This window comes from Anopheles coustani, chromosome X, assembly GCF_943734705.1.
Source record: "Anopheles coustani chromosome X, idAnoCousDA_361_x.2, whole genome shotgun sequence".
NCBI lineage: Eukaryota > Metazoa > Arthropoda > Insecta > Diptera > Culicidae > Anopheles > Anopheles coustani.
Window position 1 is genome coordinate 12,703,545 of NC_071290.1, and position 144,179 is coordinate 12,847,723.

Here is a 144,179-nt window from a genome sequence, read left to right on the forward strand (position 1 = left end):
GCTGTTGGCGTCCAGCAGCATAGTGCGAGGACAGGAACGAGACTTAAAGACTAGATACATAAAAATCTATGTCAGAGAAATTCGGTGGAAATAACATCCAACATCTTGACATCGAGAAATAGCTTGCAGTGCGAAAAAAAAACCATCAAACGTAGGTTGGTTGGTTGTTTTGGTCTCGACGGATTCTATTTAAATGATAACACTGTCAAATTGGTTCTTCACACATAAGATATGCTGCTTTTGATGGTTTTTAAAAAAGAAAGCTTTTAGCGTTCTTGGTTGTTTTATAAAAAATCGTGGAAATTCCATCAGTTCGAGTTTTTTAAACCATACTTTAAACCATAAATTAAAAAATTGCCACCCCTAGACGATCGTCCGGGAAATGGGTTCGATCGGCTATCCGGTCCTATTCCTTCTCCTCCGTAGACTCTTACCCTTCCCTTCACCTATTCACCCCTTTTTTTTTGGGGTATTAAAAAATAATGGAAACGCACCCAAAACCGGTCACCGAATACGATCGCAGGAAACACGCGGATCACGAGAGATTTTCTCGCTTATATATGTACACACACACAGACACACACACACAACTAATAACTACGACTTTTCGGTACGACCTCCTCACTCGGCGGACGATGAAATAGTACTGAATATCAGAGCACGCTGTGCGGAAAACCCGAAAGTTGCTGCCGCTGGAGTTTTTCCGGTCTTGACGCGGGCGGAAAAGCGAGCAGACTGACTGCCAGGACACGGACGACGGACCAAGCAATGCATACCTACTGCTGCCATCCCGGTTGCGATGGCGTTCGGCGTTCGGCATTTCGGCGTTCGGCACGCTCGTGCAACGCTCGGGTTCGGTGCGTGTTGCTTCAGCTGCTGTTGCTGCTGGTGCTGCTGCTGCTGCTTTTTTTTTTTTTGGTGCGTTCGGATACTCCTCCAACCCTAAACGCTAGATCAACTGGAGTTGGTAGCATTTTTTAAATCTATTGTCCCGTGCAAAACTGTTTAAAAACCGAACCACGAAATCCGACCAAGGCGGTAACGAATGAGTGCACACCCCTTAGGGCGCACCGGAAAAAAGGATGCCAAAAGGTGCTTGGGTTCCTCTCGTCCGCTTGAGGTCATCCCACGCACGCCAGATGATCCTTCAACACCCGAAACCGGGCGAAACCAGGAGCCCCTAATTTGGGTACACCGAGACTATTCGCTGACTAATCGCTGCATAATTGACCGTTCCGGTACCGAATCAATCAAGCGAACGCGCGAACCTGGGAGTTGCTCCGGGGGGGGGAGGATGTGGAGAGGGTGAACAATCGTTTGACATTTTATTTTTCTTTCACCCAGCGTGGGAAAAACAAACGCTGGCGATAAGCTGGGCTCATGTTTGTCCGGTTTCTCCAATAAGCTGTTTTAATTCCACAAAAAGTGAACATGCATCCGTTTTAGCCAGGGGCCGGCACACCTTTCTCCGGAGGGGCCAGGTTGCGAAATAAAAATTCAAACCACGTTCCAGAAAATGGGGGTAGTAAAAACTAGTTATCCTGGAGGAGTTAACTAAAATATTGTCATCTTATGAGTTTGATAGCTCTACATCATCAGAAACGCGAAATAAAAGCAAAGCAAAACCATCATCGGCTCGGACGGATCCTGATGTCATTTTGCTGACCACTCGGTTGAGGAATAAACAGTGCAAACATCGTTGTTTTCTCACATAGCATACATAGTTCTATTTATTAAACTTAAATTGCATATTAAAATCTCAGAAAATACGTTAATCGTTATTCATGTGAACTACTACTATGAACGGGGGCGTAATGCAGGCCGTAATCAAATTAAAACGAATTAGTAAACACATTTAAAGATTCAACAATGAAAAAGTAAAAGTGCTGATTAAAAAAAGCATTGATTTCTTGAATTTCTTGAATTCCTTAAGGGTCAAATCACAGGAAATCAAATTTCGTGGTGGCGTATGAAGAATGGTGCAACCTCTTTCCCTCTTTTTATGGTGCAAATTGCCCATTTGTAATGGTGCATTTTGCTTCAACAAGATATACATCTTTATAAAATCTATCTTTTGTAAAATGAACTCAATGAACCTAAGGAATCGATAACATCAACAATCAGTAGCAAAGTTTACTAAAACTCAACAGTTTGCTTTAAGGGGTTCGTATTACCCCAGGAGCCCCTACCATTAGAAATGTTTTGTTTTATGCCGCAGTGTTTTAGATTTTAGAATAGAATATTTATCACGACTTTCACATTCAATCTTGACTTGACTTTTACTATTAATTTTTGATAATTTTTGTACAACACTATTTCCATATTCATTGAGTTTATAACACCTACAACAAATATGCATTAAAATTTTACTTCTAAATAATTTTCATATGTGTACATCACATTTTGGTACGTTTACAGTTCTAGATTGCTGAACTTTGTCTTTTTTAAAAATTGTTCGCTGCAATTCGTATGTTGAACTTTGTACATTTTCAGACATTTTTGACAGTTGAATATCCCGGATAACTCGGATAATATCACATTTTTAACATGTAAACTTCAAAATAATCTTTCAAATAGATCAGAGAGATTGAGAGAGCGGACCAGATATAATTTGCTGGCGGGCCCGATTTTGCCGACCACTGGTTTTAGCTATTTATTAATAAAAATAAAACCATCATTCCATCACTATCCTCCACCCTTTACCTATTAGTGTTCGTGTTGTGGCATTCCAAGCATGCTTCACACCGTTCCCCGTTCCATAAAAACGCAACCGCGCGATTGACCGATTAATAAAGAAGGAGAATTCAGAACAAACGTACCAATCCCGTAAGGCAGAGATTCTCAGTTGGTTTCTTGAAGGTACATTAGTTTAGTTGAAGAAATGTTTCTCAACAACGTGGATTTGATTCTAGCTGGTTGTGAAAAAAACTATATCAGTATTGAAAAAGCATTTAAGAGACATTTATTAACTCAGACCAGAATACGTGTACGAACATTTGACAGATATTTATTTGAAACCCAATTTCTCAAGAGTGCATGATTACTGAAAAGCCATTTTCAAAAATCCCGATAAAAAACCTACGGTGTTGGATAAAAAACAGTTTGAGAACCCCTGCCAGCACGCTTAACTTATCCTTAGATCTTCTAGATGTGATTATGTTGCCATTTATCGTAACCTTTATTGCTCGTTTCGCTAAATGTTTGCTATTTACGATAAAGGTATGTTGAAGTTACTGTACGTGTGTTTAAGTTTGGGTTTGTGTGTGTGTGTGTGTGTCCATGAGAGATTATTGTTTTCTGAATTCGCTCTAGTTTTGTTTGTTGCGGGCGTTTTCCCTATTTGTTCGGAAGGAAAATAGGTTTGCTACGGCCGTTCCTCCGATTTCCCCCCCCCCCCCTCCCCCCGTCATCGTCATTGGGTATTTACCTTTCTCTCATAAAAAATAATCACAGGACTTGGCAGTTTTGATGCTGCGCCCGTGTTTAGTTTTATGTGTTCCCCCAGCCCAAAACTCGTGCAACAATTTACAGTAATCCAACGTAGATCAATGTTGGATTTCCGTAATGCCGATGCCGATTGTATCGATGGCTGATGGCCGCGATAAGACGCTGGCGTTCTAAACAAAAAAAAAAAACACAACGACAAACAGCTACGCAGCAGAATCGTTTGCATCGCGGCATGAAATTGGGCGCTGTGTGCGTGGCGGTATCGGTTTTATTTCGATTGGCCTCTTGCGCAGCGCCGGGCAGCATTAATGTTTGTCCATAAAATGGATGCCGACGGTATTTTCATTGCGGGCGAAATTAAAGGATGCTGTAGAATCTAGTGAAAAAAAGGGGGGCCACAAAACAAACAAACCAGAACTCTCCAAAAAAAAACCCACCCCCGCCGCCGCCGCCGCACCGAAATTGAAGGTCAATAAAGATTCCCGTCCGTCCGCCGTCCGTCGGAGTGGGAGTTGGGCAGACCAGCAGTCGCACGGAATCATTGTCAGCCAAACGCAGCCATTCGCCACGGAAACATCGGCCGGCACGGTTTGGGCACGGATGCGGGCCATTTAAAGGCGCACACGGTTGATTTTCGTTTCGTTTCGATTCGCCGCACGCGGAGCGGGGGAATGGGAGGGAAAAAGTCCCGTGAAGGGTCGGGGAAGGAATAAAAAAACGCCCAGACGACAATGTCAGGCCAGCCTACTCGCTTACGTTCTACGGACGTTCTTCTCTTCAGCCTTCACCAAGGTACGCAGCGACTTTAATGTGACACGTTCCTTTTCTGCCAAGCAAAACACTCCCACGTGGCATGCACCCGTTTTCTAAACGTGTGTTTGTGTACGTGCCCCCGGCGGCGTTGATGGAAATGGATCCCTTTTTATTGGGGGTCAATTAATTTGATTAAGCTGTACAAACACTTACGGTTGCATAGATTTTTATTGTTCGTCAACTCACTGGAGCGGACATGATTTGACACATTTAACGATAGCACTTTGGAATTAACAAAACGTTGTTGTTTAAAAAAAAAAAAAATGCCATATAATTTACATTAAAATAGTGGGAAGGAGCTCGGAAAGGCATCCCACTCATCAAGCATCGAGCAAAGGAACGATATGGCGCTACCAAGAAGCCTTTTCATTTAAAGGAAAAAGAAACTTCATTTCAACTAAAATATTTACATGTGAAGAGATTTTAATAAACATGATGACAGCTACGAAGAAAACAACTTGCATCTCTTAAAGAGATGAACAAAGATCGGGTAATGGTTCGGTTGTTGTTTGGATGCTTTTTTCCACACTTTACTTACAAATTTATTGTTTCTTATATCTAGTTCTATTAAACTTAAAACTAATTTATGTAATTATATAACTAAGAAACGAATCAGTTTATGTATTGATGAAAGACATTTAGCTCAACTGGTTGTTTGTTCGATCCACAATCCATTTACATCATTTTTAGTATCGTTTTGATTTACTACTTCTTTTTGAGATGCCTAAAGTATCATTGGAAGTGTTATTGTTTTCTATATCAGTTTTTTGTTAATCCGTTGTTTTGTTATATTAGTTTTTTCTTGTTTTTGTATTGATTTGTTTGCTCTGATTTTCTGTTGATAATTGGATAAAGTAATCTAATGAGTTTACCCGATTTATTGTTTGTTGTGTCTAATTGACGGCAATACATATTCATTCATTGACTAATTTTAGGCCAATGTATAAACCAGCTGCATTCTAGCATACGGTTCTCCCAGAATATGGTTTGGGTTTAACGAGGCGCTAATTATAATTTTCCGAGAAATCGTAAAACTTGTCTAATTAGACTTGAAAATCACGGAACACGGCTTTCGATACTTTGTTGGTTGAAATTTAGACGGTGATACCAAGAAGGTTTGTAGTCAGCGGTCTTTCCAAGTTTTGGTAGGACTTTCCTAGTACTTCCAACCTTAGAATCGCGAGGAATGTTCACAGGTTGTCAAACCAAGGCAGCACGCGGCTAAAGCGAACTCCCGTGCTCGTTCGGCGGTGAAAAATGCTCCTGATGCCGTGCTTCAGCAACCCCTTATACACTCCTGCTCATTGGGCACACCTCCAAAAACTAATCGGCAGTAGCTGAAGTCCAAGTCAACAGCATTCGCACCGGTTCGTCCACGTCCAAGCATCAAGCCACCAGGACAGGTGCGCCGGTACGCAATGAAGCAGATGCGGAAAGATCCAGAACAAAACAAATACACAATAAAAACCAGTTTGCTGCCGCATTCCGAAGCCGGAGCAGAATTTGGGCTGGCGCTCGGTCAGACGAGCAAACAGGTTTCCGGTTTAATGAAACCCGGTCTCGGGATGAACGGGCCTACTCTCGGGGGGATGGGCAGCGTGCGGTCACTGTCACGGTCGTGGAAGGGGAATGGGTTGGTGGCCCGTCGGTAACGGGTGTCAGCAGCTTCCAGCTGAATACACCGCTGCACTGTGGTTATCTACCGTAATGAGTTTGCGGTTAGACGGTGCTTTCTCTTTCGACGTTTTTTCTCCTAACTCCTTCCTCTAGAGACATGGAACGTCGTGGAATATCCTTGGATCTAAATCCACGTTTAAAGCCTCCGGTAAAGTTTTGACCGCTCGAACGTGTGAATAACTAAAACGATATTATATTTCACGAAATTGCGTCGCTTTACGACGACGAACAGAACGTTGGAGGTTCCTCAAAACTGTCCGATTTCTGTGTACCACTATTGATACTTATTTTTTATTTGATTTGTTCATCACTCATTAGCATAATTTGATCTCTGAATTGACATGCGTGAAAATTATGGTTCTCTAGAAAAATATTACTTTTATAAAGAACAGTGAGAAACTGTAATTTACCGTCGCCTACGTGCCTGTGTTGGTTGGTACTAAAGGACTCGCCGGATTTCCTGTTACTGCCACCCTGTGACGCATGATCACATTCCGCCGAACGATTGTTGTTTGTTTGGAATTCCGTTCATTAGACAAAGTATGCCGTGGTTGAGGTTTGTGGAAGGAGTTGTAAGCACTAGTCGCCTGCTCAGTAGGACGCGTCGTTCGATTTGCCCAAAAGTCACGAAAGTTCGGCGAAGCTCCGAACGGGTCCTCCGCCCGGGGATTACACCAGACCGGGCGGATGTAAATTCTTCTCTCATTACCCATTCCAACATGGTCGTCCCTGGTACCCATTACCATCATTCGCGTCACTTCTCGGTAGTAGACGAGCGATGTTCTTAGTGATGACTTCGGGTGGGTGCACAGATCGGAATTTTGGGCTTGCTCGATATTGTATCACGGCGAGTGGAACAACCTGGGGGAATTCGGATGTCGTCGATCGAAATAAGGTCTCTCGTTCTCTTTCTCTCTGAAGCTCCCTTAGCTGATGACTGCCTCGTACGTTGCTTCCACTCTGCACGGCATGCTTGTTCGGAAGTTGATAAATACGCTCCAAATAATTTAGCCCCGATTTGCCAACATCCTTGTACTATCCGCTCCCCCAAACCCCTAGGTCATGTTAGGAATCTAATCCGACGCCAGCATATGCATTCCATATTGATTAGTTATGTTACGAATTTATCACCGTCGTCCATTTTCCAATCACTACCACGTTACGGCGGTAGAGCTTTCGCCCCGCCGCTGTTCAATCTGCAAAACTTTCGCCCCTTTTTTGGCACCCTTCCTCGAAATCTCCTCCGGCAACGTCGTCGATGGATTGGAGCTGCTTGGATGGGTCGGTGGGTAGCTGCGTGGGTAGAAGAAAATCAAACGCGAGTGGTTTGAGGGAAAAAAAAACCTCCACTTTTTGGGGCTTGTGGCAACACGCCAACACTTTTCCATTTTTTTCAGCCTCGCTCTCCCATCGCCTCCGTCGATCGATTCACTTCCCACAGGCTCACATCGACACTGGCTCGTTATCAATTCACACCACGCTCGCCGACTACGAGCTACTCGGGAATAGATTGTCCCGTATCCATCAGGCGTGCTTTTCTTATCGCCCTCCACCTCTCCACCCGATCCAGCCCGTCGTAATTCTTTTTTGCACCCTTCCTCCACATAGATCTTGCTCCAGCTCGCCAGAACTCAAAACGCGGCAGCTGGCAGCTTTACGCACGAATAATTACATTTCCGATTAACGGATTGTGAAGGGTGCCGGGAAGTTTTGGTCTTCCACCACGCCCGAGGGGCCCGAGGGCCCAGGTTGACATTCGCGAGCCAACAGGGCGGCAGTGCGGGACGTAATCTAATGCGCTCAATCTCCTACCGGCAAGATGGCGTGTCCCGCCGCGAAGCTCCGAGGAAGTAGAACCACTCTAGGCCACCGCTTTTTGGGGTGTTCGATTTTCGATCATCATATTTTTTTGATAGCAGAGTGTAGCAGGTCTGGCCGTGAACTTCTTGACCTACGCGAGATTACGGTGACCGGTGACGTGCTCGGTGGCTAAGCCGAGCACGGTTGGATGGTTCGATGGTACACTCAGGTGCACTCAGGTGGTAGCTAAATGGTTACCTGCAAGCTGTTTGCTTCCAAGAGTTCACACATAAATCCCATGGTTTTGAGATTTATTTGAGTTTTTGATGTCATTTGGTTCTTTCAGCAGTAACTAACCAATGTGGAATGTATGGAGTAGATCACAAAACGGAATGTGTTTTGATGTCTACCAAGTATTTTGGTGTCAAGAGACTTAGGACCTTACATAATCTTCTTAAATACAATGTTTTTTGATTGTAAAACGGATGTCGACTAATTCTACTACTTTAATGCTTAATATTCGTACAACGACATCACTTGTTTGTAGTTTACTATATTCTGTTTGATCATCTTGTAAGATCTACTATGTCATCCTTCCTTTGGTGCGCAGTATATGCAAAGCAACATATCGATTTGCGTATTGGCATTGAACTTATGACGATTTTTTTTCGAGGAGCTACGCAGAACTAAGCGTGCCCCAATCTCGTACAGCTGGACCTTATCAAAAGCCTCGCGAATACCGACTCAGTTCACTAAAGCTGACCCACGCGATACGCGTGGTGTGGCATGAGCACCATAAACCCGTCGCTGCCCGTCGCGACGTCGGCAGAAGATTCTTGGGTGGTGTTGCTAGGCTACTGCTTCGCTCAGGCAGTGGGGACCCGTATCGTTAGATGCCTCCACACCTCTCGCGCCAACAGCGCGTTTGTCGGTCGACGGTCGCGTCCACGCGCGGCCCAATCAGGTTCTAGCGCACACCTCCCGCCATGGGGGGTGTGCGGTGCGCCCCGCCATCGACATTCCGTATTGTTAGGTCGGCAACGTAGTCTAGATAATGGACCAGCGCACCAATACGGACGGCACGATCAGGGGCGCGATGACGTACGGGTCGGTCGGTGCTAGACGCTAGAGCGTGCTTGGTGGCATCGTCCCCAAACCCGACACCGTCAGTCTTCACTCAGTGGTCGTACTGAGTAGCCGTGTGTAGATCCATTGATCGTGTGTAACGCCGTTTGTTGCCTACAGGTTAACCGCATAGGTGAGTGTGCTCTGGCGAGTGTGACAAGAAACGGTCGACCACCGCAAGTCGATTTGCAAATGCGCGTGTCAACAGCTGCCCACGGAAGCTAACCATCAACTGTTCTCCTACCGGCAGCTTCAACCGAGCCGCTTCAGAAAGCATCAGCCAATCAGCCAGAATCAGCTGCGCCGAGGTCGTTCAGCGAGAGACGTAGGCAAGCGGAAAACATCTCAGCATGAGTTGTGCTAGTGTTTTGACCAGCAAGGATCTGCCCGATATTGAGGTAAGCGGGTCAGTTTCCATCTCGGCAGGCAACCGCCGCTCGTGTCATACCTTCATTCGAGCATAATCAGCTCGCCTCAGCCCCTCATCAATCACTATCATCAGCACAGGCGAAAACCACCGTCAATTGGTCCAGCACTCCGCCCCACTGCGCAATTACGTCAACTGTCAACACACCGTCGGACACCGAGATTGTATAACTGGCTGTACGCGGCATCATGCCGCTAGAGCCCGGCAGCTTATCAGTCGGGTTGGGCCGCAGACCGTCCGCCGACGTCGCAGAACGTTCGCAGAGTGGCGTAATCGCTTATTCGGCAGCGCGGGCTCGGACTGTGGTACGGATTTCGCATCATCAGCTGCAAACCAGCCGCGCTTGTGGCCTCAATTATCTCCCCGCTGGAACAACCCACTAATGCGCTCTTAATGGCTCACGAGTGACATTGCCGCAACACACCGTGTGCAAACCCTCGCTGATGAGCATTTACGCTTATCAAAAGCCAACTCTGTTTACCCTTGGGTTCGAAGCGAACGGAACAAAAACAACAAACAGGAACTCCTGTAAATCGGATGATTTCCGTCTTGGAACTCGTCGCTAGAATTGATTGGGAGGATTGTTTTGACTCAAAGATTCAAGGTCATACGGTACGGAGTTGAGTTCTACGTTCCTTTGTTTGGAGTTGAACGTCGGGGTCAAAGGCCATTACTCCTTTGTTGACACTCTATCGCACGCCATATTTCGAGGACTATGATGTTCTAAGTGCTGGCGAATAGTCGCTTGTGGCTTTTGCTACAAACACGGCGTTACTATTATTTTTAACCCTCGAATGCCTACCTGTTGCCACAGAAACTGTGCTGTCGAAATGGATGCATGGTGTTAATTTTGCGGAAAATTATAGTTTCATTCTATTGTTGGCGCCATTTTGGTTGACCAATTGTTTTTTTTTTAATTAACCGCCCTAACAGTGTCTATATACATTAATATTAGACCTTTTGCACTCGAGCAGCCCCTGAGAGGAGCCCAACTGAACTCATTTATCAACCTGTTCAGAGTTTTGTCATTTTGAGTTAATGGTTCACAAAATTATATTACTTTTGTATAGTTTGTGGTTTAATGCATAGGAAATATTTTTATTTTTCCTAAAATTGAAACTTTTTTCAAATAGCCCAATTGACCATTGCTTACTCTCGTGAATCTCGCCCAGAACCAAGCGGCAAGATAACATGTTAACTTACCATCCTCAATAACTAAACTAAAGTTCAGTTATATATTCATTACAGAGAACACGGTAGCAAAATGTTGGTAGGAAAACAGATTTTGAATGCTGGTTAAGTGCAACGAAAGTAGATTTATGTTGTAAAAGTACAAAATCCAACGAAAAAAAAAATCAAAGTTAATGGTTGAATGTCAAACTTTGAAATGTTTACGATGTTTTTTATGTTACTTTTCGGTTTAGATAAAAATAATTTTGATACTCTAATTAAAAATGGTTTAGTATCACTTTCAAAACGTTAATACATCGTTTGAGGTATCTGATCCGCGGTTTTTGGTTCACGTTCATCATTTGGCCCTTTGCAAGAAACGTGTGCCGATCCCTGGTCTAGTGTGGAATGGGTTAATTAAACGATTTAACGGGTGACCTCTCGGAAGCATTCGGATTTTAGGCAAACATATTTCTAGATGTAGTTTAGGGTTCTTTAAAAATTACTTGTTTTTGATTGAAAATGTATTTTGCCAAGTTAACAGACATTTCGATTCGAGTGTCGAAAGTATTTGAAAATTGATTTTCTTCTCTATGTTTTTTTTTTTTTTTTGGTTGGTCCTCCTTCGCAGAGCTTGCTTGCTCTCAATCCGCGCGTGAAGCAGAACTGCTCGCTGGTTCCGACGACTGTGACGAAGAAGGTGAAGAAGCACTGGAAGCGAAACACGGACCGGTCGTGTACTAGCTGCACGCCGCTCACCAATGACTTCTCGGACATCAAGCACACGACGCTGTCGGAGCGGGGCGCCCTGCGCGAGGCGGCCCGTTGCCTCAAGTGTGCCGACGCGCCGTGCCAGAAGAGCTGCCCCACGCAGCTGGACATCAAGAGCTTCATCACGAGCATCGCCAACCGGAACTACTACGGTGCGGCGAAGGCCATCTTCTCGGACAACCCGCTCGGGCTGACCTGCGGCATGGTGTGCCCGACGAGTGACCTGTGCGTGGGCGGCTGCAACCTGGCCGCGGTGGAGGAGGGACCGATCAACATCGGCGGGCTGCAGCAGTTCGCGACGGAGGTGTTCAAGCGAATGGGACTGCGGCAGATCGTGCCACCGAACGTGGCGCCACTCAGGCATCCGGACAAGCGTATCGCGCTGCTGGGAGGTGGGCCGGCGTCGCTGTCCTGCGCCACCTTCCTCGGGCGGCTGGGATACCGGGACGTGACGGTGTACGAGCGGCGCAGCTACCTGGGCGGGCTCAGCTCGGCCGAGATCCCGCAGTACCGCCTGCCGGTGGACGTGGTCAACTTCGAGGTGCAGCTGGTGAAGGACTTGGGCGTCAAGTTCGAGCTAGGCCGCTCCCTGTCCGCCAAGGATCTCACCGTGCGCGGGCTGCTGGAGGGCGGCGGTGCCGACGCCGTGTTCCTCGGCATCGGACTGCCGGAGCCGAAGATCGACCCAGTGTTTGCCGGCCTGACCGAGGAGCAGGGCTTCTACACCTCGAAGAGCTTCCTGCCGCAGGTGGCGGACGGCAGCAAACCGGGACTGTGCGCCTGCAAGCAGACCGCCGCCACCCGGCTCCCGGTGCTCACCGGCAACGTGATCGTGCTGGGCGCTGGAGATACCGCCTTCGACTGCGCAACGTCGGCGCTGCGGTGTGGCGCCCGCAAGGTGTTTGTGGTGTTCCGGAAGGGCAACAACAACATCCGAGCCGTGCCGGAGGAGGTGGAGCTGGCGCGGGAGGAGCGGTGCGAGTTCATCCCGTTCATGGCGCCGAAGGAGGTGATCGTGCGCGCGGGTCGAATCGCGGCGATGGAGTTCTATCGCACCGAGCAGGACGAGGCGGGCAACTGGGTCGACGATCCGGATCAGGTCACGCGCCTCAAGGCGAACTACGTCATTTCGGCGTTTGGCTCCGGGCTCTACGATCCTGACAGTGAGTTACCTCTAGAATAATGAGAATAACAACTCTTTTTAAAGATTTGAATCAGAGTGAACAATCGTCACGAGGATTCGAATCCTTAAGTAACTCTTTTGTGATTTGAATCGTGTAAAATAAGTTATTAATCGTCACAGATATTTAAATCCTTGACCGGGATTCGAACCCCAAAAGAATGAATGAGCGAGTAAAAGAGTTGCAAGTTGCCAAAGAGAGTCGAAGAAATGAGAGATCCTTACTTGGGATTCGAATCTCTTCTTGGGTTTTGGATCTCTACGGCGACTAGTAACTCTTTTACTCACTCATTCAATAGTATGATTCAAATCAATCACTCATTCGTACTCAGTACGCACATCACTAATAACCTCTTGCGTTTACCATTGTAACTAGAGTAGTGTAATTCAGATTCAGATTCAGGAATCTGAATGATTCTTTATGTTTTGGAGATTCATGAATCTTTGGATGAGAGATTCATGAATCCGAACGATACATCAACCGATTAAAAATGATGGCCCAAAAATGGGTAGAGGGACCGTTACAGTTTTTTTTAGTCGCATGATCCACTCCAATGGATGAATTGTGCAGATTCGTGACAGATCCATGAAAGATTTTTTTTTTTTACCCGAACAATGGTTTTTTTTACCCGATCCTTACACCAAGTGATGAAAGGTCGTAGCTACAAAAACGAAAATCAAACTATATTCATTAGATAAAAAGTTATCAAAGGGGCTTTAATATTTGAGTCAAATTGACTCAGCTGGTATTATTAAATGTAGCATGTCTCTTTCTCAAAAAATGGAAGAGTATGTGATTGAAAAACAAATTTGTAAAAGGAACAGATTCCGCCACGGAAATATTGCCAATTAAAGGCCGAATTTATGTCAAGTTGACGCGCTGGTACAGTTAGTGTTAATCCTGTAAAAACTAAACAGTTCTTTTTAACTGACTCCGGATTGGCTTAATAATGGCCATGTTTTTGTGCTTTGTTTGTGCTCTCCACAGCCGTGGCCGCGCTGGACGGACTCAAGATGAATCGGTGGGGCTTGCCGGAAGTGGACCCCCGCACCCAGCAGACCACTCTGCCGGCCGTCTTCTGCGGCGGCGATCTGGCGGGAGCGGCCGAAACGACGGTCGAGTCGGTGAACGACGGCAAGACGGCGGCCTGGTACATGCACTGCTACCTGCAGGGCCTGCCGTTCGACACCCGCCCGGAGCTGCCGCTCTTCTACACCGCCATCGACCAGGTCGACCTGTCCGTCGAGGTGTGCGGCGTTCGGTTCGAGAACCCGTTCGGGCTGGCGTCGGCGCCGCCCACCACCAGCACCGCCATGATACGGCGCGCGTTCGAGCAGGGCTGGGGCTTCGCGGTGACGAAGACGTTCGCCCTCGACAAGGACACGGTGACCAACGTGAGCCCGCGCATCGTGCGCGGCGTGACGGCCGGCCAGAACTACGGGCCGCAGCAGGGCGCCTTCCTCAACATCGAGCTCATCTCGGAGAAGTGCGCCGACTACTGGCTGGCGGGCGTCACCGAGCTGAAGCGCGACTTCCCGACCAAGGTGCTCATCGCCAGCATCATGTGCACGTACAACCGGGCCGACTGGGAGGAGCTGGCGACGCGCGCCGAAGCCGCCGGGGCCGACATGCTCGAGCTGAACCTGTCCTGCCCGCACGGGATGGGCGAGTCGGGCATGGGGTTGGCGTGCGGCCAGGACCCGGAGCTCGTCTACCACATCTCGCAGTGGGTCCGGGCCGCCGTGCGCATTCCCTTCTTCGTCAAGCTGACGCCCAACATCACCGACATCGTGTCGATCGCGCAGGCAGCCCAGCGGGGCAAGGCGGACGGCGTGTCGGCCATCAACACCGTGCAGGGGTTGATGTCGCTCCGGGCGGACGGCTCACCGTGGCCGGCGGTCGGCGCCGCCAAGCACACCACGTACGGAGGCGTGTCCGGCAATGCGACGCGCCCGCAAGCCCTGCGTGCCGTCTCGCTCATCGCCAACAAGCTGCCCGGCTTCCCGATCTGCGGCATCGGAGGCATCGACTCGGCCGACGTGGCCTTACAGTTCCTGCAGTGCGGCGCCCCCATCCTGCAGATCTGCTCGTCCGTGCAGAATCAGGACTTCACCGTCATCGAGGACTATGTGCTCGGGCTCAAGGCACTCCTCTACCTGCGGGCTAACCCACCCCCGGAGGCGCTACCCTGGGACGGTCAGTCTCCCCCGACGGCCAAGCTGCAGAAGGGTAAACCGGTGGCCCCGCTCCGAGGCGCCGACGGCAAGCCCCTGCTCCACTTTGGCCAGTACAAAAAAGAACGTGAGGAAAAGCTGGCCCAGCTCCGGCAGCAACACGGTGCACTGTGGGATCCGTGCTCGGAGGTAGAGAATACCAATGGCACCAATGGACACAGTGCCTCAACCACCACCGCACCCGTGCCCAAGGTAAAGGACGTGCTCGGCCTAGCGTTACCTCGGATCGGTGACTACAAGAAGCTAGACAACTCCAAGCAGGTGGTGGCACTCATCGACGATGTAAGTACCTCCAGCAAACGGGCGATAAAACGCAAGACTTATTCACCCCGCCCTCCACCCAACAGGACCTGTGCATCAACTGCGGCAAGTGCTACATGACCTGTGCCGACTCCGGCTATCAGGCGATCGAGTTCGACCCGGTGACGCACTTACCGCACGTCAACGACGATTGTACCGGCTGCAATCTGTGCCTCTCCGTTTGTCCCATCATCGATTGTATCAGGTCCGTACAGGCGACACCAACACACGGAACCCAATTCACGATTTTCCCTTTTCCCTTTTTCGTCTTGCAGCATGGTGCCGAAACAAATTCCCCACGTCATCAAGCGTGGCCATCCTGGCAAGGTACCGGTAGCCGTGCATGCCCTGAGCCCATCGCAGTAGTAGCAGCAGCCAATCAAGTGTTGGTCAACCCGCCCACCGGCCAAGCCTGCCACAATTCGAGTTTCGATGCAAGTTACTAGCGATTTTTTCTAAGCAAATTCATTTGAAGTTAAATAAAACAAACATATATCCTTTGCAATCCTTTTTATACGTTAGCATAAGCATCGAATGAAATAAATTCAATAGAAACAGTTTTTTTTTAAAAGCAATGAAATATTCACCCGGTACACCATTTCATGTACACACCTTGGTACACATTTTGATATTGACAAGCCATTTAGTACCAGTTGTTCTAAAAACAAGCGATTCTTGTTTCCCGCGCTAGTGTCGTATGTCAGTTTACAGCACATTGTGACATGCAAGCGTACCAATATGGTGTCAAAAAGAGACAGACAAGTTATACGACCCTCAACGAGAGAACCTCGCAACCGGCATTATAAACATCTATCTCCTGTTACAATCGCTCGCACACCCTATCGAGTAGCACAGGCTGGGAACAGCAGTCGAATTCTGTAGAATTTTGGTTGCATTTCATTCCCAGTCGGACGAAACTTCGTATTACATTCGTTATTGAGCAGTGCTCTCGGCTAGTTCGCTAATTACGCAACAAAAATGTGTTTCATATAAATTTGACGTGTGATTTTGTGCTCGTTCTCATCAGAAACTCTTCGGTTTCTTATCAATCAAGTAAGTTAATTGTGAAGATCCTAATTAAATGAAATTACGACCGCTTCGGCCATGTTAAACGAGATTGAGATTGTAAAGAACATATTACATTTATGTTGATAGCATGTTGAGGAATACAAATATTATTCAAAATGTTTGTGCAAACAACTACCGCAGTCGCATATTGGCTGCGGTGTAAACGTATGTACCGAGCTGCCATGTCAATCGCACCGGCTTATTCTACCGAATACGAATACGGTGTACATTTCCCGCTCTCATGTCGTATGTTGGTTCGCTGCGCATGTTGAATACAGCCAATGTCCGGCCGACGGCATCAGGGTGTCAGAAAAGTTCTACGAACCGCGGCGACTGACACGAGCAACCGGTGCTCTAAACGACGTGCGTTTTTCACTTTCGATTGCAGGTAAACAGCTTGTCGTTCCGATGGTGGAAAAGATGCGCAGTCTAGCTCGAACATCCAATGAAAGCGAATGAAGGTGGTGCGCTAGGGCAAGGCGACGAGCAAGGGTTTTTAGTTTCCTAGAAAATTAAGGCAGTGTGCCACCACAAAAGAAAGAAAAAAGCGCAGCTAGACTCCATCAAACAAACTGCTATCAAAATAGGGCATTTTCTGTTCGGTAACGTTATTCAATCAAAATCCATCCGAATATAACTCGTGCGAACGAGACCGACATGTTGTCCGTGAATGGATGCAGCGTTTGTTAACACTAGTTAGGCACGTGAATAAGGGAAGCTGCTGACGGAGAAGGTAGCATGCTAGTGCAGACAACAGGCGAGCGCCTTTGGTTTGTGAAGCAGCAGCAGCAGCAGCAGCTGTTATTTGGCCCGCTTGTTCCCGAATCCCTTTGGTCGGTCGTGGCGGACATCGCCGGATGGCAAAGCTGACCGGTACGCCTTCCGTCGAATCTCACGCTCACGTCCTGCATGTCCCCAGTGCCTCAACACGGGCATTAAACCTTCTTCTTGCCATATTTCAGAGTTACTTCCTGCGCGCCATAGTTTTTCACACCCGAAATGTCGCAAACAAAGTCACCGATCGAAATCCGGCACCATAGCGCGGTGGTATCCATACAAACCAGCTCGTCCAGCGTGCCGCCTTCAACAGAAAACATTTCGGTCGCCAGTGGCATCAGCACCACGAACCAACCGTCGAACCGGAAGTTTATCATACAGGAGGTGGTAGAACCGCCGGGAGTCTCACAGCAGCAACCGAAACCAGCCGCAAGCGCAACGCAGTCAGGATCACCGGAATGCGGAGGTTTATCTATTATCTTAACTTTGCTTGTTGGTAGCGATACGTACAAAATTATGTTTTGTGGTTTTGTTCGGAGAGCTTTGCTTTTGCCTCCAAGTTGGATGCGGATAATATACAAGAACCGCTTCACGTATCGTAGACCGCAAACCTATGTTTGTTGCTATTTCTAACCAACAAATCTTTCCATCGTTCACAGCTTACTGTGGTTCGCCAAAACAGGAACAACATCACCATCATCACCATCACCACCACTTGCCGCATCCGGGGACTGGTGGTTCGATTACAATTATGACCCCTCCCACAACGGACAACACGTCACGGATAAATATATGCATTAACAATCACTTCCCGCTGATGGAGGCGATGCCGGATCTGCGCCGCCATCATGGACAATTCGGCCTGTCGGACGAGGTGCTGGTTCACGTCGTCGAGCTCGACCGGTTCTTCCTGGGCACGATCATTGCCATCGGTGAGCGCAAGTGCCTGGTACAGTTCGATGACGGCACCGAACGGTGGTCCGCCTTCGAGCATCTAACCAGGTTGGACGACGAAGGAAAGGGTACATCCGACGATGTGGAAAAGATCGAAACGGAGAACGGCTCCGGGAGGAGCGATGAAGCTGGGGCGTCCGGGAGTGGCTACAATGTCGTTGCACATAAAGGCAGTGCAACGTGCGTGGTGTGCAAAGAGCACAAGATGTATCAGGTCGTGAAAGTGTGCGAAGGCTGCTACCGTGGGTACCACCCACTGTGCCACGAAACTCTCAACCACGAGACGATTGTGCTGGATGACTACGACGACGACGATGACGACGACGGCAACAACGGCGGCGACGGTACGAATGGACCGTGGTTTTGCTGCCGCTGCACGACGCCCCCGAGCGGCGAGCAATCGGCATCGGCATTGGAGCAGCGCAGCAAATTCATGGTGTTCGACGAGCAGCTAACTCCGCTAACCCCGCTGACGAGCATGGCCCAGCTGCCGTACGATATGCACAAGCTGGATTGGGACCTGTATCACCAGGTAAACTCGGCCGGCCACTATTGCTATTGCGGTGCGGACGGCGACTGGATGAAGGAGATGATACAGTGCAACTGGTGCGAACAGTGGTTCCACGGACGCTGCATCCGCAGCCTGCAGTATCCCATCTTTCCCGGCGACCGGCACTATCTATTTCTATGCTCGATCTGCAATCACGGTCATGAGTTCGTGCGGCGCCTAGTACTGAGCGTGTCCGACCTGTTGCACCTGGTGCTATTCAACCTAATCATGCGCAACGGCCACCGTCTCTTCGATCTGAACCGCGCCATCGTTCCGTTCATCGAGGACAACTTGCGAACGCTGCAAATGCCGGAGCATGTAAGTAATGTATAACCTATCGTAATTTGATATCGGTTTGTTTTTTTTTTTACAGTGCGTTATTTTACCATCACATATAAGAGCACGGTATGGCGTAGCTTTCGATAGGAATTGAAGATAAATGTGTGGAAAACGTATACTTTTTTTAGGAAACCTGTCCATAGAACTACTGTTTACGTTGTCCATACCATAGATTTTTTCCGGGCATGGTTTTAATGACAGCTATGATACTGTATTGACTGTAAAAATACTGTTTGCTTGCTTGTCGATGGAGTTACGATAGGCCAAAAATGTGTTTAATGTGCTTTATATTCGTACTAGCTGTGGTTGTTTCTTGTGTTATTATTTGCTTTTCCAACATATTTTTTAAATGTCACATTTCTCTCTATAGATGGTTAATAAGTTATCGTTAGTTCGTAGTGGCAGGATTGCCATAATTTTACATTTAAAAACGAACGACACACAAATTATCAGAGTCAAGGATCATTTCTTAGGTATTGGATGTCTGATTTGATTTTGTGTCTTAGCGTGTTTTGCATATCTTGAAGAAAACAATGTCTCCTATTTGTTTGCCAGCGTACTTCTTCCTGTCTAAGTTTAATTTTGTTAGTAATATTCGTTAGTAGGATAGGTTTGTAACCGTATGTAAAGGCATGAGGTATGTCTGATTCATATCCTAGATTTGTCGGGAGTTGGGATTACACGGGAAATGTTCTCATTCTCCCTGGCTAACAAGCAAAGGTAAAACAGTGGCTGGCAAATGTCTTGGTTAAGTAAGAAGCCTTTAATTATGTGCCAGTAGTTGATATCGCGTTGACAATAATTAGAACAACCCATAGAAAGAAAAATGTTTGCCCCCTCTTCTATCTATACAGCTTGGCTTGAAACATATTTTATTTTCTCTTTCCAGTTCACCTGTCTAGCACCTAACTTACGACGGGAAGTAATCGCTACCTGGCTGAAAGCGAATAGCAAGTTATTCGTGAACGGCCCGGAGGTGGGCTTGGCTTTAGGCCAGGAGATGTGGACGCTCCGAACGATCGAAGCCCCACCGAAGACCTCCTTTTACTTTCCTCGTGGGATGACAATCACCGAGAATGTACTGCGCAAGGAGAGACCGACGCTTCACTTCCTGCCACGGGTGTACGTTGCCACCGTTTGTTTTTTTACGCGCGAGTTGACTCGTTGTATGCTCATAATGTGATTCTCCTTTATTTTCCATTTAGGAACCTCGAGCGGAGCTTCACAACGGATGCCATGACGCGTGAGCGCATGACAGGCATCGCGTACAGCCAGCCGCCGTTCTCGACGCCGGATCCTCGGGCGGACCCGTGGTCGGAGGAGATGCGACAGTGGAGCGCCACACCGACCGCAGAACAGCTTGATGCTATGGTAAATGGAAGCGGTTCTGCTGCGGGAATGGACGGTGAGAAAGTGGTGGCCTCATCGAACCGCCGGAAGTATCCGCCGCGGTACAAGCTGCCGATACATCCTTCCATGCACACCTGCGCCATGGATGAGATCTTTCCCCCACCGCCGGACTATCGCGGAAGCAACAATCCGTTTTACACGGATCCGGATGCGCCAACGATGGTTCCCCGGGTAGCGCGAATTGTGAAACGACGCATGAGCGCCCATGATATCAGCAATGGACGAGGAAAGAAGAAAAAGCTGAACAACGGTGTCGGTGTGGTATGTATGACTCCAACTATTTTTCTTTCCGCTAGTTAGTTTGGAAATTTAATGCCATCAATTTTTTTTTCATTCAATCAACAAGAACGAAAGTTATAGACGGCAAAATAGTCCTTTTGTTTTCCCTCTCTCGCCTAGTTTGGTAAATATATATATTTGTTTTCAATTGATCAGTGAGAATGTTACCAATGCTTCAACTTAAAAGTACAATAATGTCTATCCATAATCAAAGAGAGATTAAGTGTTCTAGGGGCCCCTAAGCGACTGTAAGTTGATAGCCGTAAAAACATGCGCTACATTTATCATACATACTTTAACTTATTTAAAGTTCAAACAACATTACCTCATTGCTATTTCTTTCGAGTATTTTTGAATGTAACGAAGATTGACGATTATTTTGTTTTTACTTTTCAAATTAATGTCTTATCAGTCGTTTTAAAACTGACACGTTCTTTTTGTAAAATGTTTGAACGAAACAGAAGTTCATACAATTTTAGGCGTTATTTCTATATTGGGAAATGTGCCCTTTGTTTTGCTAATCCTTTCATCAGCTTTTATTATCAGTAAATTTTGATTGAAGAAGAACATTCTCAGACTAGTTTGAGACTAATGAACATTTATTACAAAAGTGCTCAAACTAGTTTGAGGCTACTGGACATATATCAGTCTCAAATTAGCATGCGAATATTCGTCTTTATTAAAAGCTTTAAGCTGATCATTTTAACATACGTCATTACGTCAATGTTTTTTTTTATATATTTATTTGTTCAAGAAGGACGGCATGAATAAAAAAAAACAAATATTTTTATTTAAACAAAAGTAAATACTAATAAGGCTACGTTTGGTGACCTGTTGTTTATTAAAACATAATAGTTCAGTTGCAGCTTTCTTACACTTTCATATTTTTCATTTACTTGCATTCGGAAGTACGCATTTGATAAGACAATCAACTTTTTGCCAAAGTAATTCCAGCATTAAAAGTTGAACAAAATATTGGCAAATGCCTCTTGAAAGCTTAGGACCCCGCCCAGCAGCTGCTTACTTACCCTATGATAGCAATGGTCAAGTATGTTTCTTGATATGTAACCACATTTTCTCATACACAAGTTGTTGATAGAGTTTCGAAATTGATTGTGTTGCACCATTCTCGGTTGCCTATGCAACTGTCGGGTTCGTACGATCATTCTCGGCTGCCCTGCCTCTTCTTGAATACAATATTAATTTCCCTTTCTGATGGTCTTTTATTTGTAGATGATGCTTGGACCGCAGACGGGAACTTCAAGCCGCACCGTACAAGCGCCCCGACCAGTCGCAAACAGTCAACCGGTGGTGAGTACTAGTTCCGTCGACGTTCAGGAGCGCTCCTACAGGGCGACCAGGTCCAGCGGAAACCATTCGCGGAACCTGCGACCGCGGGGCGCGACGAACTACTCCGACCAGCGGCGCTATCGGCGCAGGCGTGCCGCGACGGCAGCGGAGCAGAACATTACTGACGACGATACCGCGGATGGCGAGAGTGGCTACCTGCCCAGGAGCCGGTCCTCGTCCATTTCATCAGCATCCAGCTCCTCGTCGTCAGCCTCCAGTTCCATAACTATCGGCGACTGTTTAGTGACTCTGCCGACTGGCGATGTAATAGTTCTCCACAAGGGTCAGCAAATTCCTTAAGCTCTACAACAGGCATGTAAGCTCAGTAACAATGCAAAGTTTTTTTTTCTCATATTCCTGAATCAAATAGCCATAAATTATGTATTTCGGCGATAACAAATCTAAATTCCATAGAACATTCACTGGCAACGAAGCTTATATCTATTACCAATTCAGTTTACCTCAAACGTTTTATTTTTAAAAGGTAATTAAATTAGACTAGACCACATTAAAATTGCTTCGGCAATAGCGAATCTAAATTTCAAGAAAAATTCACTTGCGATGAAGTGAAGTTGAGTTTGCAAACCATTTTACCTCAAACATTACATTGCCATCGGCGACAGTAAAAGCAAACAATGCCACATTATTCTCATACAATTCGGTATTTGTTTAAAGATACATAAAACACTTTCGAGATAGGAAAACAAACTGTAGGTGAATGAATGCAATAGGTGAGGCAAGCATGATCAAATCTAAATTCCCGAGAACATTCACTGGCAACGAAGCTTATGTTTATTTCCAAATCAGTTTACCTCAAATATTTCATTGTTTTTACTAATAGACTAACTAGACAACATAAAAATTGCTTTGGCAATGACGAATCTAAATTTCAAGAAAAATTCACTTGCGATGAAGTGAAGCTGATATTAATTTCCACACCATTTTACCTCAAACATTACATTGCCATCGGCGACAGTAAAAGCAAACAATGCCACATTTTCTCATACAATTCGGTTTTTGTTTAAAGATACATAAATCACTTCCGAGATAGGAAAATGAACTGTAAGTGAATGAATTCAATAGGTGAGGCAAACATGGTCTTTTTTTGTTATCATCCCTTGTCCTTACCAACATTAGAATACAAAGATGAATTAATTTCGAATTAGCAAAAAACGTACTGGTCATGTGCATACTCTTCTTTCGTTTATGATTCTGCTCCTTGATACACTGTCTTATTTTTACCTTCAATTCTTGCGCATTCGGACTTACTAAGCCCGAATGGAGAGGTTCACGGTACCCCGGGCCTCTCCATAGCGAAACGATTAACCATCCAAGACTCTTCGAACAACAAATGTTACTAAAAGAAAGGTTGGAAGTTCCAGTGTGTTAGCCCCTTGTTCTAGAGACTCTTCTAAAGAGAGGTTTTTGTTTTCTTTTTTTGTTTTTATTACTATAAATTAGATATTTTTTTATTATTCTACTATTCCTAAAAGCGTTATACACATTATATATTAACCTGAGTAGCGAAAAACAAGGGAACGTTTATTTTATACAATTGTTCCAATGCTAGAATAACACTAGAGGACTAGTCGCAAAAGAAATAAGATACATAAAAAGTACGCATGGTGCGATAGCTGGGAGAGGATGATTAGCCAAAACCAAGCTTCGGACGTTAATGGTTAAGGATCGCGTTTACGTAAAACTTAAGCCGAAGGCTTATTATTATTATTATTATTATTATTTTACTTTTTTCTCGTACAAATACTGAACTAAAAATGAATTAAGCGTCAAGCGGCGGAGGCATAGGATTATCGCTAGCGGCGAAAGGTTTGTTCTCGTTTACTTTGACCCTAATCTAACATTGGTTTTGCTCAAAATAGTTCCTTTTTCGCCGCGGGCACAGTTAGGAAATTTTACATTCATATTAGCCTTCGATTATTGACGCCCAGTAATGAAAGTAACCACAAAGAAGTTCAGCATTGCTCATCAAATCATCCACCTACATACACACACGCACACGAAATTGCCCCTGTCATTTCATTAAGCGCGAAACGGTTCTGTCCATTACCATTTTCTTTTTTGTTTTTGTTTGTTTTTTTTTATGTTTCTTCGATACGCGTTTGCCTAGTTAAACGATAAAACGGACTGATAAACGGAACCTACATAGATTTATATTAATTTAAAACAACATTTACTCCAAATCCCATCACTGCCAACGGGATGTGATAAACCTGGCATAAGTAATAGTGTGAGACGACGACTGAGCCAAAAAGAAGGCTGATAGGCGAACGAATGGAAGTATAAGAGGGGGTGATGCGTTAGACAAAAAAAACAATGAACTTAAAACAACACGCAGCCGCAAGCGGGGGTGTTAATGAAATAAATCTAGCATGAATTTGGAACCGACCAACAGACGATCAAACTTTTAGGAAATTAATTGCTAACAAAACTAGCGAATGTCGCACGGGAGGGAAATGGGCTTAAAAACACTGCAACGAAACCAAGTGAAAGGCGAACCAAACTGAACTGGGATTAGGTTTATTAGGGCGCGTAGTCAACTTGCGGCCGCCAAGTGGGGTTGGCCCAGGATGCGGGGTTACGGAACCGGCAGCAAACTAAAATAACACACAGGGATTACTAAAGGCGGGCCTCGTGCCGTCGACTTGCTTCTTAGCGTAGGAGCCGGATCGACAAAATAGCTGATGTCCCGTGTATACCGTACTGTCAATTTTAGGAAATGGAGGGTTGGCGCGCGATTGCAAGGGCTCTAGTAGAGGGTAGCGTTAGGCGATGGGACAAGCACCGAGAATTGTTCAACGTTTCTGTCGAACGCCGTGTTTACGGTAGCGTTTTCCGGTTGACGTTTGCTTCCTTTTCCTCGTATCCTTTTCCTGAAGAAAAAAAAACGCCCAAATCGTGTGCGCCTTCGGATGGCGGACGAGATGGATCCGTGCGACTGAAACCGAGGAAAAGGAGGCAAACTAGCTGCAAACCGATAGGAAAAGCCTCCCGTTCGAGGCACTACTGTGTATATTATATCGATGTAACGATGTGCTGCAGGGCCAGAGATATAGAAAGAGATGGAGGAAAGCGGGGGTAGAGTGGGTTGGGGGTTGTTTAAAGGTGGTTTCTAGAACCAGCAATAGTTAATCCGCTCGCGATGATCTCGGTTTCTACGATGCTGGCAACGTAAAGAGAGGAGAAGAGGAAGCTATTTGAGCTAACGATACAAACGATAGGGAATGACCGATTGAGCTGAACTGAATTGCGAACAGAGATTTCGATCAATGCACCACCGTGTTTAGACCGTGTACATATGAAGCGTTTGTTAACTGTGCAACAGACGAAGAATGGAAATACGATACAAGAAAAGCGGACGCACTGCGACGTGCGGCAATGAACTAATCAAACTCTTGTTGTTGCGTTTTATTTCGACTGCATGATCCGAAACATATAAATAATCATAAAGGAAGCTAAATTAAAACAACATTTTTGAAAGATAAGAATAAAAAAAGCTGATGTATGAAACGTACAATTATGTATATTATTTTACAGAAAATTAACTTCGTCAACTATTAACATAAAAAATTGCTAAAAAGGGGAATCAGCTGTGAAGTTCAGCGTTGACGAAGCGCTAAAGGGTAAGGCGTAAGGAATCTTGTTGAGTATAATAAATTATATATTTATATTATAACAAACCGGATTCGTAGATATTTTGAAACATGTTGACAGCTTTGCCGAAACAGGTTTTACATTGACGATTGGGGTTTATTTTTCTTTGCAAGAGTTGTTTAATTCCATTCAGTTTTATTATAACCTCCTTCTCTTATTAGGGGACGGTTTCTAGCGCCGCTTCGGGACCGGCATGCGGAATCCTTTGCGCCGGGACTTCGCTTCGATGATCATGTTCGCCTGGCGCTTCAGATAGCTGCGTGACGGCACATCACCCTCGTCGTCGGACAGCACCACCGTCGTGCCCTGGCCGGGCGAGGTCGAGGAGATCTGCGTCGTGGTGCGGCCCGCGATCAGGTTCATGTACACCGGCGGATAGGCCGGGGGTTTCTCGCGGTCCTCCGCCGGAGACGAGGTGGACAGCGCCGACGTGCTGCCGGCTGCCGACCCCGGGGGGCCAGCCGGAACGGGTGACAACTGTTGCTGTTGCGGCTGCTGCTGTGGTTGCGGTGGGGAAGGCGTGGACAGTGTCACCGGAGCCGCCGCCGACGTGGACGGTGCGCCCGAGCCGGTTTCGCCCTCGTCCTCGGAGAGACCGCTGTCAACGTCGGCGGTCAGCTGGCCGCTGGCGATCAGCCCGAGCTTGATGCGCTCCTCGAGCAGATTGCCGAGCTCCTCGACGGCCAGCTTGCCCGAGCTGATGTCCTTCAGCTCGGCCGGCTTGAGCGGCGTCCGGCGACCGTACGGCGAGGCCGTATCCAGGCTTTCCTCGATCTCGCGCAGCTTCAGCAGCAGCTCGATCAGCGCATCCTTGATCGTGTCGAACACGTTCCGGGTGTACTCGATCGCCTTATCGCACTCCTCGCGCCGCTGCTTCTGCTCCTCGATCGAGTTCTTGATCTTCTCCAGCTCCTCCTGGTTGCTGTGGATGTTGTAGGCGGAAGGAAAGGAACGAAATAATTACGTTAAAAAGGAACGAGACTTCAAACGGATAAGGACTACTGTTGGGAGAATCAGTACCAGATTCAGCTTTTTGCTATTTCCGAACCTACAAGGGATCTTCAAGGTGTTCAGATAGCATAGTTCTGAATGATTTGTACCATATCCGAAGGCGTAGAAATTTGAGTATCGTTCGTGGAGATCTCACAGTACCTTTTTGGTGCAAGGTAAATATAATCCAAGATCCAGAATCCAATTCAATTACATTCAATTCGGCCATGTTAGAAATATATGATATGTAGGTGATTCTGATCACAAAAACCAAGAACGTACTGTACCTCCTTATCAGGAAAACGATACCTTAACCCTGGAAAACTGAGAACCTCGAATGTTGTTCTCGAACCATGTGTAGGCGCACGGATCTTCTACAGCATGAATAGAATGCAAGGTACTTTGGTATTAATGAATATCTAGAGATAGAAACCCGGGGGCTAGAACCAGGTAATGGGAGATGGGAGGGTTCTCTTCATTGCTTTTTTGGAATATAGAACATCTTTTTGAGGTATAAATAATTCGGATAAGACATTTGGAGTATCTGGTAGTTTCCCTATGCGTGGAACTACAACATTTGGCACATGAGATTTGTAATACTGTATGGCATGATGCTTTGCTTTGAATTGTTTCAGCAAGGAACGCTCTGATAGTACGTGCTACGGATGCAATATTTTAGGGTATCAAGGAAGGATAGGAACCACGAAAGAAGGTACGTGCCCACATAACACATATGCATGTAAATCGAATATCAACTTGAAATAATCGTACTTCTATGCAATATGATTGAATCATAAACGATGCAAAAATAATCCCTATACGTACAAAAGTGGAGACGCTAACCGTACATTGTTCAAAATGTATATGTTTAGTCGTATATTTTCTAAGTCGGCATCATATACGACTTACGATATACATTAGCCGTACATTGCTCGTTCATCTATACGCATGCATAAAGAAAATCGTATTACATTCATAATCGGCATCATATGCAACAAAGAATATACATTGCTCGTACATTGTCTATGCATAATGCGATTCCGATTCGAAATATACTAATATGAGATTCAATTTACTCAACTTAATACGACTTCGTGTTGTGTGGGTGATTAATTCTGAGTTGCTCTATTACTCTAACACCTCCCGTAGTCAGAAATTTGGAATAAGATCTCATGTAGTCCTGGCAAGTCGTGTCACACGCTACTTACACGTCGCTATCCTTAACGTCGGCGAACTTGAACGCGTCCAACTGGGCCTTCATGAGCTCGCGCTGGGCCTCCAGCTGCTTCTTCTCGTTCTCCGTCACCGTGCGCAGATAGGTGAGTCGGGCGGACGCCTCGCGCTGGGCCAGGAACCGGTCGACTACCTCTCCCGCCGCACTGACGCCAGTCGCCTGCATCAGCTTCTTGAACTTCTGCTCCATCTCGGACGCACCATCCTTGTCGTGCAGGCTGCTGCCGTCGTCGGCCCCGTCCCCGCCCCGGCCATGCTCGCCCGAGCCGGACAGGATGCTCTCCTGGTGAATGAGCGTTTTGCCGGAGGAGAAGATCTTCCGCTCCAGCCGCTCGAGCTCGAGCTTACGTTCCTCCACCTGGCGCCGGAAGTCCTGCGCCTGCTTTTCGCGCGCCTTGTTCGAGTAGTGCGTCGTCTGCTCCTGGCGCTGCAGGATCGTCTTGGTGCTGTCGCGCATCTGCACCGCCTCCTTGTGCACCTCCTCGAGCTTGTTGATCTCCGCCTGCTGCTCGGTGATCGCCTGCTCCAGCTCCAGCAGCGAGCTCTCGAACTTCTCCGCGTCGCGCATCAGCGACGACTTGATGCCGCGGTACTTCTTCCGTATGTGCTCCGCCTCCATCCACTGCACCGTCGTCCGGTGGATCTCGTTCTCCAGCCGCGTGATCAGCTTCCGGTTCGCGTCCTCCTCGATCGTCTCCGGCGGGTTGGAGCCGTCGCTCTTCGCGTCCCGGTAGCCCATCAGTGCCTGGTACTGCTCGACCAGCTGCTTGAAGTGGCGCTCGCGCTTCCGTATCCGGTCCTGCGTCACGTCCGTCTGCTTGTGCAGGTCGATCACCTTCAGGTCGACGATGCGGAGCGCGTCCCCCACCGACTTCGCCCCCGGTGGCAGCGGCACGCGCCGCTTGATCTCCTGCACGTTCTTCTGCGCCTTGGCGCTGGTCGGGTTGTGCAGGTAGGACAGCTTGTTCGTCAGGTCGCGCACCTCCTTCCGCAGCTCGCCCATCCGATCGTTCTGCGACTTCTTCTTGTCGCTCCACTCCTCCGTGTACGCCTTCTTCTGGCCCTCGGCCAGCATCACCTTCTTCTTCAGCTCACCGATCTTCTTGTTCGTGAGCGCCAGGTTCTCCGCGTTCAGGATCGGCTTTGGCGTGGACATCCTGACTAGTTGCCTGCTACCTGCCCCAAAAGGCTAGCGCGTCTCGCCAGCAAACTGTTTGCAACCGAACTGTCGAACTGGCCTCGATAGGGCACGTATCGATCCAACAGCCTGCTCACGGGAAGGGCTTGTTGAATCGGTTGCTATTGGCACCCAGCGGCGAACCTCCTCACTTCTTTCCAATTAAAACAGGGGTCGCCAAACAAATCGTGCTGGAAGAAAATCGTTCGTATTTTCTCCATTCATTGGTACCTTTTCTGAGTAAGCAACGTCTATGCTTAACGTCTAAAAAAAACAAAGCTTATTATTATTTAAAGATTCCTTTTTTCATGTTACACATTTTGAATACAAGAGATCACATCTTAAAATCTTAAAATTGAAGTATATTTACTTTTTTTTAAAACATGTCGTTCGGTTAATGGTGCTTTTACAGCTAGGTTTTGATAGAGTCAGTGAGGGACCATGTATGTAATTTTTGCCCACTAGAAAGGAGATCAATTATTACACTAACTTTTTTATAGTGTTAATATCGATTTATTCTAGTTATCCATATTTGGGAGTAATTGCATCAATATTTTTCGACAAAATCGTTAAAAACGACGACGCTCTAAGCAGATAGTTCGCCCACCTTGAGATATAAGCAACCACTGCGAAGAAAAATCGGAAGTAATGTTGTTCTTAGCTTTGTATGTTTTTAAGAATTATAAAAACGTTACTCGAAGTTTTTGAGCACGAGACATAATTTTAATTTCGATGTACAAGTGGGCCAAAATAGATGCAAGGAAAGCTGATTTCGACTGAAACGAAATTTGTATGCATTCTGACACTGACATTTAGTTGTCTGAAATTTTCTAATCGAAAATCCGATCATCCTGCCAAAAAGTGGAAATTAAAATATCAAACGAAAAATTTAAACTCACCTATTTAACATTTGTAAATAGCAGTTTCTAAATTATTTTAAAGATTATTAAAACGATAAAACACATAAAATAAGCATTTTTTATGAGGAAAAATGCTGGCACATAGGTGGGCTAAAATAGAACCAAAGTGAGCCAAAATAGCAACAAAAAATGTGTTCGGAAATTGATAAATTTTCAGTGAAAACATCAACTAAACTCGAAAATATTTATTTTAATGCATGCTTAGATAGCTACTCTACATTATCGCACCCAGTTTATCGTAATATGATCGGTACAATTAATGCAAAAATTTCTTTTGTTGTTACCCTTTCCTAAGTGGGCTAAAATTGGTACTTTTACTCTAGCAGCGTTAATTTTTATAATGTAGTGGTTTTCCATGAACCTAGTTTGGCAGCCTCTGGTATTGACATAGCTTTAACAATCAACAATCGAACACCAATTCACAAGTCAAGCATTTGGGAAAAAAAGTTTTTTTCGTTGCGGATAATTTTTCGGAACCAAGAAAGCATTCAAATGATTCATTTGAATTAACCGTTGGGGCTTTGCTGTTCATTCGATGGCATTAAAGTTTGATTAATAAAATTAGTCGACGACCCATGTGGAGGATTTGGGACATGAAGACATAACCTTTTATAGCAGGTACAGAGTTTTACCAGTAGTCTTTATTTTAAAATAATCAAAAACGGTTCCGGTGCCATGCTTTCAATTCAAACGTCATGCTGCCGCGATTTTTCATTCAACCAAGTTATGAACTCTACGATTCGCCCTTCGTCAACGCGCGCAACGCGTTTGCGGATGTGTGCGTGTCGTTTGTGGCGGATCGAATTTATCCGACAAACATTATAATGTGAATTCACGGCGCAACGATTCATCCGTTATCCGAGAGTTCATCCGTTAAATACAGCCATAAAAGTTGAAGTGATTTAACACGCCGCTCGGCGCTATCTGCCCTTTTTGCGGGCGGAAGGATGCGTTGCGCTGCGTCTGCGTCGCGCAGTCAACAGTTGGTCGCAATGTTTGGGAAACCTGTTCCCCTACCGAGTCGGCCAGAATTTAGCGTTACATGTTGCAGCAGACTTTTGGCTTCTATACCTGCTGGTTACACGCAGTGGTTGCGTGCCGACGCAAAGGCATGAATGTGGTTGGTTTTTTTGACAGTTAGTTCTCTAATGCACATTAGGCTTTTTATTATTGTTTCAGTTTTATTTTTGCTGCCCATGAATAACACTCCTTCCCTCCTTCCATTTGTACATTGGAGGTACAGCGAGTGCAATCCAACCGTTGCACTAAGAAAGGCAACAAAGAGAGCACAACTTTACCGTGGTGTCCGCCTCGATGTGGCTTTAATTTTCCTCCATCCAGGATTTCATAAACAATACGCCATACTCGCAGCAAAGCCACCCGGAGGCGATGCATATGTGAGGTCCGCTGTGCACCATGAAATGTAAATAAATATTGTTCAATGCCCAACGCATGAAGGTTCTTGTTTAAGACATTTTCCAACTCGCGGCAGTCTCATGTTGCCCGTTTGTTTATTTCACTTGCGAGGCTTGGTGTAGGAACCTAATGACTGCAACCAGATAGAAATGCTGATGGTGCGATTTAAGTCAGATTCCGATCAGGTCTGGTTAAGTCTTTGATCTCATACTGCAGATCTGAAAAGTGATCGTGAAAAGCAAGTCGATAATTTGATGGCTATGGTCCGGCATGTTGATGATGTTGAGAGAATTCGAAGGGATACAATTTGCAGATTGTTACAATCTTATATTTGAGCAAACGGAGACGATGTTGAGCATAGTAGAGCGTTGGGACGTTTTTGTTTGGAATAGCCTTCCACCGCTTATCGTGCTGATAGGCATTTCGTTCCGGACCTTGAACGTCACCATCGGCCTAGACTACCGTTATTAGTGCTCCTGATTCTAATCCTGCAGTATGCGACGATTGCGTGGTCCGGGGTGAATACAAACACGCATGTACACGACCACAAGAGTAAAGGGAATCCGAATTTAACATAACATAAAATCGACGACGCCAGCAAGCCCGGCCGAGTCCGGCGCAGGGAGAAGAAGACATGCCATGGGACGATCTCAAAAAGATGGTCGCGCAAAGGCTCACATTGTCGCGAGGGGTCGTGCCGCGAACGCATTGGGTAGTGGGTAGGATAGAGAAAGGTATATCGCGCGTATATAATGCTGGCCACCATCGCCATGGAGTTGATCGAAACTGCGAAGCCATGGCACGTCGTAGTCTCCACCTTCGCGGTTAAGCGGGTAGAATAGGACCTGACACATGTTGGTAAGTAAGACAGAGGGGGAGAGAGGGAGAAAAAAAATAAACTCCCTATAAACGTTCGGTATACGGAACGCGGCGCGAAGCATATGCGCGACGCGGGATGGCAATTTTCATCTCGATCTCGAATTGAAACTCTCGAAACAGAGCTTTTGCCGTGACGCAGACGGGAAGCCAGCGGTGGAACAGAGACAGGGGGCAAACATTCTGCGACGGGCCGGAGCGGGACAGCGCCATACGGCGGGTCGTTTGGGTTGGTTCATTTCCGTACAGCGAGAAGTAAGAGGAACGAATAAAAAAAAAAACCGGTTACTGCCATCGACCCCTTCGATTCGGCATCGTGCGGAAGAACCGGACAATTTAAGACCGTCAGCAGGTCAGGGGTGCGGGGCTGGCTCGCTTGGCCACACAACCACCGACTTGCAGCCCAACAACGGCACAACGGTACCACGGCCGGGCCTATGAGACCCTACGAGCGTGCGAATGAAATGGAAAGCATAGGGTCCCGCAGCCTATGGGCTATGTGAAGCATCCAGGCATCAATCCCTGATGAAAATAGGTAACACAAAGTAAGCCTTTCATAGCCCTGTGTGTATGTATGTGTGTGTGTGTGTGCGTGCGTGTACCGATGAATGTGCCGGGGGCTACGCATAAAAAAAAAATGTTGTGAAACACCAACGAATTCTACCGTGGTCACTCCATCAAGGGCCACCGAGCAGACAGTCCACCAACAGCATTTTGCTACACGTTTCACGAATGATTTACGACCTACGGATATTCTAAACACCCGTCTCAATCATCCCACCTACTAGGTGAGGGATCGAAAAAATCAATTTTTAAAACACTGCCCTCAAATCATCATCGACTATTACGATAGGCTTGGGATCAGCTCCGCCATCCAAAGGGCAGCCATCTTGAGTGCAGCCAGTAACCAATGAAAGGACCCGTACAATGCAATCGCCCTTGCGGCATGGCTCTGCTTGCAAGTGGTTTTGTCCTAGGTCAACTGTTACTGTATTTTACACGCCTTTTTAACGGAACATACCGAAAATGGTAGAACGAAAAACAAGGTAGCTGAAGATTAAATCCCATTCTGCTTAAAATCTTGGTTGTTTTTAGTTTATCAGTCAGTGTTTCGACAACAAACTCATGTCTTTATCGTGACCCAATGTTGTCCTCAAGAAAGTTTAAACCTTCAATTGAATTTCTCCTGCGCCATCGAGTTTTAAAGGCACTTCCGTTGCCATTGGCGGAATGAACGCGCATGAACCCAGCGTGAACCGAGCTTGCGAGCCAATCCGTTACGCGGAATGCTTTGCAGCGAGGTCCCTTAAAGTCCTTTTTGTCGCCGGGGAGAGAGAGAGAGAGAAATGCGAGAGAAATCTCTCCCGGAGAGAAGCACGGCACGTCCGCACGCACACATGGCTGACCGCGCAGCGCAAGTGGTTCACACGCTCCGCGTACAGCGCGGTGTAGCTTAAAGGGCGCTGGTGTGCATGCAGCGCCGGACGGAACGCACACAGCCACCGAAGCCGAACGCACCGCTACGCGTGCGGATACGCCTTCGGTACCGGTTTTGAGCGTGCGCTGGTATGGTGCGGCTGGCGTTCGGACAGCGACGCTGCTCGGCTGAGTGTGTATCGAGCCGCGAACGCGACAGCACACGACGGTTCCCTGTGCGAGGGTACTAGCGAATGGTGTGGTGTAGCTATTGTTTTACCTTACTTTTGTTTGCATGGGTTCAATTAAATGTGTGACAGTGCGGTGTTTTCCTCAGGCAGCTGTTATCGATACGGTACGAGAAAAAAAAAATTGCATCGCTGCTAGTGCACCCTTGTGTTCCCTGTGCGTGTGTGCCTTGTTTCGCCCCCGATACGGTATATGCAGGCGGCAAGGTGTCATTTGGTCCCCCTGGAAAGGCCCCAACAAAGGCTCTTCCTTGCGGAGTTTGTTCATCGGTGAAGCTAAGCTGAATGTTGACCTGGGATGCGCGTACGAACCGAATCTATGTTAGCCTAGGATTTATCCTTTACCCAACCACACCTCCTCCAGCTCCATAGCTCGTGTGTACCAACTGTGTGTGTGTGTGTGTGCATGTGCGTGTGGTGTGAAAGCAGCCTCTAGGTCCTGGACAACCGAAACGGGCACACACAGCACACAGTGTATGAGTAAGTCGGTTACGGCGTGTGCCCTTTGTACCGTATTGTCATTCCGGGTGTCCTTTGTCAATAGTGCAGCCGACGAAAGCCACCATCTGACCGTGTGTAGATGGCCATGCGTGAACGGGTGTGTCTGTGCGTGCATCGAGTTGAATAGAAAAACAAATCTCAAGTCCCAGCTGCAAATCGTCCCGAAGAATTGTCCCAAGCAAAAGGGCTTTTCTCGCAAGGAATGGAAAGAAAAAAAAACCCCCACACACACACACACATTTTACCCGCTCTACTCTTCCATCAACCCTAACGTGTGTCCTTTCGCATTCGGACGGACAAGTGGTAGACTGTGTTTGTGTGTGCTCTGTGTGGTCTGTGTTGAATGAAAATGGTTTAATTGAAATGAAGGGAAGAAGAAACGAAACGGAAAAAAAACACATCACAAAAGTCCACAATCAACCGACAACAAACAGAAAATGTTTCTCGACGCGTCAACCAGAACCAGCCCGAAGCCACGTGGAGCCCAAAACCGTTGGCTTCCTTTTTGAACCATAAAGGATACCATATGTCCTTCGTGTGATGAGTCGAAGGCAGCCCGCGGTAGAAAATATCCTCGGGCGCGAGTGTGTCACTTCCGGTTTCCCCAAAATCCAATCGCCCAAATTCGGGTAATTTGAGGTGTTGAGGAGAAAACGTGATCCGAAAAGGGGCAGATAACATGGGCACCTAATTTCTAGTACTTGCGTATAGCGCAGCCTGCATTGGGCTTTTTCCTTTATAAACAAATGTTCAATAAAAAGGGCTCCAAGTTAACTCTCCTTTTCGTTCGCGATATCTTCCAACAACGTTATAATTAAAAATCCAACGACAATCCATCGGCACAACCAAAATAACTGCTCGATAGTGCGACAAAGAGAAGCCCGTAAAAGGCAACGCCCGACAGAGGGCGCTAGCGTCTCGGTGGCTTGTGCCGTCTTTTTTTTTTCTTCTTCGATAGTGTAACCGAGGGGCGAAACAAGTTTTGCTAATGATATTGCATGAAGGCAGAGGTGTTTCCAGTGGCAAACCGTTTCGTTCATCCCTGCATTTGTTTTCCTTCAAAGTATTTTAATCAATTTCATATTACCAGTGAGGACAACTGTCATCGCAAGCAAGAGCAGAAAGCACTGGAAGGGAAAAGGAAATATTGTGCAGTGTCTATCGTCGCGTCGACGCGTAGTTGAGGGTCTTTAGATACCCGTCTTTGTGTGTGTTGTTGCTGTGTGCGTGTGTGTTTTTTTTTTATTATTTTTCAATCGTGTATGTATGTGAGTGTCCTCCGTCCTCTCGGCTATCCTCCGTGTACGTGTGCCCCCCGGGGCGCATTGCAATGTGCCACTTACGCAGAAACGATCACTGGATTAAGCTAACTCCCTAACACCAAATCCAACGGGCCCTCCCCCCCCCCACACACACACTCACACACCAGGGTGGTGTGCCAGCAGGGGGAAAGGGAAGAAACAGGGGGGTAACAAAGGATACTCATGGATGGATGTGTGCGACGCGTGTGTGTGTGCGCGCGAGTATGTGCCCCACCTTCCGGTTTGCGTGCGTTCGTGGCGGAGTGAGAAAGCGGCAGCAAGCAGTTTGACTCCCGGACACAGCTGCTAAGGCTCAACGGAGGAGAGAAAGTGATCAAAAAGAAAAAGAAAGAGAGAGAGAGAGAGAGAGAGAGGAAAATTGGGAAAAATCGCAGCAGCGAAAGCAACAAACGACCCCAACGGAAATCGGAGCTCGACCCGTTAAGGACAACCGGGGGGCGGGCGAGACAGAGCGAGTGTGAAAGATAGCGAGTCGGCGATCGACCCCGTACCAGAACAGAACCAGAGCACTCCCCAGGTGGTTCCACGAGTCAACCAACGGCTGGCCCCCGGGGGAGGAAAAGCGCATTTTCCTCCCGCCAGTGACGCCCGACGATGACGAACCCGCGTTCGAACACTATCAGCCGGCCGACCGCCATCGTTATCGGCCTCGGCATCGTACTGTGCGGACTCATCGGCAGCGCATCCGGTAAGTAGTGCGAACCTCGGACGTTGGATCAGTCCCGGATGGTTTCAGGATTCAGGGAAAAGAACGAGGATTTACTGTAAATTAAACATCCACGCCCAATCGGACTATATTCTATACAGTCCAGAATACTAAAGTTAAGGAACCAACTAAGTCCGGTCTGACAGGATATACCTACGACTACAAAATCGATGGAAATTCATTCTTGATAGAGGACTAGAGTTCCCAAATGAATCGTAAGCCTTCAAAAGAATAAACCATCACGTTAAAGACGTCACCATCTTACTCTGACGTCAGGCTACATTCCCAGAGTACACTGCAAACGTAAAAAAACGCTTTTTGCGTGGTAGAATGGAACTCTTAAGCTTCCAACATGTAGCCAAACGACATGTGGAACATTTCACTTACGGAAGAACCTAAGGAATTTGAATTCTAGTAAAAAAAACTCACCCCAGAACTCCGATTTCCACATTCCAAATACCATAGTCCAACTCCGCTTTATACCTGCCTGTCAAGTGTCCTTGCATACGCATTTGAATATGTGTGTGATATGTGTGTGTCATTGTGTGTTCTGCTTCCTACCTCCAATCACAGCCTTCTTCAGAAGAAGACCGGTGGGCACTAAAAAACCAAAAACCCATAAAACTCGTCCTCAACTCTGAGATTTTTGGAAGAAGCAAAGAACCGAAAAACAAAAAACAGGCTGCAGGTCCCCTGCAAACGATAAGCACCGCGTGCCCGGGAACGCGCTATTGCTAACCATCTGGTCGTAAAAAGCGGGTTCCAGGTGTTACGCCTTGCGTCTGGATAACGGTGGTGTGTCTGTATGTGTGTGTGCGCGCGCGCGCGAGCCACAGTTCGTCCTTGCTCCGTTGCGTCCTTTACCGGCAGCTTCGTAAAGCACACGCACTCGCACAAATACACTCGTACACACATGGGACGGGAGTTTGTCGGCGACTTCCTTGTTCCTTCATGTTACGTTGTCCCTGTTGTGTCTGTGTGCGTGGTGTGTGTTTCGCCGCGGCTCTGAACCCATATGCGCAACGATCTTACTGGTGAAAAAAGTGTTTGAGAAAAACGAAACGAAGGAAAACTGCCAAAACGGAGGAGAATCCTCCGGCAGGATCGTATGCCTGTCGGCACCCTCTGCAGGGGTTCCGCATCCTGTTCGGTGCGCTTGGCTGCGCTGCGCTCTCACCAACACCAACCACCGACCCCCGAATGCATTTTACTTCACTCCTCACTGCATCGGCATATGCATTTATGAGGGAGTGTTTTTTTTCCCCCTCGACATCTTCCAATGTTCTACTCGAAAACGCGTGCATTATGCGTTACGAGGATGAGTCTCCGATGCGCAGAAAAAAGAAACAAAAACCCATAAAATTATCCTTAAACGACCTCCAGATGTGGTCGCGATCGTTTTTCCTTCTCCGTTTTCCATCCTCGTCACGTCTCACAAGGTTTTAATACCGTTTTCTTCGAACTCCGACAGACATCCTGGTACTGGATAAGTGTCTATGCCTATGACTATCTCTCAGAAAATTAGATCTGCGCGTGAAAGATGAGATTTTTACGACGGATGTTCTAGTGGTGGTCCGAATTCGTTCCGGCTTTCGCGGAGTTCCAGCGGCGTTGGTTATTGAGGCTGTGGGAATATTCCTAGCGGCTTCGCATCCGGCTGGGATATGAGTTTGGAAGATTACAATTATCGTTCCGATAGAGATACCATGAGAGCGACGGTTCCGAACCACTTTTTACCCACCGCGTGGAGGAAGGATTACTCATTAACGTCGTTGTTAAGCGGATTCAGACTCCTTCCGGATCCGAACAACAAGGTGGTGGGACACGAAAACTGCAATAAAACGTAAAGCACCTCCCGGGCAGCAGGATGTCTGGCACCTGAAGGACGGAAGGCGTTTCCAGCTGGAGCTGCAGTGCGACTCGTGGGAGCGGTCGCGACATCCTTTTACGATCACCCGGGGCTAACATGGTTCTCCACCGTTCCCTAACGGCGGACTGGACACCACAACATCGGCATAATTTCGTCTGCGAACTATGGGTCCCCCAACTCTGGGTGGATGGGGATTTGCATATATTAGACCATGGTGGCCAATCGCCGTAAGCGTGCACTGTTTCACGGTGATTGCTAGCTGCTTTTATTGCTCTCTCCGCTTTGGAGCTGGCCCAACAACGCTGGGAGCTGGAGTCTGCCTAAAGCGGAATGGGTACAAACATCAATATAGCCAATAACGCATTAATTCCCCTGCTCCCCGCGTCTTGCGACGGATAAGGAGCTCTCGGCTGCGTCGTTTTGGAATTATTATCAGCCCATATACTCACGTCCCTCTCCTCTCGTTTGGCTATGTTCTTCCTTCATCCGTTTATTATTATTTCCCTCGCGTTCGGTACTTTACCATTTTGGTTTATAGCTAGCGGCGCGTGTGTGTGTGTGTGCTCGTGTGGTTAAGATTTATGATGGTCAAGTCCCGCTGCAGAGCACTCAGCTCGTATAAGCGGAGGCTCACTTTTCACCTTTTTCCGCACTCCGGTTCACGACACGATTGGTTCGGTATTTCCATTTCCACCTTTCCCCAGCGCATATCTCCCCGAGAGATGCTGGATTTGGTTGGACGCTGTTGGTTGTCCTAGGTTGTTCCGTATGCTAATTCCTCAATATGGGCGACCATTTAACGGCCGGCGAATGCGCCTTTGCGTTCATTTGGATTTAGTTATAATTTGTCTCCGCATGCCCAGAAACCTGCCAAAGCCAAGCGGGAAGAAGCAGAAACATGCAGTCCCAAATGTCGGTGGTTCGCCTTCAGAGATTGGGGCTCTGCTAGAGCGCTGGTTTGATTTACGTCATTTTGATCGTATATTTTGAGCTTACTGTCAGCGGGTTCTAATGAGATGTTATTTCCCTCCCCGGGAGAGGGGCATAAAACTTTTAGCTGATCAAATTCGAATTAGCCAAATGTTTGCCACGCGCACAGCCAAGGTGCCCCGTGTGTGAGTGTGGGATCATCGCCGATTCGATTCGATTATGATTTACGATCCCTGCAAACGCTTTACCCTTTTTTTGCGGTATTACAACTTCATCGCGGAATGAAAAACCGCGCCCGAGGCGGTTAATTCAAAGATGATATGACTCCTGCGAGCTCCCCCGAGCGCGGTTCAATTATATTCGCGCGGGTTTTCGGTGACTCAGAACGCGGCTGCCCATTTACGAGACTTTGACGTCCGCCATAAATTATCCAGTTTTCTGATGGGCTTCTGAACACGCTCGCCGATGGAGGTCTTTGGTGGTTCCTAGCTGCCGGAGTCGACGCGCTTTCGCCTCGCCTGCCGTATAATATTTTATTACATTCCGAGTGTCAATGGTGTGATGGTCCCGGCGCATCATCCGGCCCACGTCCATCAGCGGCCCATCATCATTCGTTCGCGGTAGCATATTTATCGTCTTCGGTTCGCGTGGCGCACTCCAGTGCGAACACCGAGGTGAAGCACTGAACGGAAGGAACGAACATAAGATGCCTGTTATATGTTGCCTGTGCCTGGTTGTTAATGTTTTTTTTCTTCCTCCCAATTTTGTTGCTTATTGGAAGGATTTATTTTGCTCTGTTGCCAATAAAATACTCAATTGCCAAATATTTTAGTGGGGCTTAATCGCCACCCTCCTGAGACCATTATGGAGGAGGTGTGTTGTCAGAACTTTGTAAAAATTGTTCGGAATCGCCATAAATTGTCTTAAGTACTTCGTGGCGACGATTTAAATGAATAATTTGCTTAAGTGAGGACTAATTGATGGCTTGATATGTTAATTCCTGATCAAGTATTCGAAAAAAAACTTCATGTCTTGCTTGATACCAAAGTCTGGAACTGTTTGGAACTCCCAACCTCAAGGACCGAAATACTATAGAATTGCCCTGTGGAGCAAGTCCCACTTTGGAGGACAAGTTCCGAACCCTCTGGAAGGTCTTTAATTGAGTAGAGTCACCTCTCCGAAAAGCTTGGGGTTTCGGGCGAGTCCCGCTCCAGTGTGGGTTTGCCAGGTTGGACATGACGCCACCGAAGAGAAACAAGGCTATTAACCTAGCGGTGAGTGGTTTTCTTCTCCGGTGCTGTGGTAAGCAAACCCTTTACATTTTGGTAAAGTACTCGCATTAACGATGGACGGACGACTTATCCGGATGTATGTTGCTTTCCATTCGAGCACCGTGTGCTGCGTCATCTAGAAGGGATGCTGGGAGAGTTGCTGGGCCAGCAAAGCGAGCGCGCGTAGATGCAAGGTGGTCACGTACACATGTGTGTGCGGTCGCGATCGGAGCCGAGCGGAGCGAGCACAGCAACCTTTTGACCACCGTTCGGATCGGTAGGAGTGGACCGCCTGTTTGGTAGGCTTTATAAAACAGGTTTTCTTGGTGCTTGTTTTGCGGCTCGGTTCGGCTCCTCCGCAACTGCTACAGCTGCTGCCTGAGAAACATGAAATCTTCCCCTCTCGTTTCCATCTTACCCTCCCGCATATGGCAGCATCCTGTGAGGTTGAGACCAGCATCCAGCATACTGTTACCCCATCGGTAGTGAATGGACCTCCGCTGAATGAAACGCACGCACACCTTCCTGCGTGTATGTGTGTGTCTGTGTGTCCCGGAGGTTCTTCGAGAGCTCCACCACGACACGGTGGTGGTTATAGCCCTCACGCTCCCGTGGCAAGGTTGTTCGGGGGGGATGATGATTTGATCGCCTGCTGCACCACAAATAAAGCTTTAACACACCCATCTCTGAATTTGCCCAGAATTAAAAATGGAGCAAGCTCTTTGTAAACTCCTGTTTGTGTCTTCGCACTGATTTTTTTGGGGAACGTGTAAGTTGAACTCCCGACATTGATCCAGGCAGGGATAGCGCTACACGATCATATATATTTTCATTGTAAACCTCCCCCCAAAAAAAGACCTCTGTGACTGTATGGGTGTGATAGGTCGCTTGCTACACTTTCAAAAGACGGGGATTTGAAGTCTGATGCTGCACTGGAGCGACTCCAACTTCGGAGTTCCAGCTTGAGTTCGGTTTGGATTCTTATTCCTTGTCTTCAGAGGCTCCTACCACAAAGGTGAAGGATAGCAAGGGTGGATTTTTACGGTGTATTTAGAGCGATAAACAAATGCTTCGCCTGGAACTAAGAGGAGGCTGCTGTGTGGGTTCCTAGTTCGTACTGTGGTGCCAGTGTGTACATCTTCCCTAGACCCTGATGTCCATACGAATCTCGCGCGTCGCCTTTCCTTAACTCCAACGACGCCATTACACTCCGCCCTGCGCTTTTCGCTGCCGTCACGACGACGTCGTTTTTTCTCGCAACCGGACAACACCGCGCAAACGACGACGATGACGACGACTCCGACGAAGCCACGAGCGCCGCCAGGGAACATGGCGGCGTAAAAGTCAAATGAGAAATAAAGTAAAAATATGTAGGTCGCCCTTTTAAGCCGCGTCGCGAGCGAGCGCCGATTCGGAGCGCTGACCAAGTGGTTGGGTTGGCTTACAAGCCAGCTCAAAACCAGCTCCACCAAATCGCGCAGCACCCGAGCCTCCTCGGCTGGTCTCGATTCTACTTTTTTGTTTGTGTGTTTTTTTTTCCTATTTCTCCATTTGTTGGATAGGTTTGTTCACTCCGAGCTCGCGTGGCTGCCTTTTGATCTTTCTCGCTCTCCGGCCACCGGGGGGGGGGAGGGATTTTTTCTTCTTCTTTCCTCTCCTCCTCGCGGGAAGACATTTCTTTTAGGTTATTCCGAGCGTTTAGATCCCTTTTTTATTACCTCTTTTACCATGTTTGTGTTAGTTAAATTTATCCCCAGAGTCGGTTTTCTAGTTCTACTTTTCCTCAATTCTGAAGTTCGCATGACAAATGACTTTCGCTCGATTTGTGTGTGTGTGTGTGTGTGTGTGTGTGTGTGGTAAAGCAGAGTACGGTTATGCAGAAGATTGACCTTACTTTCGCAGAAAAACCGGGCTGGAAAAATGATTCCGAGTGCGATAAACCCCGCGCTTGGTTGGTGTTTTGTTTTTAAACTCTCCGATTTCCGAAATGTCAGTCGCGCGAAGGAAAAGTGGTAAGTTAAGATAGCGATGATCCGCAAGAAGGCTCTCACTGCGCGCTGGGTCCTTAATGCCTGTGGGATAAATGCTTAAGTTTGGCTTACATACATATATATATGTATACTTATATGTATATCTCGGTCTCACGTGCATATATTAGCATAAATCTGCAATAATGTTGTCCACGCCGAGGTCTACCTCTGATTCTTTTTTTTCGGGGTGGGCCGTGCTCTCGAAACCATTTCCGATTCTGTCCGCGCGCGCGCGCGGTTTTGTTTTTTACTCCATCGGTTCCTTTTTTTTTTTGTTTTATTGCCACGGTTTCCGTTTGCTGCTTGTATGCTTCTCTTCATATTTCTGCATTTCGTCGTTTTCGCGCAGTTTCTTTTCGTTTTTGTTTCTGTTTTTCTTCCCTCCCCCCTTTCTTCCTATCAGTGCCTCCGAAGCAATTGGATCGGTGAAAAACACCACCACGTTTCCCGCAACACCATCAGCCGCCTACGCATATGGTCCAATCCAGCATCCAGCATCGTTTGTTGTTGTACTGCGATATGTTCCATAATATTTTATCCACCGCACGCTTCCAAACGCCATTTGCGTCGGAACGGACCGTGGGTTCGTCGCTTGCGCGCCCGTTGCAGTCGAACGTTTTGCGTTGGGCGTTGGAACGTTGGTTGGAACACGGGGGAAAAAAGTAGGCGCGTAAGGGAGATGGAAGAGGTGGCTTTCGTTGGCTAGAAGTGTTCTTTTTTGGAACAAAAATATCGTATCTACTCATTCTTGTTTTCCAACCTAAAATTCTACCAAATGGCGTTGAAGTCTCCCAGCGCTGCCTATCTCGATTGTAACAACTACAATTCGTACGACGTGGATGAAAAATGCTCTGACGTAGGTTTGAAAGAAGCAATGTTTTATTGTATTGATTTTACTCCGATTTTCATTATTTTCCTTCGCAAAATTAAGTCAAACTGGCCTATCCCCTCTTTTTAAAGCGATCGAACTTCCGAGTGATGCTACCTCTGATGGCATGGACCGATGGCAAACCCAAGCAAGTGTGTGTATGTGTCTACCTTCTGCACTTCTTTTCACCTCCTTCTTAATTCTCCGCTACCCCCGGGGCGAAGGAAAATTGTCCCTTTTCGCTGTAAAACTCTCGCCGCTCTCGCCCTGTTGCGAAATTCAATCCGGGTCACCAACACCCGGACCGCGGTTTGTCTCCGGCGTTCCTCTCGTTCGCTCTTCGATCAAGGTACGTCGTCTCCTATACCACGTACACGTACAACAACGCGGGCCCGAGAAACGAGATCGGGATTTTCGTTTTATTTCCCGACAAAACCGTAAAGGGGGAATAAAAAGGAAAAGGACTGTCCGGTGTAATATTTTTTACACACACACACTTGCACACAAACGCACCGAAATGGAGTGATGCATCGTCGAAAGTGGATAAATCGCTTACTCCGAGACCCGTAAGACAATCGGTCCCTGAGCCTGCTTTTGGCCCTTGCTTTCATCTCGTTATCTATTGTTTTGCTTCGGATTTGCCAGTTTTGTTTTCGGTGTGGTCAATTCATTTTCTTTTATTTTGTTTTTCCCATTTTTCACATTTTTCCCTTTTTTTATAACTTTTTATGGAATTCGCCATAAAGGAATTTTCCATTGCTAATGCACGTGCAAGTTAGAAGTTGGGAATGTTTTTAGGTGGCTTTCCGATGGATTTACTTTTCCTTCTGGCAACCCTCCGGTTTATTTGTGCTTTTGTGTGTGTGTGTGTGTGTGTGTGTGGTTTATTTTTTCTTTGCCTTCCGGAATTGGCTTTTCCTTTCCAGTGCTCCGACCCTCGACGGCTAAGAGAGTGCGATCTGGAGAGAGAAAAAAGGGCGACCGAAAGAACGCCCCTAGCACGCTCGGTTGGGGCTAAGGGGAAAATCTCTTTTAAAATTTTCCTTATCCCTCCTTCTCCCCCTTTTAGCTGAGTTTAATGTTTTTCTTTTGCGTGGCTAGAAAATTTCCTCGCCTACAATTGCGCTAGACAACATCGAACCACGCACGCACTCTGGTCCCGAGATCTCGGTTTGCCCTCCTATAATTGGGGACAGTGTGAAAAGCTCACGAATGGGAAATAAAGAGAACTAGCGAACGAAAGGGAGAACGAGAGAATGCCGAAAGAAAAAGAGAACAAAGCAGAACACCACCACCCCGGCTCGATCGCGATGGCAACGAACCGCCGCAGGCGAAGCGGATTGAAAAACTCGGGCTGAATTCTTGCGTCTATGATTTACCTCTCTCTCTCTCTTTCTTTCCTTCTTTCTTTCTTGTTCTCTCTCTTTCTCCTACTTTTATTTCTCTTTCCCTTCCCATTTTCTCTTCCCCTTTTCCTTCTTTCTCCGCGCTTACCTTTTCGCGCACCTTTCTCCTCGCCACCGATCGTTTCTTTATTCACTTTGCCGTTCCTGTTTTCGGCTACGCTATGTCGCTTTGGTTTTTTTTTTATATTTCCTCCTTCTCCCATTGGCGTCGTTTCTCTTTCTCACGCGTTTCTCGTGGCCAAAGCTCGAGACGCCCTTTGGTTGTTCTGTTCTGTTTGCACCTTTCAGTCCTTTTTTTTTGTTTGCTCCTTACTTCTTTCCCTCTAAGCTTGTCTGCTTCATTTTCGATTCGATATCGTTTCTTTACTTTATTTCTTTTTCCATATTTCTTTCCTTCCTTTGCCTTGCTTCTCGTCCGTGATCGTCCAATGTGTGTGTGTTTATTTGATAGATTTTTCTCCTTTGCGTTTTATGTTCGCTTCTTGGTTGTTTCCCTTTGCTGTTTCATTCCCCCACTTTTAAGCATCTTTTTATCCCTCGTCCCCGTATTCGTGTCTGCCTTTCGTGGTCCTTATCAATTTTTCCTTGCTTTTTTCTCTTGCTTTTTCTTTTCCTTCCAACCCGGCTGCGCTCCATTAGGCAACACTGTATGCGCGCATTAGGCTAATAGTTTTCCGTTTTTCGTTGCGTTTTGTTTCTCGTTTCCTCCCTACCTCTCTCGTTCTCTCTCTTGTTTTATTTTGTTTTACATTAATGTTATTTTTTGACCCTCAACTCATTGCCTTTGCGCGTTGTTCTCGAGTGTGAAAAACCCACCGATTGGTTTTGTATTTTTCAACAATTTATCTATCATTTCTTTTTCGGTTGTACCAAATGCTAGATGGTTTTTTTTTGTTCCACTGCCTCGATATGTTTGCACAGGGGCCGAAACAGGATTTGCAGATTCCATAAACGTCGCCACATATTACGCCCGCCATTGGTCGCGCAGCTTTTTTCTGACTCACTCCGGTGCGGACCGAAGCTAATAATAAGCATTCTCCCGGGAGGGGGGGGAGGAGAAAAAATATTCATCTCACATCGCGCGCCTGATCGTCACGTTCTTCGGAGCTGCTGGCTTTTGGGCGATGATGATGAGAGGACGACGCCACGAATGGTTACTCCGTAGCCATATCGCATAACTCATCGTCGCAAGATCGCCCCGGGACGACGATTCCAACGACGATTGCGAGGGGACGTTGGGGTTGTTTTTTTTTAATGGCAAAATTTTGATCGCTCCCCGCGCCGCGTACGTGTTTATGCCGTGCGCTTCAACCGTGTGTATTTATGAACCGTACCCGACCCGCATCTGCGCAACCGAGGGGACTTGTTTTGCATACAATGGTTTCCCGAGCCAGCGTGCGCAGGCTTATGTTGCTATGTTGTTTCCCCTCTGCTTAGTGAGCACTAATACCCCAACCATACCTTTGGGGGGATTTTTCTCTTATTGTTTCCTTGCGATGCTGTCTGCTGACGGTGCTCTAACAGTGAGCAACCTCTTCTTATAGCGATCGGACATTCCTCATGCGTCACTGGATGCAATACGCTTCGTTTATGCAATTCCAAATCACCTTAAATTTTAATTCAGAACTTTTAACACAAACGCTGCAATGATGAAACGAGAGAACGCAACAGAGTGATGGATGTATCGCGACCACTCAACGAAAACATTCGTTGCCAAATGGTGGCTAATCACCTTGCAATAACACCTTGCTCGGCCCGTGTCCGCCTTCTCCTTGGCCCGATTAATTACGGATGCGATCCCGGAAAAATAAAACTCCTTCCGCCAGTTTCGAGCGGTTTGGCTGCACGGTGGGAGAAGACGCGGATGTTACAGGAAAACGAATGGAAGTGTTTACATGTTAGTGGTAACTAGCTTAAATGATAGTTAGATAGTAAGTATCAGTTCAATACATTGCTCAAAATTGTAGTTGTGCTATACTAAAGTTGATAAAGTGATGAAATGTGTCATTTTTTGTTATTGTTTACGCAATTTTCAAAAACGTGTGGTTTAATCGCTTTAAAAAAATGAGAGTTTTTACTTAAAAGATATATTTTAGTAATGTAAATACGATGTTTTCAATCGAACAACTTCAAGCATTAAAACAAAATGAATTTAATGGAAAATTAAGAAAGAAAACAAAATTTTCTATTGCTAATGAATAGATAAAAGAACGTCACATGACTGCATACATTTCTAGTACCAACCGATGCTTATACTGCAGTGGTGTCATCTTGTTTTCCAATTTAGAAATTGATTTTTTTCATGATTTTGTTTCAGTTTTGGTTAAAAGCAAACAAAATCGTCGAAAAATTAATAAAAAAAAAAAAACATTCGCTTGATTGTTCTACCGTATCCCATCGTGCGTTGGCTTGAGAAGGCGCAGTGCAAAAGGAAAGATAATACGCCGATCCCACCAGAGATCTGCGGAATGTTTTCCTATGCCGTGCATCATTACACCAGTGACCGAGCGTCTCTTTGCCACATTTTCCTGCTGTTTTTCTCTCGTTCCTTCGCTATGCCGTTCGTTTCGTTCGTTCTTGCTCACTTGTTTCCCTTCGGGGTTCGTCCTTTTTCCCCCCCTCAGTACATTTCCTTCGCTTCATTTGATTTGGTTTAATGCCTTTTCCTTGTTCATCATCTTTTCCCCTTTGCCCGATGTTCGTCCGAGCGCCAACAAAGTTTTTTCGAGTACTTCTTCACTCTTTTACCATCTTTTTTGTCCTATCTTCTTATCTTTCTCCCTCTCGTTGAGTTTTGTGTACTGTTCTTTCCTTTTACATTTTTTTTTTAGCAAATTTGGAATGTAAGTGATGCGTGATCGTTCGTTTCTTTCGTTCTTTCGAGCGCCGTAAGTGGTTCGAAACCGAGCCCGAGGGGCGAAGGATCGCTCCTTTTTTTCACTTCCTTCTGCTTCTAACCATCTTTTTGGTCCTCTGTTAGCTATCCTTTATGCTTTTTTGTCTTTTTTCATATTACATATCCGCCCACAGGAACCGAACCCGAGTCGATGGTTCTTTGTTCTCCGAGCCTCCCGGGCACACTGTACAATGCAGTTTTGTGAAGGTTGCAGCTTCTCCGATAGTTGGTCGTTAAAACGTTCTTTTAAAACTCGCTCGCACTCGCTTACTCCATCCGCGTTTCGGGGCGCAAAGGGGGTTTTGGTTTGTTTTTTAGTTTATTTTATTTTACGACTGCGAAATCATTGATCCGCCGTTCTGCTCCTTTTAACGATCGAACGCGCGTGTGCCGCTAATTTCCTGCTCAGCTCGCGCAGTGCTACTACTAGCTTCGCGTAAATTTTACACCCGATGATTTATGCCGATCCGTACCTTTTCGGACTTTGTAGCTGAGGAAAACCATTTTCGCAATCCAGCACCCTATGCGAGTGCAAAAGGTAAAGATGGAAAATTAAGAAACCAAACAAATAAATCATTTATAAAAAGATTTTATGGCACTTCGTTTGAGCGATTCGAGTTGGTGTTTGAGGTTTGCCTTTCCGGCGAAACGAGATACAATTAAGGTGGGGTTTTTTTTTCTCATTGTTGGACATACTTTTCCGGGAGTTATTAGAAGGGAATAGATAGCTTTTGGGGGGGAAAACTGGCCGGGAAAAATCGACACCAATTTCCCGCCCACACCGAAACGCAATTGTGATCGAATTTTTATCGACCTTTTTCGCCGTCGGGGGGGGGGGGATCGGATCGGAATCGGATCGGATCGGATAAAGATTGGCCTACAAAGTTTTTTTTGTTTTGCGCCTTTTTCGGGTCGCACGCACGCAAACAAAATTGAAGGGGATGGAAACCGAGAAAATGTCCAACGTCATCCAGCTTCAAGTGGTCAATAAAGAAGATGGTTGACTTTACTTCTTTTCATTTTTCGTTCGTTGCCATCTGCGATCTGGGAATCAGGTTCGCGCGGATCGAATGCTGCCCGCCTTTTGCCTGTTGATTGACCGAACGCACGACGTCTTGGACACCCCCTTCCTCCAGCCTAAACCCTCCCCGCTTTCGTTAGTGGGGGTGGTTCGTTTTTTTACCCCCTTCCCTTTGGGACGGAGGTTTGTGGGGGTCGTTTTTAATCAACGTGAAGCATTTTAATTGCTTTCGAGCGCCTAAAACCACCCCCCAACGTTCCACCCCTGCCCCTTCAACCCTTCCTTTATTTGGGGGACACAACGAAAAAAAAATCAAGTGCTATGCTCAATCGATTTGATGTTACATTTTGGATCTCGTTGTTGTGATGGTTTTTTGTTGTTAAATTTTTCGCTTTTTTGGCAACACTTTTGTCCACCACCAGAAAAAAAAAACACACTGGGGTTGACAAAACAGCCAATCTTTCCCATCGCTTTTATCGCTAACACACAGCGCGATCTCGGCCTGGGAAAATCGGCTTCGGCGTAACAAGATTTTGGCAACGTTTTTCTTTTTCGGGTGGGAAAGCTGATAAAATGTCGTCTCCCATTTGTAAAAATAAACTGTTTTCACCCCCATCCTCCCCGTGGTCCCGCGATGCTCCACGAGCTGATGGGAAGATGGTGGTGTGCAGAACGAAACAATGCGAATGTGTAGAAGCGGGTGAAAGGCAATGGTTAACCATTTTTTCTAACGCAATTTTCACGAAGAAACTTTATTTTCCCAGTGCAGTGATCATACATTTGTCGAAACATGTGGGATACCGATTTGGTTTTTTTCTTATAACATTAATCAATATAGGAATTTCCGGGCATCGAACTTTGGTGAATATTAATATTATTTATAGGAATCAACAGGCATTGAATACATGGGAAATATTATTTTGTTTCTGAATCACGAAATTTGTTCGAAAATATATGGACATCCGTTTCTCGTTCTTATCTTTTTTTTTTTTTTTATGTTTTTATAAAAACTAGAGTAATATAAAAAAAAAGTACTTTGGGAAGCTTAAAACGTCGATAAACGTCGGTTTAATAAAAGTTTTAAACAAATTTCATCAAAAAAGATTGTACTAAAAAAGTGTGCTAAAAACGCTTGGCATGCCAGCGTGTTAAAAAATTAGTTAAATGCAATTAACTTTGCACATCTTCGGTTACGAAAAAATGGTTTGAAGGTGAGTTCAGCAACTTGTTCTAATGTCAGCGTTTAAAAAAAAGGTCTAGGAAGTATGTGGGACGGGGGAAGGACGAAGGTGATGCAAAAAGATGTTCCGGAGGGAAGGGTAACCAGCTTTGAACGCCATCGATATTCCTGCGCAGCGCAAAACCGCCCCGCCAGTTATGATGAATGGCATAATTCCAGTTCCGCTGAAGTTATCATGAAATTATCGTGAAAAGTGCACACACGTACGCACACAAACACCCCGGCGGGTAGGCTGGTATGTCACCAGTTCAGCAGTTTTCGATATTTCCGCACCGTCATCCCTTCGTTCGCCCGCCGACCGTTTCGTGGACATTTTTGCGCCTCAAGAAGCGTCCCCGTGAGGACCCGTTTGCACCCTTCGATCATGGTTTGTGCGTGTGTGTGTGCTGGTACGACATACGGGACCCACTAGGGGTGATGATAGATGAGACACATTTGCACAGCGTGATAACGAACTGTCGCCAAAAAAAACATGAAGAAAACACTGATTCGGTCGTGTGCCATGACACCCAAAGCTTGTCGGGGCGAAGGAAAAAGCGACGTGAAGGAGAGGAGGGAAGGGAAGGATGATAGCCCCAACTCGACCCTCTTCCGGGAGTAACACACGGGGCCGTACAGCGTTACGCGCCCTTTCAGCCCTTATCGAAATTGCCTATCACGTTCAATAGTAAGGACGCCGTCATAGTTTCAATAAACCGAAATAACTTCCAAGCCTTACTCACTTCAAAATTGCGACAATTTTTTTTCGGTTTAAGAAATATCTATGAAAATGTTCAAAGCTGGCGAAATATGATTAAGTTCTCTAAAACTTACGTACTTTCATTTAAAATAAAACATAAATAATGGATAAGGCATCGGTACTCGAAAGGGTTTTAATTTAATTCAATTATATTATGGATCATAAACAGACCTCTTGTACTGCTTGTATACAAACTTTAAAAAAGGTTTCAAATCCCTATTTAGACACAGTACTACAATGTAAAATAAATAAAATTTCATTTTACAATATAACACGAGAAACCTGTACCTTGTTATAAAGAGTTTAATTAACATGTTCTTTGTTGTTTGTTTGACAAAACAATAATTAGATGAATTGATAGCCGTTGCCACCTTTTTTTCCTCTACTAAAAACACTTTCTGTATCTAAGTCACCTAAGTTTGTCCCCACCACCTCTATCTAATTTGGTTATTTAGAATGAATATAAACATGAAGAAATTTAATTATACTAAACATTATGTTATGAAGCTGTCTATAAAAACGAAATGAGGTAGAATTTGTAACAAATTAAAAGATTGTTGCTGGCCAACATTTGCATAATTTGCGGCAGCGATTGGAAACTAACAAAACAAGTGACGTTTAGTAGCTATGAAAGCTAGTTTATATCTCTGATTTGACCGCTTCTGTGCGAATTTCGGAACGCGCAAACAAAAGCTGTTCTTGTAATCAGTAAAATATACCTGGTAAATGACACAAGGTAGCTTTAAAGAATAAATGTGTACTCTTTATTGTTGTTACAGTGTAGTTATCTACAAAAACCACAATTACCATTTTTATTTTTCATGTTTTCTGCAAGAGACAAAAGCGGATGAGTTAAAGACAAACTCAGGTGCGTTAAAGACAAAAGTTGATGAGCTATTTCAAAACTTGGTGCCATAGCGACAATACCACCTGCTTTCGATAAAATCAATTTGATGTTTTCTATTTTGACTAAGTTTTCCGTCAGTCTTGCGACAAACTATATAACTCTGAAGCTGAGGCTCCGTTTGTCATTCATCTTGCTCTTCCATGACAATGTGTCCAAGTGTTTACATTACTCCGGGTTGAAATCGAAACCGAAACCGTCGCGCGGGGGGTTCTTATGAGACACTTTTGCGTTCAATTCGTCATCTGGACGGCTAAATGAAGCGGGAGCCAAGGGCAGGGAAAACATGCTCCTGATGCAGACGGATCGGGTTCGAGTTAGGGTGGTAGGGGAGAGGGGGAGTGTCTGTCGCTGTTCAGCGAATGTGGTCTGCAGCAGAAATTTGCATACAATTAAGTAGCGCGGCGTCATGTCTTATGTTCCCGAACCGAACCTTGTTGCGTGCGTGCGTCCGTGTGTGTGTGTGTGTGGAGGGGCCCATTTTGGTTGGCATTTATTTTATTTATTTATTTACTTGCCGCCCGAGCCGTTAGGGGTTGTTTTACTGTGCGTTGCCGTTGTTGCCGCAGTCGTTATCTTCGCTTTAATGTGCGTTCCGGGCCGCGGAATGGGAAAATGCAACGCACGGATGCGGGCAATATCTGGCGGGTCTCTTCCCGTGTGCCTTCAATAACCGGCGACCAGACCAAGACGAGTCCAGATAAATGCATTTGATTGTTGCTGCCTGGGCTGAGCTGTCCCTGGTGTGTGTGTGCTTTTTATACGCTGCAATGTTGATATTTCATTAGCATTCGTTTCGTTTAGTCCATTCGAGAAGTGTCTCTTTCATGTTCGCCGTTTGGTAATTTTCGGGGGTGTTCTGCATATGTTTGGCATCGCGTGGGATGCGCAGGGTTTCGAAAAGCATGCCGCACATCCACTTTACGGACTAATTATTGCCGGTTAACACTAGAATACATTGCTTTGGAAACTTCCCCGAATGCTTTTTAAAGGTAATTTGGATCCCTATTTTTAAAACGCTATAAGTTTAATATGCTATATTCTTAAAAGTTACATTTATTGGCTATCATTTGGCGTTTTTAATTTTTTGATGTACCACTTCATCATTCCGCTACCTTGATGTAAAGCAAGAAAGATTGATGTGAATTGAATTTTAATCCTTTTCAACTTTTATTTTTGCAAAATTGCTCAACTTTTATTTTGCTTCTGTGTTATGCCACCTTTAAAACATAATTTGATATTTTTAAGATAACAAATGACGTCACAAATTGGCCTAGAAGCTGTAGATTTTAACATTTTTCAATACGTTGTTTCCGTCATGTGCTTTGGTCCGTTATTCCGTACGCGAGCATTTCGAAGCGTTATGCGGCGATACGTTACTATGAGAATTGGCGTTATTTTTTTTATCTTTGAGCCCAATTTATGACGTAATTTGTAATGGCAAATATTTAATTTTATTTTTGAAATGTTGCTCAACATACTAACTTTCTAGCGCATACTTTTTTTCTTGGATTACATCATAGATTTAAAATAAATAAATGCTGAAAAAACTTAATTTCGACCGTTTTTGCGTTACACCGAGCTAGCGGAATGATGAAGAAATGCATCGAAAAACCAAAAACATTAAAAGATAGTCAACAAATGTAGAAAAAAGTAACAGTTTACGGATTGGAACAATTTTCAAACATAGTGAAGTTGTAGCATTTTAAAAATAGGGGTCAAAATGACCTCTAAAAAGCATTCTAGGGATAGTCAAAGTTGGTTTTCGGAGCTAGTCGAACAGAAAAATCTGAAATTTTTGCTTTAGATGTTGGGCTTTGGATTTTAAGAAAAGCCTTTTTTTTGTAAAAATATTCAGCCGTTTTCGAGATATTGAAATCTAAAATTGCGTTAGGGTCAAACTGACCCCGATTTGAATTCTAGTGTTAAGGGTGACGCTCACCAATCCCGCGCGCGCGGTTTGTTGTCTCGTTACACATTTATGCTCGCATCGGCAACAAGTGGGTGGGAGGGTCTTACCATTCCCTTCGCCGACCGACCGGATGTGCCCGGTGCGAAACCCTCTTGCGCACACAACACCAACATCTGCCCGCCGGTCAAATGACGAGCGCGCGAGCGTGTGTGCGTGTGTGACTCCTATGCTCGTTTGCATAGGAAAGGGCCCGGCCTTTCCTTCTTTCTTTCGGCGTCACAAACAAACAGACACACACGCACACACACACACACCGGAGTGACACCGCGAAATGGAGTAGAACAATTTCAAACAAAGATCCATCCATAAAGGCCTTCGTCGGGGCATACGTTTCGATAGGGAATAGCAAGGGTGTTGGGTAAGGGAGAAGGGGGAAGAGGTGCGGAAGTTCCAGCCCAGGGAAACGAGGGGTCGCACGACCGTTGACGTACAATTGTGCATTTACGGTGCAGCGTTCCAAATTGTGGCCGAGTACAGTGGTGTACGCAATTTTATCAGAAAGTCAAGAAAAGTACGGACATTTCCCCCCCAAAATGACAGTTCTTGGCCATACCTCTGTGTGTGTGTGTGTGTCTAGTCCGGCACTAGATGTTTACTCACCTGCTCGCGGCGCACCCAGTTTTTAATCCGTCGGGCAGGTCTCGCCGCCTGCAGGAATGCTCCAAGACGTGGTCGTGTGGTTGAATAAATAATTCGCCCGGAAAACGCAGCTGGAGTGTTGGAATCTCTTTGCCACTCTCTGATACCGTTACGCCTTGCACACAACACTTAGTTCAGTTTCGTTCCATGTGGAACCCAAGGGAGAATTGAATCCTTAAGGAAAGTCATGGATTTAGACACCTCGCCGAGATATTGAAAGGCACACACTGCAGGTACTTATCGAACAACTGTAGCAGGACTCCCCTAGAACCAACTTGTCGTATCTTCTGTTGGAGACATCAGTGACGAAAAAAAAGAATCCACACGACCGGACTGGGAAAGCCAAACAAACGCGTTGTTCGACGCCTGACGCGTCCTCTAATTGATGCGAATGAATGAAATTGTTTCATACACGCCGTGGTTTTTGACGGTAGCATAGGTGTGTCCCCCCAGCCCCGGCGTGTGAGTTCGGTATCGGACGCGCGAAGAAAGTGTGTTTTCGTCGCTGGTGGCGTGCGCGACCGGCTAGAGGTTATTTACATATCAATAAATATTTGTTTGATAAGTTCGGCAAACATCCACATGGTCGGTGACGGTTGGTGGAAGAAAAAGATAGTGAGAGAGAAAGAGAAAGGGGGAGTTGGAGAAAAGATACTAAAAGGTGTCGATCCCACCAGGTTCGCTGAGGTAATCATGCACAAACCTCGTTGTTGATTTGGGGTTCGTATGATGCTTTAGGTCAGATCAGGAAGTTGGCTTCCTTCAGTCACTTCAGAACTCCTCTAAATGTGTAGTCCCAGAGATAAAACAGTGTTTTAAGCATGTACAGTCCTAGGCAGTACAGTATCTGAACATGCCTCATGCAATTCCACTGTTGGAAGTACCGACTCGGGCTTGGTTAGGCCTCGGGATGCATGACAAGGTGTTTGCGCTTCGGTTTCCCTAGTTACCATGAGGTATGAACCATTAGCGACTGTGGCTTCCGAGCTAGGGCTAACGGTACTCCGGTAGGCGATACGCCACAAACTCAACCGGTCGTGTGTGGTTGCCATACGCCAGAGTAGTGCCTCTTCATCGAGGGTGCTAATCACAAGCGCAAACACCCGCCACGGAGGAGGATACGGACGAAAAATGTTTTGGTTCCGCTTCATATAGCAAAACGCCGCGCCGCGGCTGGCTGTGAAGTCGACGACGCGACGCCTCTGCGAGGAACCCACCTGCTGGAGTTTGCCGTTTTCATTAGCATAAACTCCGACGGCTGAACTTCGACGGCCGGAGCGGGGACGGCTGCGAGGCGGAGTTGGGGTCAGTGCAATCCCGACAGGGATGATTCTGCCGCCCGAGCGTTTCAAATTGATTGGAGATCGCCCGCCTCGCTTATGTCATCTTGAGTTTCGGGCGGCTTTTCGGACACCAAAGGCAAAGCGGGCTAGAACCTGTCACCACTTTGACGTCCGATGGAGTGCTAATCGATGCTAACTCCATGTCGATATCCATCGGTTGGATCTTCCTGGAGTGACTAGCACTAGTCGGGATGTTGAGGCATATCCTCAATGCCTCAACCGCTGCGAATAGGTTATTCCGAGGTTCTTCGGGTCGGGATTGGTGCGAGGACCTCCTAATTCAGGTAAACCACAACCATCCAACATTATCCATCAGTTGGAAACTCCTGGAGTGGCTAGAGCTAGTCCGGATATTGCGGCATAATGTATCTACCACTGCGAATAGCACATTCCGAGGTTCTTCGGGACGCTTTCGATGGGAGAACCTCCTGATTCACGTCAACCACAACCACCGAACATCCGATTGGCAATCACACCTGGTTGCGCAATTACAGATGAGAAAATGACTACGACAAAACGGCACTCTGCATGTCCGGCCTTTCTCCGGCGTTTGTGTTTTTGGGCGATGTGGTGCAATGGTGCGTTGTCGCGCAATTCCCCTATAACCTCTCCACCAACGTCCGTCCCCTCCGCCAGGGAAACTAATTAAGGCCGCGGCCACCGGGGCGCGCACCGATGAGAAAGACGAACTTTATATGATCCCCGCTTGCTTGTTACGTTAAGGTGGCGCCTTGTTTGTTTGTTTGCTATTTTTGGGAAGCCTTTCGGGATTGCGCTACCCCGCCAGTGTTGCTGCTCTTCCCCCACCCCCCACGGGTTCAGTGGGAAACTGCATCCAGGAAGGGAAGGAAAAAAGAGTAAGAAAAACCCAAAACGAAAACAAATAGGCTCTCACACACCGCGGCGTAACGGTTGATTTTTCATCTCCCTCGATCTCCCTGGTTCTCTGAGGGGGGTGCGTGCTTTTTTTTGTGCTTCTGTGACCGCGGTCTTATTATTACCATTATTTTTATGTACTGTTGCGCAACCTTTCAACACGCACACACAAACACCCTTTTCTCTCTCGCGCGCGCGTTTTTGGTGTTATTTTAAATGCGATTTTTTCGGTGGATCTTTTGCGCAACCGACAACCGTGCGCGCGATGTACGCCACGCCACCGCGTGCTGCGTTCCTGTACCCCCTCTGTACGCCCTTCCGATCATGTTATGCTATTTTTTTTTTTTGGTTATTTGCGGTTGTTGTTGATTATTTTTGCTTTCGAGATGCAACGGCCAAGCCGCAAAACGCGCAACACCTGCCGCAATTGTCCTCACAGTACTCAGTGAAAGCTCCGGCGGGGGGTAGGGAGGTACCTGGGTTCGTATGTATGTCAGTGGAAAAATTAAAATAATTTTCGATTCGAAGCGAGGTCGCGTTCGTCGGCTCGTTTTGCCCTTATAGACACAGACACACACGTGCAAGGTAGAAGGGAAAGATTGATTCCACTTACATTACCACTCTCATTGCGGGGAGATATTAGTGTTGTGTTACCACCACCTGTCCTTGTTCTTCTTCTTCCTCCTCCACTGAGTTACAAAATTAATTAGTCTCTCGCAAGCAACCAAAAATCTGTAATGAGCTACTGGATTCTGTGCACCTTCCTTTCCTTCGTAGTCGCAGTCGAAGGCGACGAACCCATTCGCTTCTTTTGGACTTGAGAAAAGTGTATCGATGTGACACCCGCTAGAGGGGAGAGGGGTGGAGTAGCGAGGGGGAAGGCAATTGCATTGCATCGTTCGGCGCTCGGCGGGTTCCACTTCTTCCACCGGAGCTCCCCTTCTGCGTGTTTTTTTGAAGGTTTTTGTTTAATTAAATTTTCGGTACAAGTGCAACGGCATCAGTTCGTAATTAGCGTCAGCCTGTGCGGTTCCGAAGCTTGTAAAGCACCCGAGATTAAACCAGCTTGAATGAAAAAAAATAATGCAATAACTCATGCCCCGATGCACCTAACATCATCTCAAATGCATCATAAAGCAATAGGCTCAGGGGGGGTTGTGATGGTGATGGGAAGCGGTGATGATCGTTACGCATGTGCCGGTTTTTCTTCATTTCGGTCGAGGGTGTCCGCGGGTTGGAAGCTGTTGCTTGGTTTAATTTGTGTTGTCGCCAGCCCAATTGCAATCCAGACTTCCCGAAAAAAAAAAAATCCGCACCCTGGCGCCACATGTTTTGCGAGTATCTTGGTGCGAATAGGATGATGAAACGGGGAAGGGAAAGATGGAGAACGCGCGGAATAAAATGGCAAAGTAAAGAAGAATATATAAAACACATGTGGTACAAATGAGATGAGAACGGAAATAGAACATGGAAAAGTTTGGAACTTCCAACATATTTTACCGTGTTTATCCCATACGGTAACTCCAACTCCAAACACCATGCCTCCTTGCTTCCTCTCCGATTCGAACGGTTAGATCCCAAATTTAAATTTGAATGGAACTCAACGGAATGTAACTGAAATAGAGGCAAACAGTATCGGATGAACTAATTTCGACTAGCGCTAACGGTATTTGGTTGTTTTACTGGTGGGTGTATGGTGTTATGAAGACATTACCCAGACGCAGAAGTTCCCCCCCCCGCCCCAGGGTGCGACAATGATGTTAGACACTGACCCGGGGCAATCGAATTTCGTTGCCGATCGGACGGTCTGCGCTACTCCAATTGACAGGAAGGGAGAGTGTAGAGAGGGGGAGTGGGAGGGGGGGGGGGGGAGGTGAGAGTCAATTCAATTAACTCGTTGATCGTCGGCGCCGTCGCCATATGAAAGATTCTCAATATATGGCGTGGATCTTCCCAAACTGTGTATTAGGATGTGGGTGAAAGAGCGGGGTATAGGAGGGGGTCCGAGGTGAGGGGGGGAAGTTGTAGTTGATTGGTCCGATGCCTCATGCTGCCGTCGGCGTGCCGCCGATTGTCAATCAATAAGAAGATCTGATGATCTCTGGTGGAAGAGGTACTTCCCCTGATATGTGAGGTTATATTTCACGTACATGGACGTACGCCTTGGTAAAACCTTCTTGAGTGCACTTTAGTACGTAGAATCCAAGTGGAGATTAAAACCCCAACATGTCGCAACGTGATGTGTCGGTTTTGTGACGTCGGATTGCGCCAGCACAGTTTCCTGTATGAACCTGGATACAGCGTTCATATGGGGTGGGGTGTACTGAGAGAGCGGTCACCCGTGGATGGTAAAAGGCCGTGGGCGTGCGAACCTGATAGCGTCCGTTCTAACGCATCGCTCGGTGAGGGGGAACTAGTTCGGTCGAAAGTACTCATATGAAGGTTGCCTCTTATCAGACCTCCCGAAGCGGGAAGGAACGGGGGGAGGGCCATAACCGCATTGGCCGGGCCAGAGTGCGGGACCATCAGTGGCCGCCTATCGTCATCTCCCGCTGCCCGCTGCCATGTGCCTGCGGTTTCATTGTTATCCTCTTCCTTGTCCGTCAATCGCTCCGGGAGATTAATCAGCTGCGCCTTAAAATAAGCCTAATAACCGCGCGCCCAAGTCCGCGCTCCAGTTCACTCCCGAATACTTCAGCGGGGTCGCTAGACGTCAACTGTTGACAGCATCATTATCGCGTGTGAAAACGACCTTCTCCCGAAGTTTTGAGCAGAGAGCAGAGACTCCCTCTACTATCGACTTCCTCCCGATCCAATCGCTCCTCCAGCGTTATGGTGTGCGAGTCGGAAGGTGCAGCAGAGCACGGACTTTGTAATCTTCTGGGAAGCCCTACGGACGGACGAGCCGGGAAGCCGGCGAAGTACGCTTGCTCGTTGTTTGTGCTGCGGTCTGCGGCTCCGGGACTCTCGAGGACACCGCGGCTAACCGCATCCGGAGCGTTAGTTCCCAGCGCCTGCACGGGCCGCTTATGGCTTGATAAGACTGTAGGAAGTGACCCGTGCATGTACGGACAGGATTTTGCTTGCAATTCACGACCAAATCATTGTCATCGCCACCGGATCTGAGCTAGATTTAGGCTGTTTCCGCGTGAGTTTATATTTTGGGATGATAGCATTGGATTGCATCCAACAACTCGTTAGACTCCAGCGTCTTAGTATACTTCCTTTTGCCTTTCGCACATTGGCTTTGCCTGCCTTCGTGTGACGATGGCCCCGATTCTCCTAGCCATAATCCCCGCCCCGCGTTGGAGGAGCCCTCCCCCTTGTTTGCTCAACATATAACGATGTGGCCGATGTGATGTGAGAGACCTGTAACCGGGCGGTTTTCTGAGGCCCCGATCGCTGGTATAGGCTGTCCCATACTTCGCTTGCAACTAGTTCACTTAATTAATTACCATAATTGCACGAATCTCTCAGCTACAGCCACACAGTTTGAACCGATGGTTGCGACCGAAACCCTTCCGCACCCAGCCGTTCCACCTGGTCGGATCGTGAGTTGGTGTGAGAAGGGCCCCTAACGGCAGTATGTCTATGCCCTGGGTCCCCATCGTCTCTCGCCAGTTCCCGGTCACGCTCGGTTGAGACCTACTCGGCAATGTAACAGGGCGACCCTCGGGAGTACCAGGTGGCGGTGGTGGAGTAGCGCCGGGAAACCGTACTCAGTTCCCATGACACCGCTGGGCTGTCCGTTGCAGCCGGGGCTCTCCGGCTATTGCTCTGGTTTATTGCCTTATACCGCCTTACAGCCGGATCGCGAGCGAACGCGCGCGCGCGCGCCCAAACCCGTCTGCGCGGCCTGTCGTGCACTGGCAGCACTTCATTACGTTCTGGTCCATGCCACTTGCAGCTCCGGCGGCGGCGGCGACTCTCCCCATGCCCCATTGGAGAACACGAGGCGCTGCAGAGATCCCGCCCGGCAACTAAGCGGAGCGCGTAGCGTGAGTCTCGGTGAGGCTGGAGAAGTTAATTAAATTACAATTTATTTATACGTAATTAATACCGGCTTTGCTGCGGCCGGATCTCCTACCTCCCAACGTACTTGCGATGGGAATCGGCGGGGTGAGAAAACACGCCGTATAAAGATGACGATCTTTTCCCGACAGATCTGTTCCACGCGACGATCGATGCGCCGCCGCGGCAGAGAGAAGAAAGAAATTAATTGATGTCGAACATACTTGTGAGCATAATTATACCTAGGGGAGTTCGAGGCAAACTCCCGCTCCTGTTGGCAACTCTTGTGCCACAATGTCTAACGCTCCCATTTGCCGGTGCCTGAGTAGTTCAGGTTCGCCAAACACTTCGAGGCCATTGGCCACAGGATCATCTAACGAGGCGCAGAGGTTCAGTTTCTCGAACCATACCATAATGTAGGCGCTGTCCACCATCTGTACGCCATCGTTTTTGGCTGATCCAAACGAATTCGTGGCCAAAAGTCACCAGCGCACAATCGCCTGTTTTTCCATAAAATGTAAATTAGATTTTAATTCCATGTCAAACGCAAATCCCAAATGCGCGCGATGTTGACTCACGACTTATCTCAGCATCTGTGTTTGGGGGGGGGGGGGGTTTTTATTTTTTTGGATGGGCGATGGAAGGCAATGCCTCTGGTTGGAAAGAGTGAGAAAGCAGGTTCGGTGGGCAGGGGATTGTGTTGTGCACGCGATGGTGTACTACATATTAAATATGCTCCACTGTCCGCGTAGAGTTTGGGCGCGGGAGAAGGGTGATGTCGATGCTGCGATGGCTCACGTCCCGGGACACCACGAGCGGAGACACCAGAGTGCCTTTCTTCTCGCGAGCGATCGTCGTGAGTGCGATCGACATATTTTAGAAAGCAAATCGTGCATCATTGTCCCCTGCCAGGTGGGACACCCTTCCCGCTTCCATTCAGCGCAACATTGCAACCTTTCCAAATTTGGACTAGTTTGAGACATTAGACGCTGGTCGCAGGTACCCGTGCGAGCTCTTCCTGTTTGTGAAAGGAAGTTTGTGTCTACAGTTGTGCTAGAATGTTTTCAATAAGGTCCTTCGTATGCCATACGTTGTATGTCTTGATATCCTATCCACTGGCGTAATTCTGTTTAATTCCCAAACGATTCGTCACGCCAACAATCGCTCTAGATATAGATAGTCTCCATGGTCCAGGATGGGGCAATCATATCTTATTTATCTTTGCTACGATAGCCACCTAAGCTGCTGTGTCGTCGCCATCACAGGCGGCATCCCTTGAGCTTATCCCATTGGAGACATCTGCCAGGGGGCTCATCGACGGATACATACCATATATTCCCATTACCTCCCGGTCCACGCAGACGCCACTGGATGTGTTGTCGCCAGGAGCTAGAACCCCACATGCGAGGAACAGAAAAATAGAGAGAGAGAAAGAGTCAGCGTCGGCGCGGAACAGAGCGAAAAGGGGACCACAGTTATTTATGGGGTTATTCACACTTACGAACGATACGCACACCGGAACGGACACCGAGTGTCAAACGCCACAAGTGGCTCGGTGACTCCTGCGACTGACTGCTCGGGAAATGGGTTTAATTTTAATTTTTCATTTTAGGCCTGTATCTGGTGTGTTGGATCGTCTACACTCTGCCTCTACCCTGTTCTGCCGCATGTTTCGTTCGTTTCTCCCTACTCCCGTGTGACAAAATGAATGTCTTTTTAGGGTATACTCCGAACGGATGATTCGGTCGTCATATAGCCAGTGGACCCGTTCTCCAGCTGTGCCCGAAACCTAATCTACGAACTCCTCCCTAGCAGCTATAGCTGGCAGCGGCTCAGGTCGGCTAGCACTTGCGTCAGAGGTGCCGAGAACTCCTCGGGTAGATTATGTTTTCAGGGGCCGCTTCCTGGATGTTTGCCGAACAGCGAAGGTCCCGTCTCAGTTTACAGGACACCCGCGCGTTGTTGGTGAAATGAGCTCCCAAGTTCTCATATATCTACCCCGTGTGTGCTCACTTCCTGACGATCGTTGCACATTCCTCTAGTCTCGGGTTGGAAAAAAAAGTTTTCAATGTTCATGGATATCTTTTCTTCGACACCCTTACCTCCTCCACCACCTTCTCCTCCACCCCAGAATCTCCAGAAGTGTCTTTAACGGAAGTTTTTCTTGTCTCCCGCGTGGCCCGTTGTTCTTTAATCCATGTAATATGGTAGGACTGAATAGTTTTTACACAAGTATGTATTTATATGTGTGTGTATATTGGTACGTGTGCCCGTATAGTCTGTTCAGCCGCCCGTCGTTTCGTCCTTGGTGTAATAATTTTCCTACTTTGCCTAACCATCGAACCATTGCCTGCATTCTTCTCATGTTTGGTTGTGCCCATGGGTTTGTGTCGTTTTCCTCTTGTTTGCTTTCTCTCTATCGCTCTCCCACTCACTCTTCTCTCGCTCTTTCTCTCTCTCTCTCTCTCTCGGCCCCGCGGGCAACACTCTCTCACGCGGCAACCGTAATGGATGATGCCCGTTTTCTTCCATTCCGTTTTGATAGACATTTGTCGTTCGCGGTTTCCCTTTTTGTTCGATCGTTCGCTTGTCCAATTCTTCCTCGCCCGACCCTCTGGAGACCAAGGGACGAGATTTGATATTACACTCACACTCCTACCGCTCGCATACTCTCTTGTTTTCCCCTCCCCACTCCTTTCGGTTTCCATTCTTCTCGCTCTTGCTCATTAGAGCGTCGTTTATCGCTCTCTTTCTTTCTATTCCGTTTGCTCGCATTCTTCCTTCTGTTTTCCTTTTACCCTTCACTTCCCTTTTCCTCATTCGTAGCACAATTATTTTTTCTATCTCTCTTTTTTCCATCTTGCGTTACCCACTTTTCCTTTTTCTCTCTCTCTCTCTCTCACTTGCTCTCCCTCTCTCTCTTTCTCGTGCAGCGCAAGGAGAGTTTCTTTCTCCCTTTTCCTTTCGGCCCGTTAATTTCATCCAGATTGATGCCAACAAGTGGCGGAGAGACATTTTCCCACGAGTTTGTTTTCAGCTGTTCGTTTGCTGTGTTGCTCGGTGTGTGTATATTTTGGCGTCTCTCCCATCCCCCCCCCCCCTCTCTCTCCCTCTTTTGGTACGGCCCTCAGGCCCTTTTTCAATCCGGTCCCGTCTCGTGTACACACAGCGACGTACACAAACACATCGACATCTCGGGGCCCTTGAGGCCGGGCTGAGGGTTTTCTCTTGCACGGAACTGGGAGTTAATCCTGGTGCACCCGCCGGGAAACCGGGCGCGAAAGAAAACCCACGAAAGTGCGCACGCACGAACACATACAAATTCACAAACGCTCGCACGCAGATTTCAGTCATTTGGCAAGTCGGAAGAAAGGTTTCCAATGCGTTTCTGCTAGTTGTGTTTTGGAAATATTTTATTCATAATAATGCAGAACTCGGTTCTGTCGAAAGAATTGTTTCTCATGTTTTGAAATAAAAAAACATCCCCTCCCGATGGTACTGAGATCTTTTAGCACTTTTCCTCTGCGGACCATGTGTGTCAAAATGAAATAAACAACGCGCTTTCCCAAAAAAAAAAATAAAAAAAACAACGATCTATCTGCAATGGCGTGTCTCTTTTACGTTTACAAAAAGAAAACAAAACGCAAAAGAACGGCATGAAAAGGGTCCCGCGCCGGGATATGAAGGAGTAAGCCCAGTAGCCGCGGCACGGTCTTGACACACCGTGCGCTTTCGATGAATGGGATTGTTCGGAAATCGGAGCAAACGCAACGGAACGGGCCGGCGCACACACTTGTTAACGGGGTCCAAAGTGGAAGAAAAAGTAGGAAAAGAAAAACATAAGGAAAACGGCCGACGGAGGAGTGGAAGGGGGGAGAAGTATACCACATGTGCCGTCTGGAGCTGCAAAGGGAGATGCGCACCGAAATATGAATGATGGTTATGGGGAGGGTGCGGAACGGGGGGGAGGGGAGGAAGCGCAAGATGACACCAAACTGCACCCATGAGATTGTTTTCTGCTGCGTTTTTTTTTCGTCCAATGGAGAGGGGGAGAGGAGGAAGGGTGGTAGGGAGTAAGTGCACCAATCCTATGCTCGGTTATGCTGCCTTGGACCCATCCACCAACACCCCCCGCGCGGCTCTCCAAGCATCTCTGTTAATGGCTCTTCATCTTCGTGCGTTTTCGAACCGAGCTTTCCCGTTTTTCCTTCCCCCTCCCGAAGCGTTTTTCCGCATCCCGTTGGGTCAAAAATAAAAACACCCAACCACCGTACGACACCGACGCCCGGCTTTCCCACTGGCACTGGTGGGAAAAGTGCATGTGTTCGTGCACAGTGCACATTTTCGGGCCGGGATTTTCCCAGGCTCCGCTCCGTTCTCGAGACATTTTTCCATTCTCGAGTGCGTTCGAATGTTTTTTTTTTTGGTGTGTTGCTTGTGTGACGTGGTTCTGTACGGCATTTTTGCCGGCGATTTTTCCCCTCCTTTTTCCACCCCCCGTCCCTCGGAGGGCAAAAGGGGTTGGAGCGGGTGGTTTACGTCATTTGTAAATTCTTTTTTCCGTTCCGTTTAGAACCCATCAGGAGGGGCGAGGGGGGGGGGGGATTGTGGAGTTTTGGTTTGCCGGACGCCGGGGCCCATAATTATCTACTTTGCGCCCCCCCCCCCCCCCCCCCCCCCTCCCCCCAAAACAAACCCCCGCCTGTTGACAAAGGAAATCATTTCGTATCGAATGTACAAAGTAAACAACATATCGGGCGTTTAAAGAGCAAAGAAAATATCAACGACAAGAAAATCATCAGCATCCAGGAATGAGCGAATGATTTTTTTTTTCAACTCGTTACGTATCGGAATCTGCTGTGAACCCGCGGCTCAGATGATTGGATCGATCCTTTGCCCGGTTTATTTTTTTATTGTGTCAATGGTTTTCCGTTTTGTCTTTGATGATTTTAACCTTGTGGTGAGAAACAACAAAAAAAAGGGCCGCGGGAATAACAATTACTAAAGTGTGATGGTTCGTCAAGTGGAGTCGCTGGAAACCAGCAACGCACGAGCCCCCTGATCCTGGGAACCAACCTCCATTGCTCTCCGTTTCTTTTTTTTTCTCGACCATCTTCGAGGGTTTCTGATACAATTTAACGAAATAATAATTGCACACGGTGTTTCACACTCTATTAGTTAAACGCAAACGTCATACGGGAAAGAACGAGACCCATTACGTCATCCGACGCACTCTGCTGAGTCAAAAGACGTTTATCAATTGCATGTTCCGGAGCGTTCCTTCCTTTTAGAACACTGAGCCGTTGTTTTTTCCCAAGTTATTTTTGTGTTTATAAAGAAACGAATGGTGTAATTCTTTTCAATCGAACTTCAGTGGTATTGAAACGTCACTTTAAGTATGGGTGACGCTCTTTACACACTATAATTTGCTTTCTGTGTGAGATATTTTTGATTTTCTAAGCCCGGATGGATGTTAAATATTAACCTTTTCTAATTGGCTATTTATTTCCTTTTCAATCGCTTTTCATTCCCTTCTTGGGTTGTTGAAAGAGATGTATCACTTGATGTAGATGTTTGAGGGACTGTTCTGTTTGTTTAAATTAAAAATTCGTATTTAAATCTTGGTTTACAAACATCATGAAAATAAACGAAAAATCACTAATTTTCTTTAATGAAACATGAACGCAAGTTCATTAGTTCTAAAAAGTTGAAATGAAAATGCAAAAAACTAATTCTTTTGGATGCTAAGTCTTCGCTCAGCGTTTGAATACTGTCGGTTTTATACACTATTTGAAAGAAAAATAATCAAAAAAGAGTGTATTAAGAAAAGTGTACTAAAAACGCTTGGCAGTTAACGTGTTAAGTCGTTAGCATTTCTCGTAATAAGGCTCAGTATACGCTATTCCTTGTCTATCACAAATTAGTAGTGGTCATTAAATGTTAGTTGGTTGTCCAGAATCATCCAGAATATAGTTCTGAAAAGTTAATTTACGAGTATTATAAGTTATTCAATGTTTTTTATTGTGTTACTAGTGTTTGGTCCGGGATGGTTAAATAAAGATCGTTTATGAAGAGATCAAAATGTTGTCAATTTCGACACGGTCTATATGAATCTAATATCTTACTAAAGGTGGGCGTGTACAATCATAATAAATAAAATACTTTTTTTTTTTTCAAAAGTGCATTTTGGTTACGGACTGCAATTCTTGAAATATTGTTTTCAATTGATTTACTTTTGCCAGACGGCGATTTATTGCAAAGTTCCAATTCGTTAACTGCAAACCTAGACTGCCACCGTCTCGATAGCAGCCGGCGGTATCCTGTTGTAGCAACATTTCACCCGCTTAATCCTCTTCCCCCTGCCCTTCCTCCATCACGGAGACCTGTTGCGTTTTGGAAACGCGAGCGTGCGCACACTGTGGGTGTTGGCACGCGCTTCTAGCACGACACATAAGGCATCAAGGGCCCACAAGCACATGCATAGCACATGAACAACGGCCAAGGGGGGGGGGGCACACTTGGCGAATCTTGTGTCGGCAGAATTCCGGCCAATTATCCGGAATTGGCGATGGAAATGACCGGCAGCGTGTGGCGCGACCATTGCGATATTGGTGTCAGCAAATTCGGTGTCCGCGAACCGTTCCGGCACGGCTTCCCCCGTTCCCCAAACCCCTCCTCCTGCGTCCTCGCAGTAATCCATCTCCCTTCGGCAATGGTTACCATAAGTTTCGATGGAGAGCTCGCGGTTTGTGATGCACCTCATATGTCGCGATATGGACCACATCTTTCACACACACACACACAAATGCTCTGACGCATCGAACGTTCGGTGACTGAGTGAGTGTGGAGAGGGGGGGAATGTTTGGTCCGGCAGCGGGAGTTGAGAACGCACTTTCATCTGTGTTGTTTATTTTATTTCCATTTTTGCATCTAAAAGAAAAGGAGAATACGGGGGGGAATGAATGGGTTTATGCTCGCACTCGCGTACATGCTTATCCTGTGTACCCATGTGTGCCTGTGTGTGTGTGCGTTTGGACTCAAACGGGCGCGCGGACGGCGTTCCGAGAACATGCCGTTTATGAATTCCAATTTGTGAAAGCTAATACCGCTCATCCGGGATCTGCCGCAAAACGCCACTCCAGGAGAAAGAACCCTGGGGGGGGGTGGGGATGGGTCAAGAAAGCGGGGCGAGGTTGGATCAGTTGACAGCAATTTAGCACGCGGGGTGCGTGCGCGCGCGCGCCCGCAATCCGAATCTGAAACCGTTTTGTTGTCGCACAACGGAGTTCTCATTAGAGAAGGGAAAAGAACGAGCATTAAAAAATGGGAATTTTCATGCGAAACCACGGGCGCAAAACGTGCAAAACCACCCCAAAACACCACCGGGGGCGGTTAGTGGGGGGTAGGAGATATAGCATATATAGCGCGCAAACATCCGTCACAAACTGCGCGGATGTTCGGTTTCGGGTTTGGAGGAGATGTTCCGGGAAACTGCATGAACATGATCTAACCACTCTCTTATCCCCTTTTTGCTTTCAGGCTTCCTCTCGTGCTCACCATCGCCCTGCAAACATGGCGGAACGTGTATCAGCCGACCGAACGGCGCCTCCTACTGCAAGTAAGTAACCACCGGCGCAGCGTCTTGACATTCCTTCCGAACGATGGGCGGAAAAGCGGTTACAATTACCAACGGAAATGTTTAGCAATATTTTTGGAAGCGTTTTCCGGGTCGTCAAAATGGTAAAGCGTTGAAGAAAATGACGCGCTCACGCTTGATTTTAATGTTATGAACAAGCCTACTACCATATTTTTCGTAGAGATGAAACCAAGATAAGCTAAAACATATTAGTTTTAAATTTTCCTGTTCGCCATCTCCGTCAACTTGATATTTCTTTCCAGTTGGGGGTTTAATTAACACGTTGTCTGCCACGTCATTCGTTTTGCGGGTGACAGCAGCAATCCTCATCAGCCTTTTACACTGATATAATACATTAATAGTGCAGTAATATATTAGCAAGCTCCCTACAGGAGTAGGCTAGAGAACTTTATCGTAAGGGAAGCGTAGTCTTATTGTTATTTGTTTAACAACGTTGACTGCCAAGCGGTTTTAGCTCACTTTTTTAGTACAATATATTTTGATAAAATTGGTTTATAACGTTTATTGACCCGTTCGCTGCCAATGACCCATATAGTGGGTGACAGGCAATCCGGAACTTGTCACGAAACTAATGTATTATTAAACTAATACCGTGGTAGGCTATTATAAATGTACAAATTTATTCTTAGGATAGCTTGGTCTATTTGTTAATTGTTTGAAAACAAATCTCAATATTCGTTTGACATCAAAATTTCATCAAAAATGATTGTACTAAAGAAATGTTCTAAAAACGCTTGGCGTTGAAAGCGTTAAACTGACGGTTTCCGAAGGCTAAGACTTGTTTTGTTTTTCCACTTGTTGTTTTTAAATATAACTATAGTTTTTATGATGCATTTCCATTTAATCATGGGGTAACAGCTTTTTAGAACTAATGACAGCTGGCTATTAAAAAGGGCAGTCGACATGTTAAAACAAGTGGTAGTTGGTAACGCAAATACCAACCAATTCTAAAACCTAAATCTGGTTCTAAAACTGCTTTGTAGATAACGTGTGAAAACGTTGTTCTAGTACATGTTTTTAGTACAAACTGTTTTGAATAAGATTGGTTAAGAAATTTAGCAAACCAACGGATTTCTTAAACCAAGCAAAGACTGGACTTCCCAGAGGATACATTTTGGTAGTTACTTTAGGCTTGTACTTTATATCTGTATTAGTATTATATAAATGGTGGATTATGATTGCTGCTGTCACATGTCGACATGTTAATTTTCCATTGTGCCGTCTTAATTAATCTTCCATTTCCTTCCACATGGTTGCATAATTAAAAGATAAATAAATCTTGCTTTACAACAATCTTAATTGAACGCTAAAAGCTGCCGATGAACTCATCTCTGTAAGGGTAAATCGTCAGTATTTGCTAATCGCTGCGCTACCGTTCGCGTGTTCCGGTACGGCAAACGCAATTCAAACCCCGCTGAAAACCGACACCGACAGCCCAGCAGCACTTGTCAGCCCGAAAGGAAGGGGTGGAGAACACACAAATCTTAAACTCTCTCTCTGACTTGCATCAATTTTGCGCTGAAGAGACTTCCCAATGCCGACATGGTTTCTTATGGCGGTGTGTTTACGTTCGTTGCATTCTTTTTGTGCACCCTCATCTTCTCTGTTTTTTTGTGTTTTTTTTTTTAATTTTGAGTCCGCATCCAGTAAGATCCCCCAAAAAACTTCCAAAAACATCCATAAACCGCACACGCGTTCGTCCCGTCCCCGCATGCGACGAATAATGATGGCAAACAAAACAACGTTCATAACCGCTCGCTAACACAAACGATAATGGCAATAAATTCCGTGTCAACCCCTCTGCGCGTCATCCCATCCCGCGGCTCCAGCACGGGTGTGTCTGCATGCAAATGGTGTGCATGTGTGCCGCTGCACAGCTCATACGATGCAGTTTTTTCGGATGCCGTTGGGTTGGGCATTTTTGTGATTTCGGGATTGCGACCCTCGGATGAGCTTGAACGATTCGCAGATATTCGTATTAGGCAAACGGAATGAAACCGAAGACAAGTGGCAACAGGCAGGTTTCATGCTTATGGCCAAGAGAACAGTAAAGGAGGACAAAAGTGTGCACTCTCGGAACATAGGATCAGATATGTTTGTTAAAACTGGAATTGGATGAATTTAGCGTTTTAGCGTACTAACTAAATATAACACTCACAAAAAATACTCTTGAACTTTCGCTTTTGGTCATTCATTTTACGCGTTGGAAAACTTCTCAAACACTTGTTCAAGTTTTATTTGAGGTACCTTTGAGATGTAGGAAAATATAATTCACTCATTTCTTTACGATTTCTATAACACACCAGGAAGTGAAAAGCCACTTTTCGTGTTTTGGTATCCTTAATTATTACTTTTTGATTGTTTTACTTTAATTCTTTTCAATTGAAGCAGTGACGGCTCCGGTAATGGGCTGTAGAACAGTTTTTAGTACAATCAGTTTAACTGAAATAAAATTATAAAACTTATTAAACCAAAGTTTTTCGAAAACCAAACAAAAACTAGATTTGCGAACTTGAAATGTGTCAAAATCGGTGGATTCTTTTGTTCAATGAATCTCATGTAGTACATCTCTGTTGTAATAGACAATAAACAATCATTTTGTTGCTAAATGATAGAAAAACTAGGTTAAAATCGCAAAACAAACTGGGTTATGGTATAACAAACATAACTCATGACCTTGTGGGGATAATCACAAATCTAGTAGCAATTGGAAATCGCTCGTTTTATTGGTTTTCCTTCATATGTTTACGTCCCTGCGGTGCTCCTTTTCCTCCCGCTTTCCACTTTTTACGCCACCTTAATCCTTTCAGAACTAAATAGTTGTAAGCAATAAAGTACAACGTGGAGGAAGAGGTAAAATCAGAGTGATCAAGTGGAGGAAAACAGTAAAATCGCCGGGACTTTACTCCCGGTCCCGTTTCGCTCGTCCTCGTGTGCATTGGAAGCTTGCGGTGATTATAAAAAGTAAAACGCCCATGCCATGTAACGAACAAAAACAGAAAACACTGTGGAAAACGTTACCACGATTGAGTCAAACACTATTAACACGTTGCGTACCGCGTCACCCAAATATGGGTGACGGCAGTTTTAGTACAACAAAGTTTTTGACCTATAAATAAATGAAAATGCAACATAAAAATTATTGTTATATTTTATATAAATATTTTGGGAAGCTAAGTTTTTGCTTGGCCTTCGAAAACAATCGGTTTAACAAATATTATAAACAAATTGTAATTAGAAAAATTGTACTAAAAATTGTGCTAAAACGCTTGGTACGCAACGTGTTAATAAACCGAAAGCCATGGAACAGAATGTTAAGGAATAAAAAAAGACCTCGAAAAGAGAGAGAATGAGAGAGAGAGAGAGGGAACAGAACAGACGTGAAAAGGTATGTGTGTCGGTGCGTCCGCCGGGCATGTCGATAAATTATTCAAATTAGCCCGTGGCCGACGTGAATATAATTATTTATGAACAAGCTTTTAAAATGGCTAAAACTGAAATACATGGCCGGAAAAGAGCGTAAAGAGGGAAGCGGGACAATCCCGCCGAAGGGTTGTCGAGGGCCCGCTCGCGGGCGGGGAAAAACGTGGACAAGCGCGCCGGAGGATGGCCTTTATTGGCGTGTGTGTGGTTCGGTTGGTCCACTCCACCATTTCTTTTAGTTTGGCGTAGGTGTGGAACGTGTCCCTGCTGGAGATCATTCGCGCGCGAATCCCCCCCCACCACTTTTCTCCCGGTTTGTTTTGTGCCCGTGCGAGTAAATCAAAATTTATTGCATGCTCTTAGCGCAGCAGCATCTTTCCGCCGCCGCCATCCTTCGATTGTTGTGAGATCCTTTTTCGCATCGCGTTTTACGTTTACGTTTGCAGTGTCTTTTACATTGTCCTCTACAATGAATACAATTCTTTTGGGACAGTTAGCGCACGTCGAATGGTCTTTTGGCAGTTTCACTTTGGTCTTGTTATTTTATTTTTAATCATTTTATAACTTCTTGTTTTCTTGTACTGTCATTCGCTTGCCGTAATAAGAAAATCTTCCTTGTTTGTTCAAACTGGAAGATATTTCTTTAATCCAACACACATCCTTCCCTGCTTTCGTTTTCTGTTTATAGGTTTTTAGTTTTGTTTCCTTTTTTTGCATAATTCTTGATTTCAATGTTTTCCATCTTAATTTCAAAAGCAACTTACACTTGAGTAAAGAAGTAAAAGATGAATAAAATAATATTGGTTAAAAACAACATTGGGCAACTCATCTTACCTCATACACGCATATGTGTTTCTGTGTGCATGCATGTGTGTGTGTGTTTTTAAGCCTGTTGGATCCGTACGCCTGTCCCATACGTGGGTGGTGTGTCTTATGTCTCTCGTCTTCGCGCAGCACGCCATCGAACGAAAGCATTTTTATGTTTTCATTTTTGTTAATCCATCCCTTCGCTTGTCCTCTCTGCATCCCCTCGAAAAGACAAAATACCCACCCTTCTTCTCCCACATTTGTTTGTTGTTTCCTTTTTTTTTGTTCCTGGAGCCAGGTGAAGATACGACGATCCGGTTTCCGACTGCCTTGATACTTGTTGCTATACACCGCCCCCCCTCCGTTCCGAGATGCGCGCCAGAACTTCGCCGTTTGTCATAATGGGCGTGTGTGTTTTATGTTATTTCGTTTTCTTATTTTATTAGTTTGTGTTTTATCATTTAAATCATTTTCGCGGTGGTGTTCTTCTCGGCGACAAAAACCGAACAAGTTTAAGGAAAAAAGGTGCGTTTTTGGGCAGAGGTTGATTCTACCACTTCTGCTCCGTAATGTGTCCCCCCCCCCCCCCGTTTTTGGGAACCCGAAACTTGCGTTTATGTCTATGTGTGTATGGTAATAGGATGTTGTTTCCCCCCGTCCCGTAATATGCAGCCGTTGGAGAATGGAGAAGAAATTTGAACCAACTCTTGATCCCGCACGGGTTTTCGATTTCACACGCCAAGAAACCGATTTTCCCAAAAGGGTGGAATCGACGGAAGAATCTTATCGAGAAATGATTATGATGAGTGTAGTTTATGATTTTTTATGTTTATTGGTATGCCATAATGTGACAATCGCCTTAACGCTGCCTTCTTCGTAATCCTCTTTCCCTTTCCTGCGCTGGATTCGCTTGGGATGGGCATTATAATTTTATTGAATATATTATCGACTAGCCTCTCGCCCGAAGCGATGTTTTAAGGCTACTTTGTGTTGTTTTAAGGCTACTAAAAATATCTCCGAAATTGAGTTGAGTACAGTGCAATACTTTGCAGAGCAAATTAAATGTTATTCAGGAACAAAAATCGGAAGGAAAAATTAATTTAAATTAAAGAAATTCCAAAGTAAACTGGCTAAAGGGGTTTTCCTCTTCAGATTCCACTTGAAGCGCATCCCTTCGAGCTCGGCGCGATGATAGTTTCACACGATTCAATTTTTCCAAGTTCTTCTCAACCCTCAATCTCGCCGACTCGCTGACAGATGGTTTCCTTTTTCGTTCGAGTTTTCCCGACTGCGATCTCGGTATCTCAGGGGTGGAATTATGGGTGCCACATGCGTAATTGTTCGTTCAAGTGCTCGTGAGAGATTATTTCCCAAAAGTGAAACCATCTATCCTAGTTTTTTTTTTATCAAACGACGAGGGAACACCCTTTTTTCTGAAAGATAATTCGAATTGAACGAACGCTTGTCAACGTTTCGTTATGAAAAACTTGAAAGTAAAAATAAAAAAGGCTCGATAATAGATGCAGCGTTGTTGTTCTTCTCGGCTTTTGCAAAATAATCTCGAATGACACAGACAAGAAAACAAAAAGAAACGCATCGCATATAGGGTGGGCCGAAGAGTAAAGGAACGGAAAAACGGCGACCGGAGAAAATATGGCCAAGAAAACATGCATACTCGGTAAAACAAAAACATAACAACATAAAAACCCAAGACAACCGAGGAAAAGGAACCCCTTCCGAAGGACAGCGCCTGGGAAGGAAGGATGGTTGTGCTTTTCGCCGTCGATTATGGTCATGTGTGTGGACGGTGTTTTCCGCCCTCCGCTCCGTGATTCCTGTTCGGCTTTTCCTTTCGTACATTTCGTTTGCCGTTTCGCGACAGACAAGCATCGCCCCGGCAAGGTACCGGGCCCTGCATAATTTATTTATTTTGCACGCCGACGCCGGCAGAAGAGAGTCGCCGCAGCGGCAGCAACTGCGCAGCGCCAGAACCCTTTTGAGCTGGAGAGCCCTCCGGGCGGACGACTTATAAGCGCAATAAATGAGCGAAGCAGCAAAACAAATGAACCATTCGCAGCAGCCTCCCATTGTTGCGATGGTTCGGATATAAATTCGCCGAATCAGAAGTCGATCTACACCGCGGCAGGCATGTTATTCCTTGATGCTTCAAACACAACCCTTACATCACTTGGGATTGAAATTATTTTATTTACAACCGAACGAACTTGAGGTAGTATAAACCTCGCAATTTGATGAATTATGACGGGAGAACAGCTTCCGGAAACCGAGGAACCGATAAAGCATCACCACGAGCTTTTTAAACTTACCGATTCCAACAAACCAAAAGTTGCTGACAGCAGCAATTAGTTCTAAAAAGTTGTTGACCAATAAATAAATGAGAATACAATATAATAACTATAGTAATATTAAAAACAAGTTCTTTTGGAACCAAAGTCTTTGCTTGGCCTTCGAAAACCGTCGGTTTGACAAATATGTTATAAACAAAATTTAATGAAAAAAGGTTGTACTAAAAAGTGTACTAAAAACGATTGGCAGTGAATGTGTTAAATGCCATACCACTTACATGTACTTGATGTTGCTGGAGATGCAACAGGTACCTGATAAACAAGACTGCAAGAGTGTGTGGTAGAGAGAGAGAGAGAAATAGAGATAGGGGAAAGCAAAAAATAATACACAATGTGTCTCTCAAATAAAATAAAAAACCGGTTCGTCGCTTAACGCTGTCATTGTAGTTCTTCGTTTATTCGTTCGCCCGGAGGAGATTTATTTGGGCCGAATTTGGGCACTGAAATCCTAACATGGGGCCCGGTTTTTGGCATTCGGTACTTGTACCGCTTCGGCATGCACACACATACGCCGATACATACGTGCGTGTTTCATCATAGTTGCTTCCCTTCCCGGGCGCGAGACGGGGTTTCTTTCGTTCTTCCCAACCCACAGCCCTTTCTGATGTGCGTGCGTGTGTGTGTGTGGGGCCCTTGCCCTCCCCTCCCCCCTGATCCCGTTGACCACCACAGTAGCGCTTTTCCACGTGCCTTTTCAGCAAAATGGGGAAAAAGAAACACGAAAGGAAGGAAGCGAAAAAGCGGCCAAAGTCCGAATCCGCGCACACAGGAATCCAGACGAAAATGATTGTCCGCCGATCGTCATCCGTTCTCATCGACATCGCCACCGTCCCCCCCCCCCCCCTCCCAGGCTTTGGCAGCGCTTTTCCTTCCACCCACACGCGCCTTTCGGGTAGAATTCGCCGGAAAGTTCTCGCATTTGATTCTCCCTTGGCCTTCTCTCGTGCGGCGGGGCTCGTTAGAAAGCGAACCTCTGTCGTCCCAGGTCGTCCCTTTGTTTTCCGATCTTCGCATGTCCTTATTAGGGCAAACCGTAATACGGCCGGTGCATCGCGTTCTCCCCCGAGGCTCCCGTCCGGGGTTTTTTTTTTATTTAAGTCCCGAGATGGGCCTCACTCGTTCGCTTTCCTTCCCCGGGGTGGGGGGGGGGAATGGGGGAGGAAACACGAGAGATAGATAACGAATGCGGCCATCAAGCTGAACAACGTGGAAAGGAAGAGAAAAACGAAATAAGGGAACGGACAGGGAAAAACACAAACGGACGGTGGACGACAAAATCCAAAGCAGAGTACATCCTCCGAAGAGGTTAGGCATGGGAAGAAGAGGTGGAGGGGGGGGACCTGTGTGCATGAACCGCCGGCGGCAACAATCGTTTGCAACAGACAGCCGATCTCTCAGTCGAGTTGAAGCTGGAAGAGAGAGATGCCCGATCGCATAAACAGACATAAAACCCACGGCTAGGTCCTGTCCTGAGCTGTCTCCTCCGCCACGGGAAGGAGGGGGCCCGTTGGGGTGGGGGGTTTTAATGATTAGTTTGGGGCCATTCGGCAAATGGTCTTCCATGGTCCCGGACTGCAAAGGAACAAACCTCCAAACCGGGCGACTGAAGCGAAACAAAAGCCCAGCGCCGAAGAAGATGCCTCCTCGCCAAAGCGCAACAGCGGCAGAACCATCTACGGGGCTCGGCGACTAAGTCGTTCCCCAACGCCGTCTCGGCATTACCGATTGCAATTTATTTCTTCATATTTGGCTCCGGCAGCATCCCCATTTTCTTCGGCTCCGTAAACGGCACCAAAACACACGGCTCCATTCCTTTGCTCCACGTTGATCCCGACAAACGCAATGCTAATGACGACCGGGAAGCGTAGAATTTTTCAACGCCGAAAGTATGTCTCGGTGGTGAACAAATAGACTAACTGTCCTTTCTTAAAAATGGTCTCTTTAATTTTCCGGAATCTTGATGTCTAGAGCGCACTCAAGAAGGATTTTAAATACGTTCGTCTTCTGTGAGAAGCTTACTATAGTAAAACGTCCAAGATAAGTGGAAAAAGCGGTCGAAGCACACCATGTAAACAGCCAAGAACCTTGGGAATATTTTTGGAAGTTAGTTAATTGGAATTTTGTTTACCTTTCATGAGCTACTTGAAATGAAATATATTTTACTAACTGAATATTCCGTTACTTATTTTGCGTAAAAGATCCTGGCGACGATCTTCTACATAATGCAAGAATGTTTGTAAACACTTTTCAAACGAACTGCCAAAACAATGGCGGTGCAGAAAATAGATTTTCATGGACCTCTCTTGTTACTCATCTTGATAACGTTATTGAATTTCTTCTGCTTGGGCAAATATATTCAAGAGTTTACCAATCTAGAAGAACGATTTAGTAATTTTTTTTACTTTTGTTAAACGGTACGATAAGAAGTAAAATTGTCGAACATATATTTCTCTTGTCAGTTAACACTCAAATCCAAACTGCGGTCATTTTGGCCGCAACTAAATTTTCGAATGACTCAAAATCGACTAAATATGTTTGCAAAACACCACTTTCGTAAAATCCAAAATGACATCTGAAGCAAAACATTCGGATTTTTCTGTTTGATCAGGTCCAAGAAGCAAGTTGACTACCCCTGTTTTGCTTTTTAGTGCTTATTTTGACTTTTCTATTATTGAAGATTATTCCGCTTGCTCGGTGTAAAGTAAATAAGAGTGGATTTTGTGTTATTTTCATTTTTTATATTTATAAAATGCATAATGTACAATGTGTGCGCTATAAATAAAATGCACTAAGCAACAATAAAACATAAAACAATTTTTTTTGCAAATATGAATGACACCATACTAAATAAATAACGAATAAATGACATCATACATTGAGCTCAAAGATTGAAAATAACCCCAATGTTTAACGGTCGCGTATAAAATAATGGAATAAAGCACCGGACGGAAACAACCGATGGAAAATGAAAAAAATATGGAAACAAAATAAGGAAAAAAAGCAACTTCAATCCCAATTCGTGGGGTCATTTGTAAACTTAAAAATATGAAATTAGTATTGTAGCTTTCTAGCGCACACAGTTTTTTTATTAACATTTTAAATTATGAAAAAATAAAAGCTGAAAGGAATTCAAACTGCGTATTTCACCTGGTAAAGAAAGGAACAGAGCGTTTTAATAAAGTTTAAACAACACTGTGCAACAAGAATTCTAAACCTGAGATATTGGCATAACGAAAGGAAGTTTGTTTGCTTTTATAGTTGATTGATACATCCTTTTTGCTAATATATAAAAGGATTTTAACAAACTAATAGAAATGATTTAGAGCTCAAGAAAACTTGAAGGTATTGGGAGTTGGCAGAAGGGATCTTTGCAGGCGTTCGACCGTTACGGTTTTAAGTCTGGTTTTAATATCGAATTATCCATCATATCGCGAACATAAGAAGAAATCTTGAACATGGGCAAGCATTTTTCCATCCGATCACATCCTGATATTGTTTTGAAGCCACAAAACATTCACTTCTGCTAACGACAACAACAGCTCAGAACGTTAAACTATATTACTCCAGTTTGCTTGCGGTCGCATCAGATTCGGTTCTTTCGATTTCCCTTACTTCATGCCCTTTCGATCGTGAGAAGACACGCTTTCGTGTGAATTTACCGAAGCCCTACGACCGAAATCAGTTAATTATGATTTTTTATGATGCACCGCTCCCGATCTTGCTATCTTCGGTCATAATTGTCAGCCGAGTGAAAGGATAGGCAACTGAGAGTGTTTGTTTGTTCAACTTCGTTTAATTTCTAGGTTTCTTCGTTCAGGTTCTCTGGAACAGTTTGCAAAACGATCTGGACAAATGGAAGGTGAAACTAAAACCGATCGCAAAGCTCGAATGTGGAACCCACCTTCAGGTGATGATTTCATACCCTCACGAGATAACGAAACAATGCGAGCGGTGACAAATTCCTGGGTCGAGTGATGTCTTAAGAACCCCCCAAAGAAAAAAACAAATCTTCTGCTAATCGGTTGTCCATTTGTGTGTTTATTTTTTGGTTCTTTGTATTTTATAAAAACTTTCTCAACAATTCTCGGTCCCAAACCGGCGTGTGCTGTGCGCAACCGCCAATCCGCTTTACAAAACCGACCGGGCCCGGCCATTGACCGCGCCCGCGAGCCTGCACTTAACGGCTTAAGATAATTCTGGAAAAACCACGAAAGAGAACTCCATCCGCGCGTTATGTAGGGATAGTGGGGGGGGAGGGGAGGAAGGCAACTTTTGCGGTGACATTTTTTAACATTTGGTCGTAAAAGTTCTCCCCCCCCCATCCCCCCAAGTTCCCTCTTCTTTCTGCCTTTGCAACTCGTCGTCGTCAGAGATTGCCCCTCATTAGCGTGAGCGTTTTTATTCACGGCTTTCTCACTCCCGATTCGCTTCCCTCCCGGGGGCATACAAGGGAACATACACCGGGCTTAGTCGATTCGTTGCATATCCGCTTAATACCTCCCCCCACCCTGAGGGTATGCCGGTGCCGTACGGATTATTATTTGTTGATGATTATTCGCTCGTATATGGCGGCGTATATTATACGCGCTCGCGAGTGAATATGTTGGGTGAACGCCGAGCAATAAAACGCTTTTCGGGGTGTGCATTGATTTATGCTCGGCCGTAAATATTGACCGCCGGGGAGTCGGTGGGAGATGGTACCGTAATCCAATCATTTAATTAACTTCCAACTCGCATCTTGATTGCGGTTTTGCCAATTTTGACAGTTTGGTTTTACAAAGCATACAAAAAGCAAAATGGCGTTCTGTGCCACGAGGTGAAAGGGTTCGTGCGGGCGGCCGAAATCCGATAGCTTGAACCACAAAGCCCAAAGTCGCTCCTTCCCTTTTTTATTAACTTCTGTGACCGTTTGTCCGATCGATTAAAGGAGGATCATCCAAATCACGCACGAAGAATTTCACGTCGCGTCTACCGAACGTGCCGCCAGGAAACGGTGGCGGCCAGGAAAATTGCCTATGCCATTGCCTGGGTTTTACAACCCTTCCCCCCGGGGGTCGTTAAAGTCCGCCGTCTTCCTCCCGTGTTTGCTTCCCGGTTTTTTTTCTCGCTCGCACACTGCAATCATGTCATCGTTATTGTTTTTATTATTGGCGCGCGCGCTGCGGGATCAGCTTAATTGCTATCGGACACTGCCATCGTTTGGAACTGACTCTTCCCTTACCCCCACCACACCTTTCCCTTACCCTATCCTTTACAATGGTTCCGTCCGCCATTTTGCTATTTCACGGGAATCATTTTAACCTTCGTTTTAAAGTAAGCTTTAAAGTCTGAGAGAAAAGTAAAACGAAGTGGCAAAGTCTAGTAACAAAATAAAAAATTAATTGTGTTCTTGTGTTCATCTACTGCCAAAACCGTTTTACAATTACTTAGAATTGCAAGAACAAATTGGAAAACAACTTTTGAAAAAGTTCAGCTCTTCACATTGACTGCCAAGCTTTTTAGCACGCTTTTTTAGTACAATCTTTTTTAATAAAATTTGTTCATAACATTTGTTAAATCGACGATTTTCGAAGGTCAAGCAAAGAACTTCTCAGAGGAATTGTTTTTAATATAACTATAGTTTTTGTGTTGCATTTTCATTCATTTATGGGTCAAAAACCTTTTAGAACTAATTTCTGCTGTCACCCACTTTTGGGACTTCAAGCTGTTTAGTTTTTAGACTTAAAGAATCAAAGAAACATTTCTTTAATTAACTAATTATGTGCTCAAAATGATTAAACAGTTAGAAAGCAGACGGTAAGAAGGGGATGTTTCAAATTCGTGATGTTCCGTATTGTAATTGTTATTGTTGTTTATTTTCCATTTAAGTGCATTACAAACAGTTTGGTTTTTAATGAAAATAGCTTAACTTTTTGCTTGTTTTTCGAAAAATGTTAGTTTTTACGAATTTTATAACCAATTTTAAACAAAAAAAAAGTTGTACTAAAAAGTGTACTAAAACAGCTTGGCCAGCGTGTTAAATGTTATCGTATCGCCGAACGTCCCTGTAATGCCTACCGTATTTATCACTCCATTTCACCCCCTCCCCGACCCCCTTTCTTCCTTCCTTCCTCGAACATCCCATCGGTTGCGATGAAAAGTGTTGTCTCGATGCGATGAACCGCTGTTCGGCGTGGGCATGTTATCTGCGCCGTTTCGCGGTAGCTCGCGATAGACACCGCTGACCCGGACACATACCCATTCGCCGGAAGGTGGGCATCCCTTCAGCGGGGCACCAACAGCATTTGCTATCGCCCACACACTGGGCTGGAGAGCGCTTCAGGGCCAAACATTTCAAACGCCTCCGGTCAGCAACGGCACTTCGCTGCTGTCTGATTGCAATCTTTTATGCATAGGAGTTTTCCTCCGTGCTCGCTTCTCCTTACCCTGAGCTTGATGTACGGGTAAAGAAGGGTGGAGTTTGGCCGTAAGTAAAAAAAAAAACCGGACCAACCGAACGCAAGTATGGCTTCCGTTCCGTTTGGGCGTGCGGGGTTGACGACAAGACATCGAGGTGGAAGGTAAAGAAATCAATAAAAAACGAAGGAAAAGCGCTGTGTGAGAATGCCTGTCTGTTGCTTTGCCCGTGTGGCCTTAATGTTGGCTAAATATTTAATAAAGAACCCTTTAATCGCAGCTCACTCCTGCGAGCGTAGGTAGGGAAATATGACACTCGCTTTGGACGGCCGAGGAAGGTCCGGCAACAAGGGAATCCTTCCCAGAGTTCGATCCCGGGATGGGTGCAAATGTATCCTCTTACAGCGCCTGGACAAGAACCCCGTTGCTCCAGTTGCCAAGATCTCGAGAGCTCTTTCTGCTGGAAGCGAAGCGAATCTGGTTCGATGCATATTGTTGCCCCGTCATCGGCTGTTGATGGAAATTGGTTCCGATCGATTGACGCTGAAGAGAGTCCGGCGGTGTTGAGTTTCTGCTGCTCGCAACGATGGCTGTTCAACCTGGTGGCCATCGGGGGTTCCTTTCCCCCCGTGTTGCTTTTTTTTGTTTGCTTTTCTTCTTCATGAAACCCTTGCGGAAGTCGCACGAAAAGATTCTCACCGCCGACTCTGCCGTATTCGCTCGATGTTGAACTTTAACACGTTTACTGTCAAGCGTTTTTAGCACAAATTTTTAGTACAACCGTTTTTAATATAATTTGCTTATAACATTTTTTAAACCGACGGGTTTTAAAGGCTAAACAAAATCTTGGGTTCCCAAAGAATTGATATTAAATATTACTACAATTTTTAAGATACATTTTCATTTATTCATGCGACGAAAACTTTTTAGAACAAATGACAGCTGGCTTTCAAAAATGATAGCCATGGCAGTCAACGTGTTAAACGAACATTACAAACTGATAATGCCACTTGCGTTATGGTACAATTTAAGCAAATTTTCCCTGTTTCGCTCAGCAGCGATGTGCAAACACCGCGTGTGTGAACGGCATCCGTCACCAGGAGTGTTAATCATGCTTTTAATTAATGGATTTTGAAAATGGAAAACGGACGACGCGGGAAAAAAGAACGACGCGGGGAAAACACAGACGCTGGCGGTGTAGAGTACTTTCCCATACGAAACCACCACCAAATGAGAAGAGACAAGGCACAGTCTATACTCGTCGACATGAAGAAAATAACTCCCCAAAGTCAACCTCCGAACCGGAATGGCATCCAACCGGAAAAGTCATAAAATTAGTTTGTGTCCGTCGGAGCCCGGAGCCCGCCGCTGTCTTCGGGCAGACAATCTTAGCCCACGGTAGAAAGGAGATTGCGAAGGGAGAGAGAAAGAGAGAGAGAGAGAGAGATGGTGAAATAAAAAGACGCGGCATCACAGCATCGTGTCGACAAAATTCCGAAGGAAGTGCGCGCCTGCATTTGCCTTTTGATGTTTCCCATCTTCCCCGTTTCTTCATCTTCCAAATAAAAACCATTCCCGGTTGTATCCCGCGCCTTCTGCAGATGAGAAAAAATGAGATGTTTGGAGACAGCCACCAACCGATCATCAACTGCTTCGACAGCCACTTGCCGACGGCGCACTACTCCGTTGCGTTAGGGTTTGGCTGCGAAATGTGCGGTACAGATGTTGACAATTCGTCGCCTGCCGATGGGTGGATGACTCAGGCGTATCCGCGAAACCCGCGCCGGACGTTATATTATCCAGGCGTTAGAAGGCAACGACGACCGCTAGAGAGATGCGATGGTAAGGGATGATTTACCAGATGTTTTGCTTCCTGTTTTTTTTTATTCGGGTACGTGCCTCGAGAGATCCCTACTGTTTTTTTTTGGGAAACTTCTCAAGGGTTGGGAACAAAATAAGCCTCATTGCGATTTAAGATACCGTTGAAGGATTGGATGGAAAACAGTTGGACATTTTAGTATGTTACGTTTTCCAAACAAATCGAAGGTTAGAAAGTTGAATTACTTGAAGGTAATCATTTTAAATTTGAATCTAATATACCAGAGGTTAAAGGCTATAATTACCCAAAGAACTGACACTGAAAACATGGAGTAATGACACAAATTCGCAAAACGAATTAAACGAGAATTGAAATGCTGAATAGGACTCGTGTTAAAGAATGTAATGTACATGGTTAGAAGGAATGACTTAGTCGATGGTTTTGAGAAAGAGACCGTTAAGGTCGTCTCGAGTACCAAATACGCATAATTCTACGAGTCATCAATAATATTTTAAGTTGACTTCCCTTTTCAATCCTAAAGGAGTGACATCATTCAACATTACACAAAACGTTGGAGTACACCAGAAATCACATCAAGGGCAACTTTTTCCAACCTTGCCGGACCTACCGGGGGTCCCACACAGATTGAATATCGTTTGCTTCGGTGTGACGGCTCGAAAGGAAATCGTGTTCCGTGTGTTTACGGTGTGCGCCAACGGGGGGAAGGGAAAACCACAAATGCAGCCCGAAATTCCCGTGCGCTTGTCCGTTCTGGTTGCGGAGAATCCTCCAGGGAGGCGTCCCGGGGTTCCGATGACGCTGTCACCAGTTTTGGCACGATGTGCACTTGTCTCCCTTTTTTGGGATACGGCGACGACGACGACGACGACAATCGAGCAATGCGAGGTGGAACAAGTTTGGTCGCTCGGTTTTCTTGAACCATCCCAATGGCTTCTTCTATATCTCGGTGGTGTTTACAGTTGCGTAGTTTCCTTCCTGATCCCAGATCCCAGAGATCTCAAGCGTTCAGAAGAGTTCGAATGCAGGAACCACCCCTGCCAGATTCAAAATGAGGGAATATCGAGGGACCTCAAGGGTCCAGAAGGGTTACTCCTCAAGTAGTGACACGGTGCGCCAGGTGACGATGTTGAACTCTGGGAATACAAACCCCTGCGGTTGCGGGATATTATGTACAAGCACTAACTACCTGTTCTATCGTAGTCCCCCGCTGTCTAAAGCATTCTACTCTACTTATCGACCCGGGTACCACTCAATCTGCTTCCGTTCCGCCGTACGGAAGAAACATTAGAATAGCTCAGCATCCAGCAGCCTTTCATCTGTAGGCCCTAACGACGGCATATCACGCCTATAAGCGCTGTGGTGCTCCTGTAGGAACTTCCCAATCCATGGCCAGATTCCCGTCGGATTCCGGTGGCGCCCCCCTGGTGGTTAATAATACACGTACCCGGACACACACACACACATACCATACCACCCAACGTGCAAAAGACTGAGGACGCGCAAAAGAACGGGAGCAATGAGAAGGAACGGAGAAAAAAGGCCGAAGGGGGGGCACCATGGTGTCGGAAACAGAAAGAGGGCCCGTGTCCAATTCCCCACGAGATGTTGTTTTGTACTTGTGCGAGCGCGCGCCCCTCAGTTTTTCTGCTGCACGCCGCTGTTTTTTTCCGCCCCCTTTCTCCGAGTGCTTCCGTACCGAGCCGTGGATCATCGGATCCGCCGCGTGGGGAGTTAATTCGTGAAAAGTGTAATAGGCAGCAGTTCTCATCCGAAGAGTGACGAGCTGATGCTGATGCTGATGCCTGATGCCACGCTCGATCTGCTGGCTGTACTTGACCGCCCATCGAGCGGCTGGAGTTTGCTCTAATAGGCGATGGTTTCTACGAATCGACAGACGACAGACAAAGCGAATCTCTGGCGGCGCTGGTTTTCGGATTAGGTTCTTCCCTAGAAAGAGGGAACCCTGACGGTGCGCTAATGGTGCGCCGGCAGAGTTTTCGATTAGTCAGCACGCCTCTCCTTGCAGCGCACACAATGTGGTTTCACCTGCGACACATCGGCGGGTAATGATCGGTGGTGATCGAATATGTTCAGGTAATGGGAAAAGCGCGCTTAATCTCGCTCGCGGGCTGGGAGAATATTTTCCGTCCAAGGTTTTCCCAAGGGATTCGCCGATCTTGCCAAACTCGAAGACAAAGGAATTCTCCAATTCGCCTCACTCCGACGGGTGGTAGAACCTGCTCGGGTTCCTGGGAAAAGCATTTGGATACGTCGAGTTCCTACAGTTCTCATCACGCGGGGAAAATTGCAATCGTGTGTTTACACAATCAGCTTTCTCAGGAGTCGCCCCAGCGACTCCCGGACATCGGCGGATGCCAATTTCTCGGCCACTTTAGGGTCACACACACTTGGGATTGGGTTTTCGTTTAGACCTTTCGACATTGGAAGCCCATTCTCGACCGGGGTTCGCCAGCTGTACACTTTCACTTCTGTTAGTGCGAAGCGTTAGTGCGCACCAGACTAATTGTCCGGGTGTTTTTCCACATTTTCCCGGGCTGCGCAAGTCGTTTGGTTTAATTTGTCTGTTTTTGCGCAACGCGCGGAGCGGTTACAATATAATCGGTAACGTCGTTTTTGTTTTTTGGTTTCCCAGGCACACGGCGACCATCGCAGAGATGGTGAGAACCTGACCAATCTCGATCTGCGGTTGACAAATTTGAACCATCCTTCACAACCGGGGTGTCGCCATTACGGCCGCTTGCATCCATTCGCTTTGGGGTATTTTTTTCTTGCCTGGGGAGGATCTATGATAAATTTGGACTTAGCTCTCTTCTCCCTTTCCACCAGAAGACCTAACGCCCTCAGAGCGGAAGGAATGTTTTTCTTCTTCGCTTTCAACAAAGAACCCACTTCTCTATGAGGTACTTACCTGTCAGATTTGGGCTCGTACTACGTCATGGTTCAGAAGATGGTACCGGTAGACATTGCTCCCCGACTCCTGTGTGTAGACAAATTGGATGTTGTCCAAAGTGTGGCGGAGAATGAGAACGAAATTATATGTGTACTCGTGTGTGGTCTTGCCACGCTAAGCCTTTTTGGGGAGGAGGGGGTTCCGGCGGCGCCATAATCGAGCTCGGGATATGGACTATGTCTTCAAGGGTAGCTCACACCGTGGGACCGACATAAAATGCATCACTTTATGTGCAATACACTAACCGTTTGCTTTCCTTTACCCTCTCTCTTTCGTTGCAGCTGTACGGCGCGCTATACCGGTGACTTCTGCGACTTCCCGAACCCGTGCCACACGGCGGCCGGTCCGCGGTGCCAGAACGGTGGCAGCTGCGAGACCACCTTCCGCGACGGCATCCCCTCGTTCTCGTGCCGGTGCCCGATCGGCTACACCGCGAGCCTCTGCGAGATACCGGTGAAGAACGCGTGCGACTCCTCGCCGTGCAACAACGGTGGCAACTGCAAGCTGAAGACCCTGGACGACTATACCTGCGTGTGTGCGACCGGCTACTCGGGTGAGTTGCGACGCGAAACCAACCCATCTCCTCCTCCCCCAGCTCCCGATTGTGGTACTGACTTCCTAAACTCTTTCCGAAACGTTTGCAGGCAAACACTGCGACAAGCAGAACCTGTGCGCGTCGTCACCGTGCCGGAATGGCGGCACCTGTACGCTCTCACCGAACGGTCACGTCAAGTGCTTCTGTCCGAAGGGCTTCCGAGGGCTCCACTGCGCGGACGACATCGACGAGTGCGTCAAGAACCCATGCGAGAACAACGGCAAATGCGTGAACACCCACGGATCCTACCAGTAAGTAGCATTGGTTAGATAGAAAGCTAGCGTCTGGCACGATAACGTCCACGGACTACGAGGGTCAGTAGCATCAGTTCAGAGCTGTACATCAATTAAGCCCCACACCAGATGGTCCAATGGGAACCGGGGTAGCACAACCCGTTGGAGTTGGGACTCATTTTAACATACAGCAGCGCTATACCCGAGGACTGCCGGTTCAGTAGCATCCTACGGAGGCACTTTAAACCACCCATAAATTGCGCCGCTCACCCACATGACATGTTTATCATCGGTAGTCTATAAAATATTAACCATGGACGCGAAACCATGGCGCTCTCTCCACACAAAGCGCAAAGCATCAGCGTTCCGCTTTATTGAGGCAGTTCTCTGATGCCCCCCTCCTTGGCCACGTAAATTGCAACCGGTGGCCTGTTTCCCGCGACGGGCTGCAATTATCATCCTCGACCCGAGTTTCCAGGTTCCAGAGGAGAGATGAAACGAAGCGATCGGTATCAGATCGTTCGCTCTCCACCGGTCTTCGCAGCTACAGCGTACTTGTGCCGAATTAGAACGGCCAATGGTTGGCAGAAGCTGTAAACGATTTCATGCCAAACCTCCCCTCAGCTCATGGCAGGGACGCGTTTGCATCTCGAACGTATGGGCAACAGGTGGACAGCGCCGTAGGACATGAGGACAGAAAGGTATACGGACAGGGAATGAAAAAAGGGGGGAGAAGTAGCTTTGGAGAATCATTCTGTGATTGAAATTTGAACACCTTCCACCTCATTTGGTGCTGGTTTTGCTAGGTTTTTGGGGGATCTGGCTTAGAGTTGGTTCCTGAACTTTGTGGTACTTGAACTATTGTCCACATGGACATTCCAAGGTTCCATTCGTGCATGGTTGGAGCTATCCCAATCGTGCCTCTGGTCTTTCGCGGCTACTGGAGGCTTTGCCGCGGTCAGTTCGGAATAGATCCACTTACTCCGCCTGTACTGATAGCCTGCCTAGCGGTCCCGTAGTGCGCCGCCACCTATCCATTATGGATTTGCTCGGCACAAGAATGCGCTAAGTGCTCGGTCGGCGGCCAGAGATTCGGCAGAGATTCATAACTTCCACCCCGTTTTCGGCCCAGTTCATTGACTCGGGCCCAATCGGCAGCTGGTGCTCTCTTCAGGTGGGGGATGCCGCTTGGTTCGGGTGTACAGCAATTTACCCACCCGGGTGCGCTGCAAAGCTTTCAGCGTTTCCACCGCCGTTTTCTTGCTTGATCATCCTTGGTCCGTGCCGATGGAAGGAGGAAGCGACGGGTGGAGTACGCGCGGAGATGTGTGTTGACGTACGCTGTTCGCCTCACGCGCGCACCTCGCTCGCCTATCGCGCCTATCTTGCGCCTCGACTTCCTGGATTCTGTCTGACGCTTCCAGAGCTTCTCCACCGAAAAAACAGAAAAAAAAACAAACGGCCATTCGTTCGAGCGCGAGCGTTTACACACGCCTCATGCTCCCTCCATCACTACCCCCGTCCAGGTCCAGGCAAACCAGGCACACGTAAAACCCATTCGCCGTATGCTCTCGACTTGTTCGCTGCCATCATCGCATCGCAAAAGCGTTTGAAAGCCAAAGTACCGAAGGAAAACACGAGGAATGGAACAAGCAAAAAGGATGAAGAAGAACCACGGTGAAAGGTAGCCGCGCACGAGGAGTTTTACCTCTCCTGCGCTGGCGCTGATGATGCTGCTGCTGCTTGCGATGCTGATGACGATGATCTCCGACTCCCAAAAGCCACCACCACCACGCGTTTTGGCCTATGATTCGGGAGGTTAAGGTTGTTTCAGGGGTTGGGTAGCTTTCCTCCCTTCTGTCTCTTCCCAATCCCCCTCCCCACCCACCCTCCCTCTGCCCAGATGCGCGAGATGAAGCATACTCAGCAACCCTTCCCAGCCCCGCACCAATCCCCATCCGCTGCCCCGTCTACATGTGTGTTTTATTAGCTTTCATCCCTCGTGCGCCCGGGGTCCCGTTTCCTTTTGGGACACAAATTCCCAGCTCAATCCAGGCGTGTGTGTGTGTGTGTGTGTGTGTGTGTGTGTGTGTGTGTGTGTTTGGGCAGTTGTCAATCAGTGGAGAAGAGCACCCTTTTGGGTCGGGCCCCCACTCGACGCTCTCGGGACCACTCGAAGCCAGGGTCTCCGACTGCCGAGTGTATGTTAATGTTTTTGAAAACCGTTTTTCCTTTATTACTGCCTAGTGTTTGCACTGTCCGATTCGGGCCCTGCCTCGAGCCTCGACCAGTGGAAGAGGTTGTTAAACATTGAGCAACGACAAAAATATTACCCGTCGAACCTGGAACGTATAGTCCCAGTCAGATCTAAGGGTATATTTAAATTTGGGAAATTTAGAAGTTGTTCGCTTCTGCAGCATTTCTGGTGTATGTCTGGATCAACTTGAATTAGCATTTCAAAGGCTTTCAACGGAGTTAGAGCATTGGATCTGGAAGGTACTATAGTCCTCCTCATAGTATAAGGGTGTACTCCAATTTGAAAAATTCTCTCACTGTCACTGTAGAACTTCTGATGCACTCTATGTTAACATTGAAGATAGTTCCAAGATCATATTGGATTACGATTTTAAAGGATGATAGTCTAAGGCTCCAAAACTTCTGATGTACGCGTTCTTAATATGAAGTATTCTTTACCCAAAGCCTGGATCAACTTGATCAGAAGTTTGGAATGTCATAGTCTAAGGCTATATATTGATTTAGATATTTGGAAGTTGTACCCCACTCCAAAATCAATATAAAATAATGTTTAGCCATAGTCTGGATCTTCTTCTTTTAAAAGTCTAAAGGTCTCTAGTGAAGTTGAAGTTTGGGACCTGGATAGTAAGTTCTGTGCTACTCCGAAACTTTTGATATATTTACGCGTACTTAACATAAAAGAAAGTTTAGTCACAGTGTCCAAGATCAACGGATTGGGATTCCGAAAGTGTTACGAGTTGGAGTGTCGAACCTCGGCATCTCCGCTTCCCCGGTCGCTGCCTCTGTTATCCAACACTTTACACGTCGCGGTTTATAATTTAATCTTAAGCTATTTCCTCCGCACGAAAGCGGGAAGAAACGGTAGTCATTTCCTAGTGCCGAAGGAGACCTGGACGTGGACGAGACGCCCAGGTCTTGCTCACACCGGACCCATCGAGTCCTAGCAATTTACATGTCATCCCGGTTGACCACCGGACACACCGACACCCGGGCAGCTGGCAGCTGAGATTTGAAAATTGTAAATGGTACCGTGCAATTAAACCCCCTCTCGAGGGACTCCTCGTTCTCTTCCCGTCCTTCTCCTCGGATGTGAGATGCGATGATACGCGGCCTGTCCGAAATGTCGACCGTTGTTGCGCGGCTACCGTTCGAAGGCCGTCTCGTTTTGTTTTCCGCTTTTTCCCCCGTAAGTGCAGAGTTGCCGTGTCCGTTGGTCCTGTCCGTGTTGGAAAATCAATCTCGGCCTAAGCGCGCACCTGAGTTCTGAGCACCAGGTGTCCGGGTGAGAGGCGGAAAACAATCAACCGTGCATCGCCATCGTACGGTGTAACGATTCGATCGCCGGGTGTCGCTTGGGAAGACACGAAACCGTTCAGGCCCTTGGTCGTAGCCTCCATATTGGGGTGTTTGCGGTCGGTACAAATCGGTCTACAAATTTTTCCAACCTCCGGCCGCCCCAAAACCAGCGCGGATTGCCTCTGCAACGACGCCGAACGCGCCAATCATCTTGTCGTGGCCGCTTGCCGAAGAATCTCACTTTCGATCGCGAGATCGCACCGATAAGCTTGGTGGAGCTGGGAAACATCGGGCGACAAACGAAAAAAAGTCGACCGCCCAACAAGGAAAGTAAAGAGGGTTGCTTTCCATCGGTGGCTGATAAGGAGCGCTAATTTCAGGCCTCCATCCTCCTGGCATCAGGAGGAGGAAGAATCGAGCAAGTCTATATTTAGAAACCTATTAGACGCAGTCACCACCACTGCGATGTGTGCACATTTTTGTTTGCGAAAAAAAAGCTGGCTGGACGTAACAAACCGAGCTGTCTGGTTGAAAGAACAACATCGATGGAAGCAGCTTTTTTGTGCGCGTTGTGCAGAAAAAATATTTTCCTTTTCGCCACTTTTCCACACCCAGCCGGGCCGTGGTAGAATGTTTTTTTCATTCACGCAACGTTGCGCAACTGTTGTGCTGTGGTCGAGTTTTAATGAAGCTAGAGAAAAAATAGTTCGAAATAGGAAAATTTTTTGCATTATAACTTTCAAAATGTTATTTTACCACCAGTTTGCGTAAAAAATAATATGAAAAATACGTACAAAGCAAAAATTCTATCGCACAACAGAAACGCATCCATTCTGCACACTCACACATACACGAATTTCCCGTACCCACTTAAGTTTATTTGTATAAATGTGCTTGAAAAACAAAATAAAAAAGCTTCTATTTGAACGAAACCCTTTTCGCCGCACGATGGCACATTTTCGGCAAATGATAACAAAAAATAAGAAATGTGTGCGTTCCCAATTGTTTTCCCCCTCTAGCGTTCCCAATGTTTTGGGCTTGCTTTTTTGGGTTTTCCTTTCTTTTTTTTCCTTCACCCAGTTTTTACCCCACTGTGCGTAGTCATAATTGAAAAGTTTTATTTTTTTGTATATATAACACCGCCCGCGCTTGGAAGGTGTTTGCAATAACAGGGAACGTCAATAAACAATGCAAAAACGGGACGTCCCTGACCAGAAAGAAGCACCAGTTGCCGAAAAAGCTAGTAAAATGTACATATAAAAACGAATAACCATTCACAAAAATCCTTCATTAGTCCTCTTGTGTGTTGAGAAATGATGAAAAATAACTTTTACTCGATAATCATCCAAAAACTACTGCACTTTTTGTCGTAATTGGAAAACAGGAATACTGAATTGATATGCTTAAGCGAATTACAAGTTTATTGAATCTTTTAACGAGATTCATTAATATAAATCTTTCACCTAAGATTCATTCAGATGGATTCATGAATGCGAATTCGAATGTTCGAAGCTTAATGAACCTTTTGAAACCGTAATGAATCTCCATGAATCTTTCATGGATCTGTCACGAATCTCCACGATCTTTCCATTGGCGTGGACCATGCGACTACAAAAAAAAAACAAAGGGGTCCCTCTATCCATTTTTGGTTGATGACTTTTAATCGGTTTGTGTGTCTTTGGGATTCGTGAATCTGTCGACGAAAGATTCATGAATCCCTAAAACGCAGAGATTTATGAATCTAAATCTGATTTACACAACTCTAGAAAATACTTGTATCAAAATGTTAAGAAAAAGAATAACAAATATTTCTGGAGATAGATAGCTCCGAATCCTGACGAATCCGATTCTTGATCAGATCCGGGATTGAAGAGGGATAAAATCATGACAGTTATGCTGATCTTATGCGATGTGAAAACGGATTCTCCCTCTGCATTGTATTCATGTTAGATCCGGAAGCCAAGAGATCGGAATCCGGACTCTGGTTCTAGAACTCAATCAAAACGATTCGGAGCTTTGGATCATATCAAATCAAAATGTTGAATTTCTTCCTCAAGTATTTATTGTTTGACGGTTCTTCAAGCCGTATTTATCTTCTGTTGTTGAATTTTGCACAAACCGGAGATGGGAAAAATGAAAAAGAAGGTAAAAGCATAGGTGCGTGAGTTTTTCCTACAGATTGTTCTTAAGCTTCGACCCGCAGGACGGTTGCGGTCTCTAAGGACATTCACGTCCCTCTGCCCTTTTTCCCTCTTTTCCCCATGGTAGAATGAGAAGCAGAAAACCCTGGGAGTATGCCGTGTGTGTGTGTGTGTGTGTGTGTGTGTGTGTGTGTGTGTGTTGTCCTCGCCATATCGCCCGGTTCGTTGCGTCGCACTGCAAGTTTCCTAATTCAGCAGTCTGATTAATTCCGTCCCTTTGGCGTTCTTCGGTAGCAGCAGCAGCTCTACTTCTTTAGATGGTGTTGCCTTTTTGCTATCCTCGTTTTCTTCACCGTCTTCGCGTCCCGTCGGTGGTTTTGGACGTTTGGAAACCATACTACCTTCGCTCGGTTGGCGCACAGGAGGAAGCGAATGGAGAAAAAAAGAGCCCGTCCGCCGGTTCGAGGCCAAGGAGAAAAGGCGACCGGATCGTTTGCGTCCAAAATAGGACTCGCCGGAGAGTGTTTGCCACTGTGCACACTGGTGCGCTGGGTTTCCTGATCGATGGAAATCAATTACTTTGCACGATGGATTGATCCTTAAGTTGTTCGGTTCGCATGTATTAGAATGAAATATTTTTGGTGTTTTAATAATTTTTATCATTTTTAATTATGGTTTACTTTTGTCCACCACAATTTGGCCACCGGTCCGGCCCAGTGTGCGCCTACCGCCCGGGGCATTAGTGCGTGCACGGGCCGGGAATGCATTTCTCAGCGTTTTCCTTCTCGTTGCGCTGTTTTTTCTTCACCATCGACTATGTGTGTGCCTAAAATGGCAAAAGCGGGCCCGAAGATATGTCGCCCTGCCATCCGATCGATTCTTCGTCCCGGTTTTGTTTGGCGTGCGCTAAACGTCGCTTAAAAGCGCTGCTGCTGCGGCCAAGCGGGCTCCGACGCAGCGGAGCAAGTTTCCTTTTAGTGCTTCCGTTTGTCCCGGACCCGGCCTGTCCGCCTGCCCTTATGCGGGAAAATGGACCCCGCCACCGCCGACGCCACCCGTTTTTTCTCTCTCTCTCTCCTTCCTCCACCAAGCGTTACGCTGTTGTGAACCCTTTGGCTGCGTGCGTTCACGCGCGCGCGCACGTCGTAGAATGTGGGCCCGATGGTCGGGGAGGTTGGGAAACGTGATAAAATTTCGATTCCCCGTCCTTTCAGCATCGTTGCAAGCTTCTGTCCGAGTCGAATGTGTTTGCGGGTTCGTGTGTGTGTGTGTGTTTATGTTCTACCACCGGAGGCACTTCTTCGCGTGTGAATGAGTCGTCCTCGTACGAACCAAAGAAAATATGATTCACAAGCGAACCTTCATGAACCGAGAAGAAAATATTTCTAACGAAATATCGACATCGAAACAAAACAATCTTTTATCATTTGTCTTAAATTTCCGCTTCCCAAATTGGCTTTTTTACTTTGACCATGATTAGTTTTGTTTGCCAAAGGTGAGTTATCAAACCCAAACAAACAAGTGTTGTAGAAAGATCGCATTTTAAATTGCTTTCACAATCTTTTTTTCCTTTTTGCAATTTTCTATAACTTCTCGTCAGCCAACGACTATTTTTCTTTATTTGTACAAGGGACTCAAGATTGCATCATCATCGTTTTTAAAATAGGCTCTCTTACTTTTCATTTTCCTTTATTTTGTTCTTTACAGCCAAATACAGCTGTTGAGGGATAAAAGTTCGAAATTAAAAAATATTTTCGTTATTGCTAACTAAACCAGTAGAGCTTTACGACATATACACTAAATGTTTTCGCTTATTGGTTGTAAATGTCTTTTTTTAGTTATTATTTAATGTGTCGTGGAAATAAATGTATATAATAGTTTATTCATGGTATAGATGTGCATTTTTATTCACAATATTTAAGAGCCTAACTATGACATATCTTGTTGTTGATGCTGTTACCAATTCTCAACATAAATTATACAAATTTCATGGTTGATACTGTTGTCTTGTCATGTGTCACAATGTTGTGAGTTGTATTTATTCTTTTTTTAATTTGACACATAGTTACTAACCTTCGCATGTTGTTAATTCGTCATAAATTTTGTCTTCGTGCTCGTCTTCAGATACTTATTTTACGTTTGCAGACCTTTTCGTTTATTCTTTTCGATAAATTAATTTGCCCTGGGTGCGGCCGAAAAAGTAATCACAGATTTTATTTATTTTCGCTGTGGTATACTCTGATCTAAGTTATTTTTGATATCCTTTATTTTACTTAACCGTTGTTAATTTTCACCCTTAAAGCCTTGGCAGAATATGTTTTCGTCTGTCTTGTTTCCTTTCTGTTTGGCTTTAAATGCTCTCAATTTACGGGCCACCAGCAAAAGTCTGCATTATTACCCTTTTAAATTACTTTCCTCATCGTTGTTCAAATTGATTTATAAATTTGAGAGCGACTTTAAAAACCATGGCCTTCAAATTTACCACAGAAATGAATTAAAATGAGTAATTTTCAATTTATCTGGTTCGTTTATGATTTGGAGGGCCATAACTCACAGAACGAATGCCTTTTTAACATGTTCAGATTGCTTTATTCAGATTGATCATGTTCAGATAATAAAGTTTTAATATCTGATTGACTGAAACATTCAAATTGTGCAAAAGGAAATGTAAGTTACCTATCACATTAAATTGTTAATGAATTTATTGACTTCTTTATTTATTTATTTATTTATTTATTACTTTATGTACTTATTTATTTATGACTTCATTTACTTTATAACGTAGTCGTGAACGTTATCGTGCCGTAAAATCTGTTTCGAATGAGCAAGGACCTCGTTAAAAACTTTACCACTATTTGCTTAGTAACGATTCTCATCCTCTACTTCCACAGGTGCATGTGCGAACCGGGCTACACCGGCAAGAACTGCGAATCGGGCTACATTCCGTGCTCACCGTCGCCGTGCCAGAACGGTGGCACCTGCAAGCAGTCGACGAAGTACTCCTACGAATGCAAATGTCCTCCCGGTAAGTACGCCAGCGTCCGGGCGGAAGAAAAAAAAACAAATTGGGAAATTCCTTCCCGCGCTGCAACTAAAGATGTTTCCCGTTGGAAGGAAAGTTCGATTCTGTGTGTGTGTGTGTGTTTAAAAAAAGAGCAAAAGAGAGATAGAGAGAGAGATGTATAATATTCAATTCAAATGCAACATTGTTGCCCCTAATTGATCGCTCGGGGTGTGAAAAGCGCTGACAGGGCGTTGCGGCGTCATCGGAGAGCGGGGTTACTTTGGCACATTCAAGGATTCAAGGTGATTGCGGTTCACCACCCGCGGTTCACCCCCTTCCGCCCCGCCATCGGCCTCGTATCGTCTTTGGCGTGCGCCCGTTCGGAGCCGCGTCTCATTTTTTGATTCATCATCCGTCGGGCAAAAGATTTCAACCGAGGAAGAATTATGAGAAGGCGATAAAAAAGCACACACACACACACACACACACATGCGCACCCATCTAGAAGATCCTCTGGTGCCAGCGGGGGGGAGTGGTGGCTTATAAATCTTTCCGCAGCTTTTCTTTAAGCCGTCCGCTGCCCACACAAAAGAAAAGACTGGGCTTCATGCTGCGATCATTGCCCATTGCTCATTGTGTGTGTGTGTGTCTTTGGTTTTTTTTTCTCTCTCTCTCTCACTCTCCCTCCCTCCGAGGCTATCAACTTGCTGTTGATTTCATTGTATCCTTTGGTTTCGCACCACCTTTTTGCAAGTTTGTTGCACGAAAACCTTTCATCTCTCGTCGCTCGCGCTGTGCACTTTGCATTTTAATTGAACAATCACCCCCGCACGCGCGCTTACACACACACACACACACACCCCCCCTGGTTTTGGCTGCAAATCGATGAAATCATCATCCATCATTGGTGAATCTCATTTCAATTGTGGTTGTTGTTCCTTTTTCATCCCGGATGGATGGGTTCGGTTGCGCTTCATTTCGCGTTTTGATTTTGTTGCAAGGAAATCGGGAGGGTCAGAAGATGTTGAAGGGAGGCAGAGGGGAGGGGGAAGGGGTCCATCTCTCATTGCATTGTACCCTGTAAATTGATCGATGTTCAACAGTGATTCCTTGCGGTGGAATATTCTAATATTAAAGCGAAGGGGGGGAAAAGCAGGCAACAATCAACCAAAACCACGATCAACCTAGCAGCAGCAGCAGCAGCAACAACAGCAATCAACCACCAAACAAAATGGAACCCCCTCCTGCGCACCCATCAACGATTAAACCGCACGAGTGAAAAATGGCAAGGAAAAACAAAACACAAAAACCGGAAAAGAGCTAAATACGAGTGACAGCAACAATTCAACACGTCGGAAAAGTTCGGCAATCAACCAGGTGTCGTTAAGGTGGTGACGTCAAAGAAAACCCCGTTCGGTAACGTGCGTGTGTGTGTGTGTGAAAAGTGATATTGTGATGGATTTTTTCCTTTCGCGGACATTTTTGCTTTCGGTTTGTTTTATGCAATCAAAAACTGGGAGCCCTTTTTATTTCTCTTTTAAGAGTGTCCGGAGACGGATCTTCCTCTTCCTAGGCCTAGGGGAAGGGAGGAGGGATGTGGGAGGGAAAGATTTTCTTGTAACCAACCCCTCCTCCCCCGTGCTCGTGTCGTTTGTAAGAGCTGAATGTTTTTAAATGTTATTCACGTCTTTAGAAAGATTTTGCTTCGCACACGCAACCCTCGCCTCCCTAATCACACCCCCACCCCCTATCTCGTTGGATTTTCCCCCATGTTCTCCAAGCCCTCCCTCCCGCTCTTCCTCTTCCTCCTTTGCTTCACGGAACGTTTTAACCGGGAAGCCAAGTCCGAGACAATTGGCAAAGATCGAAATATGGCCCGAGGTAATCACGAACAGCTCATCGTCGTCGTCATCATTATCATCATCATCATCATCATCATCATCACCGTCACTCTCGGTTGTATTTTGTTTCTTTTTTTTTTGCCCCTCGGCCGCTCGGCCGCTCATTTGCTTGCCCAACATATTTCGATTCGATTCGATTCGACTTTCATTCCGAAACTCTCCGTTAAAGCTTGGGCCCACCCAGTCCCGAAATAAAAAAAAACTACGGTCCCGGCCGTCCCCAAAAGCGAACCATCCATCTCCGTCCAGCATCCAGCAGCCCCCTTCCGCTTCCCCACTCCCCAGCCCGTGCTTTGATTGACTTTGTGCCGAGATTGTACGTTCCTCGTTCGTGTGGCGTTTTTTTTTCTTTTTAGGTTTTTATTTTTTCCTGTTCGTCTGCATGCAACGAAAATCGTTCGGTTCCCACCGGAGAGAGAGAGAGAGAGTGGGAGAGAGAGAGTCACCCGTCTCACTTACACTTTCCTTGGCGCTCCGTTCCCGCTGCATTTTTCATTTTTTTTCCTTCTCTCCCTTTTTTTCCATCCGTGTGTGCCCTTTTTCGCGTCCACGCAGCAGCAGCAGCACTCGGCTGATGGTTGGGGTTGTCCGCGCTTTCTAAGGCCTCTCTCTAGAGCCTCCACCCTTTCCCTCAAACCCCCTCTTGCACACCGAAAAGTCCCACGAGAGTCCCCGGGGACGACGACGAAGCACGACGGTGAGGTGTTTGTTCCAGGCCTGCCCGTCGATATGACGACATGTGGTGTTTGGCCTGTCTGTGTTTTTCATTTCTTCTTCTTCTTCTTCTTCTCTTTTTGTGTTTGGTAGTGCGCCTCATCGCCTTCCCGGCGGGGCCTCGGGAAAACTCATTTTATGGATCTTTTCCGGGCGACCGTTTTTGGGCACCGCAACATTTTTCCCAAGCTTCGTCATTCGGCTGGCTTAGATGGGTGGGGGGGGGGGGGGGGGGGGGGAATGAGGAGGGCGAGTGGGGTTGGTTTTATTGGATCTGTGAGTTGAGCGACTTGTGGCCCGGCTCAGCTTCTCGGCATTATTAGGAGGATGTGCAAACAATTGGGAATCCCAAGATTACAACCCCAATTTACAACCGGGGTGTTGTCGTTGTTGTTGGTACGGAGCGGTGCTCTGGGACCGGAAGTGATGGAATGGTATGGCGCGGCTGGGAAGGATCACCGATCCGTGGTTTGCGAACCGTGCGAAGATTCTTCCTAGCGCGCTCCCGGCAACATCGTGCCTCACGAAGCACGAACCGATTCCGGTGAGAATGGCTTCTTTACCTCCGCGGATTCAGGGAACCGATCCATGGCGCAACTTCCGGGAGCTTCCGGGAGTCTCTCCGGTCCAGCGTCGGTCGAATTCCGAACGTTTTTTTTGTTTTTCGCTTGAAGTGATCAGTGAACTCGCGCCCCAGAACATACACACACACACACACAAGCACACACGATGCTGCCTTCCGGGCGTCACGAAGCGAGAACCAGAGTCTCCCCTCCTCTCCCCCCCACCGTGGACACATTTATTATCCTGACCGCATTTCGTTCCCTTGTCCACTCGTGTGTTTGTGTGTGTTTGTGTTTTAGTTCGAATTTTTCTTCACCAAAGACGCCCGCGGTGGAAACGTGCGCCATCGGTTATGTGGATTACCGCCCCTACACGTCCTCCCCCACCCCCGTCCCTCAGGATGGGGATGCAGGACTATCCGATGCTGGCCAAAAGGTTAGTCATCCGTAAGGCGGATTTTTCTTGCTTGCTTTTCCCCTTGCCGCATTGGTGTGATGGGAGAGGGGGGAGGGGAGGGGGACGAAGAACCGCAGAATTCAATCATACTTTTAACCAGTGGACCCAGCGTGTGCAATTACACCCATTACGCTGGCGGGCAACATTATCTTCTTTTCTCCGGGGAAAGGGAAGGAAGAGGGGGGAAAGGGGGCAGAATGGGGGGGGAAGGGAGGAAAACACATCAACCGTGCACTTTACCGTGCGTTTGGTACACGCTGGCGCCCGTTTGAAGTGAGTTTATCGATATTTTATACGAAAGATTTGCCCCGGTCAGCAAGCGACGAACCCTTATTTTTGGTTTTTAATTTTTTATCCCCTCGAAACGGTGAAATTAAACCCCGCAAACGTTTGTAAAGGTTTAGGTTGTATGTTTGATGTCATCAAAAAATACAAAAAGATGTAAAAAACTTCCAAAAGGATACAAAATAGACAAGGAATAATGCACTAAAATCATCTCGCAGAGTGCAGCAGAGTGCATTTGAAAGCGTTATGGACACAATAGCACTGAGGCTGAGGGCAAATGGAAGGGAAAAAAGGCATCCCTAATCCTTCGCCCATGCCTCACCCGCACCCCGCACCATTCCCATTTTTGCAAGTGTTCTTCCCGTAAGGTTCTGTGGTAGGTGCGTTGGAAAGTGGAAGGTAGCGATGTTGACGAAGATGCACCGGTGTATCGGGTGTCGTTTGTGTGTCTCCTACCTGAGCTTCCAACCTTTGCATCCCCCAACCCGTCCAGCTCATAGATGTTTGTTTGCGATTTGGAAAGGATTTTTCCAGTTTGCGTATTTCGGGTTTTCGGCCGGGTTCTGCTTTGTCTGCAGAGATTTGTTTACCCCTGGCACACATCCTGCAAGTCTTCAACAAGCAACCAACCACCAGTAGTTGTAGGATGAGGCCCTTCTAACCTTCTTTCACTTCTTTTTGCATACGCTTTGCCAACCCCGCAAACGACGCAGCTGCACATAATTCCTGGCGTGCTGGAGTTGGTCACGTCTCTGGTGTGCGTTGTCAGTCCGAGTGTGACCGAAAAACACTGGATTCCGACGCTCAGTTAGGGTTAGAACGAGCTACCCAGTTACCTTAATTGTTGTGAGGGAACATTGCTTCACGCCAGAGAAGTTTACATAGAGAAGGGAGTCCCGGCACCAGAAATTACAAATGGAGACGGTCGATGTTGCAATCAAAAGACGCCCCGAACGCATCCCTCAACATCTGTATTGGTTCTGTCCACAGCAATCATCTTCTCTGGACCTCGGTGGTTCTATTTGGTTCATTTTGCGGAACCTACCATCATTTGATCGGGTTCGTTTCCTGCTTTCTTCTCAACGCAACTGCAGCTCGGTATCAAAAATGCCATAGCAAGAGGAAAAAACAAGCAAGCGCAATAGAATTAACGGTTATATGTCTCCGAATGGTCGCATGAGGTTCTTTTCCGAGTGTGTGTGTGTGTCTGATGTTTTTTTGTCGGCAGAGAAGAGAGTGGACCAACTCTCTCACACACAGTTCCGATCCGATTGATCCGTTGCGGATCAACATGCGCGTTCATTCGTATCAAACAGAGGGCGATTCATCCGTTAACGGATGAATGGCGATGCCCGTCATTGTTTCCTCTCCCCCTCTCCCAGGGTATTTTGGGTTTGTGTGCGTGATAGGTGATGGCTAGAATGACGTGCGCAGCGAGAGGAAGCGATTATAACGGATGGATGAACTCCAACCACTGCCTAGGCACAGCTGAAGACGGGGGTGAGACCTGGACTTGCCTTGCTCTCGGGGATGAAGCGGCCCTTGTTCCTGGAACAGCTCGCGAGATCCTGGTGAACGTTCGATCGAATCGCTGGTGGTGATGGTGGAGGAACGCAACGAGATCACTTCACTTCTTCGGGGGAAGGCGTCGCCAGTGACCACACGGTGTGCGAGGGAGACAAAAACACACACACGCAAACACCAAGAGAGAGAGAGAGGGAGAGAGTAGAGGAAGGCCGCTCGTATACGGCCAGATACGAAACCGTGGGAAACTGTTCCGCAGGCTGCGCACAAACTGTTGAACGACGCTGCTGCTATTGATGCTGTTGCTTTATGCTGCCCACCCTTCCCTTTGCAACCCCTCCGCTCCTTTGCGCGTCCATGTGTGCGTGTGTCTGTACGCGAGATTATGTTTATATGCCGTGAATCGGTTCGGCATGCTCCTACCATCGAGGTTCGGCTCGGTTTGCGTTTACCTTAGCATTGTTTTTAACCCCCTTTCTCTCTCTCACTCTCTCTCTCTCTCTATACATCTCTTCTTCTCTCTCGCTCTCCTATGCTTTTTTATGTTTAATTTCCACCACCCTACTCCGCTCTCTCCGCGTCTATGTTCGCGCCGGATATTGTATGTTGGTGGCTTTCGTTCTCACTGTCGGGCCCGCCTGGAAAGGAATCGAACGTGCGTGCGTGTGCAGCGCGCTTATCTGCAGACACTTTCCAACCAACCAGGTTGGTACCCAGGCCACTATGCAGATGACGATGTCGATGACGATTCGTCCTATATTGTCGTTATCATTATTACGACTTTTACCCCCTTAAAAAAAAGGACGATGGGAAGCCACCACCGTTTCTCCTTCTTCCCTTCTCTCCCAAACACACAGACACACAAACACGTGAATATCAACGATCTACGCTGTGCGAAAAGTGAACAAATGCGTGGTCGAAATATTTAATACTACATCGGATCGTTGTTGTTGTTGTTGTTGTTGTTGTTTTCTTTTCTTCATTTCACCTCTCCCAACATGAATGTCTGTAATAATCTTGCAAACGCGTGTGGTGTGCTGTTGTCTCCCACACACACAAACACAAACGCGCAACGAATAAAAAATAGATCATAGTTCCCGATTGGTGGTGTGGGTTTACACGACCCTTGTGGACTCCCGAGAGACAGGCATCGCTGTAAAATGAGCCCGAGAGATGCACTAATATGCTTCGCTTGAACACAGACACCCGTTGTTGCGGGAGGAAGAAAAAAAAAACCCCGTAAGTGACGGGTTCGGGTTGTGTGTTCGGTTTTAGAACTGTTTGCCGCTAGTTAGGGTGTTTATCTAGCCTTGAAGCATATGGGAAACCGCATCGGTTTGGAACCTTGCTTGTCCTGTTTGTGAGTCGGCATCCATCCGCATCGGCTGAGCTAATAAAGGTGCCCCGAATGTTTGCGCATCCAATGAAGAGACGAAACAAGAGCTCGTGAGGGGGAGAGGGCGGGCAGGGTACTGTTATTAAAATGTCACTCCTTACTTCAGCTGGTCTAGGCTGGAGCGTTTGTTTGATGTTTGACAGTGCTTTGGGGGGGAAGTTCGTCGCTTGACGTAAGCCAAGTCTTTTGTACTATATATCGTTGTGATCTAAAACGTCTCCTTTCTCCGTGTCTTCCGCCACCAGGCTTCCAGGGTAAAAACTGCGAGGAGAACACCGACGACTGCCCGGGCAACCTGTGCCAGAACGGGGGCACGTGCGTGGACGGCATCAACGCCTACCACTGCAGCTGCCCGTCCAGCTTCACCGGCGAGTTCTGCGAGAACGACGTGGACGAGTGTGCGCTGCGGCCGTCGATCTGCCAGAACGGGGCGACCTGCACCAACACGCACGGCAGCTACAACTGCATCTGCGTGAACGGCTGGAACGGGCCGGACTGCAGCAACAACATCGACGACTGCGTCGATGCGGCCTGCTTCAACGGTGCGACCTGCATCGACGGTGTCGGCAGCTTCTACTGCCGCTGTACGCCCGGCAAGACGGGCCTGCTGTGCCATCTGGATGACGCCTGCACCTCGAACCCGTGCCACGCGGACGCCATCTGCGACACCAGCCCGATCAACGGCTCCTTCACGTGCTCGTGCGCCGTCGGCTACAAGGGCATCGACTGCTCGGAGGACATCGACGAGTGCGACCAAGGTACGGTATCCGGTGCGACTCCTCCTCAGCACCACACCGGAACTCTGCTTCTAACCTCTCTCTCTTCCCAGGTTCCCCGTGCGAGCACAATGGTATCTGCGTCAACACGCCCGGTTCGTTCGCCTGCAACTGCTCGCAAGGGTTCACCGGGCCGCGGTGCGAGACGAACGTCAACGAGTGCGAGTCCCATCCGTGCCAGAACCAGGGCAGCTGCCTGGACGACCCAGGAACCTTCCGTTGCGTGTGCATGCCAGGTACGTTCACCATTTCTATCGTCCTCAAACCCGGTACAGCACGCCGCTGCTGTAGCTTCCAATCGTATCTGTAACGAGTCCACTAAAAACGAGCTAACGGTCCCATCAGCGACAACGACGGTTAGCAACGGGTTATCTCCCACCCCGAACTCGATAGAATCAGGCTCATAGCAGCAGGCCACGTGCAGAAACCTCAAAAGCAAAACACCCCTAAGAAAACACACCACCAATTCAGCAAGCGTTCGAGCGAACGGAGTCGCCATCGCACTAAACCGGTTATTTCCCCGGGGCCGAGTTTGCTGTACAGCGCGAGCGACAGTTAGACTCCGCTCCACCCGACGCCTACGCGCAACATAGACAGTTTTTGCATTTGCATTTGAACCCACCCAAACCACCCACCCACTCGCCAAGCCGAGTCGAGCCCAGCTCAGCCTTCGCGTCGGATATTAACAAATGATCGCGTCACGTTGAGAGGCGCGAACGACTCCACCCTTAAGTAGGTCCCGGGCGCTAGGTTGGTGGAAATCAGGTTTTTCTCCCAGTTCTAGAACACACTCAGGTCCGCCTCCCCAAGGTTCAACACCAGTACTTTGTTGCTCCTGAGGGATCCATGCTTGACGAACGAGAATTTAGATCGCTCTAGATGTGCTTCTTGTAAGAGCAGATCGGCCTTCCATATCGGTGGTTCGCCACCGGATCCATGTTCGGGACCTCGATAAGGGCCGAGAATAGCCACTGGTGGGGAGATCTTGCGATAAAAACCCTCCAGAATCTATTCGCCAACTGTCCCCTTGAGTCGGTGATCCTCCGCACTAGATATGCCGTTAAATACGTTCTGCACAACATCGAGACGTCCGCTGGCGGAGAGGATTTACATACAGCTCACGTACCGCGGGCGCAATCCCGAGCGACGACGGCGTATGTGCTGCGGTCAGCGACGATGGCACGTTGGGATGTATTTTATGCGTTCCGCCCTCTTACCCGAGCGCCTTTCCCGCCTCATCGTTCCAGTTTAAACGATGGTGGCGAACCTACGCAGCCCCCTTTTTGCGGGCGGAGATTTTTCTCACCACCGAGCGCCGTGCGTTTGGGTATCTGTACCTTCTTTTTCCCCCCATGTCAATTGCATCGGTTCTCTAACATGCCGTGCCTTGCCATCCACGGGATGTCTGCCAAACCCGACGAACGACATCGGCAATGAGATTTATTCCTGTTATGCTGCCATGCTCTTCTTTGGCAGATAATTGTACCGAAGGTGTGTGTGTGTGTGTGTTTGTATGTTCCAGTATGTTCGTTTGCGCAAGTTTCTGTCTTTCCTGCCGTGCTTGGTCATCGTCTCTCGTGCATTTACCTTCTGCATCGTTTGTCATGCGTTTCGACTGACCAAGGCAGGATACTGGCATCCGTTTAAACGTTTGCCGTTTAAAGAAACGTTTGGGAAAAACACATACCCACACACACACACACACACATACAGAGGGTGCGTTAGAAGCAGGAAGCTGGACGCTCACATCGAGTTTGTGTGAGTGTGTGTGTTTGTTTTCCTCACCGTGTCACCGATCCGCTGGTTGACGGAATGTCTAAAATCGCAAAGATTCGCCTTTCTTTTAATGATGATGATCTCCGGTGCGCTCCATCGAGCTCTCTTTCGCTTTCGTGTACATACTCTCACACATCCACAAGCGGGAGTGTGGTTCGGGCGTGTGGCTTGCGCTTGCCCGCAAAGTCCGTACCCGTGGCACGTTCTGGACCTTCGCCTGAAGGGAAATAGCGCACATACCACGGCGATGTACGCACCCGGCGGGAATCCGCCTCGGTCGCATTCCCCGGGCGGCCCATTCCCATGCCCAGCCCAGGATGCGACAGCGATTTTTCCCTTCCAATTTTCACCAGCTTATTTGCGATATGATGGAACGGGCAAAAAGTTATTTGTACCAGAGGCCCACGACCAGTATGTTTGACCGACGATGGAGACGAATTCCGCGGAATAAGAACGTCCGTATTAGATCCGCCAAACGTCGTTCGTGTTCTCACGGAACCGCAGAACGCAATATTTGACAGGCGCACATTTGGGTGTAGGAACAAACAAGAAGAATGTCTTCGAGCGGCAGTCTTTGGTATTTCATCCCAAATACCGGAGAGGATTTGGGAATCTCTAATCGCTGAGTGTTTGGTATGCCTAGCGAATTGATGTCGAGTTGGTAGTCGCTCGTGGCTCACAAGTGCATTCATCTCTATTGAGTTTCTAAAGAGACATGCTCACATTGACCTAATTTAGCGAGCTAGATAAGAGAGTCGACTTGGATTAAGACCCACATTTGTGAGGATCAGGACTAGATAGAGGATTTGCTCTATTAGCTCCCTGTGTTAAGATAGTACAACTACGGCTATAGCTTCTAACTCACAGTGACCCAATTAATAAGGTACCAGAATCGATTTAGATTAAGATCCTTATCTAGAATTGGATTGGGGGTGTTAAGATTGTAGAAGAACGGCTTTGTTTCTCAATCAATCGGTTAAGATCGTTGATGAAAAGATACGCTCACATGGATCAGTTAGGGAAGGTCCATACTTGGGAGGATCAGGACTAAATTCAGATATTGCTATGTGGCTCCAGAGGTTACAATTGTGGAAGATCGATTCGGCAAATACAGAGTGACACTTGATTAGAATCCTTGTTACGAATTGGATTGCGTAACAAGAAACGGATCAGCTGGAGCCTAGGTTGAGAATGTTGTTCCTCGTGTTTAGATCACGAGATGACGTTGTAGAAGAACGGCTTTGGTATCGAATAGCCACAATGATCCAAGTTCTGTAGACTAAAGCTTAGTTAGGTTAAAGACTTGCGTTGGATTCAGATACTTCTTTGGAGTCGTGAGGACTTGTGTTGTTCCTCCTCGAGATGCCGTTTTTTCTGATCGATGCTTTGCTTGTCTTCTTTTTGTAGGATACACCGGCACGCAGTGCGAGATTGACATCGATGAGTGCGCGACGAACCCGTGTCTGAACGGTGGCATCTGCCGCGATATGGTGAACTCGTTCAAGTGCACGTGCGCCATCGGCTTCTCGGGGCTGCGGTGTCAGATCAACATCGACGACTGCATGTCGCAGCCGTGCCGGAACGGAGGCATCTGCCACGACTCGATCGCCGGCTATACGTGCGAGTGCCAACCCGGCTACACGGGGCTGTCGTGCGAGACGAACATCAACGACTGCCAGTCGAACCCGTGCCACCGGGGTGCCTGCATCGACGGGGACAACTCGTTCACCTGCCTGTGCAGCCCGGGCTACACCGGCTACCTGTGCCAGATCCAGATCAACGAGTGCGAGTCCAACCCGTGCCTGTTCGGCGGACACTGCGAGGACCTGGTCGGTGCGTACGTCTGCCGCTGCCAACCGGGCACGTCCGGACCGAACTGCGAAGTCAACGTGAACGAGTGCCACAGCAACCCGTGTCGGAATGGGGCGAAGTGCATCGACGGCATCAACCGCTACACGTGTCAGTGCGTACCGGGCTACACCGGCTTCCACTGCGAGACGAACATCAACGAGTGCGCGTCGGACCCGTGCGCCAACGGAGGTGTGTGCATGGACCTGGTGAATGGGTTCCGGTGCGAGTGCCCGCGCGGCTACTTCGACGCGCGCTGTCTCAGCGACGTGGACGAGTGTGCCTCGAACCCGTGCATCAACGGTGGTCGGTGTGAGGACGGCGTCAACCAGTTCATCTGCCACTGCCCACCAGGCTACGGTGGACGGCGCTGCGAGATCGACATCGACGAGTGCGGCTCGAACCCGTGCCAGCACGGTGGTATCTGCCGCGATGGCCTCAACTCGTACACCTGCCAGTGCATGCCCGGCTACACGGGGCGCAACTGCGAGATCAACGTGGACGACTGCGTGGCCAACCCGTGTCGCAACGGCGGCTCTTGCATCGATCTGGTCAATGGCTACAAGTGCGTGTGCCGTGGCCCCTACACCGGGCGCGACTGCGAGTCGAAGATGGACCCGTGCCTGCCGAACCGCTGCCGCAACGGTGCCAAGTGCTCGCCGAGCCCGAACTATCTCGACTTCGCCTGCTCGTGCACGCTCGGCTACACCGGCCGGCTGTGCGACGAGGACATCAACGAGTGTGCGCTGTCATCGCCGTGCCGTCACGGGGCGACCTGCCGCAACACGAACGGCTCATACCACTGCATCTGCGCGAAGGGCTACGAGGGGCGCGACTGCACGATCAACACCGACGACTGCGCGTCGTTCCCGTGCCAGAACGGTGGCACCTGCCTGGACGGGATCGGCGACTACACGTGCCTGTGCGTGGACGGGTTCGAGGGCAAGCACTGCGAGGTCGACATCAACGAGTGCCTGTCGATGCCGTGCCAGAACGGGGCCACCTGCAACCAGTACGTCAACTCGTACACATGCACCTGCCCGCTCGGCTTCAGCGGCATGAACTGCCAGACCAACGACGAGGACTGCACGGAGAGCTCGTGCATGAACGGTGGCACCTGCATCGACGGCATCAACAGCTACAACTGCTCGTGCGAGACCGGCTACACCGGCTCGAACTGCCAGTATCGCATCAACAAGTGCGACTCGCAGCCGTGCCGGAACGGGGCGACGTGCCACGACTACGAGAACGACTACACCTGCCACTGCTCGTACGGCTACACCGGCAAGCAGTGCATGGACTACGTCGACTGGTGCGCGCAGACACCGTGCGAGAACGGGGCGACGTGCAGCCAGCAGGACAACACCTACCAGTGCCAGTGTGCGGCCGGCTGGACCGGGAAGCTGTGCGACGTCGAGATGGTGTCGTGCAAGGACGCGGCCACGCGCAAGGGCGTCGACGTGAAGCACCTCTGCCACAATGGGACGTGCGAGGACTTCGGCAACTCGCACCGGTGTCGGTGCAATCACGGCTACACCGGCTCGTACTGCCATCAGGAGATCAACGAGTGCGAGTCGCAGCCGTGCCGGAACGGGGGTACGTGCCAGAACCGGGTCGGCTCGTACCGGTGTATGTGCCGGGCCGGGTTCCAGGGTCGGAACTGCGAGCTGAACATCGACGAGTGCAAGCCGAACCCGTGCCGCAACGGCGGCATCTGCCACGATCTGGTGAACGGGTACAAGTGCTCCTGCCCGCCCGGCACCATCGGCGTGCTGTGCGAGATCAACACGGACGACTGCACGCCGGGCGCGTGCCACAACAACGGCAGCTGCGTGGACAAGGTCGGCGGGTTTGAGTGCCGCTGCCCGCCCGGCTTCGTCGGTGCCCGCTGCGAGGGCGACATCAACGAGTGCCTATCGAACCCATGCTCCAACCCGGGCACGCTCGATTGCGTGCAGCTCGTGAACGACTACCACTGCAACTGCAAGCCGGGCCACATGGGCCGGCACTGCGAGATCAAGGTGGATTTCTGCGCCAACAGCCCGTGCCTGAACGGGGGCCAGTGTTCGACGCGCCAGTCCGGCCACCATTGCGTGTGCGCCGAAGGTTACTACGGCAAGAACTGCGAGTTCAGCGGGCACGACTGCGACTCGAACCCGTGCATCAACGGACTGTGCCAGATCGCGGACGACGGTGGGTACCGGTGCGACTGCCCGCTCGGCACGAGTGGCGTCAACTGCGAGATCGACATCCTGGACGAGTGCGGCTCGGGCCCGTGCGAGAAGGGGGCACTGTGCCAGAACAAGCTCGGCGACTTCGAGTGCCTCTGCCCGCCGAAGTGGAACGGCAAGACGTGCAACGTGTACGACACGCAGTACACCGGATGGTACGATACGAGCGGGCAGGTGCCGCGGGGCAGCGGTGTCGGCGGCGGTAAGCCGACCAGCGGGGCCCTGCCGAACATCTACGCGATCGACCTCGAGTACCAGCGGGCGCAGTGCGCGAAGAAGGGCTGCCGGGAGAAGCAGGGCAACCATCGGTGCGACGAGGAGTGCAACACGTACGCGTGCGACTTCGACGGCAACGACTGCTCGCTCGGCATCAACCCGTGGCGCAACTGCACCGCCAGCATCAACTGCTGGGAGGTGTTCATGGACGGCTTCTGCAACGAGGAGTGCAACAACGTGCAGTGCCTGTTCGATGGGCGCGACTGCGAGAAGAAGCTGCAGCCGTGCAATCCGATCTACGACGCCTACTGCCAGAAGCACTACGCGAACGGCTTCTGCGACTACGGCTGCAACAACGCCGAGTGCAACTGGGACGGGTTGGACTGCGAGAGCGAGAAGGAACCGGCGCAGCTGGCCGAGGGTGCCATCTCGATCATCCTGCTGATGGACGCGGCCACCTTCCGCGCGACGGCAGTGCAGTTTTTGCGTGACCTCGGCCACCAGCTGCGCACGACCGTGCGGATCAAGCGGAACGCAGCCGGCATGGAGATGATTTACCCGTGGAAGGGCGGCACCGCGCTGCAGGGCCTCACCGATAGCGAGTTCGGGCGGAAGCACCACGTCGTGTACACGGAGACGCGCCAGACCGGCATCCAGGTGTACCTCGAGCTGGACAACCGGAAGTGCATCGGCATGAGCGGGGCGGAGTGCTTCGGGACGGCGAACGAGGCGGCCGAGTTCCTGGCGGCGACCGCCTCCAAGCACTCGCTGTCGAAGCAGTTCCCCATCTACCAGGTGAAGGGCGTCAACCCGGACGATCCGGAGGGTATGCCGGGCTCGACGAACGTCAACTACGTGCTGGGCGGGTTCTTCGGCCTGCTGGCGCTCGCGTTCTGCACCGTGCTGGTGGTGAACCGGAAGCGCGCCCATGGCATCACCTGGTTCCCGGAGGGTTTCTTCACCGCCAACACGAACGTGCGGCGCCCGTCGAGGCGCCGACCGGACGGTCAGGAGATGCGCAACCTCAACAAGAACCCATCCATGGTGGACATGGTGGTGGGGAATGGAGGCGGCGGGGTGCACGGTGGTATGGGGCACTCGCAGCAGTGGTGCAACAGTGACGACGAGTCGGAGATGCCGACGCAACGGAAGCGTATGCGGGCGATCGACCAGGGCTACTCGAGCGACCACACGGCCATCACCGACTACGAGGAGACGGAACCGCGCGTTTGGGCGCAACAGCACTTCGAGGCGGCTGACATCCGGGACCATCCGGCGATGATGACGCCACCGACGCACCACGACGGGGATGTGCGGGACGTCGACATCCGTGGGCCGTGCGGCATGACCCCGCTAATGGTGGCGGCGGTGCGCGGCGGAGGGCTCGACTCGGGCGAGGACATCGACACGACGGACGACTCGGCGGCACAGATCATCTCGGAGCTGGTGGCGCAGGGTGCGGAACTGAACGCGACCATGGACAAGACGGGCGAGACGTCGCTTCATCTGGCGGCGCGGTACGCGCGGGCCGACGCCGCCAAGCGGCTGCTGGACGCGGGCGCCGAGGCGAACAGCCAGGACAACACGGGCCGGACGCCGTTGCACGCAGCGGTGGCGGCTGACGCGATGGGCGTGTTCCAGATACTGCTGCGCAACCGGGCGACCAACCTGAACGCGCGCATGCACGACGGCACCACGCCGCTCATCCTCGCTGCCCGGCTCGCCATCGAGGGCATGGTGGAGGACCTGATCACGGCCGATGCAGACATCAACGCGGCCGACAACAGTGGCAAGACGGCGCTACACTGGGCCGCTGCGGTGAACAACGTCGACGCGGTCAACATCCTGCTCACGCACGGCGCCAACAGGGACGCGCAGGACGACAAGGACGAGACGCCTCTGTTCCTGGCGGCCCGCGAGGGTTCGTTCGAGGCGTGCAAGGCGCTGCTGGACAACTTTGCCAACCGAGACATCACCGACCACATGGACCGGCTGCCACGCGACGTCGCCAGCGAGCGGCTTCATCACGACATCGTGCGTCTGCTCGACGAGCATGTGCCACGGTCGCCGCAGATGATCACCAGCATCCCGACCGGAAGCGGCAACAGCACGACCGGCGGTGGTGGTGGCGGAGGCGGTGGTGGCGGGGGTGGTGGCCTCGGAGGTGTCGGCATTGGCCCGGGTACGATCATGTCCCCGACGCACGCACACATGATCACCCACCCGACGATCATCGCGTCGGCGAAGCAGAGCAAGCAGAAGAAGCAACGCCAGCAGAAGCTGAACGCGTCCGCTGCGGCCGGATCGGCGGCGGCAGCGGCAGCAGCGGCGGCGGCAGCTGCGGCAGCCATCATGGGCGGCAGTGGACCGTCGGCGCTCGGCCAGAACCCGAACAGCCCGCAGGACGCCGGCTCCGTCGCCAGCAACGGGCTGGTGAACGAGCTCGTCGCCGGCAGCATACGACGCAAGGCGGTCGCCAAGAAGCCCCAGAACGCTGCCAACGGTGGCAAGAAGGTCACCCAGCAGCAGCAGCAACAGCAGCAGCAACAACAGGTGCAACAGCAGCAGGTACAGCAACAGGTGCAGCAGCAGCAGAGTGCGCTCACCGACCTCGGTCTGGCGGACGATCAGCTCAGCTCGGTCGAGTCGCCGCTGGCCAACCTCAACAGCCCGTACGACTCGGTCAGCCTCTACTCGAACGCCATGACGGTGCATCAGCTCGAGGTGATCAGCCCGAACGGTGCCGGAGGTGGGGGCGGCAACGGTGCCAACGGTGGAGGCCTCATGCCAAAGAAACCTCCCAGCTACGAAGACTGCATAAAGGTAGGCTCCCTTTCTCACTTTAGTGATAGCAATAATAGCTCTTTTCATCGCTGATTTGGAATCAGTCGATGAGTCCGATCTTTTAGTTTACTCTTTCGTACTTTTCGCTAGTTTATTTACACTTGTGAGATTTATATCCCTGTGTGTAATTCTTGTACGAAGTCAAATATCTTAGACGACTAGTCACTCGTAACTTTCTAACTTACTTATTCACTACTTTGGGATCCGAATCCCTGTTAACATCAGGATTTGGACGCGAGCAACTTTACTGCGATCAGTCAGCATTCGTGAACCATATCAAAGAGCTGGTATATGCTAAATATGTGTTTCAATGAGTTGTTTTGATATTAGGGAACTGAAACGAATTGTTTAAGCATTTATTGTTACAACAAAATCGGACTCTCCACGCGAGCATCAACTCAGAGTCAACTTCATGAAGAGTCATTTTTCCACAGTCAATTCTTACAAAAGAATTGTATAATGAATAATTAGGTGTTGTTTAAGCAAAAACAACCTCTTTACTAGTTTTATTTTGTTCTTAATTGTGTTTACACTCGCATTATTTAACCAGTCAACCAGTTATGGTTAAGTCGTTCTATTACTAAGGATTCAAGTCATAAAAGAGTTCGTGAATGTCTAACAATTCAGTAGAAAGATACCACTAACTCATTGATTTCTACGCAGAATACGCACATCACTAGTGTGGGTTGCAAAGATATCTAATTAACTCCCTCTTTTATCCTCTCTTTCTCTCTGTGCAGAGTGCGCAATCGATACAATCACTGCAGAGCATCCAGCACGATTATGGATACGCGCTCGGGGGCAACCCTGTCGGCGGTGGCAACCAGTTCTCCGATCTGCTGATGAGCCAGCAGCAGCAGCGAACGCAGCTGAACAACGGTGGCCCGATGGCGACCGGCGGCGGCGGCAACGGTATGATTCCGACCGGCAACCTGATGCATGCGGCCCTGCACACAATGGGCGAGAGCGGGTTGAGCCCGCCGTACTCCAACCAATCGCCACCGCATTCGGTCCAGAGCAATATGGCGCTGTCGCCTCAGGGCTATATAGGTAAGCAAGGCATCACACTTCGAACGAGATGGGGCCGTACTGACACCATCTGTTTTGTTTCCCTGTTCCAGGTTCGCCTTCGCCGGCGAAAACGCGCCCCAGCCTGCCGACGTCCCCGACGCACATGCAGGCGATGCGGCACGCGCAACAGCAGCAGAAGCAACACATACAGATGATCTCCAGCGGCAACCTCCAGCAACAGCAGCAGCAGCACCAGCAGCAGAACGGCAACAGCTTAGGCTGCAACGGTGGAGGCCAGCAGCAGGTGCAGCAGCTGTCCGGGCTGGGCAGCAACAATGGCGGCGGGGGTAACAACACATCCAACAGTGCAATGCTGGCCGGTCTGCAGATGAACTTCAACGGTTCCTCTGGTCTCGAGCTGGCCGGATTCTGCAGTCCAACTGGTACGGATACGCCACCTTTTTTCCGTTCTCTGTGTGGTTTGTGTGTGAAAGAAGCACATTTGTCTAACTGTTGCTTTATGTTTCTCCCCACACAGGTCAAGGATCTCAAGCATCGACCTCTCAGAACAATACCGGCACGGCCGCGGCCCACCTTTCACCGCTGAGTCAGCAGCAGCAGCAAGTACTTGTGATGGTTCAGCAGCAGCAGCAAGCTCAGCTCAACAATCAACAGCACCAGCAGCTGCAGCAGCAGCTTCAGCAGCAGCAACAGCAGGTGCAGCAGCACCAGGTGCAACAGGTGCAGCAGCAGCAACAGCAGCAGGTACAGCAGGTACAGCAGCAGCAACAGCAGCAACAGCAGCAGCAGCAGCAGCAGCCGTCCTTCTATCAATACCTGACGCCACCGAGTCAGCACAGTGGCGGCGTGACGCCGCAGCATCTGGTGCCAACGCTCGACAGCTACCCGACGCCCTCGCCGGAGTCGCCCGGCCACTGGTCAAGTTCCTCGCCGCACTCGACGTCCGACTGGTCCGAGGGTGTGCAGTCGCCGGCGAACAACGTGTACGTGACGAGCGCCGGCGGCCACCAGGCCAACAAGGGCTCCGAGGCGATCTACATCTGAGAGATCCGCCAGCCCCGAACAGCACCGCTCACATGACACAGCATTATCACACTCGAGGCCAAAGGAGGAGACACGTTATATGATGCGTTTGTTGGTGCTGTGCTCGAGTGGAAGCAGCCCCAGCTTGTCCCGAGCTTCTTCCACGAGCTCGAGCTAGCCTCTCCTCCCATTTTTTTTTAAAATACTAAACGAAATGTCCTCATGACGGCGGCACCCACCGCCGGTAGTTATACTCGAAGCAAACACAAAAACACTCCCACACAGAGATAAGACAGTCTTAAAACTGATTAATGCTTGTTAGGTACTAGAAGAATAGCTTTTTTATTTTTTTATATTTTCATATTTTAATCCGCACAACGCAAGCGGAAAACCAGCCGCGGTTGGTAGTGATTAAAAGTGGAGCGGGTTATCACCCTGGATATATACTTGACCACGCGCGCCTGGTGTGTTGTGTAAAAACAGGACGAGCAAAGGAAGGAGAAAACAACTCAAAAACCAGATACGACAAAGGCGGAGAACGATGTAATATTAGAGAAAAGCGCGAAACTTCGGACGACGTCTGTTTTAGCTCCTTTATTTTTCTTTTAGCGAATAGTGTAGCCAACAGAGCCCCCTTTTCCCCACACCACTCCCTTCAGAGCGTAAAGTGAATGTTTATTTGGTTAGAGAGCCCCCGGGGTTAGCCGAAAGGGCCGAGCCGAAGCGAGTTAAGGGAAGCAGGACGCGTTGATCCTTTGTTTTTTTAACAACCCGGTGCTGCGGTGTGGTATGTCCAACCCCGCACGGCTCCCCGTAGCTGCTCAGGCCCTGCCCTGAGCAAGGGCAGGAGTTGGCGGTGCTCGCGTCACCGACTGCATCACTGCGATGTAAGATTTTTGTACATATATATACTGTTTGTTAATTGTTTGTGTAAGCTCCACTCTCTCTATGTACCGTACTTTGGCTACTCGTAGGCAACAACTCACGTTCTCATACCTTTGCCAGGATATGTTTTAACTTTTTTGATATTTTAAAAAACCACTCTCTACACACAGACTCTTTCGATACAGGTACTAGTGCATTAGTACGGCGCGATACGATACTCGAAAAGCAAGGTCCGAGGCAGTGAAAGCCATCAGCCCGCGTTTGATTAGTTTCATTTCGAAACGCAGCAATCAGTTACTCTGTAGATTTTCGATCATGCATATAAACACACCCATACATATACACTCATATGATATAATAGTAGTAAGTACCTTTAGACACCTAAGGACGCCCTATCGTAGGCCCCCGTTTCTTACGTTTCGACAACGCCCGCCCCACATCCTAATTTTTTAGAAGTGGTGGTGGTAGTGGAGAAAGCAAGTCAAACCACCAAGTTTTGCCTTCATTTCTTCCGCGACGAATGTTTCACTGGAGCACTTAAAAGACGCCAAAATGGACGACATGTAAACTGGAAGGGAAATATAGATAAAGAAAAAACGAGATCGGAGGAGGACAGGAGTGAGGTAGACGATGGACGCACATGGGCGAAGGATTTGGAAAGGAAAACACACCGCAGGTCGAGTCGGAATCGAAAGGAATCGGGTTTCGATCCATCGTATTTCCCTTCGCCTCGCGCGTGGTTTGTAAGTTTTGCCTTCAACAAAAATACAGAAAGAGATTTGTTCACGACTGTCCTCCTTTTTTTTAAATTTTTGTACTACACTTCGTATCACTTCACTCTAGCATAATAATTATTACAAACATTTTACTATTTTAAAACTAGCGAGTAGCAACGTGTAGAATAACGAATTTGTCGTAATCTCTTTAAAAACAAACACACACACACAAACTCATTGTTAGTAGTTGCTTGGTTCGTTTTATTGCGAATTTTAATGTCTGTTCTCGCGTACTGAGATTCGTGAACGAAGAGAGAGAGAGAGAGTGAGGTATAGTAGCATTTATCAAACGTCTTGGTCGAGTCGATTTCATCAACTGCAACTGCACAGAAAGAGTACGTAACACCCGTTCCACTTTCTCCTCCCCCATACTCAAAACCCTAATCCCGGCAAGAATACAACTCACCATTCAAGTTCATTTTGCATAAATATGCAACACAGGATACAACAAGCACACGAAAAAGTGCAAAAGCAACAGCATAGCATAATTACGATTCTGGATTTGCCGGAAGCACACTCATTTCAGCGTGGGGTTGCGGGGAGGGACGAAAGAAGGAAAGGAAAGGGATTTTACTTGCGAAAACGACCCGGAAACGGCATTTGTGTAGCACCACAGCGAAACACGCTAGCAAAACTGATGATGATAATCATGATGTGTAAGCGCGACAGACGTAGTTGAATAGAAGGAGTTTAACGTGAAATAGATGCAGGAATTTTAAATAAAATATTTTATAAAAACATAACCGAATGTGAATTGTTTGTAAAGTTGAAAGAAATACGAGGGTTGGGAATGGGAAGCAGGTCCTTTTCTAACAAAAAGGGTTTACCCTAGACACGCACCTCTTAGCGGCAGCTTAAAGAAAGCGCCACCTAGCGGCAAAGCTCAAACAACGAGAGCTTCCGGTTGCCCTCGAAAGCTTTTTAATTCCAATTTAAATTGTTGAACTTTACACAACTTCTTTTCCTAACATATTTTTGCCATCATAATGTTATTTTATCTCATTTTTACTAATTTTACCACATTGTCTACCTTCTGTTGGAGTGAGAGTGTTTCTTGGAGTGTTACAATTTGTTCTGCGCAAATGTTTGCGCATTTTGCTGAACATAGGAAAAACTAAACTAAAGTTTCTTGTAATTTCGCACTGCATAAAATCGAGAGATTCACATCAAATGCTTGGAAAATGGGTGTTACAGGAAAGAAGTTAAGAGAAAACAAAATTAGAATTGTTTGTAAATAATAGTGTTATACCGTAGCGTTTCTTTACATTTGTACTATACTTAATATGTTTAATGCATTTATGAAGTTTAACCAAATAACATCTTCAATAAATCAAGCTGAATTTCATGACTTTCACTTCCCGAGATTAAGCGTGCTTAAAACGCGCTCAAGGACACTTGCGTAGTGAAGCATAGTACCGTTATCTCACCCGCGTGAGCACCGTGCTATTGTTTTAGTATCGTTAGCTCACTCTCGGCTTCGCATGCGTTATCACTCGTGGCGCTTCGTGCCTAGCGTAAGCCCGCTTGACACTTGCATCCTCAGATCGTTGTCGATAGTTTTATCGTGAAGAGGTGTTTCACTTTCTAAGCTGGGAAAAAATACCTCCGTTGGGGCAGTGGGGCATGTTGTTCGAGTGTCTGGTCTGGGAATGCAGCGGAGTGGTTGTAGTGCACGCTAACTTAATCAGTGTTGTGCAGTGATTGATTTTATTGTGAGTGATCACTCGTTGAATCCTTCGGCCATATCGCGGATCCTGAAGTAACAACAGCACGAAACGAAACGCCATACGGTAAGTGCCTTTAGAGCGAATATTGAAAAAAGTAAACTAAATTTTGTACCCAAGTTTTAAGATGGAAAAAAATTAACAAAGCAGAATCAAACATGTATCAGAGTTTCATCCTATATTTTGCCTACATTGCATTAAGATTCGGAAGGCTCTGCTTACTTCTACGGTAGATACGTACACAAAGCGAAGTTTTGTAAGGAGCTTGGGCGTGCAAGAAGGAGCGCCAGATATTGCCAGCGAAAGCATGAATGTGTAGATAAAAAAAGACATCTCCAGCGAATATTAACTACACGTTGTCGGGGTGCGAGTGATAGTTCCCGGTAGAGCTATTGTGGAGCCACCTGCCACACTCAGCAACGCATGCCAATGACAAGTTGTGTTATTCGTGACTTTGTTATCGTTTTCGAAAATCAACGACCGAGTGTATTGTTTTCCTAGCCAGCCACCGGTTGGACACACGGGACCGAATCATTCCAAACAGACAATGGCCCAGCCGTGTTGATGGCCTGAAGTTGACTTCTGTTTTGCCGGTGCCGGTTTTGCACCACGCAAGATCCATCCGAGGAGCGGATTTAATAATCGACAACGAAATATTTCCCCTTGAAAACGGGGTGTGGAAAGGAGAGCGGGGGGGAAGCTTGTGTACCCCGTGTGGAGTGCGAGACACCATTCCGAGCATGCTTTTAGTCTAATGAGCGATAATGGATTATATTTTCCACGTACGATTGGCGACGGATGCGATGGGATTGGACGCCCGAAGGGGTGTCCGGAGCGAGGACACGATAGTTTTTCGTCCGAGAGGAAACGAGTCAATTCATCTCGCCGTGGTGGGGAAGAGATAGAGAGGGTGTGGTGGGGGAGGGAAAAAACGGTTTGTCAAAGTGAGGAGACAATCGGGAAAGATAAATAATCGTCCGCCACTAAACTCGAAGCACGATGAAAAGTTCGCCCATGTCACACATGATGCTCTCCTGACCGGAAGAACAGTATGGAATAGTGTAGCGAGGGAAGGAGGAGGTAGAGGGAGAGGGCAAAAAGGGTACCGAACCCGTGCCAGCCCGCTAAGTGAGTATGATAAATGGTTTTTTCCCGATGTGTTCGCCTCGGGCGCAAAGCTAAAAACGAAACAATAATCATGTCCGTCGACGAGCAGCGTTGGAGGGTGTGAGGGAGGAAGAAAAGAGGGAGAGGCACGATGACAACCACAACAATCGGGACTTGCTTTTGGAGGAAGGGAGGACACCCAGTTTGGGAGTTGTGCAGTGGAAACGCGAAATGTTGATGATCGTTCCGTCAAAAAGTCGACGTGTAGCAGAAAAAGGACTGTCCGTAACTTCCTTCCAAAGGAGTGCAAGAATCTCCCGAAAACAGATCATCACCATGCCAGCGGAGGAGCTAAACCTAAACCACAATTGTGCACCATTTAATCGTCACCAATTTGGTGGTTAAACGCTATCCTTTAGCTTCCAGATAGGTGAAGCCATCTTCCTTTAGTTCCGCCTACGCCAGCTTGGCACGGAAGGAACGGCAACCCATTGGAGAATAATACCCTCACCTCCTCTCCCCTGCCACAGTGCTTAGTTGATGATGGTGAACCGGCTGCCGGACTCCCAACCGGGACTAATTTTGCTAAGTAGTTTTCCGAATGCACTCCAGTAAATATGTTTTCAGGGTGGAAACAAAGACTACAAGGGACATCGGTGGCTGGTGTCTTCATTTATCTTGTGGGCGAAATGCGCTGCTTTACCTCGCCGACCCACTTGGGATGGTCACTCCTACCGGCCGTCGACCCGGATCATCCCGAAACATTGACAAATGAATTTGACAGTTTAATCAAAGCCAACACTTGACAGCTCTGGCGGCGCGCGCGGCGTCCCTTTTCCAAAGCGTGAGGTTAAGGTACGTGCGCTTCCAGCGTTCGAAAGGTACATGCGTAGAAACGGACAACACTTTCACGCTCGACAGCTTCATCAACCGCATCAAACGCTTCCCGGAGAGGGGTCCGTGATTTCTTCTTGTCGCTTCAGTTTCGTTCCCACCGGTCATTTTTCCCCCACCAGGGTGATGAAGGGACGCAACCACTGACCACCGGGACCGGACGTTCGGTGCATCAAAAATGCATTTTCTTGCTCGGGGTATCGATTATCGTGGATAAATCAATCAGTCGCAGACTCCTGCAAACCTGCGGCCGCGTGACAGGGATTTCGTTCCGGAAGGTCAGCGAGGGTCCGAAATGGTCCACGCTGGACAGCGCCAGAGCTGACCATTCAGGCAGGGGGAAGCGAACAAATGCCGGCAAGATTGAGAGTAATTAAATTACAAACCTTCCCATCCATTAAAAGGCGTCCGGATGCGGTCGCACGGTGCTTGACCTTGGAGTGGATCCAATCGGGGCATGTAGTGGAAATCGCACGCACGCACGCACGCACTCGACCGGTTCGGAACGTTCCGAAGGCCACGTGCCGGTCCGTGGTTGGGTCCAGCGTGGGAGCGATGGCTAGAAGGAAACGGCCAAGCAACGCGTTAACAAGCGCCTAATTACCAGGAGTCATTACAACCAAACTGACCGCTTGTAGGCCATCGCCCGTTCAGGCACGGGTGTGAAACCTCGTGGCAAGGATAATTGCTTTTAAATCGGGACTTTTCAACAAATCCCGTGCCGTGCCAAGTGTTCCACATGCCCATAAAGCCCTTTCCTGTCCTTTGGGAAGCTGGTTTGTCCAGCAAGTCCAGGGAGGTTCCTGCGGTTGCGATGTAGAGCTGTAAATCCTCAGCAATTGACAAATGCAGTCAGCTGCAGAACACAGAAAGGTACCTCCTTTCGCCACAAAACGGCCTATAACTAGCCCTACCTAGCAGGTTTTGGGTTGTCGTTCTTCAATATTTTTACAGACGCCATTAGCTGCACTTCTTGAATACCTCCATAAGGTATCTACTGGATTTAAGTTCATTGACGGAGCTGATCAGGTGTGGGGGCATCGATTTTATAAGGCATGAACCAATCACTATTTTCTATACTTGTTCGCATCGCCATAACTTGTTGGAAATTTAACTTTTTACGCCGAAATTTACAAATGGAAGGCTTCAACGTGATATTAGAACTATGATCTAAATTTAGTTCTTCGTTTTACATGTAGGGTCACTATGTTAGGCAAATAGAACTCAACCCACATAATACAACTATAATTCTAAATCAGAAAACATATAAAATCAGAAAAAAATAACTCAAGAAAGAGAAATCCAACCAATTCCAAAACATTCATAAACCACTATATAATCGATTTTAAAACCCCATTTCCTATAGACTCCTACCGTCGATTCTTATCTAATTTTGCTTTTTTACGTCTCTTTAAGATTTCTACTAATTTGTTTAACAATTTTGCTCTATTTTTCATTTCAATCGATTAACAACTTCGATTTGCATGGTTTTGTTTTGGTTTTACCACAACCAATCCTGTTCTCTAACAAATTTGTATCGTATGCGAACAACCTAACCGCTGTTAGTTTTCTTCCTTTAAACAAGTTTTTTTAAACATTTTTTACCTCTCTATTAAAAAATTCACTTTGGCATGATTACCATTTTTCTCGAAATTTAGGTAAAACGATTTATTATTTTAGTATTGTTTTATAATTATAGTATTTTAGATTGTGATAGTCATACTGTTCAATTGCGAATGGCTTACTCTCTGACATCACGGCATCAGAGTAAATCTATCCCGTGTGGAATTATAGTCCACCGGGGCAAACCGTCACGCTGCTGATGCAGGGGTGGCAGGTGGAGTGATTTAAATGTAAAGTAATTTGAATTTATTTTATGTCAACGCTCGATTTGCAAATCGCGCGCCCGATGGATTGTAAATGTTCATGGGATTAAACCCCGGGCGCGTCCTACCGAAAAACCCCAACGAACGGTAGGTGTGATTCTGCATATGGGCCATAAATTTTATTTCCGAATGCCCCCCCCCCTATGTCTCTGTTGAACCCCTCCTGTCACCTCTAATGGTGGACGTTTCCTAACACCCTTTTTCCCTGCTCCACTCACGAGTGAAACGCAAGGTTCGATATGTAATCAGGTGATGACAGCCGAGTGCAATCGGCAAAGAAATGGCTGGCGAGCGGTGAGTCCATCAAATGCAATTGCATTTTCCCCCCCCCCCCCCCCCCCCCCCCCCCCCCCCCCCCCCCCCCCCCTTCCATACGCCAGCTCCTTGGCCTGGAGAAAAGTGAGGGGGGTTAGCTGTTCTATGTAAATTATTTGCACATTCATTTTAATGCACCGGCTGTGCGGGTGCATTTTCGTTTATGCTCGTTTTTACTACTTTTACATCATGGACACATGTGTGTGTGTGTGTCACGGTCGTGTTAGAGAGTAGTTTTGTGTCGTATGGAAATTAGTTCACCAATATGGCGTTGACAAAGCGTTGCAAAAATCCCTTTCCTAGCTTCAAACAAGCGCCCGGAAGTTAGGCAGACTGCATACAGCGGAGACCACTCCACATAGGAGTAGTGTATAGGTGGTTTAATCGTTTATTAATACTTTTTTACAAATCACAAAGGTTTATCCCTCCGTGAAGCGATGGAACACAATGTTGCATCATCATAAAACCACTTCCACTCCGACGGTTAGCTGTTGGGAGTTTATTTTCCACATTACGCACCCCCGGACTGCGATGATCCTGTTCGGGTAGGGCTGACACGATTCTAAACTGTCATTAATTCACCCTGCCTACGTATTAGTAGCTTGAGCTGGTCGTTTACAACGTACAGAACGTACGCTGAGTGGTTTAACAAAAGGTTAAATTTTACTATTATCACTTATTCCAAACAACATCTGGCCTATATTGCCCGAACAGTGTGGTCAAGACTATCTGCTGTGGTGATCATTGGTAGATGGGTGAAACATTTCTCCTAAACAATGCTGCAACACCAGAGTGCATGAAGCGTTTAATGCAGGAGTCGACACACGTTTCCAGAAAGGGTCCAGATGATGAAAAATAACCTTAAACTGCGGGCCAGAGACCTTAAACGATGTCAAAATGATTTGAATATGATTTTAAGTCCTTTTTTAATTGAGTATCAATTTTCTTCTTCAGAAAGTAACATAACCATAACATCAACTATTCAATGTTTTATTTCTTATCTTGAATTTCGATATATTTTGTTATTTGAAGAATAAAATTAAGTTCTCTTTTGTGTTTTTTTATCCGTTTTGCTTAAAACAAGAATTTCGGATTCAATTTTTGTTTTTGAGTGGTTTTCTGTATGAAGTACTAGGAACTGCAAGTTTTGTTTAGTAACTTTTAGGTTACTTTCGTGTTTTTGTTCGCAAAAAATATTAGATTATTGCACTGACGTACATTAAAGAGATAACAATATAAAGATTTTATCAAAGAAGAGGTATATCTTCCTAATAGATTGCCGATAATGGACATAGTAATGTCCTAAACATTTCAAAATATTGAAATAATGCTTGAAATTTTATTTCTTTTGTATCTTTGGTGTTGCTCTGAATTTATTATCTAAAACACAACATCAATGAATAAATTATTACACACGTTAAAACTTAGTCTAGCTAAAAACGATACCGTCCTGGCCAACGGTCGAGGAGCAAAGAGGATGAGTGCTCATGGGAGCTTTCCGGGAAGCCGGCGCACACATCAACAAGATGACAATTGCGTGTCGTCTGTGAGTGGCAATTGGCGCTATACACACACAGGCTCCCAACAATTTCCTTTTCAAAAAATTTCAAAACTATCTTTTCTCAGTTTTAAAACAGTTGAAAAGTGGATTAATTTAAAAGTAAAACATAAATTGATAGTAATAATAAAAATAACAGGTAATAGTTTTACATTGTTTAGTAACTTTTAGGTTTCTTTCATGTTTTTGTACGTAACAATATGAGATTATTGCACTGACGTACATTATAGAGATAACAATATAAAGATTTTATCAAAAAGAGGTATATCTTCCTAATAGATTGACGATAATGGACATAGTAATGTCCTAAACATTTCAAAATATTGAAATAATGCTTGAAATGTTATTTCCTTTTCAAAAAATTTCAAAACTATCTTTTCTCAGTTTTAAAACAATTGAAAAATGGATTAATTTAAAAGTAAAACATAAATTGATAGTAATAATAAAAATAACAGGTAATAGTTTTACATGAAATAAGCAAAATCAAAACATTTGAAGGAAATAATACTGAATTCAGATAACTAAATTTGATTGATTATAAAAAATTTATGGTTTAATCCAAATTAAAATTTTTGATACTATAGAATGAAAACATAAATCCGATATAGTATATGTTTTTGAGGCATTCAACTTAAATATGCTTGGGGCCGCTGGAACCTTCAATACTCAACCCTAGAATGGCTAATGGATCAGAAGTTTTAATTGCTGCCAAATTATATATAGAAATTTTAGTAAACAATCTTAGGTTTGCTATTGACTCTGTATAAGAGCATCCCTACTTAGTGTTGTAATAATTTTGGATGAAGTGGGTGTTGAAAATAGGGCAATCCCCGCGGAACTTACTAACAATCGAGACAACCGTTGAGCAAGGAATGTGTTTTTAAGAATTTTATTTTTGAAACGGTTAAAGAGCAACTTCAAGAGTTCGATAAAAACTTAAACTTCACAGACAGCATCACTCTCGCAGAAAGGACACTCTGGACGTGTAAGCAAACGAGAACTCCATCTAAAACTGTTTACTTTACGGCTTAGAGTCGCATCCACGGGACATTGGCGTTGTAAAAACCATCCTCGTATGCAAATGTCCCCGTATGCTTCCCGCCCCTCCCCGCCATATATGTTTAACCCACCGCCCAACTCAAAACTTGCCACCCAACTTGATGACACTTTGCAACAACGCTTTTCGCCCAATGTTTGTTCTAAAACTATTATTTTTTGTACTAAAATATGGGCGGGACGTCTTTAGCCGGCGCCATTTACCAGCAACAGATTCTTTGTCCGCTTTTATGCTGGGTTGGTATACTCAAGTGGTGCTCCGATCTCGCACAACCCACCCTCTTACCCTTTTTATGTTCCGTTTCACCGTTCACTGTTTATCTTTGTTTTTTTATCTGTTACCTTCATCTTGATCGCTTGCAACAAATGCCGTTGGGTGAGGTAGGATTCGATTTTCATAACCCGGTCGGTTTGGGGAAAGTTTTTCCAGTGCCATATTTTCATCTTCAAACAATGTACTATCCTTGGTGCGTCCCGTGTCCGAAGCGAAGTGTGTGCTTGAAGTAACGTGCTTGAGACGCCAGGACACAGGACACTCGAGCAGGATATAGGAAAAACCCCCCGGCTGTCGGTCGCAATTTTCCTCGCTCCGAAATCAATGGGAATATTATTATTGTTTCGCCGGACGTCGCTGGTTACGGCATTGACCGGTGCTCATCCGTTTGTGCCGGTGGTTGGGAAAAAAGAAGGTAAGACGCAACGAAACGGTCGAGCAGAAGCAAAAAAAAAACAACGGAAAATGTGCTCCAGCATAATTTCATCAGAAGGATGAATTTCCTTATTGACCAGTCGAAATGCGGGAAATCATCGAGCAAGTGTTATCGTTCGTTTCCGGAAACGGGGGAAAAAGGGAAAAACCGAAAACCCGAAGCGTACTTGCGTCCGCCCGACACAAAGAACTCGACGGTTCGACGTGCAGCGAAATAGCAATAACAATAATAAACCCAGCCCGAGCTGTTGCTTCGGCGGACCGCACGGTGTCGATGGGGAAGGCAGAAAAGAAAAATCAAAGGAAAACTCCGCCATCGGAATCGACTGCAAACTTGTCCTTCCTTTGGACGTCCTTCTCTCTGGGTGTGTGGGTTTATGATATATATAAGATCCAAGCGGAAAGGAAGCAGAGGATAATCGAATTTCGATAGAGCGTTTTCGCTTTCGAAGTTTGTCGCTCGATTTCGGTTCGGTAATGAAACGAACCATTGTGTTTGACACACGCGTCCACGCGAGGACGGGTTGGGGTTGGAGGGAAAACAGGACGCGGAAGGGTGGGTGTTCAATTCGATTTTCCCGTCGCGGCGCTTCGACAAACTTCAGTTCGCTTCGAGCTTCGCGTGTCAATTTATTCCGTGGGTAGGGAAGGGAGGGAGGGGAGCGGAAAAATGAAGTGATAAAACTCTCGTAACAACAGCGATTTATTATGAAAATGGTCAAACTTGATGAGGTTACCCGTTTGTTTCCGTTTTCCAGCAGATTTTCCACCGGGCGAAAGTGAGTCAGTTGTCGGTTGTTCCATTTTTCGCTCGGGTGCTTGAAACTGTCTTCCTTTGTGTGAGTGTGTGGTTGTATCCTTGCACATAATTGTCGTAATTACCACTTACAGTTATGATTCACAATTACATTTCCCCGATGCCACGTCAGCATCTGTTTAACGTGTTCGATTGTAACCATAACATTATAGTGACGGTTATTCTTCTCATCGAAAGCTAGCAAACAAATATGCATAATCGATAAAGGCATTGCCTTTTGATTGGTTTGGTTTTTTTTATTGAACAAGAATATATTTCTTGGAATAACTTTACATGTCCATCATTAAACTTTTCTTATTGTCTTTTTATAGCAGCGTTTTTACAAAAATACAAAGCTTAACTCCTTGAGGATAAAAGTTACAGTTTAACAAAGCTAAACAACTCTGAAGTTAAAGAAAACAAAAGACGATATACGATCGCATGTTCTATAGAATAAAAAATGCTCTACATTTATACTACGGTATACTACTTGTATGGTTTTCATTCTTTCGCCTTTTTACAAGAGGTGCTTAATTGTTTTAACCCAAAAAGCAAAGGACAGCAGCAATCAACATCAGCCTTTTACACTAATATGTTAGTTGACTTATATAGTTGTAGCTTATAATAATAACTAAAACTAACCTTTTAGCCTAGTTTTTGCTTACTTTTTAATAACCGTTGGTTCGATAAATTTATTTATTTAAACATTTATCTGTTGCAAATAAATTTTTTGGTAACATTTCCATTTGTAGCTTCCATTTGTTTGTTGATATAATTAAAATTAGACCACCATTTTCTAACTGCATTGAATATCCTTTTTTGTCTGTATTGGTGTTTTTTCCTCGTTCGTGAATCTCCAAACGGTTTGGATTCTAACCAGAAGTTATTTATTAATCAATAAATTATCGCTTGCTCGATTGAGTACCGAAAGTTTCTTACATTACTTTGCCGGCACCATTCATTTCGCAGCCGAATCTAGTCGGCTGTTTGTTGCTGATTCAATTACTGGAAAATGTATCTCTATTCACCTTCCTTGACTCGTTCCACACCGCGCCCCGCCTTGGCTCTTATCCTGTTCATTTGTCCTCGTTTGTTTTTTCCTCTTTATTCCTTCACCTCCTTGCTATACAGTGTCACGCTGTCGGTTACGGCCTGCTGATACCATCGCTGATCCTTCCCTCCCCCCCCCCCCCCCCCCCCCCCCGCATCTTCTCCATAAATAATGCCCCCCTACCTCCCATCCCACGCTACCGACCGTGCGTGCGAAGACACCTAAGGTTTTTCCGCTGCGGCTGAAAGTGTCCAGCGACGCGCCGGAATGGCGTCAGCAGCCGGAAAACGGAAATCACTAACAGAATGTCACCGGGGCTGCCATCCGCTTCCGGCTGCTCGAAGATAGCTTTCGCTCGGTTCCTCTGCTGCTTGGTCATTTGTTTTGTTTTTTTTTTATTTTGTTTCCCTCCGGTGCAATCGGAAAAACGGTGGCGGTGGCTTTTCCACCGACAAACTGACCAGTCAGTTGTTGCGCAGAAAGACAGGGTGCGGGGCGATAAGCAGCCAGTCGAGTGTGGTGTTGGACACGCCGGACATTTCCGTGGCTCCAGCTTTTTCGGACCGTGCCTTTCCCCCGTTTTCCGGCACAAAATCCTAACGCCTTTGTTCGCCTAAGTAGTAGTGGTAGCTGCAGCAGACACCGGAATGCTGTGTGTTTCCCTTTTCTGGGCGTCATAAATAATTGAATTAGATTTGCTTCATTGGCCGGCTGAAGAAAATGCTCCTCATGCTGCCTTTTTCTTTATTTTTGCCGATGAACGCTTCAAATTTCTCGCTCAAAAACTCTGGTAAAACATCGCAAACGGCGATCGAAGCGTGCAGCAGCAGTTTTTCCAACTACTAATCGCCGCATTCGGCAGGGCATTTCGTTCCGGCGTTCGAGAAAATGGCAAGGGTTGCCATGACTAACAGGTTGCATCGTTCTCGGGTTCGCTTGAGCGTGAACCTTTTCACCCTTTATTACATCAACCATTTAGCTAAAGTCAGCAGCAAGGTAGTAGGAAAAAGCACGCGCGCTTTTCCTGCAAACTCATCGCGCTCTTCGGGCGCCCGGCGATGCACTGTGGTGCGATGCGGTGGTTTTTCACCTACTGGGATCTTAAAGATCATTTCATCCTGTTTTTTTTAATTTCTGTTTTACTTTAATTTAAGACTTAAGGGGTATTGAATTTCAATTTTTAACATTTTATCATTGTTGTAAAAAGCTGTGCGATAAATAAAAATGTTACATAAAAGCTATAACGAATTAAAAATGCATTCTATGGGAAGCTTAGTTGGTTTTTGTAAACCGTTTATTCAATCAATTTTACAAAAAAAGTGATTTTATTATTTTAGAAACGAAATTTATATTTAGAAACTCATTGCAGTCAATGTGTTAGGTTGCAGATAGATGACAGTGTTGCTGTCAGTCGAGCAAGTTGTCAAACAAATTTCGTTTTCGCTGTGAGATAAACTTTTAGCCTGTGAAATTTTAGTTGGGCATCTAAATTGCTTGTTTATTTTGCGTTTAGATATGCTAAGTTGCGTTTCACAAGAGTGAAATGAACGTTTGACAGTTACTGTTAGGTAAAAGTTTCAATCGCTTAAAACACCTTTCAAGCCAAAGATAAAATGGTGGGGAAAATGTTTAAATTCAATAAATTTTATTAACGCTATTCTTAAAGTTATGATAAAAAAGAGATTTTTGTTGAAAAAATACCAGAAAAGAAAATATGTGCTGTGGAAAATGTAGAAAAGCTTTACGAAAGGGCGTACAAAAACAAAAGATCGTCATGAAAATTAAACTCGGTTTTATGTGGCTATCATATGTTCCATTTTGTATCGGTTTTTCGGGGCCTGCCTCAAACTTCAAACACGTACTTGCTAATAAATTAATAAAATCAAATTTAAAAAATAAATTGTTGGGTTTCCTAGAAACTCCATGAGTTTGCACACCGAAACACCCACTGTGCGTGCAGCCAGGGGGTTTCTTTGTTGATGCAACAGCGAGCTGCAACAGTGCGAGCGGGCTCTTCCGGATGCACTTGGCGCCAACGAGGAAGGAAAGTTAACTTGTTTTGGTTAGAGTTTGGCGAGCAAGAATGAGTTGTTCGTTTTTTTTAAATTTATTTTGAAGCACGTTTATTTGATGCTGGATACAGGGAAGAGTTAATCCAGCGGGAACGGTGTTAAGTCAGCGCAATTTATGGCGGTACGTTTTTTTCGATCCAATGCAAATTGAATTGAGGCAGAAAAGAAAGGAGCATAACGGAATTAAATAGAAAAGAAAATTGTAAGATAGCTCATTTTTCTGAGGAAAGAAAAAAAGAGCACTGGTTGAAATTTGAAAAGGATTCAAATACACACACACATGAATAGTGGTTTACGTGCATCCTAAGGGACCGTTGACCGTTAAGAATCAGGTCTTCACTTGCATGCACGTATCTTCGGATGGCACCAAGTGACGTCCAGCTGAATGGAAAGATTTATCGTTCAAGCAGCGCCAAAATGGTGCCCGCTTCGTTTCATTTGTTGGTCCCCTGTTTTCGCGCGGGTCTTTGTTCCAACGGGCCGAGAAAAAAAGGGAAAAACACTCCTTGGTAGAACTTAAAAGTAGTTCCAGTCCAGTTTGTTCCGTCCGATGCTGGATGAGATTTAACTTTCACGCTGTGCTTTGGAAGGGAGAGCGATGCGATAGTTTTGAAAATTAAATAGTAACACACTCTAAAAAGGGTTAAATGGATTGGTAAACAAGAAACAAAAACACGGGTTACGAGGAAAAACGAGGGCGTTTGTTGTTGAGTGGAAATATTCAAACCGGAGAATGGAGACGTTCGGTGGAAGGAGTTGATGACGAAGCGACATTTTCGTTATTTATGATCCACCAAGTAGTAGGTAGAGGGGGTGGGGGAAAGTGAAAACCAGTTTGCTGGAAAGACGAGCAAGTTGTATCGATTTCCTTTCGGAAAAATGCACTCCCTGCATAAACGTAATCAAATCCGTTCTGGTGCAGCGAACGGGAAGTTAAACAAAAAACAACTGAACTGAAAACAACCTAAACATGACACAGTTAGCGGAAACTTCTACCCCCTGGGAAAGTCACACCCCAACCACCCCTCTGCGAACCATCTCCGTAACGGGAAAAATCTCCGTCTCAATGGCGTTCGATGTTTTCGATAATGTAAAGATAATCCGTTCTATTACGGGTTTTCTTTTGCGCGGAAAACTTTCACCCCTGCTGAGGAGAGGGGGTGGAAAGGGAGAGAAGGGGGGGGGGGGGGGGGAAATACATCTCAATGGAGTCGGAGTGTGTCGGATGTGGTTTTTGTTTCACAGCTCCACTCTTCAGGGGTTAAAAACCCTTTTTAACGTTTTTCCCGATCCTTAGGTTAAAGGGAGGGCGGAAGAATGGGGGAGCCCACAATGATGGTGCTGGAAAAAAAAGTAAGAAAGGAAAAAAGCTTCTCCGCAGAAAAAGGGCGAATATTGGTATCGGGCAGTTAAAAATTCAACCAATACAGTAAAAAAAAACATAACCTCCCACATCGAAACGTCATGTCTTAAGTGGTGTCGGTGCCGGTTCATGACCTTTATTTGCCATGTAAGTATGGTGTTCTTGGAGTGGAGAAAAGGGTTTGGCTTAGTTAGCGGAAGGTGAAGTGAAGGGTTGGATGATTAAACAAGTTTTTACAACTCGCTTTTATTCCGACGTCGTGGGGAATGGTGTTACAACCCGAAAACAACAGACGAACAAAGAAGCGAACATTAAATAGTACAAAACTCGGCGGAAAACTACCCCACCCCCGCGGCCCTCCCCGTTTTCTCCCTTCTCCCACCCCTTGCTTGTTGTGGTTTTGCGTGTTTTATCCGGACTTTTTCTTGCCCATCAATGAACTTGAACACCCTTGGTAACCCTTTGAACAAGGAAATTGGTTGGTGCAGCAGGTAATGAGAGCAACGCTCGGTCACAGCAGTCGGTGTCCATTGGGCGCCCGAAAATTGAGCGTCGGAAAGCCAACCCCGGCGAGAATTGCTACCACCACGGGGGAGTTGTTCGTAAAATAATTAAAATTATGAGCTTTCCGATGTACCTCCGCGACTGATGGGATAGACGCAGGGCGAGGGGAGGGGTGTTCCTAGCCTTCACACATCACCCCATCTTCCATTACAGGGTTTTGATCTATAAGACGGAAGCATAGAGGATAAATTCAATCGTTAGAGAGAACATTGCAATCATATAGAGGAATACGTCAGACAACTAAGGGAGATGTGTACACCAAACAGGGAGCTTTGCAACCGGTCAAGGGAGCAAGTTTTCAACTTCACAAAATTTTTCGTTTGGTGTAATTTGTTTGTTTACTTTGAACCGGTATCAACTATTTTCGCGTAAGAAAAATTAAATAATTACTTTGTATTTTTTTAATAAACAAAATTAGCTTTGATTTTTGCATCCACTAATTTACTCTCGTTCGAATCCTCGCTTCGAGAACCTCGCTTCGAATGGTACCCATCGACAAGGCATTTCTTGTTTACCACGACGGATTGTTGTTTGACAGAACCATAACAACTCGAAATAAAGAAGGTAAATAATAAGAGAATGTTTTGAGTTTTGATTGCAAACAACTTTCCTGATTGAAAACAACTTTCTTGGATGAAAACAATGATTTTTAAACGTTTTACTATCGAAAGGAACATCCTTTGCTAACAACAAACGTTGAGTTTTACGAAATTGTGTTTGTAAGATTCCTCTTTCGATTTGTCATATTCTTCTGTATGATTGCAAAATTTCCCGATGCACCTGTAAACCTCCCCTACGTCGATGAAACTTTCCCTTCTACCACTTGAAACATTCCATTATATAGATCAAAACTCTGTAAGTTGAGTCGCGTTGATCCCTGCATCGGAAAACGGAACCAGTACCGCGACAGAAAAATAGTACTAAAGAAAAACAGCCCGGAAAAACGGGAAAAATGGATGCCATCCCACCGCTTCAGCAGCATTCCGGAATGCTGCGCCAGAAAATGTCACCTTGCGCGCGCTATCGTTTAACAAGCGCATTTTGGTGCAGCATAAAATTTTAAATTTAATTAAATTTTATTAAAATGCGCGTGTGTGTAAGCGACGGAGACATGTGTGTTGGGCGTGTGGCACTGGCCCAGCTATAAACTTCCCCCAAGCTCTCGTTATCCATTACATCAACGTTTCATCAATGGCGGCCACATTCTCATCACGCTCGGTTTTTCCGAACAGGAGGTTCGCTTTGATGGAGCTGCAAACTAGCTGAGCGTTCTTTTATTACAGTTAAACTTCATTTTCTTGGGTTGGCACACAAGTTCAAAACTTGTTTGTAATTTCATTTAAATTAGAAAACTACTGATGAACATTTACCAAATTATCAAATTTATGCAATTTTTAGCACACTATCATCCGTCCAGGAATTTTTGAACACTATACACTTATCACTTCTGGGAATGTGAAATCGTTTTACACCAACTAAGTCAGGAAATGTAGGGTGATGTGAAGTAGCAACATTCCTTACACGAGAGGTAAATTTCCATAGATCAGATCTCCAACACCTTTCCTATTTCGAAAACAAACAATCCAAAACAACATTTAAAACGTTGAATACCAAGCGTTTTTAGCACACTTTTTTAGTACAATCTTTTTTAAATAAATTTTGTTTGTTACATTTGTAAAACCGATGGTTTTCGAAGGCCAAGCAAAGACTTAGCCTCCCAACTAACTAATTTTTAATATTACTATAGTTTTTATGTTGTATTTTCATTAATTTGTGGGTCGCAAAATTTTTAGAACTAGTTGCTTCTGTCACCCACTTTTGGGGGACGTGGTACTCATTTCATACCATATTGCAGGTTTAAATGGCCCAAATCGTATCGGCAGAATGCTCCACTTCTATACTTTTTTAATTAAAAAACTGCCAAATACAGTGATTATATAGTTTTTGAAACCAAAACAAGGTGGTTAACACGTTCGGTAGCCCGTCACTCATATATCAGTGACGCTACTATTCATGCTGGACATATGTCGCAATACTCTATAAGTTGATATAAGATGTCAAAAAGTAATCATTTGTTAGTTGTGGATACAAAGTTTGTTTATCCTTGAGTTGGAACAGTTTGATTTAGGAGTTTTTTTTGTTGGTAAAGCCCAAATGTTTGTTTAAGATATAAAAAGGTTCATTCTGCGCCACACTAACCGATGTATAAAACCACTGGAATGAGGATTTAAGTTTTAGTTTAGTTTAGTTTTTATCTCCATAAGCAGAAGCAACTTTCATAACCAAAGATTATGAAACAAATTCTTTTCAGAATTCGTTTAATAAAATCAAATATTTACATAGACGCACTTCATCAACATAACTTGATTGTAAAATTTCATTTCAAATGTTGTTCACACCTAAAACTGAGGTAGAAAAATCTTACAAGACTTCTGATTTAATCCCCTCTGTTTTCTCTGTGAAATTTTGCGTGTAGAGTCGTGACATTCTTATATGGTGTATTAGCCAATTCCATAAATGAACCTCTGGTGCATGTAGCCCCATACTTCCTTATGTTTAGTAGACGCATCTAACGTGAGGACAAGCAACAGCGAGGACTCGTTTGCACCACTAGTTGCGAGCCCTCGTTAAATAATTACGATGTCACCAGGCGGCACACAAAAACACACACACACACACACACACGCACACACATACACATACGCAATTCTACGGAAGGAGTTGTAAAAATCGCCCTTCCACAGGATGCTGGAAATGGATGGAATAGGTATTAGTTTTTATCGTGAGGTGATATTACAAATCGTATTACCGTAAATTTCGCTTTGCAACGCACATACACACACACACACACACACAAACATACGCCACGCGATGGCTGTTCTAACTATAAACGTGTCTAACACCCCTTTGCCCGCCCCCTCGGGCACACGTTGGACATTTGCACCATACACTTAATCTTCGCACAAACGGTGGTTCATTTCCCCCCCTCCCCCTGTAGCGGGGTAAGGAAGGGAATGGCAGAGAGGGGGAAACCACAATCGAACCACGGGATTCGGTCGACCGCGATATAGGACTCTGTCTGTCTGTTTTTCCCTTTCTTTTGTGTCTCGTGCTCGATGGTGGATTAAGAATTAACTGTGAAAAATCCAATCCCAGCAACCCTTCCCCGTGCGGTGGAGGGTGTTTTCCCCCGAAGGAGGAGGAGGAGGTGGAGGCGGAGGATCAATTTCAAACATTATCGTAAAAATCGTCAAAATATGGTTCCGGAGTTTGCCATGCGGGCCTAGCTGGAACACGCCTCGGTCGGGGAATATCCTCAGCTAGATAGAGGATATGGACAGACAGACAGCAGGGGTATTCGGTTGGGAGGTGGAGAAGTAGGGAAGGGAGAGTGGATCATAAATGTGGAAAATTGAATCCAGACACTCCGGCCCACTGCCGGGGTCGTAAAAGTGAATCGTCATCGTCATCCCTTTGCGAACGAGCTGAGAGCTCTGTGCCATTCTGACCAGAGCATCGATTTAGGAACTGACAGTGACCATTTGGGCCGCAATTGCCCCGGGGATCTGTTGGCAGCACACTTTATGGCGGTTGCGGCAGCGAATCAACCTAATCCCTGGGCTGGGAGGCACTGGAGTGACGTCTTCAGCTGCAAATCACAGCTACCTGCACCCCGAAGCTGGTGGCGTACAGTTTCGTGGGTACAGTGGAATTTTAGTAAAATTGGATTCAACCTCCACTTCGAACCCCTTTTCCGGAGATTCCAACTCGGGTTGTGACTGTCACCGTATTTGGTCCTGCGATGGCGAGGACCTGAGGGTTGGCGTTATTGGTAGGATTAATGAGGCTTTCCGTGAAGCGGCAGTAGCGGCAGACATCTGAGCCGAGTTCTACCGATCGAAGTTCTAGTTTTATTTCCTACCGATATCGGTTTTGGCCAACTCCTGATTGGCATCTCCTAAGCGCGTCCTAATGTCGCATCGAAACATTGGGTTCGTAGGCGCACAGGATTTGCTAATCCCGAGAGTGGCTACCCCGGGGGTTTGTATAGATGGTGACAGAACATCTTGATCTGCGGCAGAAAAAGGGTTTCCTTCGCAGGAGGAGCAGAAGTGATTGAACCCAAGAGTGTGTGTCCTTCAGGCCAGGAACAGGCCAGAACACAATGAAAACCCGTTGGTGACAAACATAACGGGAGTTTACAATTGTCAACCGCCGCATTTGCATTTCTTAACTAACACCTGGTCCACCCTGGTGTTTGTGTGCGTGTGAGTGCGTCTTTGTTTTTTCTTCTTGACGAAACGGTATAAAAAGGGGTAAAACAGAGCCTTCTGAAGCCAGGTGTTTCGCGCTGGTGCCACTGGTTTTCAATGCTGAATTCGTGCGTCAGGTCAGGGATGCATAATTCTGGGGTTGCATAATTCTTTTCCTGCAGAGTGTGTGCCCGACGGGGTTGGAGGAACGCTAGCGGCTTTAAGACTGTAGATGTTACGGTACTCTGGCCCCCGACATTGACAGACGATAATCAAAACCTGCATCACACTCAAAATAGTTGAACCAAAAGACGCATCCCAAGCAGTCAAGATAACCTCTTTCTTCTACCGTGCGGCGTGCTAAAAACGTGACAGTACATCCAACACGGAATGACAAGCGCTGTCGGAACGAAAGTAAATAACTGTCAGTTGCAGGGATACCAATATCCGGCTGGGGACACACGCATCCGAACGCACAACCCCCGAGGGAAACCCCTCGGTACGCACGTACGGACCTCCTTCCCCGCTCAGGTCCCTTGGAGGAACGTTCCTGCACTTTCTGAAACAATTACACTGCGTCATCTCACCGGATTTGCAGTGCCGTCCCTCCGCTTAATTGCCATCTTGCAACGGTGGGTCTAGCTGGTCGAGGGTAGCGGTTGACATTTCTGCAATGTAACGCATTCTCTACACTGCTTGACTGAACTTTAGCGCTGCTAATGGGTTTTGCTGAAACCTGTCCTCAGAACTCCATGACCAAGATATATAATTGATAAATTTATTGTCACGTTCTATTGGAGGTGCCAACACCAAGGCTCATTGTTCAAATATACCTATTTTCCCATGGTGTTAATACGTTGACTGTCATGTCCCATCCAAAAGTGGGTGACAGCAGAAATGAAATATTTTATCAGAATATTTTATATTAACTAGCTTATTTGCCCGGTTACACGGGCACTATGCGTTTTTTGTATGTGAAAGCTATCTTCTAGGAGGTGGAATTTTATTCCAAGTCCAGTTATCACTTGTTCACTTGTCGTCCAAGTCACTTGTCGAGCCATTTAAATCGGTATTGTACGACTTCATATTAATCTAAGGAAGCTTTGAAATATTTATTGTTAAAAAATGTGGATCAATTAAATATTTCAGTATTTTTTTTTATTTGACTCTATTGAACGTATTTCATAAGGCCCAGGCCCGGTGCCGCGCGAAAATTTTAAATTGCTTCAAAACACAATTTCAACATGAAATTTTTTTTGTTAATTCAAGTATCTTTACTCTTTCCCAAATCAAGCTGGTTGCTATAGCAATCAATGCTATGTAACTGTCGGTACTATTTGTCAAAAGTAAATACGCTTCGACATTTTTGTTCATGCTTCACATATGCTTCAATTTAACATTCGTGGCAAGTTATGGACTTCAAACCGAGAACCAAGCTCACTAGGACCGATCATGAAGACGCTAATTCAGTTATTCTGTTGCGGGATTGTTGGTTTCGATAGTTTTTCCAATTCCAACAGCAGGTTAGTGGTTGCATAGCACACTTGCATGCAACTTGAGATTGCGTGCAACATGAGATTGTACAACTTGAAGCGCACTTTGCTAAATTTTATAATTTATAGATTTTTCGGGAAGCTAAGTTTTAGCTTAGCCTTTTAAAATCATTGGTTTATTAAATGTTATAGAAAACTTTTATTTAAAAAAGATTGTACTAAAAAAGTTTGCCAAAAACGCTTGGCAGTCATCGTGTTAATAATAACGTTTTATTATAATGTATTATACTAAAGCATGTACTAAATTAGCTTTCCAGTTCCCACATTGACAGAAAATGATCCACAGCGTTGGTGATAGGCAATTCTGACCTCGCCAAGAAACTAATATAGCATTGTACTAATGTAGAATTAGGCTGCAGTAAATGTGAAAATGTATTCTTTCTAAAGCTTGACCTATTTCTTATTTGTTCTAAGAGCAGCCTTAGTATTTGTTTTGTACTAAAAATAGTTCTAAATGCTTGGCAGCCAAAGCAGTCATATGCTAACCTTTGGTGAGTATTTTTTTAGGATTCTACCGATTAATTTGGATTAGTTCACCAACCTGAGGTTTACTAAGCTTCACTTGATAATATTGCGACACCGGAAAGGACGAAATGCTTCCGGCACTGTGTCGATTTGTGTACTAAATGCTTTCTTTGTTGCATCGGTGGTGGGAGGGGAGGACGATGGTTGGCCACAGTGCGGTCGTGTGCGGCAACATACCCATTACCTTCGTGTCTGTGTGCTTAGCAGAGATGGGAGAGTGAGGAAGGGAGGGAGGGTGGGGGATGCCTTGAACGAGCGTGATTAAACGAGTTTCAATAATACCACCTGGCCGATCCGGAAGAAGATAGCGATGGCTTCAACTGGTTGCAGCGTAGCTCATAATTTCTTCCCCTGCTGCTCCCCAACCCCCCAACATACCTCCCCCGTGCCATGGAGTCGAGGGAGAGATGGGGGGGAATTTTCTTCGGATCAAATCGCACCGGGGGTTTCTTTCGCTCTCATCCACTAAAAGCCATTCTGCAGGGAAAAGGATAATATAGCGAAACGGTTGTGGGTGGGACGTTCAGGCTGCGGAGAGGCAATGGGAGCGTGCCGGGAGCGACCGGTTGAGCCTTTCGGCATCCCTAAAGGGTGTGGTGCGATAAAGCGGACGGCACAAGGATACGGCACAACTCCCTCCAGGCCACATTCTGCCCAACGCAGCGACGCACGTTTCGACACGCATGGATAGTCGCACTCGGCTGTGTGTGTGTGTGTGTGTGTGTGTGTCTCGATGTGTTGACAATGAAACATTCAATTACATCACGCTGCAGTCGGTCGGCCCCTAAGCGCATACGCACTCCGGGGGTAAAATAGCGCCGGATTTGCATCAATGCAACCCCTCGCCTCTTCAGGAGTCTCACCCGTTTCTCTTTCTTGGGTGTGCATCTCACTTGCACTTTCCAGGGTGGGAAACCCTCCGTGCGAGGCGGGGGAAAGGAGGAGCTACTCATCTCACTGTTTGCCTTTGGGCGGCCAGGCTTGGAGTACGCCGGGCCAGGAATCGGAATCATCAAACTCCTGGCGCACCCTTTCCATCTATCCGATCGCAAATGGCGGCTGCATCACCGCACCTTACACCACCAGCAGCAAGGGGCCAGCAGGGGTGAATGCCCTCGTAAAAGTGAGCATTTGCATAAAACTGCAGTGCTGGCGAGGTGGTGAGGTTTCTTGGTGGGCATGGTGAACCGCTTCCGCAATCCGTTGCAGCGTTTGCAGGATGACCGAAGGCATTGGGACATCGGTGACCGGAAGGAGAGGGGGGGGAGGAAGAAGGAGGCACCTCCCTCCAATCACTGGGATTTCACGCAGTCCCCCCTCCGAACAAGATCGAACACACTCGGACTCGGTAAAAAAAAGGGGGAAACTCTGCCCACTGGTACAACTCTTCCGAGTTCCGACCTCTTTGTTCTCGCCATCTCGCCATCCACATTACCCGGCAACTGACCCCTCCTCTTACGTTCGAGGTCCTGGCTTGAACTTCTTTATTTCTTCTCCTCGTCTTTTGTTTAATAACCACCCACATTTTAAGCCCCGGAGTGCAATACTGCATCTGCATTGCAACATCGTATATCCGCGGGGCCTACCAATGCGTAGGCTATCGAAAAGGAATTGCTCGTTTTTGGAAGTCCTTTAAAGTGGAGCTCGAATTCCTTGGCAGCAGTTGATATTCTTGACAGGATCCTTGTTGATTTGTTCGGTTTCAAACCGGGTGTCCAGTTCCAAACGTCAGAAGTGTCTCTCTAGATGAAGTTCCGCCATCGTTACTCCGGAGGGAAGAGGTTTCCACCGGAGGTGCAATGGAATGCGATGATTCCTTCCCCCCCGGTATTTTAGCAAAAATACATCCCTATGAGAAGTTGCTATATTGTGTGTGTGCGTGTGTGTGTGTGTGTGTGTGTGTGGTGAAGATGTATGACGTTCCTGGGATGGCGGAATTGCCTGCGTGTCTAAAATGGGTAAATAGAACATTAATTGTTCTGTAACGGATCTGTAATCAACACCTTGCATCAGTGTCAGCATCTCTTCAACTCCCATTTGCCTACCTTCCCCTCTCCCATCGGGCCTCATCACCATCCCTTCCTTTGGCCGTTGGTAATGCAGGTTCAGGACTTTCGTAAAAGTGTTCGGTGTAGTTTTAAACTGACGAGCGGAACACAACGTCCGGAAACGCCGGGTGGCAGGAGGGTAGGCAGGAGTCCTCAATACTGTCCGTGCTCCTGCAGGAGTATTAACAGAACGCAGGTACGAGGTTGAGCGCGTCGATAGCGTTTACGACGAGGGGACGCGGACGAGTCCCTTACGGTTTTACCTCCAGGACTTCCGACTGCATTTCATCAGGGAGAACAATCGAATACACACACATACACGCACACAAGGAGATCTTATGCGGGGACAACGACATCACTTTTTAATGCGCTTACCGAGTTCAGTAGGGACGTCTTGCAAGGAACAAGAGTGCACCATTATTGCAATTCCGCTGCGTCTTAACCCACTTACGGAGGTTGGAAACCCCCGAGAGGGGTGGACACAGATAAGCGCGGTTCCCCGGGGTTGCATGCGTATGCAAATAATGCGTGCCCCTGTTGCGTAAGCTGACAATGACGGTTTTCGAGCCGAAACCGAAATGGGAATAGGGAAAAAAAGAAAACTTATGTACACCACGCTGTACAAACACGCGTTGGCACGATCAGAAGGACACAGGAAGTAATCTTCCCTGCGTGCCCAAGAAAGCGCTGCAAGACAAAGAAACGGTGTATGTAAATACACACACACACGATATGTCGGGGTCGATGGAACGGATGCTGCGGTGTGATGTGTTGGTAATTTATGATGCTTCGCACGTCCTAGAGCTTGGAGGTTATGGTACGGTTTGATACAACCAGCTGCGGGAGAGGTGGAACTAAGGAACTAAAAAATGCCCACCTTAAGCTGGAGGACATCGGAATAAAAGGAATGGTTTATAGCGCAAATATAGCGCCGCCGGTCTTTAGTTTCGCTTAAGCACTAAAGGATTTCGGGGTATGAACTCTAAATACCGTCACGTTAGAGCTGCACGGAAGCTGATTTCGCACAGATCCTGCTAATCGGATTTAAATGAGAGCTTGTCTTGTTTTTTTTTATCAATTCAACCATTCAGCCTCAAGTCAATAACCACCAATGGGTGAACCCTACCTTATCGCCTCCCGGACAAGCGCCAGGTGTTGATTAATAGACTCCTTGGCGGTGGTTACGGATTTTGGTCTTGTGGTTGACGACCCCCTCTTGAAGACTCACTGACCGGAAGGTATTTGGTGAAGAATAAGTTTTGCAAACTTCACAGTTTCGCCTTCAGGAGTGCGGCAAGCGAGTCTCTTACAGGGCGGAGCAAGCGTGGCTTGTCCCCCTCCCAAAAACTGGGACCTGTTTGTAGATGTACATAAAATTATAAGCTCCACTAGCTCGGGCACGCGCTTCCCAAGTGCGGTAGAGTTAGTTCCAGGGACTGGACCGTACCTATCGGTGGCTATACGCTGCAAATCCAATTTCCCTAATCGACTCAAAATCGATAAATCATCTTTTCCTTTCCCCGGGACATGTTTTCCTCGGGAGATGTTTGCAACGTTTGGGTCTGGTAATGGTATCGGGGCCTAGAGAGACATGTTTAGAGGGTGGGTAAAGAAAAATTAGTCCCGGAGCCCTCTAGTACCCCCCGCCGCGGGTGTCGGCTGAACCCTGGACGGGACAGTTTCCGCTAACTCGTTCCTTTTATTTCCAAATGCGTGATCAGATGCGTCTTTAAAATAACATCGAGTTTTTGGGGTTGGATTTGGTCCAGAATAGATTCGCCCGACTGACCGCAACACGTATATCGACTTACGAAGACGGAGGAACATGAGGCACTGTGGTACCGATCTGGGATATATAAAAAAAAAGGGAACTCCGGAAGGCGGCAAAGAGAATTGCGTCAGCGAGCGCGAGGGAGAACGCGTGGAACACGTCATTCACCGGCCACCAATAAATCACGTCGGGCTTACTGGATGCGGGCAGATGCGGGCGCATGGAACATTCACTCCCTTGGACAGGACTGGATCCAGCTCCGTTGGACCGTTGTGGTCGTGGACCCAACCCCTCACGCGCTCATCCATCTGCCACGGCTGGACATGCGGAACCCATTCAGATGTAAATTCCTTATCGATTATAAATGGATTAAAGACGGGCTAATGCAGTGCCAGTCTCACAACATCCTCCCCGGGCCACCCTTTTCCACTCCACTCCCCCCCTTCCCAGCATTCGTTTGGAAGTCCGCGTCTGTGACAATCTTTCAGTATGATTTATCTTCTGACCGAATTTTCCACAATTCCCCGCGTTTTTTCCACCCGCTACTGAAGCAGTCGGCATGCGAACTCGGATAGTGGATAGGGAAGGAAGTTTAAAGAACGACACACACAAACACACATGAAGGACTCCAGAAATGTAGGAGTGCGAGCGTAATCCACGCTACTCGGAAAAACCGCAAAGGCAGAAAGAAAAAAATTGGCAGAAGAGCAGCTTCGGAATCGGAAGCAGATAGAGCTGAAAGTAAAATAACAAGATACGTCCGGTCCCTCAGGAGCCGGGATCATGAATAATCATTCTACCGGCTTGATTGTATGATTTATTGCGCCTCACATCCGGCACGATGCCGGCACAAGTAACCCAAACAGCCACTATCTCTTAATAGAGTCCGGAGCACGGCTTTGTCTATGTGTGTGTGTGTGTGACTGATTTTTTTAATGCCGAGTTGAATAAAAATTCTGCCACATCATCGCCACGAATCCTGACCGCTTTTCCACTGATTTGCCGGATTTTTCCCCGGCAGGATTATCTCGCGGCAGGAGCAGCTTGAGAAGAAGTTAATTCCTCGCCAAGCCCTGGTGTGACACATTGGTTCGCCAGCTCCTCGGGGCTCAACGGTGATGCAGCAGAGCTAGCGGGCCTCCCCCTCTAGGGGGTTTGTCGGTCATCCCCGGCCAAGGTAAAGTATCATGTCGTGGCCACACTCGACCCGATCACTATCGCTGTGTGCGACTGAAGCGACATTAATTTATCCACCGGCGAACAGAAGGCTACAGAAGGCGGAAGTGCAGTGCGCGCACACAATTTGCCGCGTTCAATTATTTTAGATGACACTACAGAAAATGCAACCTTCCGGAAAAGCCTGATGGAGAGAGGGGTGGGGAGGATCGGAGGATACGGTAGGTTTTGTTTTCGTCGTCAGCGAACGGACGCGGTGGCACTTCGATCCCGCATCCTATTCCTAATCGGTGTCAAACAATTACCCCTCCATGTTTACAGTGCTGCAAATCGTTGTAAGTTTATGAATCAAAGTGGGTCATAATACTTCAACATTAGAAGAGGTACTATGAAACAACTTTAACTGTCGGATTACACATTCAGAAAACCTTTTTGGGCGATTTTCACATCTTGCTTTAAGGGATCTAAGTAACGTCTTGTAGTGATGACGCTAGTTTTCACTAGTCTAGTACAACCTAGCTCCCAGAGTCTAGTACAACCTAACTTTTCTATTTATTACCGGTAAAATAGGAAATATATTGGATTGCAATGTTTGGAAACTACATGAAAGGGGAAAAAAGAAGGCACAAACAGAGTTTTTGGCCAAATTTTAAATACGCGTGACATTCACATTGATGATGAGAAACAATTTTTAACGAAATTTCTGTAAATTGGTTAATGAAACTTGAATCAAGTAGTGGTCTTTTAGTTTTTTTAAGTCTATTTAGTGCATTTGTAGCAATTTTCGGAAGATCTTCATGTAGCGAGCCTCAGTTTGCTAGTTTTGCTTGTATTCATCTGTCAAAATAATTCATTTGGCTTATCTAGCAATTCACTTGATTTAGTTTCTAGTTCTTTGTTCGCTACTTTGGTTTTCCTTGCATTCCTAAACACCAGAATCTGCCAGACACCTTCTTAACTTATATTTCCAACAGCCATTTTGTAGACTATCTTTCCTCTTTTTTTTTTTTAATTGTTTGACACTTCGTTAATTCAGTGTAAGGAGGAAATGATCGGGTCCGAAATTTGTTATCTGCGTTACTTGTTCAAGTGGGTGGGCGTCAGCTTTTCGTCCATAAAATATGATTATTTTCATTGTAATCTATCTTCAATTTTTTGCATTTTGAATCTTCGTCAAACATTCAAGTTGAAAGGTAATAAAACTAGTATTCTGACCAAATTTAGCTCATTTCCAATTCTGCATAGTTTGTTTACCTAGCATCATTACCGGTTGTCAGTTAGCGTTATTTTGTTTTTTGAGTTGTGTAAACGTGTGATGAGTTCAGAGCCTTTCAGTCAACTGAAATAAAGACGAGTAAAAGTTTTCGATGAATTAATGTTGCTGTCATCTTTCTTATTTATAATTTATTTGTAAAGTTTTTTACATTTTACATGTGTGTTTGCAGTTTCATGTTAAATTTTACCACATAGAAAATCTCATTTGTTTTTTTAAAGATATTATTAGATCTGGGGTTTGACGCTTGCATATTTTGCACAACCATCGGTGCACTTACAGAAACTCCTACCAGTGTGGCGCATTCAATATGGTTCCCGTACGTGTTGTTGTTATCGTAACACCTCGCTCGTCATCATCGCCGCGCACAAGGAGGCGGGAGGGCGCATCAAGCCACATCAAACCCCGATTCGTCAGGGCACCGTCGGGGCGTCAGATGCCCCTCGGATGTCAGCGCTCGGGCCCAAAATTCGGATCGTAAAGTGCGCCCGCGGCGGCTCCGGGAATCCGGAATTAACATGTCACTCCCGGCGAGGCGCATCACGACACGCATCTGTGCGAATTATGCCGCGGGCCTAATCGATCCGCTGCCTCATTGGCGCTCGGTATGCAGATGCGGACGGGGAGGGTAAAAGAAAACCCCGATGCCGGATTTCCCGGCCGCACGAGCGGGAATTGTAATTCAATAAATTACAATTTACCGATTCGCCGCGGAAGATAAAACAAAATTTATATTTATTAATCTCCATATCATTATCACTCCGAAACGATGATGGGTGACACGCAACGTGTCCACGCTGGTTTTCCGGACGCGGCACGGGAAATTTCACGCATCGCCGAGGGTCAATTGCAAAATCCACTCCGATGGTTCCGACCGGCTGTGGAAAAAAAAACCCCTCCACGGAAAATCACCCCGTGCACCAGGCAGGGCCCACTTCCCGGTGGGTACTTATTAATTGAAAAGCGAATTAATTTCGGTGGCTTGTCGGTCATCTCCTGTAGGTCCGTTTTTCCCATTCCTCGGACGCCTGGGCCTGTTGCTGCACAGAGTGAAAGTAGTTCCGCCCGACCCCGACCGCTCAATTGCT

General features: G+C 46.8%; 4 protein-coding genes across 5 annotated transcripts; 3 read left to right on the forward strand and 1 right to left on the reverse strand.

The window, feature by feature from the left end:
• The first annotated feature begins 9,173 nt into the window (after positions 1-9,173).
• On the forward strand, positions 9,174-15,400 carry LOC131269174 (dihydropyrimidine dehydrogenase [NADP(+)]). The gene is made up of 5 exons (XM_058271503.1): positions 9,174-9,260; positions 11,091-12,393; positions 13,399-14,927; positions 14,993-15,150; positions 15,221-15,400. The coding sequence occupies exons 1-5, from the start codon at positions 9,213-9,215 to the stop codon at positions 15,309-15,311; spliced, it is 3,129 nt and encodes a 1,042-aa protein (XP_058127486.1). The 5' UTR covers positions 9,174-9,212; the 3' UTR covers positions 15,312-15,400.
• A 460-nt stretch (positions 15,401-15,860) lies between these two features.
• LOC131269176 (polycomb protein Pcl) lies at positions 15,861-22,843 on the forward strand. 2 transcript variants are annotated; one of them, XM_058271505.1, is made up of 7 exons: positions 15,887-15,998; positions 16,402-16,886; positions 16,976-17,256; positions 17,450-18,612; positions 19,523-19,755; positions 19,839-20,304; positions 21,556-22,843. In XM_058271505.1, exons 3-7 carry the CDS (start codon positions 17,013-17,015, stop codon positions 21,970-21,972), a joined length of 2,523 nt encoding a protein of 840 aa, XP_058127488.1. In that variant the 5' UTR covers positions 15,887-15,998; positions 16,402-16,886; positions 16,976-17,012; the 3' UTR covers positions 21,973-22,843. The 2 variants fall into 2 exon arrangements, with proteins under 2 accessions (XP_058127489.1, XP_058127488.1); XM_058271506.1 differs by lacking the exon at positions 16,402-16,886 and having other exon boundaries at positions 15,861-15,998.
• A 2,672-nt stretch (positions 22,844-25,515) lies between these two features.
• On the reverse strand, positions 25,516-28,723 carry LOC131269177 (outer dynein arm-docking complex subunit 3). Its single transcript, XM_058271507.1, has 2 exons — positions 27,543-28,723; positions 25,516-26,266 (listed from the first exon to the last, which is right to left on the reverse strand). The coding sequence occupies exons 1-2, from the start codon at positions 28,721-28,723 to the stop codon at positions 25,516-25,518; spliced, it is 1,932 nt and encodes a 643-aa protein (XP_058127490.1).
• Positions 28,724-33,698: 4,975 nt separating this feature from the next.
• On the forward strand, positions 33,699-115,415 carry LOC131269173 (neurogenic locus Notch protein). The gene is made up of 13 exons (XM_058271502.1): positions 33,699-33,727; positions 35,469-36,131; positions 67,705-67,783; positions 85,907-86,178; positions 86,270-86,471; positions 95,038-95,171; positions 102,236-102,748; positions 102,820-103,002; positions 105,950-111,351; positions 111,424-111,660; positions 112,422-112,731; positions 112,803-113,135; positions 113,231-115,415. The coding sequence occupies exons 2-13, from the start codon at positions 36,038-36,040 to the stop codon at positions 113,755-113,757; spliced, it is 8,286 nt and encodes a 2,761-aa protein (XP_058127485.1). The 5' UTR covers positions 33,699-33,727; positions 35,469-36,037; the 3' UTR covers positions 113,758-115,415.
• The last annotated feature ends 28,764 nt before the right edge of the window (positions 115,416-144,179 follow it).

Excerpts from the sequence above, each read along its gene's own strand:
- LOC131269177 (XM_058271507.1), bottom strand. The coding sequence starts at position 28,723 with ATGTCCACGCCAAAGCCGATCCTGAACGCGGAGAACCTGGCGCTCACG. Across the intron at positions 26,267-27,542 it reads GACGTTAAGGATAGCGACGT|CAACCAGGAGGAGCTGGAGA; the intron begins GTAAGTAGCGTG and ends CAACATCCACAG.
- LOC131269174 (XM_058271503.1), top strand. The coding sequence starts at position 9,213 with ATGAGTTGTGCTAGTGTTTTGACCAGCAAGGATCTGCCCGATATTGAG. Across the intron at positions 9,261-11,090 it reads AGGATCTGCCCGATATTGAG|AGCTTGCTTGCTCTCAATCC; the intron begins GTAAGCGGGTCA and ends CCTCCTTCGCAG. Across the intron at positions 12,394-13,398 it reads CGGGCTCTACGATCCTGACA|CCGTGGCCGCGCTGGACGGA; the intron begins GTGAGTTACCTC and ends TGCTCTCCACAG.
- LOC131269173 (XM_058271502.1), top strand. The coding sequence starts at position 36,038 with ATGACGAACCCGCGTTCGAACACTATCAGCCGGCCGACCGCCATCGTT. Across the intron at positions 111,661-112,421 it reads GCTACGAAGACTGCATAAAG|AGTGCGCAATCGATACAATC; the intron begins GTAGGCTCCCTT and ends CTCTCTGTGCAG. Across the intron at positions 113,136-113,230 it reads CGGATTCTGCAGTCCAACTG|GTCAAGGATCTCAAGCATCG; the intron begins GTACGGATACGC and ends CTCCCCACACAG.
- LOC131269176 (XM_058271506.1), top strand. The coding sequence starts at position 17,013 with ATGTCGCAAACAAAGTCACCGATCGAAATCCGGCACCATAGCGCGGTG. Across the intron at positions 18,613-19,522 it reads CGCTGCAAATGCCGGAGCAT|TTCACCTGTCTAGCACCTAA; the intron begins GTAAGTAATGTA and ends TTCTCTTTCCAG. Across the intron at positions 19,756-19,838 it reads CTTCACTTCCTGCCACGGGT|GAACCTCGAGCGGAGCTTCA; the intron begins GTACGTTGCCAC and ends TTTTCCATTTAG.